General features: G+C 45.2%; 1 protein-coding gene across 1 annotated transcript; it reads left to right on the forward strand.

Moving 5' to 3' along the window:
- Nucleotides 1-15,202: 15,202 nt before the first annotated feature.
- On the forward strand, nt 15,203-115,981 carry LOC141235839 (uncharacterized). Its single transcript, XM_073668190.1, is given in 18 exon segments — nt 15,203-15,255; nt 25,182-25,306; nt 28,078-28,139; nt 37,014-37,163; nt 37,293-37,472; nt 37,557-37,680; nt 37,760-37,874; nt 58,581-58,596; nt 66,289-66,302; nt 74,679-74,683; nt 90,514-90,542; nt 101,346-101,429; nt 101,559-101,738; nt 101,822-101,945; nt 102,029-102,126; nt 102,325-102,415; nt 113,768-115,794; nt 115,796-115,981. Coding segments are annotated over 18 exon segments (3,612 nt in total). The 3' UTR covers nt 115,931-115,981.
- The last annotated feature ends 28,198 nt before the right edge of the window (nt 115,982-144,179 follow it).

Consider the following 144,179-nt stretch of genomic DNA (forward strand, 5'->3'; position numbering starts at 1 on the left):
CTCCACAAATGCACGACTTTGTTTTGGATCCCCATAGTACTGGGGCGGATCCGCAGGAACGGGTGCAGAAAGCTCCATCTGGATGGGTGCGAAATTAGCCTGGAACTCAGCTAGAGAAAAAAAAAATTTTATTTATTTTTAATGCACGTATTAGCTGGAAAACGTCTCAGAGAGCGAAGGCCGTGGGGCTCAACAGGAACCATGGCCTGAGCATGCTGTTATGCACACGCCCGGACTGACTGGCGTGTGCGGGTGTTGTGGTTCCACTGGACCATGGACCGGAGAGTGCCTGGAGGGGCGTGACTAAGTATCTGGCCGATCCGACCAAGGTGGCACGACGGCATACGACGCCAGTGCGCCAGGGAGAAACCGGGCAGAGGGACCAGGTGCTACTCCAGGTCAAACTCCGGACACGGGGGTTGACCCACACTGGGATTACTGGAACAGGCAGGTTAGGCTGCCACAGACTGGTGGATGTAAGCAAACACGGCAGGTATGCAGATGGGTGGATACAGGCGAGTATGCAGGCAGGGAGGTACTGGCCGAAAGGACGGGCTGGAGCACAGAGAGGTTAAGACCCAGTACAGACTGGGTCACAGAACCGCAGATGCGGTAGACAACCACAGCAGAGAGGGAACGCCCGAAGCGGTGGGCAAGAACAGAGCAGGACGGGACTGCAGGAGCAGCGAGCACAAGCAGGGCAGGACAGGACTGCCGGAGCAGCGGGCAGAAGCAGGGCAGGGCGGAAACCGCAGAAGCAGTAAGCAAGATAAGAGCAGAGCAGAAACCGCAGGAGCGGCAAGCAAGGCAAGAGCAGAGTGCAAACCGCAAGAGCGGCAAGCAAGGCAAGAGCAGAGTGAAAACCGCAAGAGCGGCAAGCTAAGCAGGAGCAGAGCGGACACCGCAAAAGCGGTAAACAAGGCAGGAGCAGAGCAGAAACCGCAAGAGCGGCAAGCTAAGCAGGAGCAGAGCGGACACCGCAGAGCGGTAAACAAGGCAGGAGCAGAGTAGAAACCGCAAGAGCGGCAAGCTAAGCAGGAGCAGAGCGGACACCGCAGAGCGGTAAACAAGGCAGGAGCAGAGCAGAAACCGCAAGAGCGGCAAGCTAAGCAGGGGCAGAGCGGACACCGCAGAGCGGTAAACAAGGCAGGAGCAGAGCAAAAACCACAAGAGCGGCAAGCTAAGCAGGAGCAGAGCGGACACCGCAGAGCGGTAAACAAGGCAGGAGCAGAGCAGAAACCGCAAGAGCGGCAAGCTAAGCAGGAGCAGAGCGGACACCGCAGAGCGGTAAACAAGGCAGGAGCAGAGCAGAAACCGCAAGAGCGGCAAGCTAAGCAGGAGCAGAGCGGACACCACAGAGCGGTAAACAAGGCAGGAGCAGAGCAGAAACCGCAAGAGCGGCAAGCTAAGCAGGAGCAGAGCGGACACCGCAGAGCGGTAAACAAGGCAAGGGGATAGGACTCTGTTCACAAAGAACAGACGGAGAAGGAAAGGCAGAACCAGAAGCACGCACAGTACTTACATAGAAGTAGCGAGCGTACACTAAATTCACAACAGAGGTACAGAGACGACGAGAAGGAATTTAGGAGCGGGTTCAGACTCTGCAGAAAAACGCAGAAAACAGACAGAGGGAAAAGGGAGACAAGGTTAAAGTAGAAACGAGGCACAGACAACAGGGAACAGAGGAACGGGAACAGAGACAGCAAGGCAGGAACACAAACAGGACTCTGTTCAGACGGGAACAGATACCACAAGGCAGGAACACAAACAGGACTCTGTTCAGACGGGAACAGATACCGCAAGGCAGGGACACAAACAGGACTCTGTTCAGACGGGAACAGATACCGCAAGGCAGAGACACAAGCAGGACTCTGTTCAGACGGGAACAGATACCGCAAGGCACAGACAGGCAGATCTAGGAATACGGCCCCTAGAAGGCGAAAGAACAGGCAAGAAGCGTGTTCACAAGAACAGACCACAGTTCAGACACAGAACAGGAAAACAGGATAGGACCTGGCATGTCAGAGACAAAAAGCCAACTGACAAGAAACAATGCTCAGGCGCCATCTTGAGGAAGAAGGTGGTATAAATACCCAAAGATGGACAGCAATAGGCTGAAGGTGCAACAGGGGCGTGTCCGCAGCAGGTACAAGAAACAGGAAGTTCAGCGGGCGTCGCCCTATGCAGCCAAAGTGGAGCAGAGCAGAGCACAAGGAAAGAAGCCAGACCAGGAAGCTGGGCGGGAGATGAAGTTTGCGATCTTGCATGATGAGAGATGGAACACCATGCAAGAACGCCGCCAGGTATGCTACACTTTTGATAGTGTAGAGTGGAGTTACATCTGGGTAGTGCTGGAGAAAATGGGGTTTGACCCTAATTTCATGAAATGGGTTAAGATACCATACAAAGCTCCTTCGGTCAAAATTAGAGTGAATGGAGATACTTCTGACAATCTCGAGCTATTCAGGGGAACAAGGCAGGGGTGCCCGCTGTGCCTTATACTCTTTACTTTGCCAATTAAGCCCTTAGCTTATAAAATCAGACACATCCTGGGCTGGAAGGGTTTAGATATGGGAATAAAGAAGAAAGTGTCGCTCTATATGCGGATGACGTCTTATTACTAGTGATGAGCGAGCATGCTCGCCACTGCTCGGTACTCGCCCGAGCATCTCAGTACTCGAGATGCTCGCAGCTTGCCGAATACTTTCGAGATGCTCGGGCGGGAGCCCGGGCCCACGTCCTGCATGTTTGGCGCTATTTAGAGCACCAATCATGCAGGGACTGTCTGCCACTCACTGTAATGTCACAGCCATGGTGGTTGTGGCATTACAGTGATTGCCCAAATCGATGGGAACAGTGCTCACAATGAAACATGAAAAGCCGGCAATTCAGCAGCGGCATACACCGGTACCCGACAATTTAGAACAGAAAAAATAGAGCATCACACATAGATTAGATAGATAGAAACATCTCAGTCACATATATAATAAGTACAGTGATAGTGTTGCTTACTGTACTTGTCATTTAGTGTTAAAATAAAGGATTTATTTTAAAAAAAATTGGCGTGGGGTTCCCCGTAATTTTAGTCTCTAGCAGAGGTTAAGCAGACTGCTGGGGCAGATGTTTGAAGCCTGGGAAGGGGGTAATACCCAGCGAGCTTCCCAGGCTACTAATATCAGCCCCCAGCTGAATACCTAGCCTTTACTAGCTATTAAAATGGGGGACCCCCCCCAAAAAAATGATGTGGGGTCCCCCCTATTTTAATAGCTAGCAAAGGCTAGGCAGACAGCTGGGGGCTGATATCAATAGCCCAGGAAGGGTGCCATGAATATTGGTCCCCTCCCAGGCTAGAAACACCAGCCGTCAGCCGCCCCAGAAATGGCGCATCCATAGAATGCGCCAATTCTGGCACTTAGCCTCGCTCTTCCCACTGCCCTGTAGCGGTGGCAGTGGGGTAATAGGGCTGGGGTTGATGTCAGCTTATAATGCCAGCTGACATCAAGCCCAGGTTAGTAATGGAGAGGCGTCTATAAGACACCCCCATTACTAACCCCATAGTCAAAGTTACAAAAAAACACAAACACCCAGAATAAAGTCCTTTAATTGAAATAAACACACAATTCTTTATTGTTCTAAATTAAACCATACTTACCATCACGCCCATTCCAGCTGAAGCCAACGATCTCCTGCAATAAAAGTAAAATAATAAAGCAACATCATCCTTACCTTTCCATGGTTCCCAGGACAGCTCCAGCTCTGCTACATTCACATGATAGGCTGGATTGCAGCCGAAAGCTGCCATCCAGCTTGCCATGCCGCTGACACTGAGAAGCGCATGCATGTTTGCGCTCCTCAGTGTCTGGCTGTGACGGCATCCAGATGAGCCGAGTTCATGTCCAATGAACTTGGCTCACCTCATGCACGTCACTGACAGCGTGGGAAAATTCTCCTGCGCTTGCGGCGAGCTTGAGAGAATTCTCCTGCCTATATTCTGCCTGCCTGACGTTTGAGTACTGTTCCCATCGATTTGGGCAATTTTTGACCTCCTGCAGACCGCCGGTGGGGGGGGGAGGGACCGCCAGAAAAATGCTAGAGTTTCCCATAGACTTACATTGGGCTCGACCCAAGCTTCGAGCATCCGAGCATTTTACTGCTCGCTCATCACTATTTATGACCAAACTTCACTTTTATGATCGATAACATTAAATGTGCAGTAAGGGCCAAGTGTGAATTTCTGTACAATGACAACAGAGTTTCCCTTTATCCTGACTTTTTAATTTCTTACAAAACCGACTAACTTCAAACAGGATTGCGATTATCTATATAAAAAACATTACACCTGTGCCATGATATGTCTCTAAGCTGTGCGTGGCTGATGGCTGTAATATACATCTATTCACGCCTGCAGGAGATGTGGTGGCATGGCTCGAGCCCTGGTTTCATGGATTCACTCCACGTCATAAATTCCATTAGGTTTTCAATCCTAAGGAATTCAGATTCCTGCACAATCTCTCCTGAAATGGGGGCACTAATACTTTCTCTACTCTTCTGGTCAGGACTCATAGTAGCTCCAATGGTCCACCATAAATGAGTGTGACTCCGGTTTAGTGTTTGAGTTCTCCGCTCATACATACATTCTTGTTGGGAATGTAGCATATTTTTGATTCTATGGCTTTTCTTAAAGGTTCATTCTGTATGATAGTTTGATTGTGGTTGGATCGGCCGGCCTCACTTATGTAAGTGTGTAATGCCCTGGAAGTCTTTAAAAAAAGTTCTCCGTTACCCCTTCCAAATGCCGGAGATTGAAATTTAAGACATCTCAGCTCTGCAGTATTATAAAAAGTTCTCTTTGAATGTCTAATATTTCTTCTTCAAAATCATCTCATAGAAAATATTGGCCCTTACGATAGTTTAGATTGCCAAGAGCCACCGAGCCCCAGACTCTAATTACCCCAGAGAGGTTTCACCACTAGTTACTCATTTTTCTCTGATGAAGACTGTTCAGTTTGATCATTTCAGTAGATGTGTTATTGTCTATACTCACAGTTTTTGACTACAGTAGTTAATGTTCAAAATACTCTGATTTACCCCTTCCCGCAGACAGTTTTTTGTTCCTAATCAGGCCCCATTCTTCAAATCTGACGTTTTGTCACTTTATGTGGTGACAATGTTGGAATTCTTCACAAAGGATAATAGGAAACAAATGGACCTTACAAATTATTTCCAACTACTCTTGAATCTGACAATCCCCTATATACGGTTGTAGACTACTGTCTGGGCACATGGCAGGGTAAGAAGGGAAGGAGCGACATTTAGCTATTTGAATGCAAATCTTCACCTGTTCATATTCACCTACCAGCTCAAAAGATGACCACAACGAACAGGCTTGGCGCTATAGACTCCATTTTCAAGATCCCAGGGATTGCCTTGCCCATCACGCTTTAACCCCTCTACATGGATCTGGACTTACACAGAGACCCCTAGACTTGGGCCATGTTGTGTTACCTTCTGTTCTGTGGTGTGAGATGGCAAGAAGAATAGTCAGGTAGCCGGGTCAGAAGAACAAGGAGGGCAGAAGATACAAAAATAGTCAGTAAACGGGCCGAGGCCACAACGGGAAACAAATACACAAGTCAGGAGCGGAGCACAGAGGACTGAACCAGAGGAGAACAAGGCTGGATCTGGCAGCTTCCGGCAATATGCTTCCAGCTTTAGTAGGGTGCGGTGCTTTCCAAATGGCTGAAGCAGGGAGCAGATTACTCCAGCTGGACAGCACACACACCTATACCGCCAGACTGGATGGTACTACTGGTCCCAGGCTCCCTAATCTTAGTGGCTGGACAGAGCCTGCACCACCCAGAACTTTTGGTTCTCACATCTCCTCCACCATCAGCGCCGCCTGGTGACAGAAGCAGATGTCACGGGAGCAGATCCTAGAGGAGATGGGACACACCATTGGCAGAAGACCTAATATGTCAAAATGGCCGAAAACCAGAGCAGTAGAAATCCGCATAGTAGTGACTATTTTGACTCCACAGCCACTTTAGAGCCACTTTAGAGCCACTACTCTAAAACAGAAGTCATGAATATAACTTTTAAAGCTGAACTGACACAATAACTGATTTCTAAGTTTCCCTTTAAGTGGCAGAAAGACGCAATTAAGTACCTGGGTACACAAATTCCGAGGAACTTGTATGATCTGTATTGTTTAAATTATATCCCCATCCTTGAACAAACGATTCAAAATCTGATGAATTATAACTTGAAACCCTTGTCCTGGTTTGGTTGTATTATTGTGATCAAAATGGACATTTTATCAAATCTTCTTTATACACTGCTCAAAAAAATAAAGGGAACAACAGAATATAACTCCAAGTCAAACAGACTTCTGTGAAATCAAACTGTCCACTTAGGAAGCAACACTGATTGACAATCAATTTCACATGCTGTTGTGCAAATGGAATAGACAATAGCTGGAAATTATTGGCAATTATCAAGACACCCTCAATAAAGGAGTGGTTCTGCAGATGAGGACCACAGACCACATCTCAGTACCAATGCTTTCTGGCTGATGTTTTGGTCACTTTTGAATGTTGGTTGTGCTTTCACACTCGTGGTAGCATGAGACGGACTCTACAACCCACAGAAGTTGCTCAGGTAGTGCATCTCATCCAGGATGGCACATCAATGAGAGCTGTGGCAAGAAGGTTTGCTGTGTCTATCAGCATAGTGTCCAGAGGCTGGAGGCGCTACCAGGAAACAGGACAGTACACCAGGAGACATGGAGGGGGCTGTAGGAGGGCAACAACCCAGCAGCAGGACCGCTATCTCCGCCTTTGTGTAAGGAGGAACAGGAGGAGCACTGCCAGAGTCCTGCAAAATGACCTCTAGCAGGCCACAAATGTGCATGTGTCTGCACAAACGGTTAGAAACCGACTCCATGCGGGTGGTATGAGGGCCCGACGTCCACAGATGGGGGTTGTGCTCACAGCCCAAAACCGTGCAGGACGCTTGGCATTTGCCACAGAACACCAGGATTGGCAAAGTCACCACTGGCACCCTGTGCTCTTCACAGATGAAAGCAGGTTCACACTGAGCACATGTGACAGACGTGACAGAGTCTGGAGACACCGTAGAGAGCGATCTGCTGCCTGCAACATCCTTCAGCATGACGGTTTGGCAGCACAGACTGTCCAGGAGTTGGCGGATACTTTAGTCCAGGTCTGGGAGGAGATCCTACAGGAGACCATCCGCAACCTCATCAGGAGCATGCCCAGGCGTTGTAGGGCGGTCATACAGGCACGTGGAGGCCACACACAATACTCGGCCTCATCAGGAGCATGCCCAGGCGCTGTAGGGAGGTCATACAGGCACGTGGAGGCCACACACAATACTGAGCCTCATTTTGACTTGTTTTAAGGACATTACATCAAAGTTGGATCAGCCTGTAGTGTGTTTTTCCCCTTTAATTTTGGGGGTGACTCCAAATCCAGGCCTCCATTGGTTAATAAATTTGATTTCCATTGATGATTTTTGTGTGATTTTGTTGTCAGCACATTCAACTTTGTACAGAACAAAGTATTTAATGAGAATATTTCATTCATTCAGATCTAGGATGTGTTATTTCAGTGTTCCCTTTATTTTTTTGAGCACTGTGTATATATATATATATATATATATATATATATACACTACGCAAAGAAGTAAAGGGAACACTATATACAGTATATATATATAATTTAATTTACATTTATTATTTTTTTACTTTGAAACAGAAATGGGCACATTACTACAGGACAAGAGAGCAACACACTCAAGTAAACACCAACAATGGGTTGGAGAAGCGGCATCAGACCTTGAAGTACAGCTATCTGCATTCCTACAAACACTACTCTTTGAGTCAGATGGTGCGAGTGCTACATTTCGGATTCTTTCCAGATGCATATAATAAGTTAACAAATATTTCATGGTCCTTTAACACGTGACAATACAAGCTGTATGGGAACAGAAGCAATCGTGAAAGGAAACCTGTCACATCCCCATATGGTATTAACCTGGAAATTTTGTATTTATATGAAGGTTAATTGCATTCCGAAGCTGCCCTACTCCGGAACAAGGTGTACCCACTGGGGAAAAAATTACCTTTATTCCTCAAAAATTACCTTTATTCCTGGGATTTTCAGAGGCGGCGGGTTCAGTCACCGTTCTTTACCTACTGATTGTCGGCTATAACCAAGCCCCGGCACTGACAGCCAGTTCGGCACTGGTGCTCTACTGTTCTGGCTGTCAGTCAGTGCTGGGTGCGGTTATAGCCAACACTCTGTATGTAATGAACGGTAACTGAAGCCATGTCTATATGACTGAAAGGGGGAGACTGCCAGAAGTATAAACACTCATTTGCTCCGTATTGACTGTCCACAGCACTTAAAGTCTGGCTGTTTCAGAACGATATTAACCCCATATCTGCAGGTTAATAGCACTTGGGGATGTGACAGGACTCCCTTTAACAACGTGGGTCTGTCAATATACAGCATAATGTGCTACAAATGACATAATTTATGGGCCCTGCATGAATTAACCAATCACTGAAGAATAATAACTTTGCGCATTATTTTACTGGGGAATGTTTAAACAGGTTGATTGAAAATGCATCATAATGCACCGATTAACTGTAAATGGGACTTCTGATTTACAAAACAATTTTATAATATACTTGTAACATACCTGGCGGCGTCCTTGCATAGTGGTCCATCTCCCACTGTGCAAGAGCGCGCACTTGATCTCCTGTTCAGAATGTCTCTCTGGCTTCCCTCCTTGCTGTCTGTTTGTGTCTGTTTCTGCTGCTTAAGGGCGGCGCCCGATCACTTCCTGCTTTTTGTACCTGCTGTGGGTCACACCCCTTGTGCGTCCTCAGCCTATTGCTCTCTGTCACCTGGTATATAGCTCAGCTGCTCCCATCTATCCCTGCCTGAGCATAGTGTTTCATTCAGTGTGTGCTTGCACTCTGAAGGTGCCAGGTCCCGTTCTGTGTTCTCTTGTCTGCCTATCCTGGAGGCTGTATTTCCAGGCCTGTCTGAACACGCTCCTAGCCTGTTCCTCCTGCCTTCTAGGGGCCGATTACCTAGACCCGTTCCTGTATCTTGTCTGACCTGTCTTAACACGCACCTTGCCTGTTCGTCCTGCCTCTCTGGGGGCCGTATTCCCAGACCCGCTCCTGTATTCCGCTGCAGTGTCGGTCTCCTCCGTACACTCAGTTCCAGTCTGAACTCTCTCCTATCCTTTACCTGTTTTGCCTCTATGTCCGTTCCCTTCCTTTTTCTGCAGAGTCTGAACTCGTACCTAACTCCTGCTTGTTGTCTCTGCACTCCCGTTTGTGAGTTTGTGGTCCACTCGCTACTTCTCTGCTAGTACCCTGTGGGTGTCTGGCTCTGCCTTTCCCTTCCTGTCTGTTCCGTGTGAACAGAGCCCTGTCCCCCCTACTCAGCCTAGCCTGCTCTGACTCCTTTGCTCACCGCTCCGGCGGTTCTAGCCTGCTCTGACTCCTTTGCTCACCGCTCCGGCGGTTCTAGTCTGCTCTGACTCCTTTGCTTACCGCTCCGGCGGTTCTAGCCTGCCCTGCTTCTGCCCACTGCTCCGGCAGTCCTGTCCTGCCCTGCTTCTGCCCACTGCTCCGGCAGTCCTGTCCTGCCCTGCTTCTGCCCACTGCTCCGGCAGTCCTGTCCTGCCCTGCTTCTGCCCGCTGCTCCGGCAGTCCTGTCCTGCCCTGCTTCTGCCCGCTGCTCCGGCAGTCCTGTCCTGCCCTGCTTCTGCCCGCTGCTCCGGCAGTCCTGTCCTGCCCTGCTTCTGCCCGCTGCTCCGGCAGTCCTGTCCTGCCCTGCCCTGCTTCTGCCCGCTGCTCCGGCAGTCCTGTCCTGCCCTGCTTCTGCCCGCTGCTCCGGCAGTCCTGTCCTGCCCTGCTTCTGCCCGCTGCTCCGGCAGTCCTGTCCTGCCCTGCTTCTGCCCGCTGCTCCGGCAGCCCCGTCCTGCTCTGTTCTTGCCCACCGCTTCGGGCGTTCCCTCTCTGCTGTGGTTGTCTACCGCATCTGCGGTTCTGTGACCCAGTCTGTACTGGGTCTTAACCTTTCTGTGCTCCAGCCCGTCCTTTCGGCCAGTACCTCCCTGCCTGCATACTCGCCTGTATCCACCCATCTGCATACCTGCCGTGTTTGCTTATATCCACCAGTCTGTGCCAGCCTAACCTGCCTGTTCCTGAGTCCCAGTGTGTACTGGGTCCTATCCCGCCTGTGTTCCTACCTGCTAGTGCCTCCCTGTCTGCACTCTAGCTGTGCTTGCCTGTACCCCTCTACCTGTATTGTTCCTGAGTCCCAGTGTGTACTGGGTCCTATCCCGCCTGTGTTCCTACCTGCTAGTGCCTCCCTGTCTGCACTCTAGCTGCGCTTGCCTTTACCCGCCTGCCTGCATACCAGTCGTGCCTGCCTATACCCTCCAGTCTGTGCGCCAGCCTAACCAGCCTGATCCAGTAATCCCTGTGTGGGTCAACCCCCGTGTCCGGAGTTTGACCTGGAGTAGCACCTCGTCCCTCTGCCCGGTTTCTCCCTGGTGCACTGGCGTCGTATGCCGTCGTGCCATCTTGGTCGGATCGGCCAGATACTTAGTCACGCCCCTCCAGGCACTCTCCAGTTCATGGTCCAGTGGAATCACTACAATCACACGCACACGCCGCTCAGCCCGGGCGTGTGCATAACAGCATGCTCAGGCCATGGTTCCCGTTGAGCCCCACGGCCTTCGCTCTCTGAGAAGTTTTCCAGCGAATACATGCATTAAAATAAATAAATAAATATTTTTTTTTTCCTTTAGCTGAGTTCCAGGCGAATTACGCACCCGTCCAGATGGATCTATCTGCTCTCGTTCCCGCGGATCCGCTACGTTATTATGGGGATCCTAGACAAAGTCGTGCATTTGTGGAGCAATGCATGCTACACTTCAAGTTCTACCCTCTATGTTTTCCCACCAATCGGGTTAAGGTGGCATTCATTATGTCTTACCTGGCGGGTGATGCCTTGGAATGGATCAACCCCCTATATGAAACACAGGATCCGATCCTCCTGGACCTAATGGCCTTCCTGGTGGCCTTTCTAATGGTCTTCGATGATCCTAACCCGGAGGCTCCTGCTGAAGCTTCACTTCCCAATATCCCGGAGCAGCCCCAATGGGTAATGTGTGTGGGTAGCGCAATAGTCCTCCAGCCCAATGAGACTACTGCCCACCCAGAATCCTCACAGGGTGACTACGCTTTCCGGAATACTTCTCCCAACCTCAAGAGGCAGTCCAGACGTGCTAGACGTAGAGGCAAGCCGTCACGCCAGGGTCTGTCCTCCCTGAGACCTCCTGACCCCAACCTTGAAGTCCCTACTGAAGCTTCATCTCCCTGTATCCCGGAGAAGCCCCAACGGGTAATGTGCGTGGGTAGTGCACCAGTTCTCCTGCCCGAAGAGACTTCTGCCCATCCAGACTCCACACAGGAGAACTTCCTGCACCCGGCATCAGATGCTTCACCCACTTTAACCGGTGTGCATGTCCAAGGATGCTCCAAAGCTGTGGTTACCTCAGAGTCTGTGCACCTCTACTACCTGGCGGAGGACCCCCTGTTGCCTCCTGAATCCTCCGGGATACCACTCGATGACAAATGGAGAGAGAATTCTCTACACCCGGGACTCGATACTTTGTCCGCTTCGTCCTGTGAGCCTGACAATGGGTACCCCAAAGTGGTAGTTACCCCCGAGTCTCTACACCCCTCCGACCAGGCGGAGGACCTCCAGTTGTCTCCTGAACCCTTCGGGGTGCTACCTGGTAGCGAAAGGACAGAGACTCTCCTATACTCTGTACCTGATACCTCGCTCGCTTCGTCCAGTGAGTCCAACCTAGTGTACTCCGAAGCAGAGGTTACTCCCGAGTCTCTACACCCCTCCGACCAGGCGGAGGACCTCCAGTTGTCTCCTGAACCCTTCGGGGTGCTACCTGGTAGCGAAAGGACAGAGACTCTCCTATACTCTGTACCTGATACCTCGCTCGCTTCGTCCAGTGAGTCCAACCTAGTGTACTCTGAAGCAGTGGTTACTCCCGAGTCTCTACACTCCTCTGACCAGGCGGAGGACCTCCAGTTGTCTCCAGAACCCTTCGGGGTGCCACCTGGTGGTAAATGGACAGAGACTTTCCTATATCCTGGATCTGATACCTCGCTTGCTTCGTCCAGTGAGTCCGACCTAGTGTACTCTGAAGCAGAGGTTACCCGTGAGTCTCTACACCCCTCTGACCAGGCGGAGGACCGCCAGTTGTCTCCAGAACCCTTCGGGGTGCCACCTGGTGGACAATGGACAGAGACTTTCCTATACTCGGTACCCGATACCTCGCCTGCTTCGTCCAGTGAGTCCGACCTAGTGTACTCTGAAGCAGATGTTTTCTCTGAGCCTCTGCACTCTTCTGACCCGGCGGAGGACCTACAGTTTCCTGAATCCTCCGGGGTACCACCAGAAAACAAAGAGACAGTGACTTTTCCTCATTATGTACCTGATAACCCGTCTATTTCTTCCTGTGAGCTTGACAAGATGTACCTCGAAGCAGAGATTACCCCCAAGTCTCTGTCCCCCTCCAACCCGGTGGAGGACTTCCAGTTGTCTCCTGTACCCTCTGGGGTGCCACCTGAAAATATGTGGAGAGAGACTTCCTTGTGTGCTGTTCCTGGTACTCCACCCGTTTCGTCTGTTGCTAAGGGTGGCTGGATGGGAGGTAGCATCCTAGCTACCCAGAGGAGACCAGTTTTTCCGGTGGACAGGGGAAGTGATCTCTTCGAAGTGAAGAATTGGCCCTCAAATTCCCTGCGGAAGATTCTGGCAGGCCTGAAGAAGAGGGGGCGTAAGGGGTGGGGTACTGTAACATACCTGGCGGCGTCCTTGCATAGTGGTCCATCTCCCACTGTGCAAGAGCGCGCACTTGATCTCCTGTCCAGAATGTCTCTCTGGCTTCCCTCCATGCTGTCTGTTTGTGTCTGTTTCTGCTGCTTAAGGGCGGCGCCCGATCACTTCCTGCTTTTTGTACCTGCTGTGGGTCACACCCCTTGTGCGTCCTCAGCCTATTGCTCTCTGTCACCTGGTATATAGCTCAGCTGCTCCCATCTATCCCTGCCTGAGCATAGTGTTTCATTCAGTGTGTGCTTGCACTCTGAAGGTGCCAGGTCCCGTTCTGTGTTCTCTTGTCTGCCTATCCTGGAGGCTGTATTTCCAGGCCTGTCTGAACACGCTCCTAGCCTGTTCCTCCTGCCTTCTAGGGGCCGATTACCTAGACCCGTTCCTGTATCTTGTCTGACCTGTCTTAACACGCACCTTGCCTGTTCGTCCTGCCTCCTGGGGCCGTATTCCCAGACCCGCTCCTGTATTCCGCTGCAGTGTCGGTCTCCTCCGTACACTCAGTTCCAGTCTGAACTCTCTCCTATCCTTTACCTGTTTTGCCTCTATGTCCGTTCCCTTCCTTTTTCTGCAGAGTCTGAACTCGTACCTAACTCCTGCTTGTTGTCTCTGTACTCCCGTTTGTGAGTTTGTGGTCCACTCGCTACTTCTCTGCTAGTACCCTGTGGGTGTCTGGCTCTGCCTTTCCCTTCCTGTCTGTTCCGTGTGAACAGAGCCCTGTCCCCCCTACTCAGCCTAGCCTGCTCTGACTCCTTTGCTCACCGCTCCGGTGGTTCTAGCCTGCTCTGACTCCTTTGCTCACCGCTCCGGCGGTTCTAGTCTGCTCTGACTCCTTTGCTTACCGCTCCGGCGGTTCTAGCCTGCCCTGCTTCTGCCCACTGCTCCGGCAGTCCTGTCCTGCCCTGCTTCTGCCCACTGCTCCGGCAGTCCTGTCCTGCCCTGCTTCTGCCCGCTGCTCCGGCAGTCCTGTCCTGCCCTGCTTCTGCCCGCTGCTCCGGCAGTCCTGTCCTGCCCTGCTTCTGCCCGCTGCTCCGGCAGTCCTGTCCTGCCCTGCTTCTGCCCGCTGCTCCGGCAGTCCTGTCCTGCCCTGCTTCTGCCCGCTGCTCCGGCAGCCCCGTCCTGCTCTGTTCTTGCCCACCGCTTCGGGCGTTCCCTCTCTGCTGTGGTTGTCTACCGCATCTGCGGTTCTGTGACCCAGTCTGTACTGGGTCTTAACCTTTCTGTGCTCCAGCCCGTCCTTTCGGCCAGTACCTCCCTGCCTGCATACTCGCCTGTATCCACCCATCTGCATACCTGCCGTGTTTGCTTATATCCACCAGTCTGTGCCAGCCTAACCTGCCTGTTCCTGAGTCCCAGTGTGTACTGGGTCCTATCCCGCCTGTGTTCCTACCTGCTAGTGCCTCCCTGTCTGCACTCTAGCTGTGCTTGCCTGTACCCCTCTACCTGTATTGTTCCTGAGTCCCAGTGTGTACTGGGTCCTATCCCGCCTGTGTTCCTACCTGCTAGTGCCTCCCTGTCTGCACTCTAGCTGCGCTTGCCTTTACCCGCCTGCCTGCATACCAGTCGTGCCTGCCTATACCCTCCAGTCTGTGCGCCAGCCTAACCAGCCTGATCCAGTAATCCCTGTGTGGGTCAACCCCCGTGTCCGGAGTTTGACCTGGAGTAGCACCTGGTCCCTCTGCCCGGTTTCTCCCTGGTGCACTGGCGTCGTATGCCGTCGTGCCATCTTGGTCGGATCGGCCAGATACTTAGTCACGCCCCTCCAGGCACTCTCCGGTTCATGGTCCAGTGGAATCACTACAATCACACGCACACGCCGCTCAGCCTGGGCGTGTGCATAACAATACTTTACAAATTAATTTTATATAATATTGGTATTTGTGTGTAAAATATTTTTATTTTACTTTTTGAAAGGTATGTCTACTTAAATGTGATCAGCTCTGAACAGTACCGGAAGTATGATGTCAACGTTCCAACATTTCTGCACAATCGTTCACGACATTTTATTAAACATATTAAACATGAGCATGTGACCATTTGGTCATGTGATGTGTCTCAATGGTTATTGGGGTGCGATGTTCAGGTCTGACGATCAGCTGATACGATTGAGCGTGCGGTAGTGCGCTTCCGGTTTGCGTGGAGGTGTGTGCACGCACTCTATGGTCTGTTGTGTGGTACATGGTATATAAAGGTGGGTGGCTGATATGCATATGTGCCCCTTGATAAAGGTTTCTTCCCAAATGCGCGTCGGGGTGACGTGTACAGTGCTGCTGAGCTGCCAGTGGCTATCCAGGTAATCCCTATGCATAATTATATCTTATAAATGCTTGTTGCACATTGCTTTGCTTAGTACGAGATCTATTACTATGAACCCTGGATTCCATGATTTTACATACATGAGTTAATATTGTCATGAGAGTATTATATATATACATTTTGAATATATGGATTATATACACATGTATAAGTGACTCTCGATAGATTATTATTCTGGTTAGCTGTATGCTGCCACGGTTTCACATGTTTTTATATTATATTTTGGTCTTCATCAATCTGTCCCCTTGCTGCTGATTACTTGTATACAGTACAGACCAAAAGTTTGGACACACCTTCCCATTTAAAGATTTTTCTGTATTTTCATGACTTTGAAAATTGTACATTCACACTGAAGGCATCAAAACTATGAATTAACACATGTGGAATTATATACTTAACAAAAAAGTGTGAAACAACTGGAAATATGTCTCATATTCTAGGTTCTTCAAAGTAGCCACCTTTTGCTTTGATGACTGCTTTGCACACTCTTGGCATTCTCTTGATGAGCTTCAAGAGGTAGTCACCGGAAATGGTCTTCACTTCACAGGTGTGCCCTGTCAGGTTTAATAAGTTGGATTTCTTGCCTTATAAATGGGGTTGGGACCATCAGTTTCACGTCTGGATATTTCCGGAAGTGGAAAAAACAGTACTGGAGATGTCTGTGTGGCCACATCAGGATTGCATGTACCGGAGCTTGGGAATCAGTGGTACAGTTAACACTGTTCCTAAGCGAAGGGTGCTGAACGCTACCCTCATCATTGTCCTTGCTTGCACTGAGATCAGCACCATCAGGGGTCCATGATGAGAGTAGTAGTCTGCTCCCGATGTCTCCAACTGTTAAAATAAGAATAAAGTATAAAATCCTTAAACTCACCCGTGTCCCCCACTGTAATCCATGCGACCGTTCTCGCCGAGGAGCCAGGAAGAATGACTCACTGCAGCAAGCAGCCCCGAGCTGCACTCAGCGAGTGGTGTCCTGTCACTCACTGAGCTCAGCGCAGCTCCAGGGCCGCTCACTGGAGTGAGTCATTCTCCCTGGCTCCTCGGCGAGAGCGGTCAGATGGATTACAGTGGGGGACATCTTCTGACAGGTGAATCTAAAGATTTTTTATTTTTACAGTTGGACACACCGGGAGCAGACACTACTGCTCTCATCATGGTCCCCTGCTGGTGTTGATCGCAGCTCAAGCAGGAAACTATGATGAGGGCAGTGTTCAGCACCCGGCGCTTGGGAACAACACTAACTACACTGATTCCCTGGCGCCGGTACATGTCATCTGTGTGGGACGTTTTTGCGTGTCAGCGTGTTTTGCCCATGGACACACAGTCCGTGGAAACACTCAGACATGTGCACAGACTCATTTGAATGGGTCTGCATGTGTCAGTGTCACCAGTACCAGTGGAAACTGTGACCACACATACCTGAGACACTGACATCTGAGTGTGAACATAGCCTAACGCTGTATTTTAAACATACAAAACCCATCAAAAGAAAACCTGTCATCACAATTTTCAACTCTAAAATAGCATCAGTATTTTTTAATGCTTATTAAAGGGAACCTATCACCATGTTTTCCCCATATAAAGTAGGGTACGCATCTTTCAGCCCTCTGTTAAAGCATTCTAGAATGCTGCATATACACACATGGTCAAAATTGTTGGTGCCCCTCGTTTAATGAAAGAAAAACCCACAATGGTCACAGAAATAACTTGAATCTGACAAAAGTAATAATAAATTAAAAATCGATGAAAATGAACAAATGAAAGTCAGACATTGCTTTTCTGCTTCCACAGAATAAAAAAAAAATTAAACTCATGAAATCGGCCTGGACAGAAATGATGGTTCTTCTTAACTTAATATTTTGTTGAGCAACCTTTTGAGGCAATCACTGCAATCAAACGATTCCTGTAACTGTCAATGAGACTTCTGCACCTCTCGACAGGTATTTTGGCCCACTCCTCATGAGTAAACTGCTCCAGTTGTCTCGTGTGTGAAAGTTGCCTTTTCCAGACGGCATGTTTCAGCTCTTTCCAAAGATGCTCAATAGGATTTAGGTCAGGGCTCATAGAAGCCACTTCAGAATAGTCCAATGTTTTCCTCTTAGCCATTCTTGGGTGTTTTTAGCTGTGTTTTGGGTCATTATCCTGTTGAAAGACCCCTGACCTGCGACTGAGACCAAGCTTTCTGACACTGGGCAGCACATTTCTCTCTAGAATCCGTCGATAGTCTTGAGATTTCATTGTACCCTGCACAGATTCAAGACACCCTGTGCCAGATGCAGCAAAGCAACCCCAGAACATAACAGAGCCTTCACCATGTTTCACAGTAGGGACAGTGTTCTTTTCTTGATATGCTTCATTTTTCGGTCTGTGAACATAGAGCTGATGTGCTTTGCCAAAAACTTCCATTTTGTCTCATCTGTCCATAGGACATTCTCCCAGAAGCTTTGTGGTGTTACGGATCCGGGTGGTGGAACCTCTGTGCTGCGGTGGAAGGAGGGACCCAGAGGGGCGTAACTAGGTATCAACTCGGAGCGACCTAGGTCGTACGGCGGCTCAATCGACTCCGTGACCAGGGAGGGTCCGAGCAGAGGGACCAGGTGCTACTCTGGGGACGACCTTGTAAGGGAGCAGGTGACTCCCATGGTACAGATGGCAGGGACTGACCGGTATTGCAGATGGGCACAGCAGGCAGGCTGATGAGTAATCCGGGTGGATGGACTGGCAGACACGGCAGGCGACAGGTGGGAGCCTCTAGGTAGGTTGTCAGGTGGTCACGGCAGGTGACAGGCAGGAGCCTCTAGGTAGGCTGTCAGGTGGTCACGGCAAGTGACGGGCAGGAGCCTCCAGGTAGGCTGACAGGTGGTCACGGCAAGTGACAGACAGGAGCCTCTAGGTAGGCTGTCAGGTGATCACGGCAAGTGACAGGCAGGAGCCTCTAGGTAGGCACAGCAGGTAGCAAGCAGGAGCCTCCAGGTAGGCATGGCAGGTAGCGGGCAGGTGCTTCCAGGTAAGCAGGCGGGCAAAGCCCATAGACAGACTGGCGGACTGAACGGAAGACAGACTGTCGGGCTGGAGAGTAGTCAGGCTGGTGGACTGGACTGGTAGTCAGGCTGGCGGGCAGGACTAGTAGTCAGGCTAGCAGCGGGACCTGAGGGCTGAAGCAGAGGTAAGTACACTGTGCAACAACTATTGCTCGGGCACCTCCATATTGGAGGAGGTGCCTTATATATGGGAGGACCTCCGGCAATTGGCCGGGGACTCCTTAGGGCGGCGCGTGCGGCCCCTTTAAGAGGGAGGGAGCGCACGCGCCCTAAGCACAGTGCCCGGGAAGCTGCGCGCACTGGCAGCAGCAGGAAGAGGAGCGCTGGAGAACGCCGGGCGGGGAGCGCGGCGGTGAGAGGGACGGCGTCTCTGCCTGGCAGGGGGCAGAGACGCCGATGCTACATGTGGCTTGTCAACATGTAGTTTGGCAAATTCCAGCCTGGCTTTTTTATGATTTTTTTTCAACAATGGTGTTCTCCTTGGTCATCTCCCATGAAGTCCACTTTGGATCAAACAACAACGAATGGTGCGATCTGACACTGATGTTCCTTGTGCTTGAAGTTCACCTTTAATCTCTTTAGAAGTTTTCCTGGGCTCTTTTGTTATCATTTGTATTATTCGTCTCTTTGATTTGTGATCAATTTTCCTCCTGCGGCCACGTCCAGGGAGATTGGCTACAGTCCCATGGATCTTAAATTTCCGAATAATGTGTGCAACTGTAGTCACGGGAACATCACGCTGCTTGGAGATGGTCTTATAACCTTTACCTTTAACATGCTTGTCTATAATTTTCTTTCTAATCTCCTGAGACAACTTTTTCCTTTGCTTAATCTGGTCCATGTTGAGTGTGGTACACCATGTCACCAAACAGCACAATGAGTATCTGTAGTCCTATATACAGGCCCACTGACTGATTACAGGATTTTAGATACCTGTGATGATAATTAGTGGGCACAACGTGATTTAACATGTCCCTTTTGTCACATTATTTTCAGGGGTACCATCATTTCTGTCCAGGCCTGTTTCATCAGTTTAATTTTTTTTTAAATTCTGTGGAAGCAGAAAAGCAATGTCTGACTTTCATTTGTTCATTTTCATAGATTTTTAATTTATTATTACTTTTGTCAGATTCAAGTTATTTCTGTGACCATTGTGGGTTTTTCTTTCATTAAACGAGGGGAACCAACAATTTTGACCACATGTGTAAGTCTTCAAGCCGCTCTGCATAATGCAAAAAAGACCTTTAATCATACTCACATGCAATCCGGTCCGATGGGCATCTCTGGTGTTGATCCATTGCCTCCTCTCTTCTTGCAATCACTGTTTCTTGTGGATGATGCATCCTATGGGATGGGGCTGTGCAAATTTTTATGCATTCAGGTGGCACTCTCCTGATTGATTTTTTTTTTTTGTATTTGACCAATTTTTTGTGTTATAAAGTTTTGCACTTTTATGAAAAAAAATTGTACTTATAAAAGGGATCGTGTTCTTAGCATTATTGTAAGAAGGTGAAGTTGTCATTTTTCAAATACATCAGAAATAACGAAAATAAAACCTACTAAAGTATAGAGTTTACAAGGCTAAAAAATCACTTTTAGAAAAAAGTACTTTTCTATATATAATGTTCAAATGTTATTACTACAATATTTAGTTCTGCTAATGTTATTTAAAGAATATTTCTATATGTAAAAAGGTTATTTATACAATATTTATTTCTGATTAAAAGTTAGAGATTTCTGTGAGTGATTAGTAATTATTGTGACTGTAGTTAAAACACTTCTACTCTGAGGCAAATTACACATTTGGATTTTAGACTTTCACTATATGCATGTGGCAGGAAAAGCCCATGATGCATCTGTATATAGGGTCCTATTAATAACATGACTTGGACATTTAGCCTACTTTTAAAATCGTGTTCACTTGTACAAGCTGCATGGATGTAAACATCCTTAAAGGGGATATCAGGGACTTTGTTAAGGAAAAAAAAGGTCCGAAGCATTAACAGGAAGTTAGACTGCGTGCCCACTATGCGTTTTTCAAGTGTTTTTGCTTCAGAATTTCCGCAGCGAAAACACTTAACCCCTTAAGCCCCGGAGCATTTTCCGTTTTTGCATTTTCGTTTTTGCTCCCCTTGTTCCCAGAGCCATAGCGTTTTTATTTTTTGGTCAATATGGCTATGTGAGGGCTTATTTTTTGCGGGACGAGTTGTACTTTTCAACGCCATTACTAGTTCTACCATATCCTGTACGGGAAAACGGGAAAAAAATTCCAAGTGCGGTAAAATTGCAAAAAAAGTGCAATACCACAGTTGTTTTTTATTTATTTTTTTTACCACGTTCACTGAATGCTAAAACTGACCTGCCTTTCTTATTCTACAGGTCATTACGAGTTCATAGACACCAAACATGTATAGGTTCTTTTATATTTAAGTGGTGAAAAAAAATCCAAAATTTGGTAAAAAATAAAATAAAAAAATAGCGCCATTTTCTAAGACCCGTAGCGTCTCCATTTTTCGTGATCTGGGGCTGGTTGATGGCTTATTTTTTGCGCACTGGGCTGACATTTTTATTGATAACATTTGGGGTAGATCCGATGTTTTGATCGCCCGTTATTGCATTTTATTGCAATTTTGCGGCGACCAAAAAACGTAATTCTGGCGTTTAGAATTTTTTTCTCGTTACGCCGTTTACCGATCGGATTAATTCTTTTTTTATATTGATAGATCGGGCGATTCTGAACGCGGCGATACCAAATATGTGTATGTGGGGTTTATTTTTTATTATTTTATTTTGAATGGTGCAAAAGGGGGGTGATTTAAACTTTTATATTTTTTTATTTTTTTTATATTTTTAAAAACTTTTTTTTTTTACTTTTTGCATGCTTCTATAGTCTCCATAGGAGACTAGAAGCAGCAACTATCCGATCGCCTCTGCTACATACAGGGGACGAGCAGGTCCCCTGCATGCAGCAGAAATGGTCCTGTGCTATGAGCGCCGACCACTAGGTGGCGCTCATAGCGACAAGATCATGACAACCACAGGCGTCTGCTGCAGACCCTGGGTTGTCATGCCCCCCATCGGCGACCCGCCATCACGTGACGGGGTCGCCGGTGGGCGGGGCTTATGACGCACTACCCGGAAGCGCGCGTTAAATGCTGCTGTCAGAGATTGACAGCGGCATTTAACATGTTAACAGCCGCGGGTGGATCACGATTCCACCCGCGGCTGTTGCGGGCACATGTCAGCTGTAAGAATCAGCTGACATGTGCTCCGTTCAGTGAGGACTCAGCGCAGCAGCCCTCACTGAACGGGCAGTACGCAAATATGCGTACTAATACGTCCCCGGTATTTAAGGGGTTAAAAAACGCTTGGTAATACGTGCCCCATGGTCCCCAATGATAATCCTCATGTGCTGTGCAAATGCTGTGGAAATTTCCGCTGCAGATTATCATTGCGGAAAAATACGCTCCATGTCCATTAATTTTGCCGACACGCAGCGTAATTGCCGCCATTGACTTGCATTGAATCACTTAATATCCGCATGACTACATGTGCACATGCAGATATTAAGCGATTCAATGTGCGGATGGCACCCGGGTCTGGAGAAGAGGAGACTCTCCTCCAGACCCAGGTACCATGGTACCTGTAAAAAAAGAATTTAAAATAAAAAATAACCTTATTCTCACCTTCTCATGGCCCCCAGTATTTTCTCCGCTGCGTCCGGTCTCTTGTACAGCTCGCGGTGGTGTGAAAGGACCTTCCATGACGTCATTTAGTCATGTGACAGGTCACGCGTCTGCTATATACCTGACAGAAGCCCATACATTCTCCTGCCTCCAATAATATATACCTGACAGGAGCCCATACATTCTCCTGCCTCCAATAATATATACCTGACAGGAGCCCATAGATTCTGCTGCCTCCAATAATATATACCTGACAGGAGCCCATACATTCTCCTGCCTCCAATAATATATACCTGACAGGAGCCCATACATTCTGCTGCCTCCAATAATATATACCTGACAGGAGCCCATACATTCTCCTGCCTCCAATAATATATACCTGACAGGAGCCCATACATTCTGCTGCCTCCAATAATATATACCTGACAGGAGCCCATAGATTCTGCTGCCTCCAATAATATATACCTGACAGGAGCCCATACATTCTGCTGCCTCCAATAATATATACCCGACAGGAGCCCATACATTCTGCTGCCTCCAATAATATATACCTGACAGGAGCCCATACATTCTGCTGCCTCCAATAATATATACCCGACAGGAGCCCATACATTCTGCTGCCTCCAATAATATATACCCGACAGGAGCCCATACATTCTGCTGCCTCCAATAATATATACCCGACAGGAGCCCATACATTCTGCTGCCTCCAATAATATATACCCGACAGGAGCCCATACATTCTGCTGCCTCCAATAATATCCAATAATATATACCCGACAGGAGCCCATACATTCTCCTGCCTCCAATAATATATACCCGACAGGAGCCCATACATTCTCCTGCCTCCAATAATATATACCTGACAGAAGCCCATACATTCTGCTGCCTCCAATAATATATACCTGACAGGAGCCCATACATTCTGCTGCCTCCAATAATATATACCTGACAGGAGCCCATACATTCTGCTGCCTCCAATAATATATACCTGACAGGAGCCCATACATTCTCCTACCTCCAATAATATATACCTGACAGGAGTCCATACATTCTGCTGCCTCCAATAATATATACCTGACAGGAGCCCATACATTCTGCTGCCTCCAATAATATATACCTGACAGGAGCCCATACATTCTGCTGCCTCCAATAATATATACCTGACAGGAGCCCATACATTCTCCTGCCTCCAATAATATATACCTGACAGGAGCCCATACATTCTCCTACCTCCAATAATATATACCTGACAGGAGCCCATACATTCTGCTGCCTCCAATAATACACTGCTCAAAAAAATAAAGGTAACACTTAAACAACAGAATATAACTCCAAGTAAATCAAACTTCTGTGAAATCAACTGTCCACTTAGGAAGCAACACTGATTGACAATCAATTTCACATGCTGTTGTGCAAATGGAATAGACAATAGATGGAAATTATTGCCAATTATCAAGACACCCTCAATAAAGGAGTGGTTCTGCAGGTGGGCACCACAGACTACAGCTCAGTACCAATGCTTTCTGGCTAATGTTTTGGTCACTTTTGAATGTTGGTTGTGCTTTCACACTTGTGGTAGCATGAGACAGACTCTACAACCCGCAGAAGTTGCTCAGGTAGTTCAGCTCATTCAGGATGGCACATCAATGCGAGCTGTGGCAAGAAGGTTTGCTGTGTCTGTCAGCGTAGTGTCCAGAGGATGGAGGCGCTACCAGGAGACAGGCCAGTACACCAGGAGACGTGGAGGGGGCCGTAGGAGGGCAACAACCCAACAGCAGAACCACTACCTCCGCCTTTGTGCAAGGAGGAACAAGAGAAACACTCCCAGAGCCCTGCAAAATGACCTCCAGCAGGCCACAAATGTTCATGTGTCTGCACAAACGGTTAGAAAACGACTCCATGAGGGTGGTATGGGGGCCCGACGTCCACAGATGGGGGTTGTGCTCACAGCCCAACACCGTGCAGGACGTTTGGCATTTGCCACAGAACACCAGGATTGGCAAAGTCGCCACTGGCGCCCTGTGCTCTTCACAGATGAAAGCAGGTTCATACTGAGCACATGTGACAGAGTCTGGAGACGCCGTGGAGAGCGATCTGCTGCCTGCAGCATCCTTCAGCATGACAGGTTTGGCAATGGGTCAGTAATGGTGTGGGGTGGCATTTCTTTGGAGGGCCGCACAGCCCTCCATGTGCTCGCCAGAGGTAGCCTGACTGCCATTAGGTACTGAGATGAGATCCTCAGACCACTTGTGAGACCATATGCTGGTGCGGTTGGCCCTGGGTTCCTCCTAATGCAGGACAATGCCAGACCTCATGTGGCTGGAATGTGTCAGCAGTTCCTGCAAGATGAAGGCATTGAAGCTATGGACTGGCCCGTCCGTTCCCCAGACCTGAATCCGATTGAGCACATCTGGGACATCATGTCTCGCTCCATCCAGCAACGTCACGCTGCACCACAGACTGTCCAGGAGTTGGTGAATGCTTTAGTCCAGGTCTGGGAGGAGATCCCACAGGAGACCATCCGCAACCTCATCAGGAGCATGCCCAGGCGTTGTAGGGAGGTCATTCAGGCACGTGGAGGCCACACACAATACTCAGCCTCATCAGGAGCATGCCCAGGCATTGTAGGGAGGTCATACAGGCACGTGGAGGCCACACACAATACTCAGCCTCATCAGGAGCATGCCCAGGCGTTGTAGGGAGGTCATACAGGCACGTGGAGGCCACACACAATACTGAGCCTCATCAGGAGCATGCCCAGGCGTTGTAGGGAGGTCATACAGGCACGTGGAGGCCACACACAATACTCAGCCTCATCAGGAGCATGCCCAGGCATTGTAGGGAGGTCATACAGGCACGTGGAGGCCACACACAATACTGAGCCTCATTTTGACTTGTTTTAAGGACATTACATCAAAGTTGGATCAGCCTGTAGTGTGTTTTTCCACTGTAATTTTGGGGGTGACTCCAAATCCAGGCCTCCATTGGTTAATAAATGTGATTTCCATTGATGATTTTTGTGTGATTTTGTTGTCAGCACATTCAGCTTTGTACAGAACAAAGTTTTCAATGAGAATATTTCATTCATTCAGATCTAGGATGTGTTATTTGAGTGCTCCCTTTAGTTTTTTGAGCAGTGTATATACCTGACAGGAGCCCATACATTCTAGGCTCAACCGTGCATCCACTGAGGCCCCTGATCATGTGACCCCTGACTCCTCCCCTCCTGTGACCTCATCACAGGTCCTGTGCGCACACAACAGCCATATATGTGGTGGCGGCTCTGCAGGTGGAGGTATGTGGAGACCCCATTACTGGGCGCAGTGGGCATTAACCCCTTCAGCACGGAGGCTCTTTGGGGGTCTCTGTGTGGTGTGAACAGTGAGGTAACAGCTGAGGACAGAATGCGGCTTCGCTGGTTCCCGTCCACATTAGATCCCTTCAGACGACTGCAGGATGAAGGACAGAAGCCCAGAGACGTCCTCACACAATGGCCGCTGCTTCTCTCCTAGTTCCCGCACAGTGATGTAGATACTGGTGATAATCGCCCCCATATTCTCTTTATTCCTCCGGTGCGATGGATTTACCCTCAGGTTCAGCAATGCTCCTCCGCCATCTCTCCTCCACCTCAGCTATTTACCCTTTCAGTGCCACAAAACTGAACGTTCTTCCAGTCCCCATTGTGCTCTCTTAGGAAATGTGTGGAATCGTTGGAGGGGTTAATGGCCGCGGGATTAGTGGGGTCTCCTATGTGCTCATTAATTCTCTGCCTTATTTACGGGAGCAGCAGCCGACATATCTGACAGTACACCCCAGACACTGAATGCCATATGCTACAAATTCACTGCTGCAGGCGATCCATTGTTTAACCCCTTCGCGACCTTGGGATTTACCATTTTTGCATTTTCGTTTTTCACTCCCCTTGTTCCCAGAGCCATAGCGTTTTTATTTTTTGGGCAATATGGCCGTGTGAGGGCTTATTTTTTGTGGGACGAGTTGTACTTTTAAACGACATTACTAGTTTTACCATATCGTGTACGGGAAAACAATTCCAAGTGCGGTGACATTGTAAAAAAAAAAAATGCAATTCCACAGTTGTTGTTTGTTTTTTTTTCTTTCCAATTTCACAGTTGTTTTTTTTACCACGTTCACTGAATGCTAAAACTGACCTGTCATTATTATTCTCCAGATCATTACGAGTTCGTAGACACCAAACATGTATAGGTTCTTTTTTTATTTAAGTGGTGAAAAAAGAATCCAAAGTTTGCTAAAAAAAAAAAAAAAAAATGGTGCCATTTTCCGAGACCCATAGCATCTCGATTTTTTTTGGGGATCTGGGGCTGGGTGAGGACTTATTTTTTGCGCGCCAGGCTGACGTTTTTGATACCATTTTGGGGTAGATACGATGTTTTGATCGCCCGTTATTGCATTTTATTGCCATGTTGCGGCAACCAAAAAAACGTAATTGTGGCGTTTGGAATTTTTTTCTCGTTGCGCCGTTTACCGATCAGATTAATTCTTTTTTTTATATTGATAGATCGGGCGATTCTGAACGCGGCGATACCAAATATGTGTATGTGGGGTAAAAGGGGGGTGATTTAAACTATTATATTTTTTTTAAATATTTTTAAAAACATTTTTTTTAAACTTTTTGCATGCTTCTATAGTCTCCATAGGATACTAGAAGCAGCAACTGTCTGATCGCCTCTGCTACATAGAGGTGATCAACAAGTCACCTCTATGTAGCATAAATGCACCTGTACTATGAGCGCTGACCACTAGGTGGCGCTCATAGTAATCTTTGCATGACAACCACTGGAGTTTGCTGCAGACCCAGGGTTGTCATGCCCACCCATCGGTGACCCGCGATCACGTGAGGGGGTCACCGATGGGCGGGGCTAATGCCGCGTTTCCGGCGCGAGAATGTTAAATGCCGCTGTCGGAGATTGACAGCGGCATTTAACATGTTAACAGCTGCGGGTGGATCGCGATTCCACCTGCGGCTGTTGCGGGCACATGTCAGCTGTAAGAATCAGCTGACATGTCCCCGGTTCAGTGCGGGCTCAGCGCCGGAGCCCCCGCTGAACAGGGGGTGACAGCCTGGTGAGTACTAATACGCCCTGGGCCATTAAGGGATTAATGAAATGTTTTTATTTAATGTGATTAAACCTATTTCTTGTGTTCCGCATATTTACATGGTGAACATTCATCAATGCCGCATTGGTGAAAACCCAGAGGTGTAAGGCAGGTTCTCGTTATCGGCTTCTCTTGGGATTAAAATAGGAGACAGGAGTTGTGAAAGGGTCGGGGCCGAGAACAAACAACCATCTCGTAAAATCTAATTTAATTGGCTATCAATATATAACATGGGAAGGTATTTGTTAATAATTCCTTTAATCTGGCTATTTTCTTTGCTGTAAATTGTTACAAATATAGCTTTATCTAAGGTTACTTACTTCTCTGAATGTTTGATTAGTAAATCATAACGTAATTTTTTATCTGCTACTTTAGTGGCTCTATTCATTGCCCATCTATTATAACTGCCTTTTTGGAGTCTGTTGTAAATGATGTTTTTCCTTATTATATTGGAAACTCTTAAAAACGCTTGGTAGAAGGTCTGCCATGTTCCCCAATGATAATCCTCATGTGCTGTGCACATGGTGCGAAAATTTCCGCTGCGGATTATCATTGCGGAAAAATCCACAGCACTACCAATTATTTTGCGGAATTGCTGCGTTTTAGCATTGGACCGCGTGACATCCGCATGACTACACATGCACATGCGGATATCATGTGGTTCAATGCACGGATGGTACCCGGGTCTGGAGAAGAGGAGACTCTCATCCAGACCCGGGTACCATAGTACCTGTAGATAAAAAAGAATTAAAAAAAAACAAAAAAAAAACCTTATAGTCACTTTCGGCGCCCCCGGTCTCCTCTGAGTGGCGCTGCTGTCTCCTTGGCTTTCGGCGGTGGTCTGCAAGGACCTTCCGTGACGTCAGCGGTCAGTTGATGGTCACGTGACATTCACATGACTAAATAACGTTTAGTTATTTACTTTTTTAGAGCACCTGGAGCCACCGAAGATACCAGACGCATCGGAGAAGGAGACCGGGGGCCATTGGAAGGTGAGTATAATGTTTTTTTTAATTTTTTTTTTTTTTTTTTTACTATTGATGCTTAATTTGCAGCATGATAACTTGGTCACAGTATATAAATCCATGCCGGTTGCATGGATTTATATTGTGTGACCAAGTTGTCAAGTACTTTTCCAAGTGATGCTAAAAGCGCTTGATAACCCGCATGCGAAATCGTGCTAAGCTTCTACCTGGAAAAAAAAACGCACGTACAATCCGCATGCGTTTTCTCTGCCAGGGAGATGCAGAAACGCTCAGGAAAAATCAGCAGCATTTCTGCATCGTGGGCACATAGACTTAGAATGGTGTTTACATCCACAACAAGCCATTGACCTTATAATTTTGCTAGCTTTAAGTATATATTTGTTAGTTCTGATTTTAATGCATATATTTAATAAAGGTTTAAAATTTTACTTCAGAGAGGTTTCTCACAGTACTGCCCCCTACGCACACATTATGGTACTACCCCACAGCTGATTAATAAATACTATAATGCCCATAAATTGAGAAGGCTCAGTGTGACTCAGCACCAGGCACCTTGTCCCATGATGGTGATACCATTGAATAGAATAGTGAATCAGGGAGATTTAAGCTCTCCGATCCACCATTCACCCTTCACCTGTGAGTCTAAGACTTCGTTCACTGCAGGCACAATGGCGTCACTACATCCCACCTGTAGTACGGAGCCTCAGTACTCACACTGCACAGACCGGAGCAGCGCACCTCAGAAATGGGTTGGATGAGTTGTGTGTGTGTGTGTGTGTGTGTGTGTGTGTGTGTGTGTGTGTGTTTTTATTGTTAACTATCAGGAATTGTTGGGGCATCATATTATCATATTAAGTGAAGGGCTGTGGGGGCCATCATACTGTGTGGGATCCCTCATTCTGAGCTATATGAGTACACAGAAATACAGTGTCCATTTTAGGACACGATCAGGTATCAAAATCAAACATCAGAATTATGTCAGTTTGAGGCTAAATACCCTGTCTGAGAACTGATTCTGACTAGTGACTTTTACAACTGTAATAATAATAAAAAAAAAAAGTAACTGTTCACTGATGGGACTTGAACCCAAAATTCTGTGTCCTAAAGCCAGTGCACTAACACTGTAGTTTCAGAGGTAATGCCATGCCTGGAAGCAAGGAGGGGTCCCCTAATCAGGTATACCAGCATACAACGCTTTCCTGGCTCCAGACCAGCAAGGAGCTTCTCCCTTTTTACTCAGGGACGAGGGCTGCAGCATAGCTATACACAGCAGGGCCAAAGAGGTAGCGCAAAGGGAAGGCCTACAACTCCACCTGGCTAGGTGGATCCCCCCAACTTGCTTCCAGGCCGCCCGGACCTCTACTACCAGCTAGTACCCGTGCCCCGGTCTGCCTAACCACCGCAAGTAAAGATAAGAGGAAACCGCCACTAAGTTGTGGACTGATTATTAACTGCGCCATCCTCTGCACTACACCATAACCGCAACGTCTACACTGCCCTGGAGCTAAGCTCTGCCTGTGGAGAGCTAAACCAACTCTGCTGCATTAACAACAGCTCCAGAGGACCTGCTCCGCAGCGGCGGCTCCACATAGCCGCATACCACAGGTGGCGTCACAAACTGTATATAAGAACTTTTATTCCCTGAAAATATCCCCTTTTTACTGACCGCCCTGGGTCATGGACTGGGTCTCCGCCACTGTGACATCTCCCCTAGCAACGACCGGCCCGGCACCGAGTACCCCACGTCCCAGGGGGCGCGTCGGATGCCTTACCATTGCGCTATCCAGTCAAGTGATGAAAATACTCAGGGTGACTAAAAGTCATTGTGTGACTTTCTTCAAACATCAGAATCACACATCAAAATCACACATCATTTGAATTTGGCTTGCTTGCAGTCTGTGCATAAGTCCCAATGAGTTTTAGACAAGTTGCACTGAAAATCATATAACCAAATAGAACTCCTAGGTTTTTAAAACTGAGTTAATAGCTTAGTGGTTAGTGCACTGGCTTTGGGATGTATAATTTTGGGTTCAACTCCCATCAGTGAACAGTTACTTTTTTTTATTATTACGGTTGTAAAAGTCACTTGTCAGAATCACTTATCAAAATCACTTATCAAGATCAGTTCTCAGACAGGGTATTTAGCCTCAAACTGACATCATTCTGATGTTTGATTTTGATATCTGATCATGTCCTAAAATGGACACTGTACAGGAGAACAATTTCCTGGTGATGAGTCAGATAGGGATAAGTAAGTGAGAAATACAGACCTTTGTTCTATCTGGTTGCAGACTTGAATTGATAGGGTGTTGTGTGACAGGAGGGAGACATCAGATTGAACGTTCTGAAGGAAAGATATAATGGCAGTGTGAATCCAGATTCCAGGCAGGGAGCATAGCGGAGTCATAGAGCAGGGAAAAGTCCTTAGCTCAGACCAGGAGGTCTACTTAAACAGTATAGAACTTCGCCCTGGAGGGAGGGGGCAGAAGGCCAGGAGGCCTAATTAAAGAGGTAAAACTTTAAGGTGAGCAGCAGGATGAGGTTCTTAGCACAGGCCAGAAGACCTACTTACAGTAAATGGTGCAAAACTTTGCCCTGAGGGGGCAGAAGGCCTAAATAAGGCTATGTGCACACGATGCAGAAATGAAGTAGAAAATTTCTGCATCTCCCTGGCAGAAAAAACGCATGCGGATTGTACATGTGTTTTTCCTGCGGAATACATGCGGATTGACAATCGTTTTCCAGGCGATTTTAGCATCACCTGGAAAGTGCTTGACAACTAGATCACACTATATATAAATCCATGCAAACGGCATATATAGTGTGACCGTAAAAGAATGTTTAAAAATAAAAAAATAAAGCTATACTTACCCTCCGATGGCCCGGCGTGTGCTGCCGCGTTCGTTCCTGGCTTGTTCCTGGCTGCTGGGATATCGCGAGACACTGCGCTGAAGGACCTGGGTCACATGACTGTGACGTCACCGAAGGTCTTTCAGTCTTGCACGCGAGCAGAGGGAAGGAGACCGGGGGCCATCGGAAGGTGAATATATCTTATTTTATTCTTGTTTTTACAGTTTCTATGGTACCTGGGTGTGGAGGAGAGTCTCATCTTCTCCACACCCGGGTACCATCCGCACATTAGAACGCGCCAATAACGGAATTACAAATGCAGTCTTGCGGAATTGGCGCGTTCTAATGCAAGTCAATGGCGGCAAAAACGCTTCGTTTCCGCAAAATTAATGGACATGCTGCGGATTTTTGAGCGCAGCGTAAACGCTGCGGAAAAATCCACAGCATGGGCACAGCACATGTGGATTATCATTGGGGAACATTGCTGCCCTTCTACCATGCGTTTTTAATGCATTTCCGCAGCTGCAAAAACGCTGCGGAAACGCATTAAAAACGCATCGTGTGCACACAGCCTTAACGGGATTAAGTTAAGCATAGATTCCTTATCTTAAAGGAAGAGGATTTAAGCAAACTATTGTCTATAGTAGAGAGGAAGTTACAGCGTCGCCAAACTGGGACACGAGTCCTTCTACAGAGAGTTGAAAATGCAGTGTCACAGCAAGTAGTGTGTGGCCCTCATTGAATGTATTTTGAGCGTACTATACTAATGAGGAGTCGTACAAGATGCACCTCAGCCAGTGAGGTCCTCACAAATGAACTGGAAGCTGAAAGTAGCTCTAGGGGCCGTAGTGACACATCTCGACCCGTATGGTCCCCACAGGGGATAATGGACCTTCCCATAATGGTTTGCTGGACTGTTGTAGCTTGTAATAAAACTTATGTACTGTACCCAGAAAGCTCGTGACTGCATGAATGCAGAAGAATTCATAAAGTGTTGTGTCTGATGTCTGATGTGTATATACTTCTCATTAAGTTCTTGTTAAGTAAAGAAAAGTTTATTTTTGGATTTTGGTCTCATTCATTCATCTCCATACCATGTGGTCTGTTCCTGCCGAGTAGAATAGCAGCATGCGGTCTGCAGAGTCGGGAGATATGACTCCTTCCAAACATGCCTAGATATTTTTTTCCTTTTGAGGTTGAGAGGCCCAATTACAGCTATTGATGTGGGCCCTGTGATTTCAATCTATGCCACTGTGAAACTTATTGATCTCATAGTACAATGTCCCCCACACAGTATAATGTTCCCACAGTACTGGCATCTGTCACACAGTGTTGTGCCTACTATCTGATGTATATACTTCTCATCAAGATCTTGTTAAGTAAAGAAAAGTTTACTTTTGGACTTTCGTCTCCCTCATTAATCTCCATACCATCTGGTCCGGGTCTGCCAAGTACAATGGCAGCATGTGATCTGCTGAGTCAGGAGATATGACTCTGCCAAATACATTTATATATATTTTCTGTTTGAGGTTGGGGATCAATTACAGCTATTGCTGTGGCACCTGTGATTTCTATCTACACCATTGTGTATAGGATAATAGAGTATAATAAAGTTGTTATGGATGTGACTTAACTAACATTGTGCAGTGAATGTGTTTTCCCTATAGTGACGAATTCTTGCTGGTAAAACTGTGATATTTTTATTTCATATTAAAACTTTTTTAAAAGTTTAAGCAACTCTCATCAGTGCGATCATACACCATACAAGCCTCTGATTGCTCAGGTGATGCACTGTACTACTGTAGTGCCGTGTATTATCCCTGCCTGTCTGTGTAATACTAACGGCCCCATACACATGAGATAAGGGATGGCTAAACGGTTATTTGGCAGACGACATATCTCTCCAGACACCCCCATACGCACACATATTCCAGCTTTCCTGTGGGCAGCATGAGAGAGTCGCCTCCAGACTCCTCTAGCGGAGGGTTATCTACAGCAGTGGTCCCCAACCTTTTTTGCACCAGGGACCGGCTTGAAGCAAGATCATTTTTCCATGGCCCAGCAAAGAGGGGGTGGGGTGGGCGGGGCTTTGGTCATATGGGGGCGGGGTAATGGAGGGATTTGGAGTTTAGTGCATACTTATCATATAGTGTAGACCAGGTCCCCGCCAGGAGCTATGCCAGGAGCCCCACATAATGTGCTGTGCCAGGAGCCGCATCACTGAGGCCCCATCACGCCCTGCAGCAGGACAGGGCAGCTGTCCTGACAGCTGCTGTTCAGCTGCATTTACTTCATCCCAGGGGCGGACACAGACTGTAGTGGGCCCCTGTGCAAGAAATTTTTTGGGGCCCCCCCCTGCCCTTCATAAGGCAACAAAGTTATGTAAACATAACCCCCCCCCATGTGCATCTCTCACCCCCCCATGTGCAGCTCACCCCCCGTGCATCTCTCATCCCCCTCCGTGTATCTCTCATCCCCCTCCGTGCATCTCTCATCCACCCCCCGTGCATCTCTCATCCACCCCCCGTGCATCTCTCATCCACCCCCCGTGCATCTCTCATCCACCCCCCGTGCATCTCTCATCCACCCCCCGTGCATCTCTCATCCACCCCCCGTGCATCTCTCATCCACCCCCCGTGCATCTCTCAATCCACCCCCCGTGCATCTCTCAATCCACCCCCCGTGCATCTCTCAATCCACCCCCCGTGCATCTCTCAATCCACCCCCCGTGCATCTCTCAATCCACCCCCCGTGCATCTCTCAATCCACCCCCCGTGCATCTCTCAATCCACCCCCCGTGCATCTCTCAATCCACCCCCCGTGCATCTCTCAATCCACCCCCCGTGCATCTCTCAATCCACCCCCCGTGCATCTCTCAATCCACCCCCCGTGCATCTCTCAATCCACCCCCCGTGCATCTCTCATCCACCCCCCGTGCATCTCTCAATCCACCCCCCGTGCATCTCTCAATCCACCCCCCGTGCATCTCTCAACCCCCCCCGTGCATCTCTCAACCCCCCCCGTGCATCTCTCAACCCCCCCCCGTGCATCTCTCAACCCCCCCGTGCATCTCTCAACCCCCCCCGTGCATCTCTCAACCCCCCCCCGTGCATCTCTCATCCCCCCCCCGTGCATCTCTCAACCCCCCCCTGTGCATCTCTCATCTCTCAACCCCCCCCTGTGCATCTCTCATCTCTCCCCTCCCCCCATGTGCATCTCTCATCTCTCCCCTCCCCCCCATGTGCATCTCTCATCTCTCCCCTCCCCCCCATGTGCATCTCTCATCTCTCCCCTCCCCCCATGTGCATCTCTCATCTCTCCCCTCCCCCCATGTGCATCTCTCATCTCTCCCCTCCCCCCCATGTGCATCTCTCATCTCTCCCCTCCCCCATGTGCATATCCCATTCCCCCCACTCCTAGTTAATTGTATTTAAAAAAAAATAAAACTTGTTATACTTACCCCCATGCGATCCCTGCAGAATCCTGGCGCTCGTCCAAATCGCTGACACCAGGTTCTCCTGCCTTCCGGTCATGTGACGGCGCCGTCACATGACCGGAAGTCAGAGGAATTATGAGATGTCCTGGACCCGGCGCTTTGCATGGGGCCGGGGGCCCCATGAGGAGAGAGACTCACAAGAGGGGGGCTCCGAGGGGGCTCCTACCGGCCCGGGCCCCATACTGGAGTCAGGGCAGTCATGCCCTGATGGCGGCCCTGCTGGAGGCTGGAGGGGCCCCCTCTCCCTCGGGGCCCCCATTCAATGAACCGGCTGCACGGGCGGTAGTTCCGCCCCTGCTTCATCCTGCTTCAGGACCTGTGGTGACATCACAGTTATGTACCTTGATGTCATCACAGGTCCTCTACAGGTCTACCCTGCGGGAGTCTAGAACAGCGGGCAGCATCCACCCCACACAGTGTGCTCTGAGCCACCGCAGACCAGAGCACACTGTCAATGTTTAGTGATTGTCTGTGGCGGTGCCGCGGACCGGCTGAAAAAACCCCAACGGCCCTGTCCTGGTCGGCGGTTGGGGACCTCTGATCTACAGGAAGAACAAACTGATTAGCCTCTGAAATTCAGGATGCCAAATCCTTCTCTGCCCTGACATCATCTGTCGGGAGGCCCCCAAATACATTATATAGTCGACCAAACCCCCCGAAATCAGTGCTTTCATGTAACTTTAGTCTAAAGTGTATGGGGGCATTAAAAGGTAACTTATTGGACATTGCCTCTGGCCTGGCCTAATAGACTTTCATGGATTGCAGGCCCAGACACCATTAATAGGCATTTAAGTATCATAGCTACTAGGCAGCCCCATACTATCGTGTACTTGGGGGAGGAGGGGAATTCAGCTGAACTTTCTCAAACCTTCTTAGATGCCATGTTTGTTTTGGACAGCAGCAAGTGGTTAAGCTGCCAGTGTTTTTGTTGCGGCTGCACCTGTGCCATCCCTGCGGTGTACATCTATGTTCTAGGGCCAAAAGAGTTATTTAAAAAAAAAAAAAAATGTTTAATGTGTTAAAAAATAACCAAATGTGTGTTATTATTATATCGCCATTTATTCCATGCCGCTTTACATGTGATCGGGGTATACACAGCAAAAACAATTACAATAATCTTGAACAATACAAGTCAGCAACTGGTACAAGAGGAGAGAGGACCCTGCCCGCGAGGGCTCACAATCTACAAGGGATGGGTGAGGATACAGTAGGTGAGGGTAGAGCTGTTTGTGCATCGTTATGGTGGAGCGATGGTTACAGCAGGTTGTAGGCTTGTTGGAAGAGGTGGGTCTTCAGGTTCCTTTTGAAGGTTTCCACGGTAGGCGAGAGTCTGATATGTTGGGGTAGAGAGTTCCAGAGTAGGGGGGAAGCACGGGAGAAATCTTCTATGCGATTGTGGGAAGAGGAGATAAGAGGGGAGTAGAGAAGATCTTGTGAGGATTGGAGGTTGCGTGCAGGTAAGTATCGGGAGACTAGGTCACAGTTGTATGGAGGAGACAGGTTGTGGATGGCTTTGTATGCCATGGTTAGGGTTTTGAACTGGAGTCTCTGCGTGATGGAGAGCCAGTGAAGGGATTGATAGAGATGAGAGGCCGGGGGAATAGCAGGGGGTCTGGTGGATTAGTTGGGCAGCAGAGTTTAGGATAGATTGGAGGGGTGGGAGAGTGTTAGATGGGAGGCCACAGAGCAGGAGGTTGCAGTAGTCCAGGCGGGAGATGATGAGGGCATGCACTAGTGTTTTTGCAGATTCTTGGTTGAGGAATGTGTGTATCTGGGAGATTTTTTTGAGTTGGAGTCAGCAGGAAGTGGAAAGGGCTTGGATATGTGGTTTGAATGAGAGATCAGAGTCCAGGGTTATGCTTTTTCATGTTTTTTTCATTTTACAAGAATTGTTGGTGCCAATTTTCTTTTGAAACATTTTAATATCTGCTTTTTTCTGGTGTTTTTATTGTAATATAGGAAAACCTAAGGCCAGAAATAAACCCCATAAAATACTGTACATGCAGACTTTGGTATCAAATAATTTATGTCCGTGGTATTTGTGCAAACAAGAAAGTTTTATAAAAGCCTCAAACTTCTGTGTGTGAATCAGACATGATAATAGAAGATTACAGTTTGGGGAAGACGGGAAACATTCATATAGACGGCCAGTGGTGATGTAGTCAGTGACTTACTCTGGCCAAATATCTGTCTAGAGCCGTATTATAAGATAAAGATGTCGTCCTCATCATGAAGTAGTTATTTCTCATGTCACGTGTAATGAATATCTCCTGCAGTATTACTAATGCTGATCCCAGTGTCAGTAAATGAGATGAGAATTAGTGTTATGGAAGATGAGTCTATGAGAAACGTATTCAGCTGCCGACTCCGAGGAAGAAACTGCTTGTTGTCTGTGGCCTAAAATATATAGGTTTTATTAGTAGATGTAAAGAAGAAAACTAGATACTGTAAAGTAATAAATCTCATATCTCCAGTAATTGTATTATTACACTGAATTCTTTATGATGTTACATTTTTATCTTTTTCTCATTCAGGTCTCTACAATATCAGATCATCTCAGTGAATATCTTCTACAAAAGGGAATTTTACTGATTTACCCAACAAATATGGATATGGACAGAGACAAGATGGCGGAGAAGATATTGCACCTCACCCTAGAGATCCTCTTCCGGCTTACTGGAGAGGTGAGAGATTCTGATGACGTCACATTACATCATTCTTATCTATGGGAATAACAGATGGACAGAACTGGAGAGGTGAGGACTCTGGAAATGTCTGGAGTGAGATTTATTAATGTGTCTCTCCACAATCAGGATTACACAGTAGTGAAGAAGACCTCTAGTGAGCGCTGTCAGGACCCTGTGTCTGAGGGATGGGGAAGACCCCTGAGCCCAATCACAGGGCCTCCATTTCACCCCCTGATACATGAGGACATCAGTGACCAGAAGATCCTAGAACTCACTTACAAGATGATTGAGCTGCTGACTGGAGAGGTGACACTGCTGGGAATGCTGGGACATTATACAGTAACGCTATGGAGGGATCGGGGGGGGTGATGGTATCATTGTATGTGTCAGGTTCCTATAAGGTGTCAGGATGTCTCCGTCTATTTCTCCATGGAGGAGTGGGAGTATTTAGAAGGACACAAAGATCTGTACAAGGACATCATGATGGAGGTTCCCCAGCCCCTCACATCACCAGGTAATAGGATTAAATACACACGGCCTATAATTATCTGTATGTAAAGAATGAATTCAGTCCCTGTATGTGTTTCCTCCAGATCTATCCAGTAAGAGGACAACACCAGAGAGATGTCCCCGTCCTCTTCTTCCACAGGACTGTAAACAAGAAGATCCCAAGGTTCCTCAGGATCATCAGGTAGATGGAGAGAAGGTGTCATGAGATCTCCCCTATGATGTGTAGACGGCTGTGAAGGTCTTGTGCTCAGTCTTGTTTTATCCACCATTATTATATGTTTTATACTTGTGTAATGAGAACGGTGGAGATGGCAGGATTAGAGCTGATCATAGATGTGACTTCTCCATCTGTCTGTGACTTTTATAATATTTGTTTCAGGGTGAAGATCTGACCCATATTAATACTACAGAGACATATGTGAGGGGTGATGAGTGGTGTAAGGAGGAGATTCCTACATATGACTACCCAGGTGAGTAGTGACCACTAAATGCCGAAAAGTCACAGATTCTTCTCAGTCACTAGATGTGGTTATCTTCTCTTCGGTGTAATCCGTTCATATCACAATCAATCAGTCACCCTTTTCCTGCTAAACCAAAACTGTCCCCATTACTTTGAGCGTTGACAGTCCTGTTGGAGTGAGACATGTTCCGACCAGAGCTTACAGTCCGGAGAACGCACCCTACCCCCTGGGATTAGTAGACGCTGACCCTTACCTTCACAGGTCCCTAAACCGCAAAGCAAAATGACAGCGTACGTAAAATTTGCTGACAACATAGACAATCATGTGAACAAAAATATAATCCGTATGGTGGGCCTTGCTTTTATGACGAGACCCCAGTCCAAGTCCTTTTTATTTATATGCTCAAATATAAACCATAGTCACAAAAACACAAGAAATATAATAGAATTATATATTTTCTCCTTTCTTTTTCTATTTAAACACTTCCCTGACACTCCCCCATTCAGAGAAGAGAAAAGAAGAGAAAACCCTTCAATCAATAATTCTTGCCCATATTTCTTAAATTCTTTTGCTCCTACTTATTCCAGCTTTTCATTTATTGTGATGTGCAACTTTGCCTAAGCTGCTGTTAGAAAATTATATTTTTCTAAGTTATCCAGTTCTTAAAAATAAAACCCCTTGCAGATAATAACTGTGAAGTAATTAGATCCTTAGTAGGAAAATCCATCCTGACTCCTATAAAAAAAAAAATGAAATGACAAAACAATATTCAGCCTCTCAGCAACAAATGTGTTAACTGGTTCCCAAAATTCCCTAATTTCCCGGCAGTCCCAATACACATAAGATAGATCTGCCGCCTCTGAGTTATGATGTTTTTAATTGTAAGTTTTTGTATATAAATATTACAATACACAAAAGTATCCCCACTAGTCCCAAATCCCTCCCGCCCCAACAAAATACAACAAGATATATTAAAGTGCAACATAATCAGTAAAGTAGATTCACGGTTCAGTAAAGGATAGGGAGGCCGGAATGACCTCTAGTTGTGCTCAAAAGTTTACATACCCCGGCAGAATTTTTCCTTTCTTGGCCTTATTTCAGAGAATATGAATGATAACAAGAAACCTTTTTCTCCACTCATGGTTATTGGTTGGGTGAAGCCATTTATTGTCAAACTACAGTGTTTTCTCTTTTTAAATCTTAATGACAACCAAAAACATCCAAATGACCCTGATCAAAAGTTCACATACCCTGGTGATTTTGGCCTGATAACATGCACAGAATTTGACACAAATGGGTTTGAATGGCTACTAAAGGTAACATCCTCTCCTGTGACCTGTTTGCTTGTAATCAGTGTGTGTGTGTGTATAAAAGCTGAGTGAGTTTCTGGGATCCAGACAGACTCTTGCATCTTTCATCCAGCCAGTGACGTTTCTGGATTGTGAGTCATGAGGAAAGCAAAAGAATTGTCAGTGGATCTACGGGAAAAGGTAGTTGAACTGTATAACAGATGAAAGGGATACAAAAAGATATCCAAGGAATTGATAATGCCAGTCAGCAGCGTTCAAACTATGATTAACAAATGGAAAAATCAGGGGCTCTGTAAAAACCAAACCACGGTCAGGTAGACCAACAATAATTTTGGCCACAACTGCCAGGAAAATTGTTTGGGATGCAAAGAAAAACCCACAAATAACATCAGCTGAAATTCAGGACTCTCTGAAAACTAGCGGTGTGGCTGTTTCAAGATGTACAATAAGGAGGCACTTGAAGAAAAATGGGCTGCATGGTCGAGTCGCCAGATGAAAGCCATTACTGTGCAAATGCCACAAAGTATCTCACCTACAATACGCCAAACATCACAGAGACAAGCCTCAAGACTTCTGGAACAAGGTAATTTGGAGTGATGAGACCAAAATTGAACTTTTTGGCCACAAGCATAAATGTTACATTTGGAGAGAGGTCAACAAGGCCTATGATGAAAGGAACACCATTCCTACAGTAAAGCTCGGAGGTGGATCGCTGATGTTTAGGGGATGTGTGAGCTACAAAGGCACAGGAAACTTGGTAAAAGTTGAAGGAAAGATGAATGCAGCACGTTATCAGCAAATACTGGAGGCAAATTTGCACTCATCAGCCCGGAAGCTGCGCATGGGAAGTACTTGGACGTTCCAACATGACAACGATCCAAACCACAAGGCCAAGTTGACCTGTCATTGGCTACAGCAGAACAAAGCGAAGGTTCTGGAGTGGCCATCTCAGTCTCCTGACCTCAATATCATTGAGCCATTCTGGGGAGATCTGAAGCGCGCAGTTCATGCTAGACAGCCCAGGAATTTACAGGAACTGGAGGCTTTTTGCCAAGAAGAATGGGCAGCTTTACCATCTGAGAAAATAAAGAACCTTATCCACAACTACCACAAAAGACTTCTAGCTGTCATTGATGCTAGAGGGGGCTATACACCGTATTATGAACTGGGGTATGTAGATTTTTGATGAGGGCCATTTGGATGTTTTTGGTTGTCATTATGATTTAAAAAGAGGAAACACAGTAGTTTGACAATAAATGGCTTCACCCAATCAATAACCATGGGTGGAGAAAAAGTTTTTTTGTTATCATTCATATTCTCTGAAACAAGGCGAAGAAAGGAAAAATTCAGCCGGGGTATGTAAACTTTTGAGCTAATATAGTACAAATAACATCGATATCACATGTATACCTTCAGGAATTCTATATTATAGGATTTAGAAGCTTAAAAGAGACCTAGACATTATCTTTGCAGTTCTCGCGAAGCACAACCAGATCTATCAATCCAAAAGGCCCATCGTTTTTCAAATTTAGTGATAGCATTTCTCTTGAGATATTTCTTTCCAAGTTTAGGAGAAAGTTAATCTTGTTTATGGATTCTGGGATTCTGGGGGTCTGGTCTTTTATCCAGTGTTGAGCTATTAATTTCTTGGCCATATATAACATTTGAGAAACAGCAGATTTACCATATTCATCAATAACTAAATCTTTAATAAACCCAATATGCATACCAAAGGAGTGACGTCTATTTGTACTAAGTAAATTCTGTTTATAGTGTCTTGTACGCCCTTCCAAAAGGATTCCAAGTTAAAACAAGACCAAAGCATATGTAATAAGTCTGCTGAGTTTGTCTTACATCTAGCACAGTGAATGTGGTCTAAGCCCACTATCAAATAGCAATTTATGTGTTCTATAAACTTGATGCATCACCTATAGCTGGGAGAGTCTGTGAAGTTCCCTTAATCCCTTTACCCCCGAAGGTGGTTTGCACGTTAATGACCGGGCCAATTTTCACAATTCTGACCACTGTCACTTTATGTGGTTATAACTCTGAAAAGCTTTGAAGGATCCCGCTGATTCTGAGATTGTTTTTTCGTGACATCTTGTACTTCATAATAGTGGTAAAATGTATTTGATATGACATGCATTACTTGGTGAAAAAAAATCGGAAATGTGAAGAAAATGTTGAAAATCATGATCCACCCGCTTCTGTTAACATGTTAAATGCTGCTGTCAATCTCTGACAGCAGAACTTAACAGCGCCGCGCCGGAAGCGCGTCACTTACCCCGCCCATCGGTGACCCCGTCACGTGATCGCGGGTCACCGATGGGTCGGCATGACAACCCTGGGTCTGCTGAAGAGCCCAGTGGTTTCATGTAAAGACCGCTATGAGCGCCACCTAGCAGTCGATCCTCATTACTGCTACATAGAGGTGATCTGTTCATCACCTCTATGTAGCAGAGGCGATCAGGCAGTTGCTGCTTCTAGTCTCCTATGGAGACTATAGAAGCATGCAAAAAGTTTAAAAAAAAGTTTTTAAAAATATTATTTTTTTTTTTTAAAATAAAGTTTAAATCACCCCCCTTTTGCCCCATTCAAAATAAAATAATAAAAAATAAACCCCACATAAACATATTTGGTACCGCCGCGTTCAGAATCGCCCGATCTATCAAGGTAAAAAAAGAATTAATCCGATCGGTAAACGGCGTAATGAGAAAAAAATTCCAAACGGCAGAATTTTTTTGGCCACCGCAACATTGCAAAACAATGCAATAACGGGCGATCAATACATTGTATCTACCCCAAAATGGTATCAATAAAAACATCAGCCCGGCGCGCAAAAAATAAGCCCTCACCCAGCCCCAGATCCCGAAAAATGGAGACTCTACGAGTCTCAGAAAATGGCGCCATTTTTTTTTTTTTTTAAGCAAATTAGCAAATTTTGGATTTTTTTTCCACCACTTAAATAGAAAAGAACCTATACATGTTTGGTGTCTACGAACTCGTAATGTCCTGGAGAATAATAATGGCAGGTCTGTTTTATCATTTAGTGAACGTGGAAAGAAAAAAAAAAAAAACAACTGTGGAATTGCATTTTTTTTGCAATTTCACCGCACTTGGATTTTTTTTCCCGTTTTCTCGTACACAATATGGTAAAATTAGCAATTGCATTTAAAAGTACAACTCGTCCCGCACAAAAATAAGCCCTCACATGGCCATATTGGCCAAAAAATAAAAACGGCATGGCTCTGGGAACAAGGGGAGCAAAAACCGAAAATGCAAAAACTGAAAATCCCAAGGTCGCGAAGGGGTTAATAACCCTTCAGGTGCGTCACAGGAATTTTTGGAATGTGGAAGAAAACCATGAACATTTAACTTTTTTTCACAAAAATTTAAATTTAGACCCTATTTTTTTTATTTTTGCAAGGGTAACAGGAAAAAAATGGAACAAAAACTTTGTTGTGCAATTTCCCCTGAGCATGCAGATACACCAAATGTGGGGGAAAACCACTGTTTGGGCGCACGGCAGGGTTCGGAAGGGAAGGAGCGCCATTTGACTTTTTGAATGTAAAATTTGCTTGAATAATTAGCGGACGTCATGTTGCGTTTGGAGAGCCCCTGATGTGCCTAAGCAGTGGAAACCCCCCACAAGTGACCCCATTTTGGAAACTAGACCCCTCAGGGAACTTATCTAGATGTGTAGTGAGCACCCTGAACCCCCAGGTGCTTCACAGAATTTTATAATATTGAGCCGTAATAATAAAGTTTTCACATTTTTCCCACGAAAATGTTTTTCTGACTCAAATTTTGCATTTTCATAAGCATAACAGGAGAAATTGTACCAAAGCATTTGTTGTGCAATTTCTCCTGAGTACGCCGATACCCCATATGTGGGGAAGAACTACTGTTTGGGCATACAGCAGGGTTCGGAAGGGAAGGAGCGCCATTTGATTTTTTAAATGTAAAATTTGCTTGAATAATTAGAGGACGCCATGTCACATTTGGGAAGGCCCTGATGTGCCTTAAAAGTGGAAGCCACCCACGTGTGACCACATTTTGGAAACTAGACCCCTCAAGGAACTCCTCTAGATGTGTGGTGAGCACCTTGAACCCCCAGGTATTTCACAGAAGTTTATAATGTAGACCCGTGAAAATAAAAAAAAATCTAACTTTTTCCACAAAAAATGATATTTTAGCCCCAATTTTTTTATTTTGACAAGGGTAAGAAGAGACCCCAAAAATTGTTGCACAATTTGTGCTGAGTACGCCGATACCATATAAGGCTATGTGCCCACAATGCAGAATTGAAGTAGAAAATTTCCGCAGCATTTCTGCATGTCATTGGCCGTAAAAATGCTTGCGGATTTTACACGCGTTTTTTAAGCGTTTTTGCAGCGTTTTACATGCGGATTTGCCATGCGTTTTTCAAATGCATTGAGTAGTCAAATGCCCATGCGGAAACACACAAATAATGGACATGCTGCAGATTTTTTCGCACAGAAAATCCGCTGCGGAAAATTCCGCAGCATGTGCACAGAACATGTAGATTTTCATTGGGGACCATGGGGCACATATCACCAAGTGTTTTAAAAGCGTTTCCGCTGAGGAAATTCCACAGCTAAAAAAACACTTGAAAAATGCATCGTGGGCACGCAGCCTATGTGTGGAAAAAACACTGTTTGGACACATGGCAGGGTTCAGAAGGGAAAGAGCACTGTGTGACTTTTTGAACGCAAAATTGAAATCGAGAGCGGACGCCATGTCGCGTTTGGAGAGCCCCTGATATGCCTAAACAGTGCAACCTCCCCCACAACAAGTGACCCCATTTTGGAAACTAGACCCCTCAAGGATATTATCAAGGGGTATAATGAACATTTTGAACCCAGAGGTACGACACAGAATTTGACAACATTAGGTCATCATGTTGAATAAGTTGTCATTAGTCTTGAGCGCAAGTGCTCGCTACTTGAGTTTGCATCAGGTACACTCGGGTATGCACCAAGTATCGTGGGTGCTTGAGTGACATATTCGAGCCCCCACCTTGCATGTTTCATGGTTTTTAGACACCCAGAAACAACCATGCGGGGATTGCCCGTGTATGGCAGGCAATTCCCACGTGTTTTTTTTTTTTTAGCTGTATAACAAACGCAAAACATATGGGGCGGAGACTCGAGCATGTCACTTGAGCACCCGCGATACTAGGCGCATACCCGAGCACCTGATGCAGTCAAGTAGCGAGCACTTGCGCTCAACACTAGTCACCATATCGTCATTTTTTTTCTTTACTGCTAACCCCAACACAACCCTAACCCCAACCCTAATACAACCCTAACCGTAGGTCTAATCCTAACCCCAACACAACCCTAATCCTAATCGTAACCCTTAAACAACCCTAATCCCAACACAATCCTAACCCTATCCCAAGGAATCCATTCACTATAATGAGGCAGCAAAGTTACTCTGCAGTTCGTCTTGCCTTTGTTTAGCCTTGTCCTTTCAGAGATTTACAAAACTGTGGCCGAGTGCACTTTTATGCACACCTAATAAAAAGCCGGACACTAGGATCACAGGCCAGACGGCGTCGACTGTGCCTCCACCTTCCTCATTACAGGGAATCTTTTGCCAGGGGTTCCGTCTGAATCATTTATTTCAGAGATTTACACGGAAACCCCGGTGTAAGCGCTCAGCGCAGAGTGCAGGATAAATGTGAGCCGAGCCTTACTGCGATTTTTGGGAGGCAGAATGAACAAATCAGCAGCAGGTGAAGAATTGGTTTTATTTATTTTTTACACCGTTCCTCGTGTAGTATAAATGATTAGATTACTTTATTCTTTGGGTCGGTGCGATTACAGCGATACCAGATTTATATAGGATTTTTATGATTGAAAGCTATCATACACTATAAGACTTTTTTTTTGCAAAGACTAGTTTTTGCATTGCCATATTTTGAGAGCTATAATTTTTCCATATTTCGGCTGACAGTCATATAAGGCTTATTTTTTGCGGGACAAGTTGACGTTTTTATTGTTACCATTTTCGGGCATGTGACATTTTTTGATCACTTTCTATTACGATTTTTGGGAGGCAGAATAAACAAAAACCAACAATTTTATAGAAGAATAATTTTTTTTGCATCGCATAACTTTATTTTTCGGCTGATGAAACTGTCTGGCAGCTTGTTTTTTGCAGGACAAGATGACGTCTTCAGTGGTCCCATGTTTATTTACATTCATCTTTTTGATCGCATTCTATTTCACTTTTTGTTCGGCGGTATGATGATGATAAAGCACTGGTTTTTGCCTCTCCTTTTTTTTTTTTTACCGTGTTCACTAAAGGGGTTAACTAGTGGGACATTTTTATAGGTCAGGTCGTTCTGGATGCGGCGATGCCAAATATGTGTGCTTTTATAATTTTTTTTTTCTGAATATTTATTCATGGGTACTAATAGATAGATATAGTACAGACCAAAAGTTTGGACACACCTTCTCATTTAAAGATTTTTCTGTATTTTCATGACTATGAAAATTGTACATTCACACTGAAGGCATCAAAACTATGAATTAACACATGTGGAATTATATACTTAACAAAAAAGTGTGAAACAACTGAAAATATGTCTTATATTCTAGGTTCTTCAAAGTAGCCACCTTTTGCTTTGATGACTGCCTTGCACACTCTTGGCATTCTCTTGATGAGCTTCAAGAGGTAGTCACCGGAAATGGTTTTCACTTCACAAGTGTGCCCTGTCAGGTTTAATAAGTGGGATTTCTTGCCTTATAAATGGGATTGGGACCATCAGTTGTGTTGTGCAGAAGTCTGGTGGATACACAGGTGATAGTCCTACTGAATAGACTGTTAGAATTTGTATTATGCCAAGAAAAAATCAGCCAAGTAAAGAAAAACGAGTGGCCATCATTACTTTAAGAAATGAAGGTCAGTCAGTGCGAAAAATTGGGCAAACTTTGAAAGTGTCCCTAAGTGCAGTTACAAAAACCTTCAAGCACTACAAAGAAACTGGCTCACATGAGGACCGCCCCCGGAAAGGAAGACCAAGAGTCACCTCTGCTTCTGAGGATAAGTTTATCCGAGTCACGAGCCTCAGAAATCGCAGGTTAACAGCAGCTCAGATTAGAGACCAGGTCAATGCCACACAGAGTTCTAGCAGCAGACACATCTCTACAACAACTGTTAAGAGGAGACTTTGTGCAGCAGGCCTTCATGGTAAAATAGCTGCTAGGAAACCACTGCTAAGGACAGGCAACAAGCAGAAGAGACTTGTTTGGGCTAAAGAACACAAGGAATGGACATTAGACCAGTGGAAATCTGTGCTTTGGTCTGATGAGTCCAAATTTGAGATCTTTGGTTCCAACCACCGTGTCTTTGTTCGACGCAGAAAAGGTGAACGGATGGACTCTACATGCCTTTTTCCCACCGTGAAGCATGGAGGAGGAGGTGTGATGGTGTGGGGGAGCTTTGCTGGTGACACTGTTGGGGATTTATTCAAAATTGAAGGCATACTGAACCAGCATGGCTACCACAGCATCTTGCAGCGGCATGCTATTCCATCCGGTTTGCGTTTTAGTTGGACCATCATTTATTTTTCCACAGGACAATGACCCCAAACACACCTCCAGGCTGTGTAAGGGCTATTTGACCAAGAAGGAGAGTGATGGGGTGCTACGCCAGATGACCTGGCCTCCACAGTCACCAGACCTGAACCCAATCGAGATGGTTTGGGGTGAGCTGGACCGCAGAGTGAAGGCAAAAGGGCCAACAAGTGCTAAGCATCACTGGGAACTCCTTCAAGATTGTTGGAAGACCATTTCCGGTGACTGCCTCTTGAAGCTCATCAAGAGAATGCCAAGAGTGTGCAAAGCAGTCATCAAAGCAAAAAGTGGCTACTTTGAAGAACCTAGAATATAAGACATATTTTCAGTTGTTTCACACTTTTTTGTTAAGTATATAATTCCACATGTGTTAATTCATAGTTTTGATGCCTTCAGTGTGAATGTACAATTTTCATAGTCATGAAAATACAGAAAAATCTTTAAATGAGAAGGTGTGTCCAAACTTTTGGTCTGTACTGTGTGTGTATATATATATATATATATATATATATATCTATATCACTGTGTTCCAAATTATTATGCGAATAATATTTTCTCAGATTTTCCCAAATTACCTATATGAATTGCAGTCATTGTAATTTTCCAGTCAAATAACTATTAGAGTACAATTGAAAGGTTTTTGTACAAACTGCCTATGATAACAGTATATTTAAAAAAAAAAAAAACCTCAAACTGCACTCAAAATGCATGTTCCAAATTATTATGCACAGCAGAGTTTTCAACCTTTTCATTTTAATAAAGAACAAAAAATGGTCATTTTTGAAATTATAAGCATTAGCAGGTTATTACAAACTGAAATCAAACAGTTTTCAACTCAAAACTTTCTTCTAGGTGATGTTACATTTGCACATAGGACCCCTTGTTCGAAAGGAGCTTCTGAACTCTCTCGTCCATTGAATTTGTCAGGTTTTGGATGGTTTCTGCTTTAATTGTTTTGCATGAGGACAGAATACCCTCCCAGAGCTGTTGCTTAGATGTAAACTGCCTCCCGCCATCATAGACACTCCTTTTAACGATGCTCCAGAGGTTCTCAATGGGGTTGAGGTCAGGGGAGCATGGGGGCCACACCATAAGTTTGTCCCCTTTTATGCCCATAGCAGCCAGAGATGCAGATGTGTTATGTGCAGCATGAGACGGGGCATTATCATGCATGAAATGATCTTGATGGTCCAGATGGATGGAGTGGAGGATGACTGGTTGATGGACACCCCATGCAAACACGGCTACGGTGCTAACAAGGAGGAGGTCGAGTAATGTTTTGGGCTGGAATCATGGGGAGAGAGATTGTTGGCCCTTTTAGGATCCCTGAAGGGGTAAAGATGAACTCCATAATGTATGTTGAGTTTCTCAAACAGCACTTCCTTCCATGGTTCAAGAAGAAGAACAGTGCATTCCGCAGCAAGATCATTTTCATGCAGTGATGGGTGTCAGCTGTCAAAATCAGCTGACACTTGCGATCCACCAAATGTAATAATTATTACTTATAATGTCTAAAAGGGGTTAATGATTACGTAAAGGAGCCAGGAGTAGAACGATAGAGCTTAGGGGTAAATAAGTTAGGTATCAGGGCAGAGACATAAGGAATATATGTCCCCAAATAGATGAGTATAAAGGCATGTTAGGTATAGGGCAGAGACATATCAGCAATATAGGGCCCCACTCAGATAAGTAATGAAGCTTATTAAGTAACAGGGCAGAGACATATAGGGAGTACAGGTGCCCAAACCGATCAGTATAGAAGCATGTTGTATGATCTTGCCAGGTGGCTTGCCTGTCTGCACAAAGTGTGCTGGGTGGCTACCTTTAATGGAGCTGTGAACTGGCATTCCGGCGCTCCTGCTCCTTCGTCTCGTGCATCTGTCTCAGGTTGCGGCTGGAGGGTTTAGGTAAGTTTCCGCAATTACTGCCGAACTGGAAGTGCGTGCGTCAAACCCGCCCACTGGAAGTTGTGTCACGGGCGGGTGACATGGCACAGGGACTGGGTCTGTTGGGTAGTGCCTGCTCACTGTATGGCCGTGTCACATGTAGCGTAACCATTGCGATGGGCAAAGTCCGCGCTTGTGCTGTAGGTTATATGCGATAGTTTTGTTATATTGTCATCACGGTGTGTGGATGAGGGGCAAAAGTGAGGTTTATCTTGGTGGGGGAAAAAAACTGCTTCTTTTGGTTGGATCAAATGGTGACCTGGATTAAAGCAATAATGGAGAGGGATGTAGGAAATGTATGGAGTCTTGTATGAACCTATACAGTGTGAGGGTATGTCCCTTGTATGTACTTAGATTTGCAAGAATGACACATAGGTGCTGTGTGTAAGAGGGGGAGGGTGAAGGGGTGGAGGAGATCTGAGTGGGAGGGCAGGGGAGAGGGGAAGGGGTTTCAGGCACTCCCTTGGAGAGGGGGAGTAGGAGTGGGTTATAGAGCTGATCTGGCGTGTCTGAAAAAAAGATCAGGTTAGCCAATCTATTTCATGGTTGAGAGCCTTGAGGGACAGTGTATGAAGGGCGTGGATCTAGAACCACTCCCGCTGTTTAAGGATTTTAATAAAGTTATCACCTTGTCTGGGTCTGGATACTTGTTCGATCACCTGGAACCTGAGTTGTTATACTGTATACCTGGCGAAATGATAGGGTAGTAGTAACCAGGTTTTGCCACAACGGATAGTGGATTTGTGTTTGACAATGCGGTCCCTGATGTGTTGAATAGTTTTCCATACGTATTGTAGACCACATGGGCATTTGACTACATATACCATGAAGTTAGATTCTCTGCAGAATGAATGAGGCCACGTATGGTGACAGAAGCAGATGCCGCAGGAGCAGATCCCAGAGGTGATGAGACCCACCATTTGCAGAAGCCCTAATATGACAAAATGACAGAAAATCAGAGCAGTAGAAATCCCCAGAAAGTGACTCCGTTTTGGAAATTATAACCCTCAGGAAATGAATCTATAGGAGTAGTGACTATTTTGACTCCACAACCACTTTCTGGAAATTTGCACGCCTGGATGTTGCGAGACTGAAAATTGCAAATATATTATTTTATTGCCCAACACATAGTGTTCATATTGTACTCCAGGAGATACACACACACACACACACACACACACACACACACACACACACACACACACACACACACACACACACACACACACACACACACACTATAAATTAAGTGGGTTCTTCTTACTAGAGTAATGCCAAATATATGGATGCTAAATGTGGTTTGGGCACGCTGCAAGGCTCAGAAGCAAGGGGGAGACTTGAGAGATATTGCTGAATTGGGTTATGGAAGCCATGTTGCTTTTCAGGAGCATTTGAGACCATAATAATGTAGAAACTTCAGTTTTTACACTGGCAGATGATGGACCACGCTCTACTGGTTCATGCTATGAGGTTTTAAATTAGACTGTGAACTGTCAGTGTCTTAGTGAATAATTCAATGTTATTACGTAACTTGCCATTTCTACAGACAGTTTAAATGTTCAGAAATATAAAATTCAAGGATATTTTCTTCAAAAATAATAATTGGTTTTATTCTTGGCAGATGACTGTACCAGGAGATCAGAGGGACAGCTGACCTCTTCAATTTCTAAATCAGATGATCTTGAGATCCCACAGGATACAATTGAAGTGAATGCCATTACTCCAGATTTACCATCATCCCTTCACAACAAAGATTTGTCATCGGATTCTTTAAAACAGGTCCTGACTTCTGATTCATTACCGACTACTAAGGAAAATCACAGTCACAAAAGAGGCATTAACAGACGAACTGCTCCTAAACGAAAGAAGCCATTTTCACAGTCAGAATATGGAAATAGTTTTCCCCTCAAAAAGTATTTTCTTAAACATCAAAAAATGTACACAGGAGACAATCGAATTTCCTGTTCCAATTGTGGGAGATGTTTTAACCAGAAATCGGATCTTGTTAGTCACCAGAGAACTCATACATTGGAGATGCCATTTTCATGTTTAAAATGTGGGAAATGTTTTGTAAAGAAAATATATCTTCTCAGACACAAGAGAACCCACACAGAAGAGAAGCCTTTTTTATGTTCCAAATGTGGGAAATGTTTTAAATGGAAAAGAAATTTTGATACCCACCAGAGAACCCACACAGGGGAGAAGCCATTTTCATGTTCAGAATGTGGAAAATGTTTTGTGCAGAAAATATCTCTTCTCAGTCACCAGAGAACCCACAAAGAAGAGAAGCCTTTTTCATGTTCAGAATGTGGGAAATGTTTTAAATGGAAAGCAAATCTTGATGGCCACCAGAGAACCCACACAGGGGAGAAGCCTTTTTCATGTTCAGAATGTGGGAAATCTTATACATCGATAACAAATCTTTTCGCACATCAGAGAACTCACACAGGGGAGAAGCCATTTTCATGTTCAGAATGTGGGAAATGTTTTGCAAAGAAATCAAATCTTATCAAGCATCTGCGAACTCACACAGGGGAGAAGCCATTTCCATGTTCAGAATGTGGGAAATGTTTTGTAAATAAATCAGATCTTATCAGACATCACAAAACTCACACAGGGGAGAAGCCTTTTTTATGTTCAGAATGTGGAAAATGTTTTAAACATGAATCAGATGTTGTTAAACACCAAAGAACCCACACAGGGGAGAGGCCATTTTCATGTTCAGAATGTGGGAAATGTTTTATAGCGACATCAAATCTAATCAGACATCAGAGAACCCACACAGGGGAGAAGCCATTTTCATGTTCAGAATGTGGAAAATGTTTTAACCAGAAATGTTATTTTGTTAAGCACCAGAGAACCCACACAGGGGAGAAGCCTTTTTCATGTTCAGATTGTGGGAAATGTTTTAACCAGAAATCAAATCTTATCAAACATCAAAGAACTCACACAGGGGAGAAGCCTTTTTCATGTTCAGAATGTGGGAAATATTTTACACGGAAATCAACTCTTAATAAACATCAGAGAAGTCACACAGGGGAGAAGCCTTTTTCATGTTCAGAATGTGGGAAATGTTTTAACCAGAAATCAAATCTTATCCAACATCAAAGAACTCACACAGGGGAGAAGCCTTTTTCATGTTCAGAATGTGGGAAATGTTTTAACCAGAAATCAAATCTTATCAAACATCAAAGAACTCACACAGGGGAGAAGCCATTTTCATGTTCAGAATGTGGGAAATATTTTACACGGAAATCAACTCTTAATAAACATCAGAGAAGTCACACAGGGGAGAAGCCTTTTTCATGTTCAAAATGTGGGAAATGTTTTAACCAGAAAGCGCATCTTGATAGCCACGAGAGAACCCACACAGGGGAGAATGACTCAACTACACCCAACTGGTCTCTGTATACACTAGAAAGGCCCTAGCTGCACAACTTAAAACACCACCTCGGACCTAACTACCAAATAGACAGTTGAGGAGTTTCTCGTATTTCCTGAGGAACCAGAGGGGAGTCTGCAACACACTGTCAACAAGGGGAAAGAAAAGTGTGACATAAGATATGAAAAACCCTGAGTGAGAAACTAAAACACATTCATATAGGGCAAAGAAGGCAAGCTAATGAGAACCAAAAATAAAAGGAGCAAGTATAACTTCCCAGAAACCTAACAGTGGTAGAAGGAAAAGGTACTGGGAGAGAAAGCAAACTGACCAGGAGGATTATTTCACCTTTGTGGTGAAAATTACAAAATTCATCTTCGCCCACAATTATTAGAATTTGATAACATAACAATATATATCTACAAGAGACTGGTACAGCAATAGGAAGTAACATGGCTCCACAGTACGCAAATCTTTTAATGGCCAAGCTTGAAAGTGACTTCTTGTTCACATGTCCCATCAGGGCTCTTGCCTACTACCATTACTTTGATGATATTTTAATCATCTGGACGGAATCTGAGCAACAGCTTAAGACGTTCCATGAGCACTTTAATCAATTTTATCTCACCATTGTTAAATATTAATTATGGATATTCATTTTATTCTTAATTCTGAATTCTGTACCATACATAAGATTGCATCAGCCATCGTGCTAGGGTTTCTAGATGACATGCGCTATTTGTGTATTTTAATTCAGCACCATAATTAGAAGAACAGGTGCTATATGACAGGCCTATAAAAGCCCATGTTAGAGACGGGGGGGGGGGGGGGTCTCTTGCCATTCCACAGGACAAGGATCTGTGTGTAAACCAGCTGCTGATGTAGGCCCAAGGAAACACGTTCTTTACCCGGACACATGGTGTCATCCTGAGACGTGCTGGACACAGACAGAGGCAATCTACCATCCAGGATCCCAGGGAAAGATGGGTGAATCTCAATTATTAAGCTAATTATGGACAAATGGACAATCACTCTGTAACTATTTAATTATTTTATGTAATCATTCTTTTTAATGGACAATCTGAGAATAAATCGATACATTTTTTCATAAGAATATCGTGATAGTCATTAATCGATCACATCTGATAAGAAGTCCTCGATAGAAAAAATATACGGAAAGAAGTATTTGTTTACAACCATCAACTTAACACTCAACTACTCCTGTACTGAAATTAACTTTTTGGACACCTTCATTAAGCTACAGAACAATGAAATAGAGACATCCAATTAACCGTCCAACATACCTTAAATGGGTCAGTTCAGTTTCCATCCAAAACACATAAAAAAACTGTATGGGCTAAAGCCAAGCCATCAGATACAGTCGGATATGTTCCAACCCTATGGACAGAGACAAACACCTTGGTGGCCTCAAAAAGACCTTTTTGAACAAGGGCAACTTGGTGCCTCTAGTAGTCACCTACAATCCAAATTTGGCAGCGCTAAAGAGAGCTGCATGGAAATTACAACCTTTATTACAAAAAGATGCCCGGTTACAATCTATATTTCCAGATCTCCCACTTCTGTGTTTTAGGCAGTCCCCAAATCTAAAAAGCATCATTGTCAGAAGCTCCCTGTCCACTCCAATAGCTACATGAACCTTTCCCTGCAACCAGAAAAAATGTAAAACCTGTCCATTTATAATGACTCTGACAAGATAAAGATCCCAACTCACATCAGGACCCCAAGATCTCGGGTACTTTCAGCTGCATCACATGTAATGTACTTAATTATATGTATCAAATGTCCAGCTGGGGGTCTGTATGTAGGGGAGACAGGGCAAAAACTTAGAACAAGGATGAATTCTCATCGCCACACAATAAAAGAAAAAAGAATAGATCTACCTGTGGCCAATCATTTTTTTATCCCTGATCATAGCATCATAGACATGAAATTATACCAAAAATAATGAGTATATAATGGCCCAAATAAGAACATCAAGAATGTCCATGCTAGTGCTCAAAATGCAATTATGTTTATTAATCGGTTACATTGTGGACAGCTTATACAAATCTTGGAGACAATAATATGATAAACAAAGGACTGAGCAGAGAGCCAAGGTAGGGGAAAAGAATAACACGAAGGCAACAGAGGGGAAATAAAGTGCATCTGGTACAGTTAAGGGTCCTTGTGCAAAGTAGCAAAATTGGGTCCCAGTATTATGACAAGGGTAAAAGAATCCGCCCCTATATCCCTCTCTAAAGTGCTAACAGGTCCCCAAATGTAAATTATTGCTCACCAATACTGTATCCAGAAGTCATGCGTCCCTCCATGTCAAAGTGCAGCCCTGACACGTGTTTCGCTAGATGCTGCTTCCCGGGTCATGTGGAGAGGAGTGTGCAAATGGGGAGTTTTATAGGAGCGCCTCTGATGCTTAATTGGCATCACCGGCGCATGTGAGCTGTGTCAGGCCGGTAGAGGAGCAGTGAGGAGGCGTTTCCGAGTGGCCACGGGTCAGGAAGAAAGACTTCCTGTTACGTCAGAGACACGTGACCAATCTGATGGAAGCCCCGCACACATGCTCATTCCCAGCCCCACAGCACCCATGCGCACTGCCAAATCGGCCATCTTTGTTCAGGGCAAGTTAAGGACAAAATCTGCTCTTCCCACCAATAAAAATAGACATGAAATTACTTGTATTGCAAGGTAACTTCAGATCTCAGAGAGACAGGAAAATGTGGAAGTACAAACTTATGACAATCTTTGACACACTCTGAGCTGGAATGAATGTGTCGCATGGATTTATGTCTTTCTACATCAACTAAGGAATGGGCTCCTCAAACCGTTTGGGGGCATCACAATCATGGACCAGACCTCAATCACAGGACAATAAAACTTTCACACTCCTTATCTATGAACTCTTCTAATATTCACCACCACAACTGCTTCTCCCTCTCCCATACTGATAGTTCTGCTTCACATCACTTGTCTTATCTATTGCATTATTCCTGTGCCATGTTGTGTATAAATATGTGACTCTGCAGGTTTTGTGTTATACTATGTCTGATGAAGAGACCTGAGTAGTCTTGAAAGCTTGAGATTTGTTACCATCTTTTCAGTTAGCTATTAAAAGGTATCAATCACTGAAGACTCTCAGATTTTAATATTTTTCTCCAAACAGCAATTTTAAGATCTCTCCACAGGTGTTCAATGGGATTTAGATCTGGACTCATCACTTCACAACGCTCCAGCACTTTGTTTCCACCCATTTCTGGGTGCTTCTTGAAGTATCTTTGAGGTCATTGTCATGGTGAAAGACCCATGACCTAGAATGCAAACCCAGCTTTCTGACACTAGGCACTACATTGCCACATAAAATCCTTTGGTAATCTTCAGATGATTACACTCCTGTCAGTGTATAGTGCTGTCTTCTACAGCAGTCACATCAGTGATTGATGTGGTTGCTGTAGAAGTGACCCGGATCGCCGTGGGATACACTGTATTACGTCACAATGGCGGACAGGTGAGGGATATGGTTGTTTTATATTTTTGTTTTTTTTCAGGAGACGAGGGCTTCAACGGATTAGGCGAAAAATAAATTATTAAAACCGTGTGCAATTTTATTTCAATAAAAGACTTAGAGATTCCTCTCCATTACTAACCTGGGCTTCATGTCAGTCACCAATACAAGGCTGACATGAACCCCAACCCTATTACCGCACTCGCCTGCGTTACATGGCAGTGGGAAGAGCAAGGCTAAGTGCCAGATTTGCCACATCTTATGGATGTGCCGTTTCTGGGTCCGCTGAGGGCTGATATTATTAGTTGTGGAGGGGGCCAGGATTTCAATTTCACTACGGTAGAAATAGTGTAATTAAGACCGACACCTCTTCCATTACAGCCAACCAAGGAGATGGAGACCTAACCAGGATTGTTCACATTTCCCTAAATTAGCACCTAACACCATCGAAGTGGCATCAATTTCATTAGAATAGAAGTAGTTTAATGGAGACCAAAATCTCTTCCATTACAGCCAACCCAGCAGATGGAGACCCAATAAGTAGTGTTCACATTTAAAAAAATTAGGGCCTAACACCAAAACAGTGGCACCAATTTCACTACAGTAGAAGTAGTATAATGGGGACCGACAACTCTCCCACTATAGCCAACCCAACAGATGGGAGACCCAATCAGGATTCTCCATATTTCCAAAAATTAGTGGCAGACAGCAGCAAAGTGGCATCAATTTCAGTACAGTAGAAATTGTAGAATTAGGAATGACACCTCTTCCACTACAGGCAAACGCAATAGATGGAGACTCAATTAGGATTCTCCACATTTCCAGAAAATTAGTGGCAGAAACCAGCAAAGTGGCATCAATTTCACTACAGTAGAAATAGTATAATTAGGAACTACACCTCTTCCACTACAGCCAACCCAGCAGATGGAGACTCAATCAGGAGAGCACCATCCTCTCCAGTCGTTCACCACGTGTCATACTTGTACTCTGTTGTGCTGGTGCATGAGCCAGACTAAAAAATGCGTGAAAGGGATCACAAAAATTGCTTCTGCCACTTACACTACTGCTACTGCTAATATTTTGGTGATGACGAATTGACGTGCTGGAGGTTGGAAGTGTAGAGCTGCGATGCACTCTGTGTGCTTCACTGCTGTCTTGGGGAAAACCTATCTTAAGGTTATGTAAAAGCGTGTTTCCATACTCCAGCATTCGCGGGTCCCTTTCCAGGGTGGGAAGCATCTGCCAAAATTTACTCTTATAACGTGGCTCTAACAGAGTGGCAACCCAGTAGTCAGCACTATTTCGAATCATAACTATATGGGAATCATGTTGCAGATAGTGCAGCAAAAAAACACTCGTATGTCGGGCTCTTCAATGAGTTTAAAGCCCATGCTGTGTTGGTAGCTGGGTAATTCTGATGCTTGCTTCCTCTGTCTCCTCCTGCTAAACACGAAAAACAGAGAGGGGATGATTATCCTCTTCATGTTCAGACTGTTGCTCGCCCCCATCACCTCTTCCTCTTCCATTTGTTCCTCGCCTCTTGCACCTTCACTAACAGTTTTTCTGGTATCACCAACCCCCCTCGATCGCAGTGAACCACCCTCCCTTGGCACCCTGAGATGTCTTCTAGTGTATGACGTTAGTAGCAGAAGAAAGTATTTTTTACTGTGGATGAGGCCGTTATAACATATGAGGTATTCTCCAAACTATTTCAAACTGAGATGTCCCCTGCTGTATAACATTAGGAATCGAAGAAAGTATTTTTTGACTGTGGATGAGGCCTGTATAACATAGAATATGTGCTCCAAGATATTTCAAACTCAGATCTAACCTGTTGTATCATGTTAGTCACAGCAAAAAATAGATTTTTTTTACCCTGCAGAAGCTCTGCATACAGCTGAATTTCACCGCCACTAAAGGACTAGGTGGCTTATAGCAGAGTGTAACACGTTGGTGACCGAAAAAAAAAAATTGTGGACTCTGGCTAGCAACAGAAAAAAAATATTTTTTACTCTGAAAACAACTGAAGTTCACCGCCACTAAAATAGTAGCTTTCTTATAGCAGAGTGTATCACGTTTGCGACAGATAAAAATATTTTTTGTAGTTTGGCTAGCAACAGAAAAAATATATTTTTTTTACTCTGACAACAGCTGAAGTTCAATGCCACTAAAATAGTAGGTGACTTATAGCAGAGTGTATCATGTTTGCAACACAAAAAAATCTTTTGTCTGCTGTGCCCAGCAACAGAATTATTTTTTACTGTGCATACAGCTGAATTTCACCTACCAATAAATGACAAAGTGGCCTAATATAGCTTGCACTGTCACATTAGCAATCGAAAGAAAAGGTTTTTGTGCTCTACACTGACAAGCTCTGTAGATAGCTGAATTTCAACCCCACAAAATCAAAAGGTGGGCTACAAGGGCTTGCTTGTTTTATCACATTAGCAAGTGAAAAAACAGACTGAAGGGATACTTGTGCATACAGCACAATACAAGCAGTGCACAACACAGTTCTATGCCATGGACACTGCTGTTTCTGTCTGAATCTCAGTAATTGCACAAGAAAAAAATGTGCTGCAAGGTCGATTTCACAGGTAAGCAGCAGAGGACTTATCTACACTATTTGACTACCAAACAAGCGCCCATCTATCTAGCTAATATCTCTCAATAAACAGGAGGAGCACACTGAGCAGCGTCTGTCACTGGCAGTGACATGGATAAAATGGCGCCGAGTAAATATGGCCGCTCTTTATATAGAGAGGACATGTGATTTCAGCACCCAATGGCAGAAGCTCTTGTGCCTGGACAGTGTGAATGCTTCCAGCGCTCTGATTGTCTAGCCGCGCTTTCCTCACTTACAGTTACAGGGGGAAAAAAAAGATTACAAACGCGCTGCTGATATGTCCTGTTCTGAGCTATCACCAGCTCCTTCCTCATCTAACACATACCCCCGCTCATCATACACAAGCACTATGCTAGCCAAACTGTTAAAAATGCTGTAGCTGCCCGCAATCAAGTTCCCACACTTATTTGGCAAACGTTACCAATTTTCCCGAATTTAATAAAAAATGTTCATGTTTCCGATCACAAATTTGAATGTGCCATATTCGTGTCGAACTTAAGTTTGGAGTTCGGATTTCGAACATATTCGCTCATCACTACTTGTTAGCAACTGAAAAAAATAGATATTTTTTACTCAGCATACAGCTAAATTTCACCCCCGCAAAATGACAAGGTGGGATCTTATAGCTTGCTGTATCACATTAGCAAATGAAAAAAAAATATTTTTGTACTCTGCACTCAATTGCTCTGCATACAGCTGAATTTAAAGCCCACAAAATTAGAAGATGGGCTAGTAGGGCCTGCTGTATGACATTAGAAAGTGAAAAAATAGATTTTTTAAGACATACTCGAGCATGGAGCACAATGCACAACAAAGTCCTATGACATGGGCCCTGCTGTCTTTTTCTGGAACACAGTAATGGCACAAGAAAAAAAAAATCTGCTGGAAGGTCGATTTCACAGACACACAGGACACTAGTTATCTAAACTCTCTGACTTAGAAACAACCGCCTATCTAACTAGCTAAAATCTCTCGGTATGCAGGAGCAGCGTCCAGTAGCAGCATCTGTGACTTGTTATAATCAGAAATGGCGCTGACACAACATATCCGCTCTTCATATAGAGAGGACATGTGATTTCAGCAGCCAACGGCACAAGCCATTGTGTCTGGACAGAGTGGATGCTTTCTGCGCCCTGATTGGCTAGTCGCGATTTACACACATAAAGTTAGGGGAAAAAAAAGGGTCAGCTCTTCCCAGCCCCTCCGTCTTCAAACACATCCTCCCGCTCATCATACACCACCACTATGCTAGCGAAAGTGTTAAATAATTTCACCCATATTTTCACCGAATGTTACTGATTTTTGCAGATTTTAAGAAAAAATGCTTGTTTCCGATCATGAATCCCAATTTGCCATATTCATGCCAAATTTGAAATTGGTGATTGTTTTTCGAACATATTTGCTCATCACTAGTCATCAGACGTAATCCCATATTACTGCAGCAATAATCCTGAAATTTGGGGGGTGTATCAGATATTACACTACATTTAAATTCTGGCAAGCGTATGTTGGTCAAAAGTATTCACACTTGGTCACTGAAATATACCATACAATTAGGCGACTGCATAAAAACGTGGCCATCAGACGTGATCCTATATTACTACGGTAATAATCCTGAAATTTTTGGAAGCACATCAGATATTACACTCCATTTAAAGTCTTGCAGGTGTATGTTGGTCAAAACTATTCACACTTGGTCGCTGAGAAATACCGTACTAGTAGGCGACTGCATAAAACCATGGTCATCAGACGTGATTCGATATTACTGCAGTAATAATCCTGAAATTTCGGGGAGCGTGACAAATATTATAGTCCATTTAAAATGGGCAAGTTGCGTGGCAAGGGACGAGGAAGTGGACATGATGGTAATGGTGCACACAGAGGCCAAGGCCACGGGCAAGATAAAATTGTGCCTGCTGAGGGAGCACAACAAACACCCACATTATCTCAAACTAACTTCCTGTCCGAACTTCTAGGGGGCCACAGATCAACACTATTGAAGCTAGAGCAGTGTGAAAAGGTTGTTTCTTGGATAGCAGATAATGCTTCCAGTAAGTTTGCCACCACCACCACCCTGTCTTCCACATGGTCTCATCTCAGTAGCCGTGAGTCTGGACCACATATTCTTCACACTGATTCTCCTTCCTCCCACCATGCCGAGTGCCTGGTAGACAAGTGATCCCACACTTGGACACTCTGAAGAGCTGTTCACTTATCCATTTATAGTTTCGGGCCTCTTGCCCGGCCCAATTCAAGAGGGGCTACAGGAGATCGCATGTAGCAATGCCCAAATATTTTAACAGCCACGGTCACACAAAGTCAACAGTGGGAAACTGTCGCAAGAGGTGGATGATGATGAGACACAATTGCCATCAAGTCAGGAGGTGGCCCAGGGTGCGTACGTGGAAGACAAGGTAGTGGACGACAAAGTCACTGACCCAATCTGGCAAAGTGACATGCATAACGAGGACAGCAGCACAGAGGGGGAGGGAGGCGTAGCACCACAACAGGCAGGAACAAGCAGTGGGGTGGCCACAGACACAAGGCGGGCAACTGCTCCCGGAACACTAACACAAGGGAAGTTGCCAGTACAACTGTTAGTTCTTCCAAAGTCTGGCTCTTTTTTAAAGACTGTCCAGATAACCCCAAAAGGCCATTTGCAACCTCTGCTATGCCAACATCAGCAAGGGTTGCAAAACTACAGCCTGACCACCACCAACATGCTCAGGCACATGACAGCAAAGCACCCAACTAGTTGGCCGAACGCCAGGGTACAGAAACAGTGTCTGCGGGTGACACCACTGCGTGTTCCGCTGTTGTATGTGCACGCCAAGCCTCCGTCCATGATGCAGGTGAAGATGCCTCCTGCCCTGCACCTGTCGTTGCAGACTTGCAACCGTCAGCGTCCACGTCCTTGTCCCAGCACAGCGTTCAGTTGTCCCTACCCCAGTCCTTTGAACGCAAGCGCAAATAAGCAGCCAACACCCCACAGGCCACACTACTAAACTCACACATTTCTCAAATGCTTGCACTTGAAATGGTGCCTTTTCGGCTCATGGAGACAGAATCTTTCCGCAACCTGACGGCGGCGGCCATCCCTCTGTACTTGGTCCCAGCCGTCACTATTTCTCCCAGTGTGCTGTCCCTGTATTACACAAGCACGTGTCCCAGAAAATTATGCGTGCCCTCAACAATGCTGGGAAGGTCCACCTAACCGCGGACATGTGGATACGTGCTTGTGGCCAGGGATGGTACATCTCGCTGACGGCACACTGAATTAAGATAGTGGAAGCTGGGACCCAGTCGGATCCTGGTGCGGAATACATCCTCCCGATGTCAAGGATTGCAGGCCCTGGGTCAATCAGGGTTGCCCCCACATTGTACAGCTCCTGCACCTCCTCCTCGACCTCCATCTTCAAAATGACCACATCAATCGCAAGCTGGAAGCACTGCCTCGGCCAAGCGGCAACAGGCTGTGCTGAAGCTAATATGCTTAGGTGACAAACCGCACACCGCTGCAGAGTTATTGACAGCTGTAAAAGAGCAGGCAGATCTGTGGCTGTCACCGCTGAACCTACAGTCAGGCATGGTCGTGTGTGACAATGGCTGGAACCTGGTGGTTGCTCTGAAATGAGGAGAGCTCACACACGCATCATGCTTGGCCATTGTGCTGGCCCATATGCCGATGTGCTTCCAGCTCACCGACTGGTGTGCCATGTCGTCACGCATTGAAACTCAACATTGCACATGTTGGGAATTATTTGTAAGCAGTAGTGGGCAGTTGTTGAGTAGCAGCTTCAACACGCCCGTTGGCATTCAGGTCATCCTCCGCACATAAGAACTGATGAGTGGGCATAGATGTCAGACATCTGTGTCGTCCTCCAAAACTTTGAAGACTCCAAGATGGTAAGCGGCGATGACGCCATAATTAGCGTCACCATCCCGCTTCTCTGTCTTCTGAAATGCTCGCTGCTCACAATTAAAGAGGCACAGCATGATCATATGGAGCAAGGAACCATACAGGCTGATGCCACAAAGCCCAGCCTCATCTCATCCCAACTCGGATTGGGTGCTAATGAGGAGGAGAAGCTGGTTTTGTGCCCTACAGACGGTATTACCCACATGACATTCATACCGTTTATTCATCGTGGATGGCCTGAGGAAAGGGAGAATGAGGAGGATGAGTAGGGGAGCATGGACAGTGGTCTTCTTGGTCAGGACAGGGAAGACTTGGCTGTTGGCAGTCCGGCACACATGGCTGAGTTTGTGTTCCTCTGCCTTTCTCATGACCCTCGTGTTGTACACATTTTGGCCTACAGTAATTACAGGTTGGTCACACTTTTAGACCCACGTTACAAGGAGAACTTTCTATCTCTCCTTCTCGCGGTGGAGAGGTCTAGTAAAATGTTTCAGTACTAGAAGGTCCTTGTTTCGTAATTTAAAAAAAAATTCACATCTGAAATTGCTGGCGGCAGAGGTCACAGTACCTTGGACAACCAAGGAGTACAGATGAGAGAGACACAAATATGATGCGCGGGTTACTTTGACAAAAAAGAAAAGTTTTAGAAGATGCTGAAGGACTACCTTGGCGACTGTACCAGCGTCCCGGTGCCATACAACTATTTGGTATCCAAGCTAGACACATGGCATGAACTGTCTCTCTATGCCTTGGAGGTCCTGGAGTCTAGCATTTTGTCAGAGATGGTTTTTAGTGTCGCTGGGGTATTATAAGGCGCATCCACCTGTCAACTGAAAATGCTAATAGGCTGACTCTTATAAAAATGAACAAGGGCTGGATTGGACCAGACTTCTCATCACCACCGGATGATAGCAGCGGAACATAAAGTCAAATCCAGTGGCTTTTTTTGGGGGGGTCTATTCCCATGCACCTCTTCACACCCAGACATGGGTATACTCTTCCTGATTTTGTCTATTTTCTGTTGTCCTCCTCCTTCTCCTTATCCTACACCACCATATCACCAGGGTGACCGTGAAGCAACACCCACATAATTTTTTTGTAAGGGTTTTTATGATGCCCATAGGAATATTTTTTTAGAGGCCTACCTCTAACATTCTGTAGGTTATACAGTATGTTCATGTATACCCCACAGGGATAAAGGTTTTTCAGCCAATGCACTTAGTGCATGGGCATTACCAGTATAGAAGACCCGCTCCTTAACAATGGTAACAATTTTTTTTAATGAAGACCTCCTCTAAGTCTCTTTAAAGGTGTACTGGGGTTTTTCCAAAATTTGGGCAGCCCTTCCAGTCACTGCATACGCAATAACAGTATAGGAGACCTGCTCCTTAATAATGGGAACATTTTTTTTAACTGAGGCCCTCCTCTATGTGTCTTCAAATTGGCATTGAGTTTTTTCCAAAATCTGGGCAGCCCTTGCAGTCACTGCATACACAATAACAGTATAGGAGACCCGCTCCTTTATAATGGGAACATTTTTTTTTACTCAGGACCTCCTCTATGTGTCTTCAAAGGGGTATTGAGGCTTTTCAAAATTTTGGGCAGGCCTTGCAGTCACTGCATATGCTATAACAGTATAGGGAACCTGCTCCTCAACCCCTTTCTGACGCAGGGCGTAATAATACATACCTGCGCCCTGGGCCTTAATGACCAGGTACGTATTATTACTCCTCATTGATCGCGCCTGCACAGAGGCTGTGCGGGAGTGATCGCCGCCGGGTGCCAGCTGCAGAGGCATGTGACCCAGGCGCAGCTGGCAGGGGGGCGCAGTCGGGCCGCCTAATGCGGCAGTTTGATGTGTCTCCCCCGGCAGCTGCGTTCTGCCGCCCCCCCCGGACAAGGAGTTGGCCATTCTCTGAGCAGAATGTCAAGCTGACACTGGCTCAGAGAAGCTGCAGCGTGCTGGCTCCCAGCGTTGACGCTCTGACCTCAGGGTCAGGTCATGTGATCACGTTGCTGACACCACTCACCGGGGCTGCAGCTGCAGAGGCGCAGATTGGTGGAAAGTGCTCTGTGCTTCAGAGCTGAAGACACCGAAGATGGAATGGAGATGAAGATTCATTGTGGGGGGTGATTTACTATGGGGGGTGATTTATGGTATGGCTAGTGTGTGATTTACTATGGGGGTGATTCATGGTATGGCTGGGGGGAGATTTACTATAGGGGGTGATTCATGGTATGGCTGGGGGGAGATTTACTATAGGGGGTGATTTATGGTATGGCTAGGGGGTGATTTACTATAGGGGGTGATTTATGGTATGGCTGGGGGTGATTTACTATGGGGGGAGATTTATTGTATGGCTGGGAGAAGATTTAGTGTGAGGGAAGATTTATTGTATGGGTGGGGGTGATTTAGTGTGGGGGAGATTTTGTGTGTGGGTGATTGGTGCGTACGCTATATGGGGAGCGAAGGAGGGAAATGTATACGGACAGTATGGGGAGCGAGGGTGATGTGATGTGTGCAGACACAGTATGGGGGATGTGTGAGGGTAAATATATGAGGAGACAGTATGGTTTGCAGGGGGACGTGAGAGAAGACAGTATGAGGAGGGGAGGGGGAAATAATGGGGGGAGAAAAGTGTGAGTGGGCACAGAATAGAGACTGAGTAGTGTTGGGGTGTAGTATGGGGTGACAGTGTAAGGGCACATCCAGGAGGGGACAGTAAGCCAAGGAGGGAGAGCTTGCAAAAGGCGTCCGACCTCAACTCCTATGCTGTGGCTGCCACAGCTGTGGGGGAGCCAGGCGCCATTTAATTGTATTATCATTGTATGTTCCAAAATGATACATAGCACTTCAATAAGACTAGAAAGTTCATAAGTCTGTGACATAAAATATCACAGACAAAGAAGAGCTCGGTGATCATAAGAAAATTCTAATTTTATTAAATTACAAAATTAAAATGACAATAAAATCAGGTAAAAAAACAAGGATACCTCAAAAAAGTGCCAACCATTAGATTGTGACTATCAGATTAGTAATATGCAGAAGTACAATAGTTAGGTAATTAATACATTCTTAAATGCTAGTGCAATATATTCTCCCTATATGTTAATAATTACCCGCAGTTTATATATCATATAAAGTCTTTTTTCCATTGTACCACTATTCCTGTTTCTTCACAATTAAGCCCCACATAGGATCCTTATCAGGTAAACTTATTTCACTTGAATGAACATAGGGAATAGTCAATCTGTATACAAGTCTGTCCCCTTTTACCCCAACGCGCGTTTCACCGCTCTGGCTTCTTCGTGGGGGTGTGTCTTAAGTGGGAGGCATGGCCTGGTTAAATATGTCACTGGACCAATCAGTTACAGATACGTTTTTACTCAATCGGCCAATAATAAATGTCGTCTGATGTCATGAAGTGGGTGGTGTCGTTGGCGCATGATGTTCCTGTGCCCCCTCATAAGGAAGTGATCTCCTTCATGTGCGAGGTGAACCACAAGCAGTATACGCAAGCGGTTACTATGATCCGCACTGAGTGAGGTCTATGAGGTCCTCAGGAGACGCATGCGCATTACCGCCCATTATTACTTAGATGGTTCTCTGCGCTGTTTTTATATATGTTTTATATAAGTTTTATATATGTTTGGATATTGACAGGAGAAGAAGGGGGATATAAAAGAATTATACGTATGAGAATGTTTGAATTACCAAAATAATCCAGATTATTTAGTATTTTTTGAATGCTATATATGCGTTCAGATTACTAGAAATTGCATATGTTGTTATAGCGTATACCTATCACTGTGAAAACTGTACAACTAATTTAAACAAGAAGAGCCCATGGGAGAAGAGTATCATTATACTTATTGTCTGGATAAGTGAAATTAGTGTAGGAAAAATAATTTGCCCAAATGTGTGAAAAGAAATTGTGACTAAGGGAGTATGAGGGAAATGGCGTGTGTTAAGCAGCAAATATGGAGAGGAGATGCCGAGAAACTGTAAGAAAAGTGCAAAAATATACAGATGTGTAGAAGTGATGAGACGGGAATAGTGGAGAAAATAGAGAAAAGACTTTATGTGATTTATAATTATTAACATACAGGGAGAATATATTGCACGAGCACTTAATCATTTATTAATTCTTTCCTATTTTACCCATAGTTCTGCACATTACTAATCTGATAGTCACAATCTAATGCTCTGCACTTTTTGAGCTATCCTTGTATTTTACATGAATTTATTGTCATTTTTATTATGTAATTGAATAAAATTAGAATTTTCTTATAATCCTAGAGCTCTTCTTTATCTGAGATATTTTATGTCCCAGACTTATGAATTTTGAAGAAATGAAGGGTCGCTCCCTGTTTTATATGTGAGGGGTGCTCTGAAGTAATATATTCCAAAAGCAATAAAATAAACTTTGGCACTCCAATGTAGATGCAAGGGATGATTATTTAGAAAACCCCCTGAGAGATGAGCAGGCCAACGTTTCGACCTAATATGGTCTTTATTAGAGATGAGCGTTGTTCTACTCGAACTGTTCGCCAATCTCAAATTCGAGCTGTTTTGGGCGGTGTTCGAGCCGTTCGGCGAACACGAACAATTTGAGAAAAATTCGGCTGTTCGAGGTTATGTTCGATAACTGTTCGTGCACCAAAATCATAACTGGACTTTTTCTCAGTAATGATGAAAATTAATGTTAATACGCAGTTTGAGTGTACAGCGGGGTGGGGGGAGGGGCAGGGGATGGATCTCTGCAGGAACAATGAAGATCTCCATTTTTTTTTTCTCTTTCCCGCATTTACAGTGGGGAGGTGCAATCTGTCAGCCTATCAGCAGCGCACACACGGAGCGAAGTGCTTTTTTTCACACAAGCAAGGGCATGTGTCATTGGCAGTGTATGTCACATGTCCTTGCCCTATAAGACCAAGCCATTTTCCCCATCGCCACCATTTTCTCACTGCTGCAGCTGCATGTTAGACGGCACCGCTGTTGCTGTGTGCGCTATACCTTGTTAATTTCAAGCCAATTTTCGCACAAATATACAGATAGCTTGGGAGTAGGGAATAGTTGTGATTGCAGTCCTTTTAAGGACTAGGTTACAGCATTTCCTACGACTTTTATCAGGGAGGTCTGTGCTCTTAAATAGATAGGTTGTGGGAGTAAAGACTAATTGTAATTGGAGTCCTTTTCAGGACTAGGTTACATCAGTTCCTATCAGTTTTTGCCAGGCAGGTCTGTGCCAGTGCTGTGCAAGTTTTTTTCACAGCATTTGGCTGAATCTAGCAAAGCTAATCCTTTTTGGCCTATTGCAGAGTGTGTTAGTCAGTGGAGTAGCCTATCTGTGTTGCAAGATATACCACCTGTGTATAGAATACCAATTTTTTTACTGCACCTAGTGAAGTAAAATCTTTTGGGCATAGCATCATTCTATTAGTCCATCTATACTGACCTCCATCAGGTTGCAAACTGAATCTAATTTTTTTCTGCATCTAGCTCTGAAAAAATATTGGGCTTCTAGCTGTGTGTGGGTCTTGTTCTATTAATCCATCTATACTGACCTCCATCAGGTTGCAAACTGAATATAATTTTTTTTCTACATCTAGCTCTGAAAAAATATTGGGCTTCTAGCTGTGTGTGGGTCTTGTTCTATTAATCCATCTATACTGACCTCCATCAGGTTGCAAACTGAATATAATTTTTTTCTGCATCTAGCTCTGAAAAAATATTGGGCTTCTAGCTGTGTGTGGGACTTGTTCTATTAATCCATCTATACTGACCTCCATCAGGTTGCAAACTGAATATAATTTTTTTCTACATCTAGCTCTGAAAAAATATTGGGCTTCTAGCTGTGTGTGGGTCTTGTTCTATTAATCCATCTATACTGACCTCCATCAGGTTGCAAACTGAATATAATTTTTTTCTGCATCTAGCTCTGAAAAAATATTTGGCCTTCTAGCAGTGTGTGGGACTTGTTCTATTAGTCCACCTATACTGACCTCCATCAGGTTGCAAACTGAATATATTTTTTTCTGCATCTACCTCTGAAAAAATATTGGGCTTCTAGCTGTGTGTGGGACTTGTTGTATTAGTCCATCTATACTGACCTCCATCAGGTTGCAAACTGAATATATTTTTTTTCTGCATCTAACCCAGCCAATAGTTTTGGCCTAATACCACAGTTTGGCCACTCAGCTCTGCTCGGTTACCATCCATTGTTTTTTTGTGCAAACAACTCCAGAGTTGTGAATTAGTTAACCACCAAAATGAGTGGAAAAAGGCCTGCTGCTGGTGGAAAGGGGAATAGGCGTGTTGGGAAGGGGAAAAAAGGTTGTGTCCGTGGGGTAGGTGCAGAAGAAAGACCATCTTCCAGCCAAACTAAAATGTCTACTTCTTTTAGCGGACAATGTGATAAGATCCCTTTCTTACGGCCACGCCAATCGCTACAAATTCCAGATGAGGCACAAAAACAGCAGGTGCTTCAACGGATATCAAGTGCTCCTTTAAGTGGGCTCTCCTCCACATCAACTTCAACATCACAAATACTCCAGTCCTCAAAGGTGTCACCCAAATCGCACTTGCTTCCTCACAGCTCCCAAATCTCCAGCTGCCCGTCTGAGTATGAGGTAGAACAGATGGTTGAGTCTGCAGAGCTGTTTACTCATACTATAGCCTGGGAATCAGAGGTCGACTCCAGCGCTTCTGTGAATCCAGACGAGGAAATGATCTGCACTGATGCCCAGAATCTTTATGAGTCGGATCCAGGACCAGACGCAGAAGGTTCTGACCATAATGTAGACCCTCATTCCCAAACTGTAACTCCTGTTGGTGGAGACAATGAGGAAGACGATGATAAGACTCAAATACCTGATTGGAGCGACAACTTTAGTTTTTTGTCAGGGCAGGAACAGGTTGGCTCTGAGGACGACGGGTGTGATAACACACAGGGTGATGATGATGAGGTTGGAGATCCCACTTACTGTCAACCCACAGTCAGCCAAGAGATGAGGTCAGCAGAGGAGGTGGAGGAAGATGCTAGTGACGACGAGGTCAGGTTGCGCCTTCCTGGACAGAGACGTAGTACTGGAAGCACGTCAACAACTGCATCCTCAAACACAACTCTGCCTCTCACCACAAGTCGTGGTGGCTCTTCAGGTCGCATGGGTGCTAAGCCTTGCATAGCCTGGGCATTTTTTCAGATCGATAAAGATGACCCAACTCGTGTTATCTGTAACATTTGTCAGCAAAAGCTAAGTAGAGGCCAAAAAATACATAGTTTGAGTACTTCATGCATGAACCGGCACATGGACATGAAGCATAAGTTGCAGTGGGAAGCTCAGTGTGCTACAATGCGGCCTAGCCGGCCGGGCCAACCACCGTCTGCCATATCTTGTGCATCCGCGGCCTCTTCATCCTCTGTGACTGGGGGGACAGCAGTCACACCTGTTTTGGGGCGCAGACCTGCCACCTCTTTACCCGCAACAGCCAGCGTGATTGGCAGGTCATCATTTTCTTTGGAGGTGGGAACACCGGCTGGTGTTGAGCGCTGTCCGACATCGATAGCACCACCTTTGGATCAAGGCAACCTAACATGTCCGCCTGCATCTTCCTCACAGACCGGCAGTTTGCCGGGGACACCCTTATCAACCCCGTCTAAGCACAATAGCCAGCCCTCGGTCCCTCAGATGTGGACAAGTAAAAGACCATTTCCTCCTAGCCATGAGAAAGCTAAGAGGTTGAATTTCACCATCTGCAAGCTCTTGGCTACAGAAATGCTGCCTTTCCGCCTGGTGGACACAGAGGATTTTCGAGACCTTATGTCCGTCGCAGTGCCCCAGTACCAGATGCCCAGTCGGCACTACTTCTCAAAGAAAGGTGTGCCTGCGCTCCACCAGCATGTCGCACACAACATCACCGCTTCTTTGAGAAACTCTGTGTGTGACAGGGTGCATTTCACCACAGACACTTGGACGAGTAGGCATGGACAGGGGCGTTACATGTCGCTGACTGGGCACTGGGTAACTATGGTGACAGCAGGACAAGGGGCTGCTGTCCAAGTCTTGCCGTCCCCACGAGTTGTGTGTCAATCCTCTTTATGTCAAAGTTCCTCCACTGCTTCTGCCTCCTCAACCTCCTCTCGGTCTTCCACCTGCACCCAAAGCCTGTCTGGTCATGCCACAAGCTTTCTAACTGCGCAGAAGGGATCCTGCACACCTCCTTACTATGCTGGCAGTAGGGCTCAACGTCATCAGGCGGTTTTTACATTGAAATGTCTGGGAAATGTGAGTCACACAGCTGAGGAGTTGTGGTCAGCTCTGGAGAACCAATTTCATGAATGGTTGTCTCCACTGGACCTGAAACCAGGGAAGGCCGTGTGCGACAATGCTGCAAACCTGGGTGCGGCCCTTCGCCGGGGCAATGTCACACACGTGCCTTGTATGGCTCACGTGTTGAACCTGGTTGTCCAGCAATTTTTAGCCCACTATCCCAGACTAGATGGCCTTCTGCAGAGGGCACGGTCGCTGTGTGCTCACTTCCGCCGTTCGCATCCCGCAGCTCAGCGACTTACATCTCTACAGAAGTCGTTGGGCCTGCCACTTCACCGGCTAAAATGCGATGTGCCTACCCGGTGGAATTCAACTCTGCACATGTTGCAGCGACTGTGGCAGCACCGACAAGCCCTGGTGCAATACGTTCTGACGTATAGCCTGGGCCAACGAGATTCAGAGGTGGGGCAAATCACGCTGGAGGAGTGGTCTCAGATCAGGGACCTATGCACCCTTCTGCACAGTTTTGAAATGGCGACGAAGATGTTTAGTGCTGACGATGCCATTATCAGCATGACTATTCCGGTGATTTACATGCTGGAGCACATGTTAAACAGAATTCGGAGTCAGGTGGTGGCACAAGAGGAGGTGGAGGAAGTAGAGGAGGAGGAGTTGTATGCGGAAGGGCTAACATCTGCAAGGTCCAGACGGTCGGCAGCACCAAGGCGGCAGGCATGTGAGGGTGGGGGAGATGGTTTTACCAGGGCGCATGGTAGCAGCCAAACTAGTGAGGAAGGTGCAGGAGCCCAGGAAGAAGTGGAGGACGAACTGATGGAAGACTCATCAGATGAGGGAGACCTTGATCACATTTCTGTTGTGCGAGGTTGGGGGGAGAGGACAGAGGAAGGAAGCATGATTGTTACCTCGCCACCAACACAACAGGGACTTGGTGCTCCTGGATGCGCAACACACATGAGTGCCTTCTTGCTGCACTACCTGCAACATGACCCTCGAATTGTGAGAATTAGAAATAATCCTGACTACTGGGTTGCCACACTGTTAGATCCCCGGTACAAAAGTAAATTTGCAGAAATTATTTCTACCATAGAAAGGGATGCACGCATGCAGGAGTATCAGCAGAGACTGTTGCAGAATCTTACATGTGCTTTTCCACAAAATACCAGTGGTGCACGTAGTGAATCTCACAGTTCCAACCGTGGGACCGTCAAGTGTTCAGCACTCAAACCGTAACAGAACCACAGTATCTGCTGGTAACATCAATTTTGCGGAATCATTTCACCACTTTTTTAGCCCATCCTTTGCAAGGCCACAGGAGACAAGAAGTCTGACACATAGTCAACGCCTAGAGACGATGGTACAGGAGTATCTCCAAGTAAACATTGAAGCCACGACTGTGTCACTGGACCCTTGCTCTTTTTGGGCTTCCAATCTGGATAAATGGCCGGAGCTAGCCACTTACGCCTTGGAGATCTTGTCATGCCCCGCAGCCAGCGTTCTGTCTGAACGTGTGTTCAGCGCTGCTGGTGGTGTGCTGACAGATAAGCGCACGCGGCTCTCCACTGATAATGTAGACAGACTCACGTTCATAAAGATGAACAAATCATGGATCCGAAACGACTTTTCTACCCCTGTGTCATCCTGGGGAGAGTAAAAGCTTGATGATTGGTTAAAATCACCCTACCAACCGTTTTAAGCTTTCAAATTACTAATCATGTTTATCTGTATCTTGACTGGAAAATAATTTGGGCTTTGTAGCAGTGTGCAGCACTGATCCTATTAGGCCATCTATAATAAGCTTCACCAGATTTAAAATTAAAAATAATTTTTAGCTGCATCTAGCCCGGAAAATAATTTTGGGGCTCCGAGATGCGCAAGACACATAAGTGCCTTCTTGCTGCACTACCTGCAGCATGACCCTCATATTGTCAGAATTCGAAGTAATCATGACTACTGGGTTGCCACACTCTTAGATCCCCCAAACTTTTCGATCAACCTTTTCATTTTAATAAAGACCAAAAAAATGGTCATTTTTGAAATTATAAGCATTAGCAGGTTGTTAGAAACTGAAATCAAACAGTTTTCAACTCAAAACTTTATTCTAGGTGATGTTACATTTTCACATAGGACCCCTTGTTCGAAAGGAGCTTCTGAACTCTCTCGTCCATTGAATTTGTCAGGTTTTGGATGGTTTCTGCTTCAATTGTTTTGCATGAGGACAGAATACCCTCCCAGAGCTGTTGCTTAGATGTGAACTGCCTCCCGCCATCATAGACACTCCTTTTAATGATGCTCCAAAGGTTCTGAATGGGGTAGAGGTCAGGGGAGCATGGGGGTCACACCATAAGTTTGTCCCCTTTTATGCCCATATCAGCCAGAGATGCAGATGTTTTATGTGCAGCATGAGATGGTGCATTATCATGCAGAAAAATGATCTTGCTGTGAAATACACGGTTCTTCTTCTTGAACCATGGCAGGAAGTGCTGTTTGAGAAAATCCACATACATTATGGAGTTCATCTTTAGCGCCTTCAGGGATCCTAAAGGGGCCGACAATCTCTCTCCCCATGATTCCAGCCCAAAACATTACTCCACCTCCTCCTTGTTGGCGCTGTAGCCGTGTTTGCGTGGGGTGTCCATCAACCAGCCATCCTCCACTCCATCCATCTGGACCATCGAGCGCTGCACGGCACTCATCCGTGAACAAAACTGTTTTGAAATCAGTCTTCATGTAATGTTTGGCCCACTGGAGCCGTTTCTGCTTGTGTGAAGTGGATAGAGGAGGTCGACAGGATGGCGTATGCACAGCTGCAAACCTCTGAAGGACCCTGCATCTTGTTGTTCGGGGGACGTTGGAGGCACAAGCAGCTTCAAAAACTTGTCTGCTGCTATGACAAGGCTTTTTTGCCGCTGCTCTTTTAACCTGACGTAATTGCCTGTAGGAAAGAGTCCTCAATTTGCCCTTATCAGCACGCACACGTGTGTACTGTGAATCAGCTACATACTTCTTGATTGCCAAGACACTTCATCCTGATCATCGCACAATGTTGATTGTAGTCATGCCTTGACCTAAACACTCCACAATTTGTTGCTTCTCAGCAGCCGACACATCCTTTTTCTTTCCCATTTTGGCAGAAAATGTAGGCTGCTTAATAATGTGAGAGAGCCTTCTTAAGTAGTCTTGCCTTTCATTGGACACACCTGCCAAACTAATTAGCACAGGTGTCTGCAATTGCTTACAGTGATATAAAGAGCCCTGACACACATCACCATCAATGAGTTTAACTGACAAACAAACAAATTCTTCCCTTATCACTCCTAAACACTTTTTGCATAATAATTTGGAACGCAGTGTACATGTGCTTTTCCACAAAACACCAGCGGTTCACGTAGTGAATCTTACAGTTCTAACTTGCCAACCGTGGTCTGTATGGAGTTGTTCAATAAAGGGCCCAAAATTAAGATAACATAGATGGGAGAGGTCTCTATGAATAGGAATTCCTAAGTATTTGATACCCTGTGAGGGACAGGCAAAGGGAAAGTTGGACTGGATGGAATCCTATATGGATTTGGGGAGGGAGACATCGAGGGCCTCAGACTTCGCTGCATTGATTTTAAAATTTGACCATGTAACAAAGTGATCTATTTCAGCCATAACAGCAGGGATGGATATATGTGATTGAGTGATATATACTAGGACATCATCAGCAAATAGAGAGCACTTGTACTCGGTGCCTCCCACCTCAATCCACCTAATATTGGGGTTATGGCGAATTGATGAGAGCAGGTGCTCCGTCACTAGGATGTATAAGAGAGGGGACAGAGAACATCCCTGCCTTGTCCCATTGGTGATTGTGAAAGGTGATGAAAATGTTCTGACGCGCCCCCTGGGCCTTGGGACACCCGGAGCCGGACCCTTTTTGGTGGATGCTGGTGGTTGTAGTCTCCGTGGCGGCAACCCGGTTCCGTGGCTCAGGGCGGTCAAACCAGTGGCGGAACTATTTATGTGGTTTTGATGTTTAAATGTCCGACTACGCCACCCGTGGATTGCGGTCAGAGTGAACCGCCGCTCCAGGGCAGACCGCTGAGGCTGGTGTTGTGGGTGCAGCAGAGCGTAGCATAACTCCCCACGGGAGGAGTATAGCCTCAGGGCAGTGTATGCGGAGGATGGGGGTGATGGTGCAGGGCAGCAGCAGTAACGACACGGAGTCAGTGATGCAGTCCAGGGCCTTTACTCACAGTTCTTATTATCCAGACCACGTCTGCAGGTAACGGCTGCCCACGTCGTATTGTGCTCACCAGGTGAGGGGCTCAGACAACTCCCAGATAACTTTGGAGCACTTCACAGGACCCCCTTTGTGTGTCCTTTGTCTGGCCTTTCTTACCAACACTTCTGTCCGGCTGCCTCGGGCCTCCTCTTGGTAAACTTGGCGCCAGTTTCCCTGACCCTATGTGGTGCCTTCCTAGCGGGTGTAGCGAGGGGCTGCGCCACATAAAATGTCAGAGCCTCCGGTTTCTAGCTGAGGGTCGTTTCCTGCCTCCACTAGTTCGGGGACCGGTCTCCCCCTTTGGCCTGACCCCTCCACGCAGGTGGATTCGGGCGTGCGGTGGCGACTCGCCCGTCCGCACCCCTGGGATCCCTTCATTCCTCGTTCCTGGAGCCTTCTCCACTCCTCTTCCTTCCTTCTCCCTCTTCCAGGCCTGGGCCTCTGTTACTAGGCCCGCCTCCGGAGCAGAGCTCATGCAGAGCCCCTGCTCCCTGCCACTTCTGCTCAGACTTCTCTGCACTGAACTAAGATGGTGCCCACCTTTTATACTCCCTTCTCAATGCACCCAGGAACTGCTTCCTCCCTGCTCCTGCACTACAGGGTTCCCCTTCCTCAGTGTTCCCTCCCCCCACTCCAGCCAGGGACAGGGACTGTCGTGCCCATCTCAGGGGCATATTGGTCGCCCTGCCCCACGGCAATGTGGTGTAATGCATGCAGGTGTCGGGTCCTGATCCACACTCCATCCTTACCTGAGAGTGAGATATCACACCTCTGGGTGAGGTGCAATACGTCTGTAGCAACCGAGCCCTCAGGGTGCTACAGTTCCATTTATCTTCAGCCTAGGTGACGTATTGCGATACAGGGCCGTGATTTTGGCTATAAAAGGGTCCCCTAGACCCCTACCCCAAGCTTTTTAAGAGAATCATATATGGCGTGCCAGGAGACTCTATGGAATGCTTTCTCAGCATCCAACGAGAGTATCTAATTACAAATTTTTAACTGCATCTAGCCCAGGAAATACTTTGTGCCTAGTAGCAGTGTCTGCTAGTCAGCGGATTATCCCGGCTGTTAAGCAAGCTGCACCACCTGTAGTTTAGACACTTAATTTTTTCAAAGGAAATGCTTCGGGACCATGGGATACTTAGTGAAGAGCATCAGGAGGCACCCCAAGGCATAGGGGCTGGGACTGGCAGTAGGATGCCTTGCGGTGGACAGCCGAGCTCGATCCTTATAAAAGCTTTTTAACTGCAGCAGCTTTAGTGGACGCTACTGGAGCTGGAATTACCGCGGCTGCTGGCATGAGACTTGCCCTCCAATAGATCCTTGTAAATGGATTTAAAGTGTATTCATTCAAATTAGAGAGACAATTTAAATTAAAAAGGTTAGAGCTGCCTCCACCACAGGGGGGCTCGCTCGACCCACCAGCGGACAGGCACCAGTATTGGGAGAGGGGGGCTGGCCGTCAGGGTTCACCGCGGCTCTGGCACAAACCCGGCGACACGGAGGTGGCACTGGCAGGAGCGGACTGGCCGTGTCGGCTTCTCACTTTTTGGATTTTAGAAGGGCATGACATGCCTATATCTGTGTCTCCCCCTCCTTTTACTCCTCCACCTCTTTTCTTTTCGCATGACTATATGTACTTGTCACTTTTCCATGTGTTAGTTATGTCTTCTGAGCAGTTTGTCAGCTTTTGGACACCTTTGAACGTGTTTTCTATGTGTTTCTATGTGTTTTTGTTTGCCTGCCATTGGTTTTAACGGTGTTCGAAGGTGTTCGACGAACAGTTCGACGAACAGTTCGGCGAACACACGGGTGTTCGACGAACCGAACCGAACTCGAACACTACGGGGGTGGCTCAACACTAGTCTTTATCAGGGCCTTTGCTGAACATAAACGAAATAAGATATATCATACAAACTGTAATCGGTATATCCATAATTTATACATACAGAAACTAGAACACTGTGAGGCTACGCATGATAGTAGAGGAGTACGTACAATCAAAAAAGAACATTCTGGGGTAAAAGATTAGGTTGGATAGATACATAGGCTATTTAATAATACCATGGAATAAATGGAACTGGAGTCGTTGTAGCAAAGCAGTGTCACTGATCCCCTACAAAGGGAGGCTCTACTTAGACAGTAAATGTTATGACAATAGGGGATAGGAAATAAAGTGCAAAAATAAAAAAAAAGTAATAGGGTAAAAGGATTATGGAGAGGCCCATCTATTGGGTAGATTGCGCAATCACATATAAGTAAGAGGTAGAGGGGTAATATGGGGAGGCCCATCTATAGGATAGATTGTGTGAGCACATATACAAATGAAACAAGACAGCGGAAGATGCCCAGAAACGTCCACATACCTGGTAATGAGGGGAGTATTCAGGACATATGTAGTGTAGTGAAGAGGGAAAAGGTGTCTTCCTTATGTACCCCATGAACGTGGTGCGGTGATTATGACAGCGTGCGCGCCGCTTGCATATGTGAATTTCCGGTCTTGCGCAGTGTGAACTGTCAGGCTTCCGGTGCGCGTGCTGGAACGCAAGGGAGAGCAGTGAGACTTAAGAGACTTCCGGGCATGAGCAGTACATGGGACGTGCTTCCGGTATGTAAGTTGACACGCAACGGACGAAGTGGAACGCACACAGCTGTCAGTGGTATATAAATAGACCGACTAATATAATGCAGAACAATGCCATATTTATGCCAAGTGAGGGTCTATTATGAAGGGAAAAAAGGTCATTAACCCCAGAACGCATACCTGGGGCCTCGCAGGCCCGTCCTGTTAATTGTTTTCTATTTTCTGCAAGATTACTTTAGTTCGAATTTTGAAACTCTAGGTATTCCTCAGGAATATAGTTGTTTGTCATTTCCAGTTGGTCATTTATTTATTATTTGCACACGGGCCTAAAAGGCCCCAGGTATGTGAAAGTGTAGATTTTTATGGTCATGCGTTCTAGGGTTAATAAAGGATAGCTTCCACTGTGAAGAGAAGGACCTAGTAGAAACTCAACCCCGTGGTGAGCAAAGGGTCCTGGAAAATCATAAAGTGTGCATATGGGTTTCTTTTCAGAAGTAAATAATGACCTTATTTAATGACCTACAAAACAAAGAAAAAGCGATCAGAAGTACTGAATTATTATTATTGTACAAATATAATTCTTAACAGAATAAGGCAAAAAAATATAGAGAACAATCTAATGATGTTGTACTTCATATTCCCTATTAAGGCCCTTCGGAGTGAGGGTCTGTAAAGTATGTGTCCAATAGGACCCACATTTTTTGAGGTTTTGAATCCGGTTGCCTCCTCGCCTACTTGATGGAATATGGTCAATTACTTGATATCTCAATTGTGATATATCATGAGACATAGCGGAGAAATGTGCTGGTATAGATAGCATTGTATGTTCACATTGAATAGTGGATTTATGCTGTGAGATGCGGTCTCGGATATGCTGGGTAGTTTCACCTACATATCCGAGACCGCATGGACACTTGATCAAGTATACAGCATAAGTAGAATCACACGTAAAATATCCCTTAATAGGAAAACGCTTGCCGGACTGGGGGTGCGTAAACGTATCATCCTTTGTAATGTTTGAACATTGTAGACAGCCCAGGCAAGGGAAGGTACCCCTGCGTGGGGTGGCTAGAGTGCGTTGAATGGGTCCTCTACTTGTGGACCCCACATCAGCCCTGACCAGATGGTTCCGGGTATTTTGAGATCTCATGTGACATAATAAGGGGACGTCAATGAATTCCTGCACCTCAGGATATAATTGTCCTAATAGGGACTAATGTTGTTTGATGCACTTAAATATTGCTCCGCTAAAAGGATGGTAGGTATTCACAAAAGTTAATCGTGGGTTTCTGTTGTGCGGTAAATTAGATTTAGTTGACTGGTTCAGGATATGGGAAGGATAACCTCTCTGCTGGAACTTAATATTCATTTCCTCGTGTCTAATTTTTCTAGCGTCTGCTGTAGACACAATCCGATCTCCCATACAGCGCTGTGACTTGGGTAAAGATCTTTTAACATGACGTGGGTGGCAGCTGGAACACAGCAATAGGCGGTTTTTGTCTGTCGGTTTTACATATAAGTCACTAATGAGACATCACGTGTCAGTAAGTGTGATCCATGTGTCCAGGAAATGACCAGAGTGGGAAGACGGATGCAAAGTGAATGTTAAATTAGAGACCTTGGTATTAAGGTCATGATAGAATAGTGTAAGGTCATTCTCTGTGCCCATTGTAAGGCAGAATAGTCATCATGCTGGGGGACACTCGCTTCACCGGGTCAATTAAAGCACACATGCAACGTCTTTCCAGTATTTCACAATCCAGCAGTTTATTATACTTCATAACTACTTCCAGGACTCTTGTCTTCCAAGCCTCTTGCCCTCCAAGGCTAATGGCATCTCTTACACATAAGGATCCAGCCTCTGCCTTTCAGACTTCACCAGGCTTCACCAGGCTTCACTAGGCCTCACTAGGCCTCACACTCTAACGGTGTCCCACACAGGGAACAGACCTCACGCCTTTCACACCCTGTCTCAAAACTACCAGGGTTTATATATCCTCCAGTGCACACACAGGACCTGTGCTGATGTCACAGTCATGTAATCAGACCTTCTGTGTGCACAGGACCTGTGCTGATGTCACAGTCATGTGATCAGTCACCTGAGGGGGAGGTACATGGTCAGCCAGAACACACTCTGGACCATTACAGTAATGCCGCAAGCCGCTGCATTTAATATCTCCCCCCCCCTCTGTTCAAACTTGTGGGGTTGAACACATAATATACACAATCACATTATAACCCACAGTACACACAAAGACCATGTACTTGATAATTGCGCTGCTCAGCCCCTGGAACATTAGTCATCGACATTAGCCCATTCCTTAGGGACCTACCATCTGTCATTGTCACTGACTTCGTCAAGTCACATTTCCGGGTCGTAACCTTGTCAGACCTCCCCCGCTCCCAGCGGTCAGTCGTAACCTTGTCAGACCTCCCCCGCTCCCAGCGGTCAGTCGTAACCTTGTCAGACCTCCCCCGCTCCCAGCAGTCAATACAGCAGTGTGACTCGCATGCCCTGGTATCTAAGGTCCGGTTCGACTCCGTACTGTCCCGTCCTCTATTGGGTCGTTTGTATGGGCCACTCAGACCTGAGTTACTGGAGGTCTCACTACCTCTAAACCCACGCCCACTATCCTCAGGACATCTTGGAAAGTCTCTAACTTCTACTGTAGCCGTTCTATTATTTGAAGGGCCCTTTCTCTGTCTGGTCTCACAATTTCTAGACGGCTGCCATCTTCTGCTGCTCAGGCGATTCTGTCTTTCCACTTGCAGTCTTGTGAGATTCAACTGTACTACCTCTCGCAGGTAGGTCACTTGGTACTTCATCAGCATGCGTATATATGCAAGATTTTCTTCCTTTCCTACAGCGGAGAATGACACCATGCCGTCTTCATCTTGTATCCAGGCCTGACGTTGACGTGGACTGCTTACTTTCATCACGCCAGACTTCTTTACCATCATTTGCATGGCTTGGCCGTTTCTCCCAATGAGCTTTCTCACCAAAACATGAGGCACCCGGATGACTTCTTCCCGCAGACTGTGAGCTTTTCTCATAAGCTCCAGTTGTCTAACGGCTTGTTCTGTCTTCAACCGGAGAAACCGCTTCGTGCGAATACATTGCCAGTGCATGTCACTTAGGATAGCCACCCTCTTCACTGTGACTTCGGTTGTGGACAGGACCACCAGCTGTTAAGCTTCTGAGGTCGAGTACACCTTACAGGCTCTCACGGCCTTCTTAAACTCTTCATGCACGGACTCACTGGTGCATTCTTCTCTCAAATCCTCGGGTACATCTATGAGGCACTTGTACCGAGAGTTTCTGTCTCACCAGTGGTCACCAAATGATCATCTGGCTCAGGTTTCAGGGACAACTGATTTTCAGCTTCTTCACCCTGTATGCTTCCCCTGAGCTGACTCACCGCTACAAATTCAAGAATTTTGCTCTTGACCACTTCCAATTCATACTTATCTTCTGTTAACACTCTCTTAGCTCTCCTCAGGTCCCCCTTCTCATGGTATAAAGGAGTAAGTGCAACTTGTTTGCCCTTTTCCCTCTCCAAGGAGGCCTCGTTCACTGAGTGATACTTTGCCAGGCGACCTTTGAGCTCGAAAACTTCTTCCTCTAGCTCAGCTACTCGCCTCTCAGCAGCCCATCTCTGAGCTCTTCCTGCTTCAACTGCTCCTTTATCAGTAGAGTTCTCTCAGACCTCTCTGTCTCCAATGCGCCCACTCAGCTCTCGACAGCCAGTCTCTCAAGCTTCTCTTGCTTCAAATGTGATTGTAGCCTCTCCTTGAGCTCCTTGATCTCGGCTGTTACATCCACCGAATCATCCGAGCTCGCATTATTCGAGGAGGTATTTGCTTCATACCTCCCATCTCCAGTGGCCAACTCCTGGCCCTGGTCTGTGGCTTCTCTGATAGACTCCTCCATCTTTTCCCACTCAGCTTCCATCTTGCTGATTCTTTCCTTAAGGCACAACTCTGCCCTCTGGAGATTATCACAGAACGTCTGCAGCTCCTTCACCTGAGCTTCCAGACCTAGGGTCTTTCTGCGGAGATCATCATTTTCATCACGGGTGTCCTGCAGAGTGGTCTCAACCACTTGGTGCATGTGGTCTGCATCCCCCTTATCATCCTCTAGTTTTTCCTTAACCTTGAGGAGATCCTCATAGTCTCTCTTAATTTGTTGCAGTTCCTCACTGAGTTCACCATACTCCTTCTTGGATTCACACAGCTCTTTCTTCACTTGGTACAGCTCTAACTGTACCAGGGTGAAACGATCTTTCACCTCGCACAACTCATCTTCACACTCCGCTTTGTCAATCTCCAATTGAAAAACCTCCTCCTTGGTTTTGCGGCGGTCCGCCTTAATTTCCTGGAACATTTCCTTCCATTGGTTAACTTCCTCGCTGCTTCCCTCCAGTTCTCACTGTAAGTTCCTCACAACCTGGTACATTTTCTGCCGTTCAGACTCTAGGCTCCTCTGGTCTGAGGACACGCTCTCCAGGTTTTCCCATAGTTGCTGCACGTCACTCTGACACTGCTGCCTGATAGGCTACAGCTCTTGGTCATGACTGGCCACCTCCTCTTTCAGGGCTGTCAGATCCTGATCCTTCTGTCCCAGTACTGTACCGGAGTTTGCTACTAGCAATGTCACCTCCTCTTCTGCCTCTAAAGGAGGATCCACACTTGGAAAAAAGGCACACAGTATTACATTTTCTTTATTTTCACTTGCAGCAAAGACTACAGGAGCAACCTTTTTGTGGCCCTTGCGCCGTCGACGACGAGAGGGGGACTTTCTCTCCTCGTCTAGCTCCTCCTGACTGAACTCTCCTTCTACTTTCGTAGTTTCACCATCAGCTACGGGGTCTGTGTCACTCCCCATGGTTTTGTGGACTAACAGGTCACCTCCCACTTTGACGTCAACCCTTTCTACTGGAGCAACCCCGTTATCAACGGTCAAATTGTCATTTTTAGGCGGTACCAACCCACAACCAGTAACAAATTTTGGTTTTCTATATTCCATGCTCTTTTGAAAATCCGCCCCCTTTTGGGACTCCGCCCCCTTTGGACACCCACACATGTAGGGGGATTTTTAGAAAAATAATCAGCAATAGTCTTAGGACCCAGTTCACAACATCTCTTATCACCTCCCCGGGCACTCTGGGACAATACTGGCGCCCCAGAGAGTTGACAGAATGGTTCGCTGCCGCCATTCTATACGGTGCCCACAGCTCCTGCCATTCCTGCACCATGTCCTGTAGACGTTTCTCAAATACCTGCTGTGGTTTTAACCTGAACTTTAATCGCTCAATAGCTTCAGTTTCATTTGCTACTTCGTTCACAGCCATCGCGGTATACTATTCACACTAGACACTTCACACCGCTCTCCCCCGAAAATTTTCGGGGCCCCGCCGAGCCACACCAAACCAGGTTTGAGTGCGAGGACAATTTTCGTAACCCCGCCGAGTTACAGACAGATGCTTTAATCTTCGTGACCCCGCCGAGCCACAGCAAAACCAGGTTTGAGTGCGAGGACAATTTTTGTAACCCCGCCGAGTTACAGCAAGATGCTTTAATCTTCGTGACCCTGCCGAGCCACAGCAAGATTCTTGTATCCACACTCGTCGTCCTGTGCCGTTACCCCTAGCAACCAGGCTGCGGTTGCCCCTAGCAACCGGGCTGTAGTTGCCCCTAGCAACCGGGCTGCAGTTGCCCGCATTCTCCACCACATGTAAGGCAGCGCTAGTCATCATGCTGGGGGACACTCGCTTCACCGGGTCAATTATAGCACACATGCAACACCTTTCCAGTATTTCACAATCCTTTCCAGTGACAAATATGTCCACTTGGCTCCAGATACAGCCTTCAGCAAGGTAACAATATAAATGTCCACATCAAGCAGTGTTTTACCTTTGCAGGGTTTTAGCTGCTTCAGATTTGTTCTGCCACAGCTGTGGCTTTACGGCTTCCCAGATGGGGGTCTTCAACCCTCGCACCTTCCAAGGCTACTGGTATGTTTACACACATAACATCCAGCCTCTGCCTTCCAGGACTCTTGTCTTCCAAGCCTCTTGCCCTCCAAGGCTACTGGCATCTCCTACACATAAGGATCCAGCCTCTGCCTTTCAGACTTCACCAGGCTTCACTAGGCCTCACTAGGCCTCACTAGGCCTCACACTCTAACGTTGTCCCACACAGGGAACAGACCTCATGCCTTTCACACCCTGTCTCAAAACTACCAGGGTTTATTTATCCTCCAGTGCACACACAGGACCTGTGCTGATGTCACAGTCATGTAATCAGACCTTCTGTGTGCACAGGACCTGTGCTGATGTCACAGTCATGTGATCAGTCACCTGAGGGGGAGGTACATGGTCAGCCAGAACACACCCCGGACCATTACAGTAATGCCACAAGCCGCTGCATTACACCGCCCAGATCAGAAATATGTCATCAATAAAACGTGTGCCTGTATGTCCCCCACCTGCTCATCTCTCATGGGGTTTTTCGAAATAAACATCCCTTGCATCTAGATTGGAGTGCCGAAGTTTCTTTTATTGCTTCCAGACTTATGAACTTGTCATTTATTTGTAGCCCAGAGCTAATAACACTGGGAAATCCTGACAGCCGGCACCGACTGACCGGACAAAGCCTTCACAGCAGAGCTCATACGAGTCTCATCCCTATTGTTATTCCGTCCATGTGTCGTCATCATGTCCGCATTTATCAGCAATGTACAAAAGGTAATACGGTAAATAATGTAGATGTAGGGTCAGTATGTATATATTCTGTACTGTATGTGTACATTTCTAGAGATAAGTGATATAGTGACACCGCTCCGCTCCATACACCTCGTACACACACGGCTCCGCTCCGTACATCTCATACACGCGCGGCTCCGTTCCGTACGCCTCGTACACACGGCTCTGCTCCGTACGCCTCGTACACACGGCTCCGCTCCGTATGCCTCGTACACACGGCTCCGCTCCGTATGCCTCGTATACATGGCTCCGCTCCATATGCCTCGTACACACGCGGCTCCGCTCCGTACCCCTCGTACACAGGCGGCTCCGCTCCGTACGCCTCGTACACACGCTGCTCTGCTCCGTACGCCTCGTACACGTGCGGCTCCGCTCCGTACACCTCGTACACGCGCGGCTCTGCTACATCCACACTGTAAACCCCTCCTGACCCCACACATAAACTTCAGCTCATCCAGCACCATGACAATCAGCACAGCAGAGTCCTGCATCCACTGAGGCCCCTGATCATGTGACTCCTGACTCCTCCCCTCCTGTGACCTCATCACAGGTCCTATGCGCACACAACAGCCATATATGTGGTGGTGGCTCTGCAGGTGGAGGTATGTGGAGATCCCCCATTATTCTCTACTAGCTATTGAACCTGTTCTACGCCCGGATGGCGAGCATTTTTATTGGTATATGGCCTCCTATCCTGGTATGTATGGTCCCCTCACCCCCCCTATCCTAGTATATGTGGCCCCCTCTTCCCTATTACGCTGGACACATACTAAAAAATAAACACTTATACTCCCCTTTCTTCCCTGTGCTCCAGAGGTGCGGTGTCCCGTTCTGCCGGAGGCCGGGGGAGGAGTGTGGTGCCGGAGTACGCGTGTGCCCATACCGCGCTGTCCGGCGCCATTTTGCTGAAGACTCAATGTAAATGTGCCTTCAGTAAAATGGCGTCGGATAGCGCTATGCACATGCGCCAATTCCAACGCCTCACTCCTGCTTGTACGATTATATTAGAGAAGTGGATTATTTCTTCCTCTTTCTTCTATGTCGCCTCCATACTCCGCAGCGCTGTACACACATTATTATCATCGTCCCCATCGGGCCTCTCTCTCCTTAGTCTTTCTTCACACATGGTTACATTTACCATTTGCCATAAATCCTCCTTCTTCACCTGTGTAATGATGTTTTTAATTCATTTTTAGGAATGTTTAACCCCTTGGCATCTGGTGATTTAAAGTTTTTGTGATTTGGAACTAAATTCACTTTAAAATGTACTGAAAAAAAGGAAAAAGCACTTCATTAAATGTCCAGTGTGAATGAGCGGCGATATGATCCTCCCGGTTGGTGCGATTCCAAAATTAAGAAGAATTTATTATTATTTCGTGGTTAAAATAAAATTCTGAATTTGGGGAAGAAGGAGATGGATTTAAATGTTTATCGTTATAAAAAAATATAATATATATTTTAAAATTTTCAATTATTCCCCCTTTGGCCCCTGCTCACCCCCCCCCCCCCCCCACCTCCATAGTGTTATAACCATCCATGGCGGCCTAGATACAGGGGCTAGCTGGCACATTATATCCTGGGGTTACAAGCCCTAGCACGTGAGAAGCGGCCCATCCATAAAGGTCACCATCCACATTGGACTATAGTTGGCCGATCCCATCGATTCACCTAACAGTCTAATGTGTATGGGCGCTTTCCTATTCTTATGAATAAGATGATGTTGTAGAGAAAAGGATCTGAAACTTTGGACTTCTGAAGGCTGATTCTTTTGTTCACAGGGAAATCCATTTTCCTTTGGCTGCCTTATAAACATAACTGAGTTATTAGGCTTTAAAGCAGCCACTATTAACCCCTTGACGAAATACAATGTACTAGGTATGTCAAATGCTAGCTCCCTGACTTTAATGCAGGCTCGTAAGACAAGCCCGTGTCTTTGCCGGCAGATGATGGCTGTGATAATCAGCCATCATCTGACTCGCTGTTAAATGATGCTGTTAATCTGTAACAGCGGCATTTACAACGAGTCAGCAGGGGGCGCGCTGTTCTAACTGCTCATCAGCGCTCCCCCAATGAGTAGGACACCGATGGGTCGTCGTGACAGCTAGGGGTCTGCTGAAAACCCTGTGCCTATCATAACGGTACTCTTGTGAAAGCCAACCCATGGCTGGCATTAATAAGATACTATAATTGTTGCTATACATATCAATACTGCGGCATTGCTGTATATAGCACAAGCGATCACATGATTGCAGGTTCAAGTCCCCTAAGGGGACTAAAAAGTCTTAAATATATAATATTTTTTTTGTATGTTCAAATCACTATTAAAAATTAGGAAATACCAAATATGTGTATTTTTTTTATCGCTACATTTGTAAAATTCTTTGTAAGCGGGGGATTCTTCCACTGTGGGGTCCATGCATGGCGCTACACTTTGCCTAGGTTGGGCATGGTATTCTTCAACCACACTTTGTAACATCATGCCTTACTTTGTGATTATTTTCTATCTGTCCTTTTGTGGTTTTATGTTTCACAATCTTTGTGGTCTGTAGACAAATATGGTCATTTGTGATCGTTCTAATATATAATTGATATGGGTTGACATTACTCTGTTTACTACCATAACCTGTGGACTTATGACAGTATATCAAGTGTACAATATATAGTGTACAATTGTGGGTGCTATGCATTGACCTATTTTTGTATCCACCTTTCTGGTTCCAGAAAAAAAGCTGTGAAAATTATATATTATCACTTGATTAAAGTATCTTAAATTGCACACCTTCTCTCCTCTTTTTTCCTTTTGTTATCCATGGTTGGAGTTTCATGTGCCTGGTGACCATATGTCCCTCAGACACATTTTATGGATTGTATGGAAATCTTATATCTAATATTTGTAAAAATCAGATCAAATGAATCTGATCTGTAAATGATGTAACGCGAAAAAAAATCAAACTCCAGAATTGCATTTTTTTTGGCCACTGCAACAACCCGAAATTTTTTTTTAATAAGAGGCGATTAAAACATTGTATCTACCCAAAATTATATCAATAAAAAAATTGGCTAGGGGTGCAAAAAAATAAGCCGCTCACAGCTCCATATCCTGAAAATTGAAAACGCTACGACTCTTGAAAAATGGCGTCACAAGCTAAAGCTTTTTTACAAATTTCCGATTTTTTTTTCACCACTTAAATAAAACAAAAACTAAAACAAAAACTATGCATGTTTGGTATCTGCATAATCGTGCTGTCTGATAAATTAACGCTCTAAATAAGGCTAAGTGCCCACGATGCAGAAATGCACCGGATTTTTCCTGAGCGTTTCTGCATCTCCCTGGGAGAAAAAATGCATGCGAATTTTACATGCATTTTTTCAGCCAGGGACAAGCATTTTGCACATGCGATTTCGCGTGCGAGTTGTCAAACACTTTTCCAAGCAATTTTAGCATCCCTTGGAAAAGTGCTTGACAACTTGGTCATACTATATAAATCCATGCAACCGGCATGGATTTATATAGTATGACCAAGTTAAGTTAAAAAAAAGAGTAAAAAAAAACATTATACTCACCGTCCGATGGCCCCCGGTCTCCTTCTCCTGTGTCTTCAGCGGCGTAATAAGACCTTCCATGACGTCATTTAGTCATGTGATAGGTCATGCGACCGTCGATGTCAGCGGACGCGTGACCTGTCACATAACTAAATGACGTCATGGAAGGTCCTTTTACACCATCGCGAGCCACTGGAGAGACTGGACGCACCATACCGGAGACCGGGGGCCATCAGAAGGTGAGTATCATTTATTTTTTTTTTTTTACAGGTACTATGGTACCCATGTCTAGATGAGAGTCTCCTCTTCTCCAGACCCAGGTACCATCCGCACAGTGAATCACTTAATATCCGCATGTGCACATGTAGTCATGCAGATATTATGCGGTCCAATGCAATTCAATGGTGGCGAAAACGCTGCGATTACACAAAATTAATAGTAGTGCTGCGGATTTTTCCGCAATGATAATGCGCAGTGGAAATTCCCACAGCATGTGCACAGCACATGCGGATTATCATTGGGGAACATGGCTGACCTTCTACCAAGCGTTTTTTTTAAGCGTTTCCACGGCGAATTGCCGCTGCGGAAACGCTTAAAAAACACATAGTGGGCACAAAGCCTAAAAAAAAACAATTGCAGAATTTTGCTCTTTTTGCTATTTCCTAACACTTTTTTCACCACATTTTTTTCCCCACTATCGAGTATCACATGATAAAATGGATGGCGTTATTCAAAAGTACAACTCATCCCACAAAAAACAAGTACTCACATGCTTATGTGGATGGAAAAATAAAATAGTTCTGGCTCTTGGAATAAGGGGAGGAAAAAACAGAAAGGTAAAAACGGAAAGTCGTCTGGCCCTTTAAAGAGTTAAAGAAGGCGCAGGGGTTGTGTGTTCATGTTGGGATTGTATTTGTAATGTAGTCACGAACCCATGATTGAACAGACTACAGATATGGTAAAAAAAAACAAAAACTACTGAATAAATATGATAGCCAAGTGTACTAAATAGATCCTGTACCAGGACCAAGCATACTACCTAGATTCGGTATCAGGACTAAGCGTACTACTTTGATACAGTACCAGAACCAAGCTTACTACAGTACCAGAACTAAGCTTACTACACAGCTACAGGAACAGAACCAAGTCTATTAGAAGCAGACTGAAACAGAACCTGGGTTACTGTTGATATACCTATACAAAAGAAAGGTTACTGTATATATATGGTATCAATGAAAACTTACTGCGTAGAAATAATAACATATCCATACTCGCTATGTAGATACAATAACACAATCAAACTTGCTACATTGATACCACAACAATTATATAATAAAAAATGTGTGGCTTGGAAACTGCTGTCCTAATTGTGCTGCATTCAAGCAGCTTTGTGATAACAATAGCGAACATTACATGAGGGTCATAGCAAAGTCCCCACACACCAATTGTTTTTTTTTTTAATTCACCTAAAAAAATCTGATAGGTAATGTGTACATAAGTCTCTGAATCATAACAGTGGTAGTTTGGGAAGCTTGGGGACCCTGACATGATGGAGAGGAGATGACTTTAATGACAAGCTTATGAAAACATTATGTCTACATAACCTGCATTTTCTTACATCATAAGACACAATACATATATTCACATCATTGGTTTTTTCCTTTTAACATAATTGAGAAAGTGGTATCCTTTTTTTTTGTAGTAGACATATATATATATATGTGTGTGTGTATATATATATATATATATATATATATATATATATATATATATATATATATATATATATATATATATACATATATATATATATATAATTAGTACAAACCAAAAGTTTGGACGCACCTTCTCATTTCAAGATTTTTCTGTATTTTCATGACTATGAAAATTGTACATTCACACTGAAGGCATCAAAACTATGAATTAACACATGTGGAATTATATACTTAACAAAAAAGTGTGAAACAACTGAAAACATGTCTTATATTCTAGGTTCTTCAAAGTAGCCACCTTTTGCTTTGATGACTGCTTTGCACACTCTTGGCATTCTCTTGATGAGCTTCAAGAGGTAGTCACCGGAAATGGTCTTCCAACAATCTTGAAGGAGTTCCCAGAGATACTTAGCACTTGTTGGCCCTTTTTCCTTCACTCTGCGGTCCATTTCACCCCAAACCATCTCGATTGAGTTCAGGTCTGGTGACTGTGGAGGCCAGGTCATCTGGCGTAGCACCCTATCACTCTCCTCCTTGGTCAAATAGCCCTTACACAGCCTGGAGATTTGTTTGGGGTCATTGTCCTGTTGAAAAATAAATGATAGTCCAACTAAACGCAAACCGGATGGAATAGCATGCCGCTGCAAGATGCTGTGGTAGCCATGCTGGTTCAGTATGCCTTCAGTTTTGAATAAATCTCCAACAGTGTCACCAGCAAAGCACCCCCACACCATCACACCTCCTCCTCTATGCTTCACGGTGGGAACCAGGCATGTAGAGTCCATCCGTTCACCTTTTCTGCGTCGCACAAAGACACGGTGGTTGGAACCAAAGATCTCAAATTTGGACTCATCAGACCAAAGCACAGATTTCCTCTGGTCTAATGTCCATTCCTTGTGTTCTTTAGCCCAAACAAGTCTCTTCTGCTTGTTGCCTGTCCTTAGCAGTGATTTCCTAGCAGCTATTTTACCATGAAGGCCTGCTGCACAAAGTCTCCTCTTAACAGTTGTTGTAGAGTTGTGTCTGCTGCTAGAACTCTGTGTGGCATTGACCTGGTCTCTAATCTGAGCTGCTATTAACCTGTGATTTCTGAGGCTAATGACTCAGATAAACTTATCCTCAGAAGCAGAGGTGACTCTTGGTCTTCCTTTCCTGGGGCGGTCCTCATGTGAGCCAGTTTCTTTGTAGTGCTTGATGGTTTTTGCAACTGCACTTGGGGACACATTCAAAGTTTTCTCAATTTTTCAGACTGACTGACCTTCATTTCTTAAAGTAATGATGGCCAATTGTTTTTCTTTACTTAGCTGCTTTTTTCTTGCGATAATACAAATTCTAACCGTCTATTCAATAGGACTATCAGCTGTGTATCCACCAGACTTCTGCACAACACAACTGATGGTCCCAACCCCATTTATAAGGCAAGAAATCCCACTTATTAAACCTGACAGGGCACACCTGTGAAGTGAAAACCATTTCCGGTGACTACCTCTTGAACCTCATCAAGAGAATGCCAAGAGTGTGCAAAGCCGTCATCAAAGCAAAAGGTGGCTACTGTGAAGAACCTAGAATATAAGACATATTTTCAGTTGTTGCACACTTTTTTGTTAAGTATATAATTCCACATGTGGTAATTCATAGTTTTGATGCCTTCAGTGTGAATGTACAATTTTCAAAGCCATGAAAATACAGAAAAATCTTTAAATGAGAAGGTGTGTGTATATGTGTATATATATATATATATATATATATATATATATATATATATATATATATATGTCATACATATATGCAGACCTTATCCATACATACACCCACATATAGACAGGCTTACAGTATGACAGCGCCCACCATAAAGCTTCTTTTCTCATTTTTTACCTCGCAATTATAGAAATATGAGGCTGTCCTCATGCTCTAGTCAGGAGAATCGAGGCCAGTCCATGCATTGTAGTCTGTACTTGGACAGGTGAATGAGCCATAACAAGGTTGGTTTTATCCTCTTTGCTGTAATCTATAGGACACAGTTCAGACCGAACTTTCGTCAGTCCTCATAGAGCAGAGCTGCTTAGCACATGATACCAGTAGAGCTCACAGCATTAGAAATATTTATTTTTTTCTCCCACCACACATTCAAAAAACATCACGGAAAAAAGGTGGCCATATTTACCAAAAGCAAGATGCTGTTACACTGATTCACTTCTCACGGACAAGCCATGAGTTAGGACAGTCAAGGAATTCAAGGACAAGAGCCAGGAGGGTACATCATGAAAAGAGGGAAGAAACAATGGCCTAGTCAGGTCACAGTCCAGAGTCAGAATTCCAAAGTCAGCGTGTGTCAAAGCAAAAGGGGTAATACAAATGGGTAGTCAATAGGGAAAGCCAAGGTCCGGCAATAGAAGATCAGAATGTCTAAATTCAGAGCACAAAGCACAGAGGGAACAAACCACATTGAGCTTTAAGCTACGACCGGCAGCTATCTGGGACTGACAGCTCAGCTAAGAAGCAGGTTAATCACTAGGAACAGGGAACACCTGAAGGAAACTCAGACTGGGAGGTGCTCAGATTGGATGGCTGAGCTGTCAATCAAAATACACGTCCCTGCACTAGATTGGACGACTGAGCTGTCAGTCACTACGTCCAAGACACATTAAGCGGAGGAATCGTGACAGACACAATATCAAATACACTGCAGGACACAACAGTCCCCATGATAAAGGCGGAAGCAGCACAGGTGCAAAATAGATGAAACAACCACTCACACACCGACGGTTCATGGAGGGGCGGCTGCCTAGTATTATAAGTGCACATGGATAAGGCCGATATAGAGCGCCAGTCATACAGATAAGTGAGGTACATAGTGTCTGGCCTATAACCTAATAGAAACGCTCACCACACACTAAACACTTGTACGCGCTCCATCCTGCAGGGTACAGCGGAGTCCTGCATTCACTGAGGCCCCTGATCATGTGACCCCTGACTCCTCCCCTCCTGTGACCTCATCACAGGTCCTATAATCACAGAACAGCCATATATGTGGTGGCGGCTCTGCAGGTGGAGGTATTTATTCATGTGGAGATTCCCCATTATTCTCTATATCGCCACCATATTCCATGGCGCTGTACACACATTATTATCACCGTCCCCATTGGGGCTCACACTCTCTTTAGACTTTATTCACACATTGCAATTGCATTTTGCAGCTACAAAAACAATTAGATTTCTACATTTGTGTGACCTCCCAACTTTCAAAGAATATAAAGAGGGGTAGATTGTACATCATGACAGCATCTTAGGCCACGTTCATAACCATTCCTCTAACCCCTAACCACACTCATGTACCATTTAATTCTACCCTGAACACATAAAGTAAATGGACGACCCCTTTAAGGCTGTGTTTACTGCTAAATCCATCCGTAGTTATGTTCCTTTGTAGAAATAGAGCAATGGAAAACAGACTGGGGACGGATTCATGACTAGATGCCCAGGAGCGGAGCCCGACTGTCCCCACTGACTATAATGAGCTCCGTCAACTTTCTCTCAAGGTTCCCATCATATTTTACACCTAAGTTGTTCTTGTTCTTATAAGTCCAGACTCAGACCGTCGCTTCGGTGTTCCTCTCTATCCTCTGCATTTCTTGTCGGTCTCCTCAGCGCTCCTCTTTACTCTCAGGCCGTCTCCTCAGCGTCCTCTTTACTCTCAGCCTGTCTTCTCAGTGCTTCTCTCTACACTCAGGACAACTCCTCAGCGCTCTTCTATATATGCTCCCAGGTCATCTCCTCGGGACCCCTCTCTGCCCTCAGTCTGTCTCATCATCGCTTTTCTATGCTCTCAGGCAGTCTCCCCAGCATTCCTTTCTGCCCTTAGGCCATCTCCTTAGCGCTCCTCTCTGCCCTCAGGCCATCTCCTCAGCGCTCCTCTCTGCCCTCAGACCTTCTCCTCAGCGCTCCTCTTTACTCTCAGGCCATCTCCTCAGCATTCCTCTTTACTCTCAGGCCGTCTCCTCAGCGCTCCTCTCTGCCCTCAGGCCATCTCCCCAGCGCTCCTCTTTACTTTCAGGCCATCTCCCCAGCGCTCCTCTTTACTCTCAGGCCATCTCCTCAGCGCTCCTTTTTAGTCTTAGGCCATCTCCTCAGCGCTCCTCTTTACTCTCAGGCCATCTCCTCAGCGCTCCCCATTACTCTCAGCCCGTCTCCTCAGAGCTCCTCTTTACTCTCAGCCCGTCTCCTCAGTGCTTCTCTCTACACTAAGGACAACTCCTCAGCGCTCATCTTTGCTCTCAAGCCATCTCCTCAGTGCTCTTCTATGCTCCCAGGCCATCTCCTCGGGACCCCTCTCTGCCCTCAGTCTGTCTCCTCATCACTTTTCTATGCTCTGAGTTTGTCTCCTCAGTGCTTCTCTCTACACATAAGCTGTCTCCCCAGTGTCCCTCTCTGCTCTCAGGCTGCCTCATTTGCATTCATCTCTAACCCCAGGCTGTCTCCTTAGCACTCATCTCTTCCTTCAGGCTGTCTCCTGAGTGCTCTTCTTTACACTGTCTGTCTCATCAGTGCTCCTTTCTACCCTCAGGTTATCTCTTCAGTGCTCCTGTCTGCTTTCAGGACCTCTGCTCAGCGCTCTGCTCTCAGGCTGTGTCCACAACGCTCCTCTCTGTATTCGGACCATCTCCTTTCTTCTCTGCTCTCTGGATGCTTCCTTGGGCCTAACCACAGGCCATCCCTTCAACACTCTATTTCACTTTCAGGCTGTCTCCTCAGCGCTCCCGTCTTCACTTAGGCTGTCTCCTCAGCATTGTTGTCTGTAGTAGGATGAAGTAGGTGCCGGGAAAAAAATCCGCGCTCCTCCGTAGTGAAGAAATTTGACGAGAGATTGTATAATTAAACAATCTTGTAGTTTATTGGTAAAAGCTATGATTACTACGCGTTTCATGGACATCCCGTCCACTTCCTCAGGTACATAGCTGATGTGGACTGATTTATCAAACGGTCTTATATACATAAAACCACATGTGGTAAAAAAAAAAAGCCTGCTGTTATTCTTGGCGCCAAGACCAACAAACAGTTTACAGAGAGACAGTGAAATTATTTATAAATAGATTAAATTAAATTATTGATCGACTAATTACACTCTTGTGGAAATAAAATTAAAACCATAGAACAAATAATTAAAATGACCTCTGACATGTAATCATCCAAATATATAATTACATTTATATTACAGCACATAGGATAAAACATTTGTAGTTGATCATGGACCGCAGTGTATGCGATCCCAAAGTCCTGGCTCTTTTGTATCATGTGTGAAAGATCAGAGAGTCCAGACCGCTCTGCCAGACCTCACACCTCGTCGGCTGACAGGCAGAAAACCAAGAGCTGAAGGAATGGCAGAAGGTGCAAGCCTGCTTCCAGTGTATTAGGTATGAGGTGTTTGTCAGTAAGGAAAGGGGGTGAAGGAGGGAGGACGGGCATGAGGAGATAACTGTGGACCACAAGTGTGTAAACTCCTGAAGGATTGGTTTATTACCATGTATTGAAGATAAGAGCTTCCAGATCGCTGCGCTGGATCTCACACTTCGTCGGCTGACTGACAGAGGACAGGGGACTAAAGGAATAGAAGAAAATGCAAACTAGTCTCCGTGTGAGGTACTAGTCTGCTAATGGTATATTGTGTATGTTATCAGTTATCATCCTACTACAGACAACCTTACAAGATCCCTAGGGATTCTGTGCTGGCTGCAGCCCTTCGTTACTAATTCTTACATGAGTTGTGCATTACACAACCCATAAAGGTGAGCACATTTTCTTTTTACCTATTTGGTTGTTGTTGAGCCTACCTCTTGGGAAGACATATCTCGACTTCCTGAAGAAGAAGCCAATAAATGGATAGAGGCAACAGAAATAGAAATAAAATCCATGCATGACTGAAAAACATGGACACTAACAGAATTACCAGAAGGAAGAAAAGCTATAGGATATAAATAGGTTTTTAAAGTAAATTACCAAACAGATGGCACAGCTGAACGATACTGAGCAAAACTCGTAGCTAAAAGTTATTCTCAAAAATATGGAGAAGACTATGATGAAACATTTGCTCCAGTTGTCAAACAAACATACTACAATAAGAACTTTGTTTGCAGTTGCAGCAATGAAACAAATGGAACTGAAACATCTGGATGTAAAGACAGCATTTTTGAATGGAAGTTTAACAGAAGTTATTTACATGGAACAACCTCCAGGATTCAAAGATGAAAGTAACCCAAACATGGTTTGCAAATTACAGAAAAGTATATACGGTTTAAAACAAGCTGCTAAAGTGTGGAATGATAAAATCACGGAGGTGCTCACAAATGAAAAATTTAAAAGAAGCAAATCTGATCCTTGCCTGTACACAAAAAGACTAATGGACAGATGGATCTATGTACTCACATATGTTGATGACATTTTAGTTTGTTTTGAAAAAGAAAGGGATAAAGAGGACATACTAAAAATCCTGAATCAACATTTCGAGATCAAAGACTTGGGAAATGTGAAACAGTACTTAGGAATACAGATAGAAAGAGAAGAAGATGGAAGTTTCCTACTTAATCAAAATCGCATGATTCAAGACATAACCAAAACATTTGGATTGAAGGATGCAAAACCAGCAAAGTCTCCAATGGAAACTAATTATCTTAAAGAAATCAGTAGTGAGAAAAATGTGTTACCAAATAATGAAGAGTACACAATGGCGATAGGAAAATTACTGTATCTAGTGACTGTTACAAGACATTGCAGCAGCAGTAGGAATTCTGAGTAGAAAAGTGTCCAAGCCAAATAAAGCGGATTGGAATGCTGTGAAAAGAGTAATACGTTATTTGAAAGGAACCAGCAATGTTAAACTGAAACTGCCTACAAGTGATAAATGCATTTTAACTGGATACGTTGATGCAGATTGGGCTTGAGATCCAATTGACAGAAAATCTACCAGTGGCTATCTTTTCTTTCTCTCAGGTGGACCAATTAGTTGGACTAGTAAAAAACAATCAATAGTAACGCTGTCATCAACAGAAGCAGAATATGTTGCAGCAGCACATTTCTTGAGGGACCATCAGGAACAAGGAATTCTGAAATTAGAATATTGTCCAACTGAAGATATGACAGCAGACATTTTCACAAAGGCATTGAATGCTGAAAAACATCAGAGACTAATGAAGGAATTGGGTTTGACTGAATAAGTCCTTACTGTTGAGATAGGGTGTTGGTATATGCAACAGTTGTGGACTTCTTTGTTTGTGTGAAGGAGGACTTTATGCTGATCTGACAGTAGATGGTGATATTGTGTAAAGTTTCCTTGTAAAAGAAAAAAGTCTCTTGTTTTTTTCTGTTTTGTTCTTACTTCCTGGTGCAGTACTGTGTGACTGTGCATTTTTTCCTTTACCTCATGTTCTGAGAAGTAAAAGCTTGTTATCCCATGTAATCTGCTCTGTAAAGTTTCTACCGTAACTGTGGGTATTCAGAAGCTGTGCAACAAGCATTCCTCTCTTTCCTCAGACCATCTCATCAGTGTTCCTCTCTGCTCTCAGGCCATCTCATCATTATTCCTGTCTGTCCTCAGGCTAAGGCTCATAACAACGTTGAACATCACGATGTGCCCTGGACCAGCAGCAGAGAGGAGTATCATAGAAGAGGTTTCCCTTTCAATCTTATGTACACAATCTATGAGCCTGTGTAACAAATACTATAATCAGCATTACTCACCTTCCCCCTGCTCCAGTGCCGGCTCTCTACTGCTGCTCGGGTCTTGTTTATAGGCTGCTTTGGTGATGTCATGTCTTTAGCGTGTGTACCAACCGCAGGCAATCACTGAGCTCAACGATTCATACTGAATAAATTGGCATCAGTTCTGAGATCAGTGGTTGACTGCAGCGGTCTAATGCGCTACAGTTATAATGTCACCAGGGCTGAAAATTTAGTATCTAACAATTTTTTTGTGTCGCCATTTTTTGAGACCCGTAACGATTTTCATTCTTCCATCAATAGCCCGGTTTCAATGATTTGTTCTTGTTTTCTTTGCTTTTGTTGATACAATTTTGGAGGAAATATGACATTTTAATAGCTTTTTATTACATGGAATTGTGGTGACCAAAAACATTATTCCTAGTGTTTTGATTTATACCACATGGGAAAAAAATATTTCAAAATTTTATTAATTCAGGCAGTTACGTACATGGCAATACTGAATAATTTTTTCAATGTATTACATTTTGCTATTTACTTTGGGGGGAGGGGAATGATATAAACATTTATTGTTTATGTGTTTTTTTAATATTTTGTCTTTTTCACATATTTATTTTTCATTACACTCCTTAGTTGTTCTGCCCATTTTTCCCCACAGTGCTATAACTATCTATAGTGCCATATAAGGTAATAGCCCCCCTCTCATTGCCATATACAGTAATGACCCTCATCTTTGTTACCCCCATAGTTTTAGTTCCCCACACCACTAATAGGGTTGTTCTTCTCTTTTGTTGTAAGATGCAAGACATGGTTGTAATCATTTATTTTTTGTAACACCAGAAATTAACACCTGAGCATGTACTGCACTCTGCTAGGTGCAACCATGTCAGTGTTTCTTTTTGTATTACCATATAAAACAGTGCACCCCTAATACACATTGCTTAAAACATATCATAATCACAATGGAGACAAGCTTCAGAATATTGCCAAACTATTTTCACTTTTTTTGCTTTGTCAGAGGTCAGATGTGGAATCCACATTCTATATATTGAAGGTTGATTCCTGAACATTGCACCCGTAGCTTATAGCAGTTGAGAATAAAAATTAGTTTTCTTGATCACTTTGAAACATACACTGTGTGCGCAATTATTAGGCAAATGAATATTTTGACTATATCATCGTTTTTAAGCAGTTTTTCCAAATGCAAGCTATATAAATGTTTGTTTATTGGATGAAGTAGATCAGGTGATGTTTATTTGTGTAATGAGGGCGTATAGCTTATGTAGGATATTGACACCCTTTATCAAGGGGGCAGAATTATTAGGCAGCTTCTTTTCCTCTGGCAAAATGGGCCAAAATGAGTTTTAACTGACTCTAAAAAGTCAAAAATGGTTAAAAGTCTTCCAAAAGGATGCAGCACTCCTTAAATTGCTCAGATATTGGGGAGTGACCACAGAAGCTTCAAAAGTCTACAGGGTGGCAAAAGAAATATACAGAATAACATTAACTGCAAAAGATTTCAGAAGACTCCAACGTGAAGTGACCAGGAAGATCTTATCCTCCAGTGCTGTCGTATTACAGAATTTCAGCCTCCCTGGAGACAGGGCTGTGGAGTCGGTAAGCCAAACCTGCGACTCCGACTCCTCAATTTCCCTTACACCGACTCCGACTCCCACATATATTGCTTATATTTAAGTGAAAAATTTATTGTAGTACAATGGAACATCAGACATTTAATCATTTTTATGATACAATAATCAAGATATTTAGATAGAATATAATGATGGATAGCTAGAGGGAAGGATAGATGGAGGGATAGAGTGTGATAGACAGCTACAGACAGCAAATAGTACATTGCACATATAGTTCACACACATTGTACAGAGAGCACATAATAATCACCTACAATATTAGCATTAGTTACCTTCTTGTGACAGAGATGAGCAGTAGTACTTTCACTTTCTCCAGCACGGGGCCCAGGAATCGGATCTTGTGCAGGGCAGGCACCCCTCCCCCTCCTCTCTCTGGTGAAGACGGCAGAAGACAGGACAGAGGAGGAGAGATTGCCCCCTGCAGTCTGGAGCCAGTGCAGGACGGGAGCACTGCAGCGTACAAGTGAATTTTGATAGGTGTGTACCCCTGCTTCTGGGGGGGGGGGGCAACTGCCCCTCGCTGGCTACGGCCATGATTCACACACAGCGTTTTTGCGGATCCGTTTTTTGCAGTAAAATGCAGTGTCTCTGGGCATCCCAGCAAAGTCAGTGGGTTTCAAGATATGACATTTAGACACATCGGTTTGTGACGATCCGTTTTTGGGCTCAAAAACGGATCCTCACAAAGAATGAGCATGTCAGTTTGTTCGGCGTTTTTCTAATCTGCTTTTGCTATTGAAAACATTATCTATGAGCTCAAAAACCTTTCAGGTGATGCGTTTTTTTAAAAAAGCTGATGTGCTTTTGCAGCTGAAAAAGTATCCTCAAAAAACGCAGCAAAAACACCATGTGTGAATGTAGCCTTAGATCAGGAATAGAACAGCCATTTATAGGACATTTCATAACTTTCCCAAATTCCTATGAAAAAATATTCCCCACAAACTGCATTGATCTACTGCACCCAATTTATTATATATTTTAGGAGTCAAAGTCGGTCCATTTTATACCGACTCCGACTCCACCAAAATGAGCACCGACTCCGACTCCACAGCCCTGCCTGGAGACCCAGAAGAACTAGGTGTTCAGTGCTCAGAGACAAGGTCGAGGATGAATATCAACCACCACTGAACAAGACACAAGTGCAAACATCAAGACTTAACCAAAAGATATCTGAATACGGATTTTTTTAAAGGTTTTATGAACTGATGAGAGTGACTCTTGACGGACCAGATGGATGGGCTCTTGGCTGGATCGGTAATGGGCACAGACCTCGACTTCGACTCAGACGCCAGCGAGATGGAGTTGGGCAATGCTATGGGCTGGTTTAACTACAGATGAGCTAGTTGGACCTTTTCGAGTTGAATATGGACTCAAAATCAACTCCCAAACCTACTGCCAGTTTTTAGAAGACACTTTCTTTAAACAGAGGTACAGAAAAAATCTGCATCCTTAAAAAAAAAACAGGATTGTTCTGCGGGACAATGCTCAATCGCAGCATCGAAGTCTTCACTGCTCAGTACCCGGAAAGGCCTTAAAGATGAAAGAATAATGACATGGCCTTTTCCTCACTGGACCTAAACCTTACTGAGAACTTTCAAGCTTTTCTTAAACTCAAGATTTATGGTGAAGGAGAATAGTCCCCTCTCTGATCAGTGTCTGGGGCTGTGTCTGCTGCTGCCCACAAAGATGATCGTTAACAGATTAAGAAACTAATGGACTCCATGGATGGATGACTTATCACTGGTATTGAAAAGAATGGTGGCTATATTGGTCACTGATAAATTTTTATTAAATGTCAGAAATGTATTTTTGGACATTGAGTTGTTTGGGTCTTATTCTCACTATAACAGATGAAAATAAACACAATGGAAAATTTACATTTTTCATATAGTTGCATAATAATACTGGACACAGAGATATTCTCCTAAGACAACACCTCACTTTTACTTTCTTAAATATTCAGGTTTCAGGTTTATTACCCTTTGGATTGACCGACAGCACTGGAGATATTAATAAAAGTAATCATCAAAAATACAGATTGCTTAATAATTGTGCACACAGTGTAGAATAGGCGGTGGAGTTAGAAGACCTCTTCTTTCTAGAACTTATCGTGGAGAAAACTGTTGTTTCTTTATATTGTTGAATTGACTGAATTATTTTATAACTTCCGTAATCCCAACTGACAGCATATAGCTATCTCTGTATAACCTGAAGATGTAAGAGGTGCTCTACCACATTATTGCTTTATACCGGCATCACAATGCTATTGATTTTTTTTATTACACAGAATTTTATATATTTTACACCAACTTATCTTCAATCCACTCAGATTCCCACAATATGAGATACTAGTAATTTATCTATATAATTTACCTAGAGAAAAATGGATAGAGACAGAAAGAAGATGGCAGAGAGGATATTACACCTCACCCTAGAGATCCTCTTCCGGCTTACTGGAGAGGTGAGAGATTCTGATGACGTCACATTACATCATTCTTATCTATGGGAATAACAGATGGACAGAACTGGAGAGGTGAGGACTCTGGAAATGTCTGGAGTGAGATTTATTAATGTGTCTCTCTATAACCAGGATTACACAGTAGTGAAGAAGACCTCTAGTGAGCGCTGTCAGGATCCTGTTTCTGAGGGATGGGGAAGACCCCTGAGCCCAATCACAGGGCCTTCATCTCACCCCCTGATACATGAAGACATCAGTGACCAGAAGATCCTAGAACTCGCCTACAAAATGATTGAGCTGCTGACTGGAGAGGTGACACTGCTGGGAATGCTGGGACATTATACAGTAACGCTATGGAGGGATCGGGGGGATGACGGTATCATTGTATGTGTCAGGTTCCTATAAGGTGTCAGGATGTCGCCGTCTATTTCTCCATGGAGGAGTGGGAGTATTTAGAAGGACACAAAGATCTGTACAAGAACATCATGATGGAGGTTCCCCAACCCCTCACATCACCAGGTAATAGACAGGACTAAATACACACAGCCTATAATTATCTGTATGTAAAGCATGAATTCAGTTCCTGTATGTGTTTCCTCCAGATCTATCCAGTAAGAGGACAACACCAAAGAAATGTCCCCGTCGTCTTCTTCCACAGGACTGTAAACAAGAAGATCCCAATGTTCCTCAGGATCATCAGGTAGATGGAGAGAAGGTGCCATGAGATCTCCCCTATGATGCATAGATGTTTGTGAAGGTCTTGTGTTCAGTCTTGTTTTATCTACCAGTATTATATGTTTTATACTTGTGTACTGAGAACGGTGGAGATGGCAGGATTAGAGCTGATCATAGATGTGACTTCTCCATCTGTCTGTGACTTTTACAATATTTGTTTCAGAGTGAAGATTTGACCCATATTAATACTACAGAGACATATGTGAGGGGTGATGAGCGGTGTAAAGAGGATATTCCTACATATGACTACCCAGGTGAGTAGTAACCACTAAATGCAGAGAAGTCACAGATTCTTCTCAATCACCGGCTGTGGCTGCTTTATCGGTGGTGTAGACCGGTCGTGTCACAATTGTGTGATCACCATTTTACCTCTAGACCACAACATTTTCCTCCATCCAAAAATCTTTACATTACTTTGTTGTAAGGGATCCACAGCGGCGACATCGGGGAGATCACACAATATCCCACCGCTGCCGTCACTCTGTCAGGATTGTCAGGGATTGCACACACGACCCTGATAACCCACTACGTAGCTATCGAAAGTGAGCAGAAAGCTTATGGCGTACACACCTCCGGATTCCAATGCATGGAATATGTATAGATGCCCCAGTGCGGTCACTGCCAGCTTCACGATAGCCCACTTAATATTACTCACTGCCACCACTGACCAGATTTGAAATATAATACAGGCCTGATCAAACTCCTGCTTTCTGGTAGCGTGTATGGCTTCGGGGGAGGGAACGACAGGACAAAAGAAACAGGACTATTAACTTTTATATTTAATCCAAAAGGGAGGCAGTGTTTATGAAAAATATACAAGAGGTTTTAAAAAAAAGAGACATTACAATACAGAATATACAGTTACACAAATAAAATAGGTTTAAAGAAGAACTAACTTGACAGATCGCAGTAACGATCCAGTCTAGCTGGAATGGAGGCGATCCAATTGATTTGATCGTTATCGAACGGGACCCCTTGCTTATAGAATCTATACCTCCCTGCAATGAATACTGATACATCTTCAGCTGGGTCGTTTATGCCGAAGGGGGAACCTGCCCACACACCTCCTGTGTTGACCTCATGAAAGCTGGAGCCCAGCCCACGTATTTTCATTAACATATCTGGCTTCTGCGATAACTTTTCGCTGGTTGATCGCAGAAGCCCGAAAGTGATACCATGTTTTCTATTATGAATTTACCTTTCTTTAGAGACCACACATGACATAGCTGCAATCTGTAATTTTGTACTTTTGCATTACTGCTCACCGGAGGGGCGTTCAGCTATGGAAAATTATGCATATTGTTCCTTGGATGACCCGGCCACTAAAAATATGGGCCCCATTATTATCAGAAGTATAGAACTTTAGATATTCCATATTTTGTGTCGGTGGCGGCCAGACTGCAGATTTCTGTTGAATTATTTTGAGCCCGGAACTACATCTTTCTCACCTCGGTGTATATTGGTCGCAGGCCTGTGCCACTAGAAAATACACTTGCATGTTAATTGGGTTAGTAGCTCCCTTTGTCCTAGCATTTGCTATTAGCCTCTTCTCAGGGTGTAAACTCTTGATCCCTTGACAAATACTATATGGGAGGAGGGAAAAGTGGCTGGGAGGAGAAGAGAGATTTTCAATATTTCTATGACATCTCCCCCTCTTTGAGGTAGCATAGGGGCTGATTTACAGATCGCCCCTTAAGCCTACCTCGAGGCCCACCCTTCCTGCTGATCCAAAAAGCAATGGACCCAACTCGCCCACCACTCTGACCGACTGGGGATCCAGCTTTCCGATCACCCTGACCGGTTCGGGGTACATTTTCCCCACCCCTCTGACAGGCTATGGGTACCTTCTTCCCATGCCCCTGACAGACATTTATTTTACCTTGCCTGGTTGTGGGGCCTACCTTTCCACCCCTCATTGTTACCTTGGGAGCCTTGCTCACTATGGGTGAGCTACGACTGGTCATGTCACAGTCCGTCGTGACACCGGTTGGCGGCACGAGACCACTTTCCTATGATCCCCGTGTTTCTCCTCATCCTTTCTCATTACTTCTGGAGCCGTGCTAGTCATGGGGCAACTACCACCGACCATGTCACCATCTGGCGTGACACTGGTCACCTGCACAGGGCGACTTGCGTCCTGGTGTCCGTGCCTGCTCCCATTGCCGATAGCACTTATGCTGGCTTGTGTTAGGGGACCCTCAGCAGTATCACCCCACGGCATGATGTGGCTGAGTTCCCTTTTACCACAACACACATTTTCAGTATGCATCACATTGACATTACTGACAGTGGCATTACATGACATATCAGATCTGGGAGGGCTGCTAAGAATGTATCGGGCAACCAACCGTCCCAGATCAGTTCCCAATAGCACGTTAGTAGGGAGATTCTTCGACACGCCCACTTCCCTTAACCCCCTCCCCGCACCCCAGTCCAGGAAAACTCGGGCCATCAGTATGGGACGGCGAACACCCCCAAACCCGGTGACAGTCAGGGTCTTCCCAGGAATGAGTTCATCTGGTAACACGAACTAAGTGCGGATGAGGGTCCGTTCTGCGCCAGTGTCCTTAAGTCTAACAGTAATGGTGTTGCCCACAGTAACCAGTTTTAAGTTCTCACGGGCCCTTCCAATCGCCCCACCCACAAAAAGAATGGCTGCAGTTGGTCCTGGGGCCTCAGGTGTGGGGTTCATCTTCTGCCTCTCCAAGCAGACAAGGCTAATGTGACCAATTTGGTTACAAGTATAACACTTATGGGAGTCAAATGCAGGGCGGGTGCTGGAAGATGAAGCAGGACCCACTGAGAACTGGTTGCCTGTTGGCTTATCCCCTGTCCCGCTGGTGGCTGACTTCCGCACCTCTGGTGTATGGTTGGCCTCATAGGCATCCGCGATCTGGGCTGCTTTGGCGGATCCTTTGGCTTCCGGTCAAGCACAAATTATCGCACTTCCACAGGGCAAAGATGAAGAAACTGGTCCTTCACCATCAGATCCATCAGGTCCTCGAAGGTGGTGACTGACAATCCTCGGACCCACTGCTCAAAGTTGGTCCTGAGCCCATCTGCTACATCACTGTAGCTATCATGTGGCCCACGTTGGAGGGCTCTGAACCTTTTCCGGTAAACATCCGAAGTCAGCTGGTACTTTTTTATCAAGGCCTGCTTGATGGCCTCAAAGTCTCCATCTTGGTCTCGAGGGAGAGAAGCAAACACCTCCAGAGCTTTTCCACTGAGCCCTGGAGTTAAATACCTGGCCGACTGGTCTTCAGGCAGCTGGTACAGCCTGCAGGCTTTTTCAAACCCTCGCAGAAATATGTCAGGAAAATTACAGGAAAATGCCCAGGACAGGGTTTAAAGCTGTTGGACTCACGGATCTGCAGGGTGGATGGCTCCATCTGAATCAGGGCTAGCTTCAGCTGGTACAGACTCTCCTCTTGGGCCTGTCGCTTGGCTCTCTCAGCCTGGACCTCTCGCTCAGCAGCCTCTCGGTCAGCTTGGGCCTGCTGCTCGGCTCTCTCGGCCTCTTGCTCAGCAGCCTCTCGGTCAGATTGGGCCTGTCGCTCAGCTCTCTCAGCCTCTTGGAATTTCATGATCAGCTGCAGTCATCAGTCACGATCGTCTGCTGCGATCTGCTCCAAGACCATCTGTAGGTGGGGTCCACACTACCCGGGCTGCGGGTATGGCTGGCAATCACAGGTGGGACCCCTGCAGCAGCGCTGGCCGCCCCATCATCAGGGCTCTGCTGTCGGACTGGCTCTGCGGCACCTTATAACAGTTCAGCAATCAGTTGGGCCTTGGTTTTGCCCGTGGGGTCAATCTGTCTCAGCTCACAGAGGGCAGTGATAGTGTTCTTTGACTGCTGGTGATACCAGGGCTCTCCACGCTTAGCCATTATTGGCAAACAAAAGATAGAACAGAAAAACTAGAGAAGGGGAGGGGATGCAACTGGTACACTTATAGTAATGTCTCAGATAAAAAAATATTAAAAACTGAGTCTGATTTCTTAAAACTTTGCACAGAGTTCTCGCAAGAACCGTGCAAGTTTTCAGTAACAGGAATGATTGCGCAGTCCAGCCACTGATGTTCTGTAATATCCCACCGCTTGCCACCAATTTGTCAGGGATCCACAGCGACGACACCTGGGCGATCACACAATATCCCACCACTGCTGTCACTCTGTCAGGATTGTCAGGTATTCGTGCACACACGACCCTGATAACCCACTACGTAGCTATCGGCAAGCGAGCAGAAAGAGTTTGGCGTACACACCTCTGGATACCAATGCATGGAATGTGTGTATACGCCCCAGTACGGTCGCTGCCAGCTTCACGATAGCCCACTTAATATTACTCGCTGCCACCACCTACCAGATTTGAAATATAATACAGGCTGATCGGATGCCTGCTTTCTGTTAGCATATATTTGGGGGAGGGAACGATTACAGGACAAAAGAAACAGGACTATTAAATTTTATATTTAATCCAAAAGGAAGGCAGTGTTTATGAAAATATACAAAGGGTTTTACAAAAGAAGACCTTACAATACACAATATACAGTTACACAAATAAAATAGGATTAGGCTATGTGCACACGATGCGGTTTTAATACGTTTCTCTTCAAGAAAGCTTACAGCCTGCAATGACCACACTGCCTCCTCAACAACGCCGAAGCTACTACTACTGCAACCCCCCAACCTACTGTCTCCTCTCCATTCCCGTAGAATGTAAGCCCGCAAGGGCAGAGCCCTCTTCCCTCCGTACCAGTCTATCATTGTTAGTTTGTTTACTGTAGTGATATTCTTATTTTATATGTAACCCCTTATGTACAGCGCCATGGAATCAATGGCGCTATATTAATTATTAATAATAATGATAATAATAATAAAACCGCCACAGAAACGCATTAAAACCGCTTGTTAATAGGTCTGCCATGTATAGCAAGGGTAATCCGCATGTGCTGTGCCCATGATGCGGAAATTTCCACTTTTTGGTTTATCATTGCGGCAAAAACAGCAGCAGGACCATTTCTAGTGCAATTCCGCACCGAATTCGCGCCCATTGACTTGCATTAAATCGCAGCAAATCCGCATGTATAATATCTATACATGCGGATTTGCTGCATTTCAATCACAGTCAATAGGCGCAAATCCACGGCGGAATCGCGCTGCGGGTGGAACCCGGGTCGGGTAAGGAGATTGCTACTCCTCTCATCCGACTGCTGCTCTGGCTGATAACAGCGAGAGCAGCGTGGATGGAAAGAGCAGCAGTCTGTTCTTCCCAGCCCGCAGTAGTAAAAAAATAAATAAAGTAAAAATAAAAAAATAAACATTTACACTCACTGTCCAGCGGCCCCCAGTGTCCTCCTGGTTCCCGGCGGTGATGCTATCTGTCCGGCGGCCAGCGATACACTGCAGGGTGCAGGCTCGCGCACTGCAGTGTACTGCCAGGACCTGCGCTGACATCATCGATCACCTGATGGTCGCATGACCATCAGGTGATCGCTGACATCACCAATCAGCTGATGGTCGCATGACCATCAGGTAATCGTCGCATGACCATCAGGTGATCAGTGCTGGCAGCAATCAGTTGATGGTCACTTGACCATCAGCTGATTGCTGACGCCGGTAATCAGCGGATCGGTTTTGTGACCGATCAGCTGATGCTCACCCTGGGATCATTGGCAAGAATGTTCCCACGGTGGTTAGCTCACCAGGGCTCTTCAGCTGATGAACCCCAGTGACCTCCTGCAGCCTGTATACTGACAGGGGGTGATTTTACACCCCTGTTAGTATATAGTGCTATATTCTACAGCTGTGACATCAGTGATTTATGATGTCACAGCTGTAGAAGTGACCCGGAACGTCGTGGGACACTCGACGGTAATCGTGGACTGCGTCACTGACGGTGAACAGGTGAGGGATACTGTTGTTTGGTATTTTAAGTTTTTTTCAGGAGATCGAGGGCTTCACGGAGGCGTGGAATAAAAAAAATTGAAGAACCGTGTGTGTTTGATTTCATTAAAATACTTTATTATGGCCATGTTTTTATTGAAAAAGCGCCGACCACATTACTACGCGGTTAGTAATGGGGGCGTCTTATAGACGCCCTCCATTACTAGCCTGGGCTTCACGTCAGCTGCCAATACAAGGCTGACGTGAACTCCAACCCCATTACCCCACTGCCACCGCTTCAAGGCAGTGGGAAGAGCGAGGCTAAGCGTCAGATTTGGGGTCGGCTTTCCCTCTGCTGGTTATAAAAATGACACAGGAGCCTACGCCATTTTTTTTTTTAAATTGTAGGCTCTGTTCCCATAATTCAGATGTAGCACCCCTTTGGACGCAAATTTTTGCTGCGTCCAAAACACTGCATTCTATTGTACGCAGTATGTTCACTGAACCATGCGGATTTACCGCATTCAATACATTCTAGTGGTCAAATTTCTGTTGTGGAGACTAGCAACTCCACAAGAGAATTTGACATGCTGCGGTCCTGAAAGATGCGCTGCATGTCAGTGTCCACGGGTGATTCGCAGCCTCTGATGCATGCATAGTGGACGTGGGATTTCTAGAGATCCCATCCACTATAACGTAACATCTGGACGCTGTGGGTTTGATGCTGTATAAACTCGCAGCGTCAAACCTGCAACGGCTCCTGATCATGGCCACATACCTAAACTCACCCGCAGCATATGAATTTCTGTAGCGGACACGCTAGTCTCCGCAGCAGATTTTGACCGATTGAAGTGTGATTATATGCGGTGGATTCACATATACCGACAACGAAAGTGCGGCATTAGAACATCGCGTTTTGGACGCAACATAAATATGTTATGTCCAAAGCGCTGCTGAGTGCTGATCAGGGGGTAGTAGTGGCTAACTAACCAGCTGTGAGATGTTATTTAATGGCCAAGGACCATGTTTGCCTAATGGCACTTTCCCAGGCTAAAATTAACAGCTCACAGCAGTTGCATAAATTACATGAATAGAAATGCTAGTGAAGATTGGATGAATGGGACTAGCTGACACCCAGCACTTTGTTTGGTGATGTCAAGGTGTAAATCAGACCTTTTCATGACCAAACTATGACCAAACTTTAATAAGTAAAGAGACACACAGACACAGTGTAAACACGTTATTTCAAATATACTAACCCCAGTTCTTATGGTAATCCAAGGGCTTAAGCAATGTACCACCAAATAACTTTATTTAGTTCCATACATTTATTGATGTACAAAAACGCTTCAAAAAACGCATGTAAAACCTCATGTAAAAACGCGTCAAAAACACATGTCAATCTGCATGTGTTTTTTTTCTGCCAGGGAGAGGCAAAAACGCTCAGGAAATTGCTGCTTCAAATCCTGAACGTGTGCACATACCCTTAAATAAGAAATTACTCAACAGATTGCAGAGATGATCCAGTCTAGCTGGAAGGGAGGCGATCCAATTGATTTGACCGTTGTCGAACGGGATCGCTTGCTTATTGAATCTATACCCCCCGGTAATGAATACTGATCCATCTTCAGATGGGTCTTTTATGCTGAAGGGGGAACCTGCCCACACACCTCCTGTGCTGACCACACGTGGGCTGGGCTCCAGCTTTCATTTTTTCATTAACATATCTGGCTTCTGTGATAACTTCACACTGGTTCATCACAGAAGCCCGAAAGTGATACCATATTTTCCATTATGAATTTACCTTTCTTTAGAGACCACACATGACATAACTGCGGTCTGTTATTTTGTACTTTTGTATTACCGCTCACTGGAGGTGCGTACAGCTATGGAAAATTAAGTATATTGATCCTTGGCTGACCCTGCCACTAAAAATATGGGCCCCATTATTATTGGTAGTATAGAACTTTAGATATTCCATATTTTGTGTCGGTACCGGCCAGACTGCAGATTTCTGTTGAATTCTTTTAAGGCATGAACTACATCTTTCTCACCTAGGTGTATATTGGTCGCAGGCCTGTGCCACTAGAAAATACACTCGCATGTTAATTGGGTTAGTAGCTCCCTTTGTCATAGCATTTGAATATTAGCCTCTTCTCAGAGTGTAAGCTCTTGATCGCTTGACAAATACTATAGGAGAGGAGGGAAGAGTGGCTTGGAGGAGAAGAGAGATTTTCAATATTTCTTTAATATGTGTAATTGTGAAAGTCCTTTTCTGTAGAACTTACAAACTGGAGAATCCACCTACCCCCTGGGATTAGAAGACGCTGTCCTTTACCTGCCCAGCTTGGTAGACTATAAAGCCAAATGACAGCGTACGTAGAATGTGCATTCAAGTGAGAAAATCACTTGAAGAGAAAGCGGAGGGTAATGATGCTGTTGGCTTCCTAGAACCCTGATATTGGATGAATCTACCTTCCCTCCCTTCTGTGCTGCTGAATGTGCTCGTATGGTCCCTACAAGACCAGGTCCAGTCTTTCTGGCCAAATTTCACTTTTATGATCAACAGCATTAAATGTACAGTGAGGGCCAAGTGTGAATTTCTGTATAATAACAACAGAGTTTCCCTTCATCCTGACCTTTCAATTTCTTTTCAAACCAACTAACTTCAAACAGGATTGTGATAAACTAAAGAGAAAACATTACACTTGTGCCATGATATGTCTCTAAGCTGTGCTTGTTTCATAACTGTAATATACATCTATTCACGCCTGCAGGAGATGTGGTGGCATGGCTCGAGCCCTGGTTTCATGGATTCACTCCACATCATAAATTCCATTATGTTTTCAATCCTAAGGAATTCAGATTCCTGCACAATCTCTCCTGAAATGGGGGCACTAATACTTTCTCTACTCTTCTGGTCAGGACTCATAGTAGCTCCAATGGTCCACCATAAGAATGCAACTCCAGTTTAGTGTTGGAGCTCTCCCCTCATACATATGTTGTTGTTGGGGATGTAGCATATCTTTTATTCCATCTTTTTATACAGGTTCATTTTGTAGGATAGCTTTATTGTGGTTGGATTAGCCTGACTCACTTATTTGTCTCTGTAACTCCATGGTAGTCTTTACAAGAAGGTCTCCATTACATCTTCCCAAAGCCTGAGGTCTAAATTTAAGACACCTCAGCTCCGCACTATTATAAAAAAGTTCTCTTTCAATGTCTAATATTTCTTTTTGAAACTCATCTGACAGAAAATATTGGCCCTTATCATAGTTTAGATTTCGAAAAGTTACCGAGCCCCAGACTCTAATTACCCCAGAGAGGTTTCACCACTAGTTACTCATTTTTTAGACAGTTGAGTCATTTCAGTAGATGTGTTATTGTCTATACTCACAGTTGTGACTACAGTAGTTAGTTCACAAAATACTCTGATGTAACCCCTTCCCGCAGGCAGTTTTGTGTTTGTTATCCGGCTCCATTGTATTTTTTAAATCTGACGTGTGTCACTTTATGTGGTGATAATTCTGGAATTCTTCACAAAGGATAATAGGAGACAATTGGACCTTACAAATTATTTTCCAACTTCTCTTGAATCCGACAATACCCTATATACGGTTGTACACTACTGTCTGGGCACATGGCAGGTTAAGAAGGACGAACCACAACTTACACAGTTTTAGGTGCTCCGTAAAAACACACCTGCTTAGGGCGGCCTATCACATTCCCTAATCGAAGTCCTTTTATCTTCTTATAGCCCATCAGTTATTTCTCCAAACATAACTCTCCACCGAACCCAAAAGCACTACAGATACTGGCTGGTGATGAGATCATGCAGCCTTTATCTATCCCTCATCCCCTCAAGATGGCTGGACCATCCTTGTAAATAAGCCCCTGTACATTGTGTCACTCCCACCTCATTGTAGATTGTAAGCTCTTAGGAGCAGGGTCGTCATTATTTTTGCTGTAATTATTGTATTATCTTTAGCTATGTTACTTATGACTGTTGAATATGAACCTCTGGATTGTAAAGCGCTGCGGAATATGTTGGCGCTAGATAAATAAAGATTATTATTATTATTAAGGGAAGGAGCGCCATTTAGCTATTTGAATGCAGATCTTGCTGGAATATATTGCAGACACAATGTATTGGGGGCACTGTTCATGGTCACCTGGCAGCTCAAAAGATGGCCACCACAAACAGGCTTGGTGCTATATACTCCAGATCCCTTGGATTGCCTTGCTTATCACCCTTTAACCCCAAGAAGAATAGTCAGGTAGCCGGGTCAGAACCAGGAGGGCAGAGAAAATACAAAATCAGAAGACACAAGAGTAGTCAGTAAACGGGCCAAGGTCACAACAGAAACCAAATACACAAGCCGGAAGCTGAGCACAGAGGACTGAACCGGAGGAGAACAAGGCTGGATCTGGCAGCTTCCGGCAATATGCTTCCAGCTTTAGTAGGGTGCGGTGCTTTCCAATTGGCTGAAGCAGGGAGCAGATTACTCCAGCTGGACAGCACACACACCCATACTGCCAGACTGGATGGTACTACAGATCTCAGGAACCCTAATCTTAGTGGCTGGACAGAGCCTGTGCCACCCACAGATCCTGGTCCCGACGTCTCCTCCATCACCAGCGCCGCCTGAGGAATGAATAAGGCGGCTCCTGGTGGGAGAAGCCGACGTTGCAGAAGCAGATAGATCCCAGAGGAGATGGGACACACCAACTGCATAAGCCCTGATATGACAAAATGGCAGAAAACCAGAGCAATAGAAATCACCATAAAGTGACTCCATTTTCGAAATTATAACCCTCAGTGAATTAATCTATAGGAGTAGTGACTATTTTGACTCCACAGCCACTTTCTGGACATTAGCTCGCAGTCGATGTTGGAGAGTAAAAATTGCACATTGGCCATTTTATTCCCCAACACATAGTGCCCAGATTGTGCTCCAGGAGACACACACCGTAAATGAAGAGGGTTCTTCTCACTATAGTAATGCCAAATACATGGATGATAAATGTGGTTTGGACGCACTGCAAGGCTCAGAAGAGAGGGGGAGATCTGACTTTGGGAGAGTGGATATTGCTGGACTGGTTTATGGAAGTCATGTTTCTTTTCTCTGAGCCACGAATAATGTGGAAACCTCTGTTTTTCCATAGACAGATGATGGACCTGAGTGGGATTTGTTTTTTGCCGATTGAGTAGAAGTTTTTATTGGTGTTATTTTCATCTACATAACATTGTTTGGTGGCTTCTTATTCCATATCTTTGAGGCAGAATGAACAAAGAGTTGGACACCGCGCTCCACTGGTTCATCCTATGAGGTTTTCTATTAAACTGTGAACTGTCATTCTGTCAATAACTTGCCATTTCTACAGACATCTTAAGTACAATTAACATAAGAATCCGTAGAAAAATAAATAAAGATTGCATACCTCTTCTAAATCAATCTAAATAAACACTTCCTTGGGCTATATGCTAGTCCAGGAAAATGAAGAGATACCTCAAGCTTAAAAATCAGTTTTATTAGACACAAATCTAAAAAATAGAAGAATATTTAAAATATTTGAAATGTTCCTCTATTTTTTAGATTTGTGTCTAATATGTAGCCCAGGAATGTGTGTGTTTAGACATTTTAAGTAGAAATGTTCAAAAATGTAAATTTCAAGGATATTTTATTCAAAATTAATAATTGTTTTTTTTCCTTGGCAGATGACTGTACCAGGAGATCAGAGGGACAGGAGATTTTTAAATCAGACAATCTTAAGATCCCTCAGGATACAATTGAAGTGAATGCCATTACTCCAGATCTACCATCATCCCTTCACAGCAAAGATCAATCATCTGATCCTACGAAACAGGTCCTGTCTTCTGATTCATTACCGACCACTAAGGAAAATCAAAATAAAAAAATAAGCATTACAAAACGAACTGCTGCTAAAGCACAGAAGACATTTTCAGGTTCAGAATATGGAAATAGTTTTACCCTCGAAAAGTCTATAAGTCAAAAAATACACACAGTGGACAATAGATTTTCTTGTTACAAATGTGGGAGATGTTTTAACCAGAAATCAGATTTTGATATACACCAGAGAACTCACACAGGGGAGAAGCCTTTTTCATGTACAGAATGTGGGAAATGTTTTAAACGGAAATCACATCTTATCCTACACCAGAGAACTCACACAGGGGAGAAGCCTTTTTCCTGTTCAGAATGTGGGAATTGTTTTAAACAGAAATCACATCTTATCCTACACCAGAGAACTCACACAGGGGAGAAGCCTTTTTCCTGTTCAGAATGTGGGAAATGTTTTAACCAAAATTGGATCCTTGTTAATCACCAGAGAACTCACACAGGGGAGAAGCCTTTTTCATGTTCAGAATGTGGGAAATGTTTTAATCAGAGATCAGATTTGATTAAACACCAGAGAATTCACACAGGGGAGAAGCCTTTTTCATGTTCAGAATGTGGGAAATGTTTTAACCAGAAACCAGCTTTGGTTAAGCACCAGAGAACCCACACAGGGGAGAAGCCTTTTTCATGTTCAGAATGTGGGAAATGTTTTAATCAGAGATCAGACTTGATTAATCACCAGAGAATTCACACAGGGGAGAAGCCTTTTTCATGTTCAGAATGTGGGAAATGTTTTAACCGGAAATCAGCTTTGGTTAAGCACCAGAGAACCCACACAGGGGAGAATCCTTTTTCCTGTTCAGAATGTGGGAAATGTTTCAACCGGAAAGTACATCTTATCCTACACCAGAGAACTCACACAGGGGAGAAGCCTTTTTCATGTTCAGAATGTGGGAAACATTTTAAGTGTAAATCAGTTTTGGTCAAGCACCAGAGAATTCACACAGGGGAGAAGCCTTTTTCATGTTCAGAATGTGGGAAATGTTTTAACCAGAAATCAGCTTTGGTTAAGCACCAGAGAACTCACACAGGGGAGAAGCCTTTTTCATGTTCAGAATGTGGGAAATGTTTTAACCAGAAATCAGCTTTGGTTAAGCACCAGAGAACCCACACAGGGGAGAAGCCTTTTTCATGTTCAGAATGTGGGAAAGGTTTTTTACAGCAATCAAATCTTATCAACCATCACAGAACTCACACAGGGGAGAAGCCTTTTTCATGCTCAGAATGTGGGAAATGTTTTAATCAGAGATCAGATTTGATTAAGCACCAGAGAATTCACACAGGGGAGAAGCCTTTTTCATGTTCAGAATGTGGGAAATGTTTTAACCAGAAACCAGCTTTGGTTAAGCACCAGAGAACCCACACAGGGGAGAAGCCTTTTTCATGTTCAGAATGTGGGAAATGTTTTAATCAGAGATCAGACTTGATTAATCACCAGAGAATTCACACAGGGGAGAAGCCTTTTTCATGTTCAGAATGTGGGAAATGTTTTAACCGGAAATCAGCTTTGATTAAGCACCAGAGAACCCACACAGGGGAGAAGCCTTTTTCCTGTTCAGAATGTGGGAAATGTTTCAACCGGAAAGTACATCTTATCCTACACCAGAGAACTCACACAGGGGAGAAGCCTTTTTCATGTTCAGAATGTGGGAAACATTTTAAGGGTAAATCAGTTTTGGTTAAGCACCAGAGAATTCACACAGGGGAGAAGCCTTTTTCATGTTCAGAATGTGGAAAATGTTTTAACCAGAAATCAGCTTTGGTTAAGCACCAGAGAACTCACACAGGGGAGAAGCCTTTTTCATGTTCATAATGTGGGAAAGGTTTTTTTACAGCAATCAAATCTTATCAACCATCACAGAACTCACAAAGGTGAGAAGACTTTTTCATGTTCAAAATGTGAGAAATGTTTTACAAAGAAATCATATTTGGTTAAGCACCAGAGAACCCACACAGGGTAGAATCCATTTTCCTATTGTTTTTTTTAATCCAATAAATTGAAGATTTTTTTCATTCGTTTTTTTTTTTTTTTTTTACAAATCAAGAAACCAAATACGCAAAGGGTCTGAATACTTATGACCATGTGATATTTCAGTTTTTTTCTTTTTTAAGAAATTTGCAAAAATTTCCACATTTCTGGGTTTTTTTTTCATTCAAGATGGGGTGCAGAGTGTACTTTAATGAGAAAAAAATGAACTTTTTAGAATTTACCAAATGGCTGAAATGACACAAAGAGTGAAAAATTTAAAGGGGTCTGAATACTTTCCGTGCCCACTGTATATGACGACTAAGTACTTGTTGCTGGAGGAGTAGGACATGATTTCCAGAACAAAATTGGTTTGGATGGTAAGGAATGGACATGAAGACAACTTCCAAAAAAGAACATTTGAGCTGCATTTACGTTGGGTTGCTGTCATCCATTGGGATTACAAAAGGAAATCCAGCCCTTGTTCAATTTTAGAAGAGTCAGCCTGTCTGCATTTTCCATTGACAGGCCTATGCGCCTATCCGTTATGATTTCAGAGGCCGAACTAAAAACTCGCTCAGACAATACACTTGCGACAGATCATGGCAGCAACTCCAAGGCGTACAAGGAGAGGTCGGGCCAAGTGTGCAGCTTGGACAACCAATAGTTAAACGGTACTGCAGAATCAGGAGGGATGCTGGTATGGTCACGTAAGTACTTCTTCGCCATCTTGGTTGACTTCTCCCTCCTTGTCATAGTTATACCCACAGATAGCCCTTGCTGATGTGATGGTTTCATGAAAATGGCCCAGTTGGTGGACCCCTCCCCCCACCCCGAGTTGCACCTGGTGTGCGTGTCCCTCCCCTGTAATCCTTGTGGGTGAAAAGAGCCAGTACCTCTGCCAGCAGCGTTGTCTGAGGGTAATCTCTTCAGCAACTCTTCAACAATGTCCCTCTGTCATGCATGCACTGAAAATGTCACGTCTGCCTCCGTCATGAGAGAAGGAAATTTCTCCTTGTACAGTGGGTCAAGAAAGTTACACAGCCAGTATTTAATGGTGGACAAAGGGTCCACCACGCAAGGGTCTTGGGAAAGGCATCTGGACATGAACTGTGCCATGTGTGGCAGACTACAACGAGTCAAACGTTCAGTGTCCCCACGAGGACGAAGATTAACCATCCTCTTCTCCTCACATGGCATCACCTCCTCCTCTTCCTCCTCCTCTTCCTCCTCCTCTTCAGGCCATTCATGCTGGACAGGTGTTAAGCTGGGATTGGGAGTCCCCTCTGTAGCGCAGACCAAAAACTCCTGATCCTCCTCCTGTTCCTTGTCATCACCCAATGTGGCCTGAGAATATTGTCTGAGGCTGGGCTGTGTGGTATCAGCCACTGTAAAATCTTGCTACATAGCCACCTGCTTGGCATTCAAGGCTTCCTCTTTGAGATTCTGCAGCAAACGTTTTAATAGACAGAGCAGCAGGATGGTTACGCTGATAATAGCATCATTAGCGCTCACTATCTTGGTGCAGTATTCAGTTTTGAAGAACCTCACATATGTCAGCGATCCACACGCACTCGGCAGTTGTTATGTGTGGGGCTGAGTATTACTCTGACGGACATTGAGAAGTTGGAATTCAGCCACTGCCCTCTGCTGCTCAAGTCTTGCCAACATAGGAAAGGTCGAATTACAGCGTGTGGGCAAGTCACAAATCAGTCGGTGACGAGGCAAATTAAAGCGCTGCAGCAGCACAGCCGGACCGGCGAAAGCCTGAGATGACTTTTGGAAATGGGCACTGACACGGCGTACCTTGGCAAATAGATCCAGCAAGTCAGGGTATTATTTTAAAAACCGCTGTACAACCAAGTTCAGCACGTTGGCCATGCATGGAACATGTACCAGCTTGCTGAGCTTTAAAGCCGCCACCAAGTTACGCCCATTATCGCACACAACCAGACCTGGTTTTAGGTTCAGCGAGGAGAGCTACTGATCGGTCTGGTCTTTTATCCCTTTCAATAGCTCTACTGCGTTGTGAGCTTTAGCACCTAAAGAGATGAGCTTCAACAGGGCATGCTGCTGCTTTGTCAAAGCAGTGCTGCAGAGCTCCCAGCTGAGGAGTGATGTGGAGGCTAGTTCAGCTGAGAAATGAGAAGGAGAGACAGGAACTGGCATACGAGGAGACTGAAACCCTGATGGAAGTTGAGCCCGCTATTCTTGGTGTGGGTAAGATGGTTGATATCCCAGACTCCACCAGGTTCACCCAGTGTGCCATCAGGGAAATGTAGCATCCCTGTCCTCAAGAACTTGTCCACGTGTCTGTGGTTAGGTGGACCTTCCCTGTGACTGCATTGGCCAAAGTACGGCTGATATTGTGTAACACATGCTTCTGTAATGTGAATGGACGGCACACTGGGAAAAATAGTGGTGGCTGGGAATCGAGTACCGGGGGGCTGCCACCACCAAGAGGTCACGGAAAGACTCAGTTCCCACAAGCTGAAACGGTAAAATTTCCAGGGCTAGCAATGTGGGCGTTTAGAGTTTGGGCATGTGGGTGGATATTTCTGCTTCCTGTGAAATGTCTTGGGCAAGGACAACTGAACGCTGCGCTGGGACAACATACTGGTTGTGGTTGCTGACTGTTGTGTCTGTGCAACTGCAGCTTGTGGGCAGGAGGCATCAGCGCCTGCTTCCTGGACAGCAGATTGGGAAGGCCATAACACAGGGGAAGGGGCAGTGGTTTCACCTTCAGACACAGATTTTGTACCCAGGCGTTCCGCCCACCTACTGGGGTGCTTGGCTGCCATGTGCTTCTGCTCAGGTTGGTAGTGTTATTGCCTCTTCTTAGCTTGGTATGGCAGATGCTGCAAATTGCAGCTGTTTTGTCTGAAGAACTTTCAGAAAAAAACTGCCATACAGGGGAACAACGTACCCTTGGCCTGTTATCTAGCCGAATGGAGGGGCTCTGTGAAACAGTTGATCGATTTCTACCTCTGGTCAAACGACTGCCTCTTTTTTGCCTGTTTTCGTTCTATGGATCTGTAGCACCCTGAGGATTCGGCTGCTACAGGGGTATTGCACCTCAAGCCAGAGGTGTGATATTCCACTCCCGGGTAAGGATGGAGTGTGGAACTGAGCTCAGTAGGCTGCATACACTACATACATCCCATTTCCGGGGGACAGATCAACGGTACTCCCACCAGTTTATGTGCAGGTACGATAGTGTCTGTCCCTGGCTGGAGTGGGAGGGGGGTGGAACATCCCAGTAGTGTAGGGGCAGATAGGGGGAGCAGTCTGGGTAAAGCTAGGAGCTCATTGGGTGCTGGTCACCTGAGCTCACACATAGAGGGAGTATATAAGGTGGGAACCATCTTAGATCAGGGTCAGACAGGCAGACAGCTACTAGTCAGTCTGTTGTAGAGGGTCAAGCAGTCCTGAAAGAAGAGAGAGAGGAGTCAGAAGGACCCAGAGGGGAAGAAGAGGGAACCCCAAGAGCCCAAATACAAGCAACAGGGTGAAGGGTTGGCACAAGGGTACCGGATCCCAAGCTGGTGGAGGGCACTAATCCTCAGCCAGAGACCGGAGGTTGTGGGCAGGATCTGCCACGACCCCCCACTAAATCCACCAGGAAGGCAGACCAAGTATAGGGTCAGGGAACCCAGAAGAGGTGTACCCACCAAGAGACCCGAGGGAGCCGGACATAGGTGGATCCCTGGTGGGGAAGGCCAGAGAAAAGGAACGACAGAAAGGGAGCTCAGGATCACGCTCCAGAATTACCTGGGGGTTGGCCGAGTCCAGGACCTGGTGGACGCAGCACGGCTCGGGCGGTCACTCAAGGCCGGAGTGACCAGAACAACAGCAGTAAGTAAAAACCCTGAACTGCACAGCCCGACTCTGAGTCTTATTACCATCCTCACTGCACCACTACAACCACCACCCTCTACAACTGACCCCCTGAGGCTATACCCCTCCCGTTGGAGGTTATACCACCAGAAGCTGCACACACACCATCAGCCTCAGCGGACCCTGCTGCAGCAGCGGCCGTATTGACCGCAAATCAACGGGTGGCGTAGTCGACACTAAAGAACATCCAGCAACATCTGTAGGACTGCCACACACTGAGCTTGACACCCTGGGCACGGACCGGGTCACCGCCACTCGGAGACTACAACCCCCATCTGATCCGGCTCCGGGTATCCCCCAAACAACACTGGCCCAGGGGGCGCGTCAACTTTGGCGTAGTCGGCAGGATTACGTGCCCGCAACAACCGGGTACTGCGTGCCTGAAGAAAAGTTCACCGTTACCTTAAAAAGAAGTCTCCCGCCGGTTCCGGAGGGTCCCCGCCAACAGACCCCATCACAGGTCGTTTCCCGCCGGTTGTCCGCCATTTGCAGCTTTTTCCCGCCATCCATGGAGTTTCCCGCCACTGGGAGACGATTCCCGCCATTTCCAAAGATTTCCCGCCTTGGAAGAGCGGACGCCATTATGGGCGTGCCAGAGGGTGGCAAAAGGCCACCTCCCATCGTGGGCCAGGTCGAAGAATGGCGCCAAAAGCGGAAACCGCGCCCACCAACAGAGACTGTGATGCTGGAAGTGTCCATCAGCGTAAGAGAACTGCCCCTGGAACTGACAATCACAAAGTTGCCCCGGGACCACCCTCAATGTGGGGGAGACTGAACAAAAGAACGAAGATGGGTGCAGCCTGGAGGAGTCTGGAGAGAGCGTACCCGGAGACAAGAAGTCTGGAGAGGACTCCGGAGAAAGCGTACCCGGAGATGGAGGGAGAGACAGGCAGCACCGACCCAGTGGTCAGGAGCCTGCTGCAAGCAACAACGCCACTAGGCTTAGTGGAGATCCTAGCACAGCTCCCCCGAGACCGGGAGTGTGCACAGACCGCGCTGGAGGGCCTCGCACGGAGGATGGCCCAGGTGCAGCAAGACACGCTGACGGAGTGGAGCCGTGAGATGGCCCAGCAGACCGGAACCCGTCAGCGGAGCACGCCAGCCGAGACGAGGAGACAGACCGCCTCTGAGGATGGTGCAGGAGGAGTGAAGGCCGGAGACGGCGCCGAAGAGGGAGCTGAACAGATGGAGGCAGGTAAAGGGGACGTCACTACCCCGAGCCGAGAAACCGTGTACCTGTCCCAGCTCCCCGTCGCAGAGCCCGAAATTCCCCCTGCCGTGCCCGTCGCTGCATCGTCACCGTGCCGGACTAGGCCTCAAGCAGAAGCCGCAGCCGCGACCCCTGTGACGTCACACGCCTCGACCCTGAGTGCGACGAAACAGGAAATACCATCGGCCTGGTCGCAAGGTCTAGTACCTCCGGGCGCCGCAATTCCAACAGCGCCCCCTTCCTCCGCGGAGCCACCGGCCTGGTCGCAGGGCCGAGTACCCCCGGGCGCCGCCGTCCTTACGGTGCCCTTTACCTTTAGGGTGCCCCAAGCCTGGTCGCAAGGCCTGGTCAACCCGGGCGCCGCTACCATCAACGCGCCCTCAACATCTCGAGTGCCGCACCTGGGCGAAGATCTATTTGCCCAGCACACGTGCCCGGATGGGCAGCCCTTTGTATGGCCCCAGGAGTACTACCAACTGGAACTCCAAAGAGCAAGGCCCCTGTGCGAGCCCCTGATTCCGGCTCCGAAGCCCGTCAGGAGAACCCCGCTCCCGCTAGAAGAAGCACAATTCGAGTGGGACCCCACCGGAGGAGATCTCATGGGGTTCACTCAAGAAACGCGGGCAGCCGCAGCAGAGCGAGTGGAGTGCTGCCGCCAGCAGTTGGCAGACTTCGAGCGAGAACGGAGAGAGAGGCGGGTCCGAGAGCAGCGGCTGCAAGAACAGAGCGCCGGGCAGAAGAGCCGGACCAGGAGGAACCCCCGTGCAGCTCATGGTCCCCGTACCACCGGGACTGTGATTAAATTCAACCTGCAGCATGGGTGGGGATTTATAAGAGACCATCATACCCCCGGCGACGTCTTTGTAACCCGCAGAGACGTAGAAAGCCATCTGCCGGAGGGACACAGACGTCGTGACCTGTACGTAGGGGACGAGGTCACGTTCACCCGGCACAAGTGTGCCAAAGGACCCTACGCCCTCCATGTGCATCGCCTGACGGAGGAGTAGCTGCGGTGTGAGGAGGAGCAAGAGGACCCGGACGGGTCTGAAGACTAAGAAGGAGCAGGAGGACGCCGTCGTTAAAGTGCGGTAAAGAGACTGTAAATAGTTACCCGTCGGGGTACAGTGAACTGTTGCTGCTTTAAATATGTCCCCGTTGGGACAAGTGTAAACTGTAACCCGTGTGTCCCTTAATCCCACTGACCGAGGACTGAGAGCGGTCATTCCTTCCTTATACCTGGCCGAGGACTGAGAGCGGCCACTTTCCCCCTTGTAAATAGTTGCGCTTTCTAAGGCGCCCCCTACCGGTTTTATAGGAAACTGTTGTTTTTCTTGAAGAGACTGTCGCACTTTACCCGGTCACAAGTTGCACCGTGGCCGGAGGAACAAGAATGTTATTTATGAAAAGTTTATGCTGATATATATGATGTTTTATATGTTTATGTTTTATGAAAAAAAAAAATGTATGTTTGTGGATGTTTTTATTCTTTTACAGCCCGAGGACGTGCTGTGATTTACCAGGGGGGAATGTAGCACCCTGAGGATTCGGCTGCTACAGGGGTATTGCACCTCAAGCCAGAGGTGTGATATTCCACTCCCGGGTAAGGATGGAGTGTGGAACTGAGCTCAGTAGGCTGCATACACTACATACATCCCATTTCCGGGGGACAGATCAACGGTACTCCCACCAGTTTATGTGCAGGTATGATAGTGTCTGTCCCTGGCTGGAGTGGGAGCGGGGTGGAACATCCCAGTAGTGTAGGGGCAGATAGGGGGAGCAGTCTGGGTAAAGCTAGGAGCTCATTGGGTGCTGGTCACCTGAGCTCACACATAGAGGGAGTATATAAGGTGGGAACCATCTTAGATCAGGGTCAGACAGGCAGACAGCTACTAGTCAGTCTGTTGTAGAGGGTCAAGCAGTCCTAAAAGAAGAGAGAGAGGAGTCAGAAGGACCCAGAGGGGAAGAAGAGGGAACCCCAAGAGCCCAAATACAAGCAACAGGGTGAAGGGTTGGCACAAGGGTACCGGATCCCAAGCTGGTGGAGGGCACTAATCCTCAGCCAGAGACCGGAGGTTGTGGGCAGGATCTGCCACGACCCCCCACTAAATCCACCAGGAAGGCAGACCAAGTATAGGGTCAGGGAACCCAGAAGAGGTGTACCCACCAAGAGACCCGAGGGAGCCGGACATAGGTGGATCCCTGGTGGGGAAGGCCAGAGAAAAGGAACGACAGAAAGGGAGCTCAGGATCACGCTCCAGAATTACCTGGGGGTTGGCCGAGTCCAGGACCTGGTGGACGCAGCACGGCTCGGGCGGTCACTCAAGGCCGGAGTGACCAGAACAACAGCAGTAAGTAAAAACCCTGAACTGCACAGCCCGACTCTGAGTCTTATTACCATCCTCACTGCACCACCACAACCACCACCCTCTACAGCTGCCCCCCTGAGGCTATACCCCTCCCGTTGGGGGTTATACCACCAGAAGCTGCACACACACCATCAGCCTCAGCGGACCCTGCTGCAGCAGCGGCCGTATTGACCACAAATCAACGGGTGGCGTAGTCGACACTAAAGAACATCCAGCAACATCTGTAGGACTGCCACACACTGAGCTTGACACCCTGGGCACGGACCGGGTCACCGCCACTCGGAGACTACAACCCCCATCTGATCCGGCTCCGGGTATCCCCCAAACAACACTGGCCCAGGGGGCGCGTCAGATCCATCCCTCTCTGCACTGCTGTGCTCACTATGTGTGCCATCGTGCCAGGTTGGATCAGTGGCCTCATCATAGACCACATCGTCTTCCAATTCATCAATCTGATCCTCATTCTGAGTTGCGATTGCATGCTGACCTGATGGCAACTGTGCATCAGGATTATCTTCCACCTCTTCAGACATGAATTTACCTTCCCCAATTTGGCTTTCTTCTTGCAGTGGGTACTCAAATGTTTGTGCATCACTGCACTCCACCTCCTCATGACCCTCTTTAATGGTGCACAGTGAGAGGCCAGAATACTTACAAGGAAACATAAACTGTTCCTCAGAGTGGCCAGTGTTGGGGTCATATGTCTCCTGGGACTCTTGATGGGGGGGGAGGAAGGAAGACCAGGTTGAGGATTGTGAGGCCCAGCCTCTTGGCTAATGAGGCTAGACCGTGTGGAAGACTTGGTGGTGCTGGTTGTTGACACACTGGAGCCTGTGTCTGCTATCCAACTCACAACATCCTTGCACTTGCCTGGGTTTGACAGCGGTGTAGCATGCAGACCGAATTTTGACCGGAAGCTAGAAAAAGATAGTCACCTTCTGATCTGTCACACGGTCTTGGCGGGCACCACCACAACCACGTCCCCATTCCTTATCGTTCGTCACCCTTTCCCATATTGAATGCATTATGAAAAAAAAAATCCTGTCTTTATTTTTCACAAGTAGCCTCACAGAGATGTTATGTACAAATTCCCTGTGTCTAGCAATTTTTTTTAGCTATCAGCTTTATTAAACATCGCAATAGCAGACTCTGGAAAATTACTGGTAAATAGTGATGTCTGCGTATCTCAGCAGGCTTTGCTCCAGTCGCACAACTGCTAGATAAATATACGCTATTTATTTAATCATGATCAGAGTATTTTTTTGTTATATTGCCTTTATGACACACGCCAACAGCAGACTCAGGAAAATTACTGGTAAATAGTGATGTTTGCGTATCTGAGCAGGCTTTGCGCATCTCAGCAGACTTTGCGTCAGTCGCACAACTGCTAGATAAAGAGATGATATTTATTTAACCATACATGAATGACTCCGAGAGCAAAGCAGCATATAGGTAATGAATATATGAATTCCATACATATCTTAAACTACTGCCTAAAGGACAAACTGGTAAAGACCCAGTCATTTATAAAAATGAGACAAAGAGAGTGGCCATGAGCCAAGATACGACAGAAAAGGTCCATCTATTAAAAGTAAAAAACTTTTAATATTTATAAATAAGGACGACGTGATAAAGGAGCAAATGCAAAAGGACAATACATACATATTAAAAACAAAGAAAGCGGCGCACCAATCTGAAGAAATTCACTATCATTATATCTCTATTAAGAAAAGTAAGTACTAGGCAGCAAACTCATATATCATATATTAAGACCACTAGATTCACTTGACAAATTATGGAGCAATTGTGCTTGGCAAAGCCCACATCATACCTCCATGAACAAGTGGCAGCTGCCCAAATCACCATGATGCACAACATCACCCCAACGCGTGTTACGGCCCGAGCCTTTCTCAAGGAGTACTGATTGTTCATACCTGCCTACTATAAATAGGGGACCAACACACCCACGAGTCACATGTGCACACCCAAAACACTGCCCGCTACAAGAATCAATACCGCATTGATTCTTGCGCCAGTTGCAGAACTAATAGATAAATATACGCTATTTATTTAACCAATAGAGTAATTTTTTTTTGTATATCACCTTTATGACACACGTCATCAGCAGACTCCGGAAAATTACTGGTAAATAGTGATGTTTGCGTATCTCAGCAGACTTTGCCCAGTCGCACAACTGCTAGATAAATATACGCTTTTCAGAAATAGGCCACGAATATTATTTAGCTCTAAAAAAAGCGGTTTAGTATATGCTGGAACTGAGGAATATTATTTTGCTCTAAAAAGAGCTGTTTTGTATATTATGGTGCTGGATATGAAACCCTGCCTCTCTCCCTACTCCCACAATCTGTTCCTACACTATACACAATGCGACCTAGCAGAGATCATGTACTTGCAATGCTAACACCCTGCCAGCTTTTCCCTCTCCCTTGTATTAAATCTCTCTACGCTATCTAAACCTAACAGAGAATTTATCTTCACTCTAAATAGCTCTTAAAAGAGCTTTTTGGACTCAGAAACTCTCCCTATTCGCTGCTTTCACTCTCCCTACGCTCGCAATACGCTGTTTCTGCATGTAATGAGCGCAAGATGGCGCCAGCGGGGCTTAAATATCCCCCTATGATGCTGTAAGGCCAGCCAATCACAGTAATGCCACAACAAAGATGGCAATTATGATAACAAACACTGCACTTCCGGGTATACTTTGGTGCACAAGTGGGACCCTGATCCTTTAACCCCTTTAAAGCCCAAGACGTATTAATACGTATCTGCGCCCTGGGCTTTAAGAGCCTGATGCGTATTCATATGTCTTTGCGATCGCTCGCGCACACAGGCTGCACGGGCACGATCGCCGCCGGGTGTCAGCTGATTCTTACAGCTGACACCCGATGCTATGTGCAGGGAGTGGTCCTGCACCGCTCCCGCCACATTAACCCCCGCAATGCTGCGATCGAAGTCGATCGCAGCATTGCGGTGGCAAGGGGAGGTGATCGTGATACTCACCTCTCCTGCCGGCGTCCAGCGCTGTCTGCCGCGGCTTCCCGGATGTTGCCATAATGACCTGATGTCGTCATGACAACATCCGGGTCACCAGACAGCAGGAAGATATTTTGGTCGTGCGCAGTGCATGACCAAAATATCTTCTGCATCTGCAGTGCTGACAGCCTGTATAGCACAGGGATGCTGCTCCATTCCTGTGCTATGCAGGTGATCAGAATAAAAAAGTGAAAGTCCCATAGTGGGACAAAGAATATACTGTGTGCCGAATTATTAGGCAAATGAGTATTTTGATCACGTGATGCTTTTTATACATGTTGTCCTACTCCAAGCTGCATAGGCTTGAGAGCCAACTACCAATTAAGTAAATTTGGTGATGTGCATCTCTGTAATGAGGAGGGTTGTTGACTAATGACATCAACACCCTATATAAGGTGCGCTTAATTATTAGGCAACTTCCTTTCCTTTGGCAAAATGGGTCAGAAGAGAGATTTGATGGGCTCTGAAAAGTCCAAAATTGTGAGATGTCTTGCAGAGGGATGCGGGGAAAACAAAAACAGTAGGAGCGCCAATGGTGAAGAGCCTGAGGTTTGGGGGGGGGGAATGAAGGGGGAAATGTAGTGACCACTCACCTGGTCCTGTTGTGCAAAGGAGCCCCGCACAACAAGGGAAAACGCTTCCAGGTGGGAGTCTGTAAGATGATCACAACTTAGCAGGAACTGTTGTAGGGAGCTTCTGTCTGCTTCAGCGGTCACATGACCAGGACCGTGTGACCGTGTGGGCGTTCCACAATGACATCACGGCAGGTGGTGTAGTGAGCTAGTTGTAAACAGAGCAGCTTCCACCGCTCTCCACAGGGGAGATTAGCAATCAAGAAAGAAGGAATTCTGCGGTGTTAGTGAAGCGCTAGAACAACTAGACAGTGGATTAGGTTATAACACACAAACCTTTTATTGTTTAGTACGCTCTCTAAATCAATAATTTTAAGCCTTAAGTCAGTAGGATCCTTATTATGCGCCACAGAAAAATGTTTAGAAATGCTATGTAGAAGGAAACCACTACGAATGTTAGACCTATGCTTATTCATCCGTGCATGCATGGCCTGTATTGTACGGCCCACGTATTGTAGGCCGCACGTACATTCAAGAAGATATACCACGAACATGGAGTGACAGTTTAAAAATTGTCTAATGGTATATGTTTTGCCAGTGGTATTCGAGGAGAAAGTCTTTGAACCACTAAAGATGCTCTGGCAACACATGCATTTTGGGGACCCACAAGAGAAACAACCACTGATCAAATTGCCCATGCTGGTAGATTGGGTTGGAGAAGATTCACATAGCGTATTGCTAGGAGCCACCATATTGCGGAGGTTCTTACCCCTTCTGAACACCACCCTTGGTTTATCAGGAAGGTGCCTAGAGAGGACCGGATCGCTCTTAAGGATAAACCAGAATTTGTCTAGTAACTTCTGGATGTTCCTGTGAGACTGGTTATAAGTAGTCACCAGGCTCCAGTTACTCAACTCAGTAGCATCATCAGGGTTTTTATCACTGGCCGAAGTCATACTCTTAACAATACTGTCTTGGGAACGGAGCTGGAGTTTTTTGATACAGGACTCTTGAGATAATGCTCTACATTTCTGAAAGGCATCACTCAGTAATTTCCGTGGATATCCTTTTTGCCTGAACCGTTTGTTGAGGATTTTGGCCTCCAGGGCAAAATCAGAATTATTAGTGCAGTTTTTTCTGATCCTCCAGTATTGGCCATATCTGACCCATCTAGGGAGGTGTCCACTGTCAAAGCAAAGGTAGCTGTTAACATCAACCTGTTTAAAATGGGTAGACGTGGACAACCTCCCCGACAGGTCAACCCGCACCAAAAGGTCCAAATAATGGAGGGCTGTTTCTGACACAGTTGCTGTAAAGGCAAGACCCCATGTATTCAAATTTAATTCTTCCACAAACATAGATGCCTCCTCTTTAGTCCCTGACCACAAAAAGAAGAGATCATCAATGAAACGCTTGTAGAGGAGAACATGTCCTGCTGCAGAGGAGGACTGCGCGATGAAGACAGACTCAAACACCCCCATAAACAAGTTAGCGTAACTGGGGGCGAATCTCGTCCCCATCGCGCAGCCCCTCAACTGCTTGTAAACAGATGTCCCAAAAGTAAAAACATTATTGTTCAAAATGAATAGGATCCCCATCTTAAGAAATTCCTTCTGGTCCTCCAAGAGAGTATCATCCAAGGACAGAAAATGATCTACCGCAGATATGCCTAGCTCGTGAGGAATATTGGAATAAAGAGCTGTGACGTCTAAAGTCATCAGCAAACAAGCTGGCACTGAAGGAACATCTCTAAGATGTCTGATCAATTGGGATGAGTCCTTCAGATAGGACGCTAACTTAAGAACAAACTTTTGCAAAAAAAAGGTCTATATAATGTGATAAGTTGCAAGTAATAGAACCTACCCCTGAAATTATGGGGCGGCCAGGAGGGTTTTTGGCGTCCTTATGGACTTTGGGCAAAAAATAGAAAAAAGGGGTCTGATACCTCGAGATGTTTAAAAATTTCATCTCTTTCTTATTATGCCTCGAGCATAGGCATTCTTAATAAGTTTATTGTAATTTAGAAAAATAGAGACGGAAGGATCATTATCAAGTCTCTCATAGTAATTTACGTCGTCGAGAATTTGTTTACCTTCACTCAGATACCAAACGCGATTCATCACCACTATGCCCCCCCCCTTATCCGCATTCTTTATAACAATCTCCCTATTTTCTCTTAGAGTATTAATAGCCTGCCTTTCCCCCGGAGTTAGATTATCTCTTTTTCTAATATTCGCAAAGGACCGTATTTCTTTTAAGGCTAAATGTTGGAAGGTTTCCAAGTGGGGGCCCCTATGATGTAAAGGGAAAAATTTACTGGTATTTTTTGGGTTCACATGTTGGAACCCATCTGTAAGAGGTTCATTAGGGGCACTCATCATATCAATTGGACCACATTTTTTGCACTGCCTTTCTAAAATAAAATGGCGTTGAACAGTTAGTTTCCTCATGTACTCATTAAAATCAAGATACAAGGTAAAGGGATTAGCCGGTGAGTTTCGGCAAAATGAAAGGCCCCTTTTAAGTAGTGACACTTTTTCCTCCGTGAGAGTAATATCGGAGAGCTATTGGATTTTTAGATTGGGCACTCTGTCCCCTGAGGGCCTTAATTTAACAATTGAGAATGCGATTCATTAACCCTATTTCTCTCTTGGTTCTTATTCATGCATTACTAGTTTTTATTTCATTTTATATTATATTATTTGTTTTTTTATTAATTTTATATTTTATTCATAATCCCTGCTTTTAGTACATCATTACATTGCTCCTACTATATACTAATGGTACGTGACCCAACTTTTCCATCCTGATTTCCATGCAGCCTTCCCTATATCTCTCTGCTCCTACTATATACTAATGGTACGTGACCCAACTTTTCCATCCTGATTTCCATGCAGCCTTCCCTATATCTCTCTGCTCCTACTATATACTAATGGTACGTGACCCAACTTTTCCATCCTGATTTCCATGCAGCCTTCCCTATATCTCTCTGCTCCTACTATATACTAATGGTACGTGACCCAACTTTTCCATCCTGATTTCCATGCAGCCTTCCCTATATCTCTCTGCTCCTACTATATACTAATGGTACGTGACCCAACTTTTCCATCCTGATTTCCATGCAGCCTTCCCTATATCTCTCTGCTCCTACTATATACTAATGGTACGTGACCCAACTTTTCCATCCTGATTTCCATGCAGCCTTCCCTATATCTCTCTGCTCCTACTATATACTAATGGTACGTGACCCAACTTTTCCATCCTGATTTCCATGCAGCCTTCCCTATATCTCTCTGCTCCTACTATATACTAATGGTACGTGACCCAACTTTTCCATCCTGATTTCCATGCAGCCTTCCCTATATCTCTCTGCTCCTACTATATACTAATGGTACGTGACCCAACTTTTCCATCCTGATTTCCATGCAGCCTTCCCTATATCTCTCTGCTCCTACTATATACTAATGGTACGTGACCCAACTTTTCCATCCTGATTTCCATGCAGCCATCCCTATATCTCTCTGCTCCTACTATACACTAATGGTACGTGACCCAAGTTACACTACCCACCCACCACTTTCATTTATGACCCTGTTTACTGAACCTTTGAGTATCCTACATCTGGTTCAGCCTTAATCAGCTGATCAAGATGAGCACAGACGACACTCCCCTCTGGTTCACAGCTGAATGCATTCTGTAGGCCATACATTGAGAACTAGGAGTCTGTGTCAGACTGAAGTCTGTGTCCATGAGCTGAAGTGTCCATGAGCTGAAGTGTCTGAAATTTGAATTAATCCTGAATTGAACCTGAAGTGAACTGAAGGTACCTGGATACTAAGTCACAGTAAACAATGTTTGTTTTTGTTTTCACTCTCACCCCCTTAATCCTTCACTTCTTTCAACCACCCCTAATCCCTACACCTGGAAAGGAACTCTTCATCTCTCCCTCCATTCTCCCCACCCATCTCACCTCTTCCTCAGAGCTATTCCACAACATACAATCCTTTGTCTCCAAACACAGACAGCCACCTCATGCCCTCTCCTGCTCCCACCTAATAACGCTTTCTCTGCTCCTCCTTACTGCCGGCGACATCTCTCCAAATCCTGGCCCTCCTCACCACATCCCTACATTCACTTCCACCTCCTACCCCCGATCAATCCCAAACTCTCGTAACCCTTCTAACCTTACACCCATCCGCCCAGCCCCCGCTTCCCCAGTTCCACTAACAGGAGCTCTATGGAACGCTCGCTCTGTCTGCAATAAACTTTCCTACATTCACGATCTCTTCATCACTAACAAGCTTTCCTTCCTCGGAATCACTGAAACCTGGCTCACCCCCTCCGACACAACCTCTCCTGCTGCACTTTCGTATGGCGGATTCCACCTCTCCCATACCCCCCGCCCCAACGGCAAGCACGGTGGAGGAATAGGTTTCCTCCTCTCAGAAAACTGCTCCTTCACCCAGATCCCACTGCCGCCCGCAATTACTCTCCCGTCTTTTGAAGTGCACTGTGTGCGCATCTACTCCCCCTCCAACCTCCAACTGGCTGTCATCTACCGCCCCCCAGGATCAGCCACCACTTTCTTTGACCACTTCACCACCTGGCTACTTCATTTCCTCTCTGTTGACATCCCCACTATCATCATGGGCGACTTTAACATCCCCATTGATACTTCCCTCTCAGCTGCCTCTAAGCTTCTATCCCTCACTTCCTCCTTTGGTCTTACCCAGTGGTCTTCCACACCCACCCACAAAGACGGCCACACGCTGGACCTCATCTTCACCCGCCTCTGTTCCCTATCTAACCTCTCTAACTCACCTCTCCCTCTCTCTGACCACAACCTACTCACATTCTCTTCTCTCTCCTCCCCGGGGCAACAATCCCCACTCCACAAACTTGAATACCCTCGTAGAAATCTCAAACACCTTGACCTACACTCTCTCTCTGAATCCCTCCTCCCTCTTACAGACATTAGTCCCTTACATGATGCAGATGCTGCTGCCACTTTATACAACACCACAACAGCTGCAGCTCTCGATTCGGTCGCCCCCCTCATGCATACCAAGACTCGTACAATCAACAGACAACCCTGGCACACCAGCCTAACTAAAGAACTGCGACGGGCCTCCAGGGCTGCTGAACGTAGATGGAAAAGGTCCCACTCCCATGAGCACTTCATCGCATTCAAACAGTCCCTCACTACCTTCAAGTCCACACTCACTGCAGCAAAACAAACATACTTCACATCTCTCATATCCTCCCTGTCCCACAACCCCAAACAACTATTCAACACCTTCAATTCTCTCCTCCGTCCCCCAGTGCCTCCTCCCTCTCCTCTTATTTCAGCCGAAGACTTTGCCTCATTCTTCAAGCAGAAGATTGACACCATCAGACAAAGCTTTTGCCTAAAGCCCCCACAGCCCCTCTCCACACCTACTCAACCCTCCTCCTCCAAAAATACATTCTCCACCATTTCTGAAGATCAACTTTCCTCCTTACTCTCCAAATCACACCTCACCACCTGTAAACTTGACCCAATCCCGTCCCACCTCATCCCAAACCTTACCACTATCTTCATCCCAGCCCTAGCCCACCTCTTCAACCTGTCACTAACAACTGGTGTCTTTCCCTCATGTTTCAAACATGCCTCAATCACACCCATCCTCAAAAAGCCCTCCCTTGACCCATCCTCTGTGTCTAGCTATCGCCCCATATCACTTCTCCCCTATGCCTCAAAACTACTGGAACAACATGTCCATTCTGAACTGTCCTCCCACCTCTCCTCCTGCTCCCTCTTTGACCGCCTACAATCTGGTTTCCGACCGCACCATTCTACTGAAACTGCACTGACTAAAGTCACAAACGACCTTCTAACCGCCAAATCTAAGCGACACTACTCTGTCCTCCTCCTCCTAGACCTGTCATCTGCCTTTGACACAGTGGACCATTCCCTCTTACTACAGACTCTCTCATCTCTCGGCATCACAGACTTGGCCCTATCCTGGATCTCCTCATACCTAACAGACCGGACATTCAGTGTCTCCCACTCACACACCACCTCTTCATCTCGCCCCCTATCTGTCGGTGTCCCCCAAGGTTCAGTTCTAGGACCCCTGCTCTTCTCCATCTACACCTTAGGCCTGGGACAGCTCATAGAGTCTCATGGCTTTCATTATCACCTCTATGCTGATGACACACAGATCTACCTCTCTGGACCCGATATCACCTCCGTATTAACCAAAATCCCACAATGTCTGTCTGCTATTTCATCCTTCTTCTCTGCTAGATTTCTAAAACTTAACATGGACAAAACAGAATTCATCATCTTTCCGCCATCTCATTCAACCCTCCCAACTGACCTATCCATCATAGTCAATGGCTGCCCACTCTCCCCAGTCCCTCAAGCTCGCTGCCTCGGGGTAACCCTGGACTTGGAACTCTCCTTCAAACCACATATCCAAGCCCTTTCCACTTCCTGCCGACTCCAACTTAAAAATATCTCCCGGATCCGCACATTCCTAAACCATGAATCTGCAAAAACACTAGTGCACGCCCTCATCATCTCCCGCCTTGACTACTGCAACCTCCTGCTCTGTGGCCTCCCCTCTAACACTCTCGCACCCCTCCAATCTATCATAAACTCTGCTGCTCGACTAATCAACCTGTCCCCCCGCTATTCCCCGGCCTCTCCTCTCTGTCAATCTCTTCACTGGCTCCCCATTGCTCAGAGACTCCAGTTCAAAACCCTAACCATGACATGTAAAGCCATTCACAACCTGTCTCCTCCATATATCTCCGACCTAGTCTCCCGTTACATACCTGCACGCAACCTCCGATCCTCACAAGATCTCCTGCTCTACTCCCCTCTTATCTCCTCCTCCCACAACCGTATACAAGATTTCTCCCGTGCTTCCGCCCTACTCTGGAACTCTCTACCCCAACGTATCAGACTCTCGCCTACCGTGGAAACCTTCAAAAGGAACCTGAAGACCCACCTCTTCCGACAAGCCTACAACCTGCAGTAACCACCGCTCCACCATACCGCTGCACGACCAGCTCTACCCTCACCTACTGTATCCTCACCCATCCCTCGTAGATTGTGAGCCCTCGCGGGCAGGGTCCTCGCTCCGCCTGTACCAGTCGCTGTCACATTGTGTTCAAGATTATTGAAATTGTTCTTGTATTATACCCCCTTTTTCACATGTAAAGCGCCATGGAATAAATGGCGCTATAATAATAAATAATAATAATAATTACATTATTGGGTATACTGTGGCATCTTTTATCCTCTCTTTTAACCTGCTGATCTAATGTAGTATTTATATTCATATTTATATGATATTCATTTCTTTTACTTATCTTTTTTTTTTTTTTTAACTTCCTGTTTTGTATTTCCTGTGTTGTCATAATTGTTAGTGTCCTTTGATTGGTGCACCTACCCTATATAATGGTTGCTCTTTCATTTGCTCTCTAATCTACCTGAGGAAGATAGCGTCTGCTATCGAAACGCGTCGTGGCGTTAGAGAGCGTACTAAACAATAAAAGGTTTGTGTGTTATAACCTAATCCACTGTCTAGTTGTTCTAGCGCTTCACTAACACCGCAGAATTCCTTCTTTCTTGATTGCTAATCTCCCCTGTGGAAGCTGCTCTGTTTACAACTAGCTCACTACACCACCTGCCGTGATGTCATTGTGGAACGCCCACACGGTCACACGGTCCTGGTCATGTGACCGCTGAAGCAGACAGAAGCTCCCTACAACAGTTCCTGCAAAGTTGTGATCATCTTACAGACTCCCACCTGGAAGCGTTTTCCCTTGTTGTGCGGGGCTCCTTTGCACAACAGGACCAGGTGAGTGGTCACTACATCTCCCCCTTCATTCCCCCCCCCCCCCAAAACCTCAGGCTCTTCACCATTGGCGCTCCTACTGTTTTTGTTTTCCATGTCATGGCGCTCTCTGAGTGAGTGATTTTTTTCCTACCTGGATGCCGCTCTTTGGTTTGGATCCATCTTAAAGCTTATAAGACTGGTTTCTTGGAAACTTTACCCCTGGAACTCTATCCCCGGACCTTGCAACATTGTTACGGAGGTTTGATTGTGCAGTGACATTATCTGGACAAATTTCTAGTCATCACTTTGGACATATGTATCGTAGAATTTTGTCCAATTTTCAATTTTTGAACTAACTTGCATGTTTCAGGTGTTACTACAATTATCGTTTCTGTCCGCAATTTAATATTGGGGGTGTTCTCTTATTGGTTCTTTGTTGCTGCTTATTGCTGTTTATGCTGTGGGTTTTATTTACATTACTCATATTACCTACTTTGCCCACATTTTGGTTTTTGTGTGTATGTATATGTACATATATATGTATATATGTGTGTGTATGTGTATACATGTATATGTATATAATTTTTAATTTTTTATTTATTTTTTTTTTCTTTTATTTTTTTAATTTAATTTTTTTTTTTTTTTTTCCTTTTCATTTTTTAATTTTTTATTTTTTTATTATTATTTATTTTTTTTATTTATTTTTTTTATTACATTTCCCCACATCCTAGTTGAGTGATATGGATTTTTATGTGACCAATCGGGAATCACATAGGGAATTCCTAATATGCAAAGCTTTGGATGATCCTGGTGGTGTACCCAAATCCTCACACAAATTAATTGATCTTCACCATTTAAGCGAAGTGGATAAGAAACACCTGATGGAATTGTTCCATGAAGATGAGAATAAGTGCAAAGTAGAGATTACGAATCACCTTGATGCAATATTTTTGAAACGTTATTTATCCAAAGGCATAGCACCTAAGGGTTTGCGCTTATCTTTACTAAACTCTGGGATGAATTTTCCTTAAAATGCTCATTAGGGATGATACAATTATAAATTCAGAAGAGGGTTTCCTTAGCGGAAAAAGCCTTGAGTGATATGGTCTCTTTAAGAACTAGTATTGACTATTATTCCTTTTCTTTGGAGTACAAGGATTTGGATTCCAAATTGAGAATAAGACTAAGTAAATTAGAGGACGATATAATTAGAAAAAAGGTGGCAAAACTTTTACGAGATAGGGGCTTCACTGATTTAGATGAATTTATGGAGGTCTCCCCACAGCCGATACTGGAAGGCCCACAGGTCCCAATCCAAATCTCACAGAAGTCAGTGGGGGTTGAATCGCATATAGATCAATTACCCAGTAGTAATTCCTTAAGTGTACTAAAAACGGACAAACAGAGGAATTTCTACGAATTGCATAAAAAAACTTTGAAGAAGGGTTCCTTGTTTCATAAGCAAACGGTGGATGATACCATGTTAGGGACTCAAAAGGCATTATCACTTGTAACGAACAGATCACATGACACTATAATTAATTTGGACACCTCTGCACCCCATACACGGCTATTGGCTCCGGTAATATTGCCTGATCCACCAGTCCCCATTGAGACAGAATCTACTGTTCCATGTATTTCCCCCACTTTTGATTTTGGTTTAGACCTTTCACAACCACTAGTCTCCACACAAGGTAATACGGATTCCCTTAATTTATCCCTATTAACTACACATGAAGTTATTTATTCCCAAAAAACCCAAACACAGTCCCTTTCTCCACTTGATGAAACGATGTACCAAATTCTACCTGAACCTTTGCCAGAACCTCCTGCTATACCAGTACCTTCAGCTGTCCACCTATAAGAGATTATATATTCCCAATAACTAGTATAATAGATAATATAGCCCCAAAAACTGCATTGTGTTTGAATCCTCAACAGGACTCCATGCCTTTACACCCATCTGAAATAATTATTGAGGATTCAGCTAATAAAATAAACATTGAGATAGTAAGCAGTGAATCAAGGGGTAATGAGATTGACCTAATCCTCAATAAACCTCCTCCTAGGTTGAGCTTTTCCTCCTCACTGGATCTTATTGTACCTTTACAAGAAGTAGTGGCTAATGATTCTTTGTTGACATCTGTTGAATTAGTAAGGAAATCTCCTTCTCCTAAGACTCTCAAGAACACAAAAATTACACAGTTTTTTCGGGTGGCTCCAGGGCGCCACCCAAAAAGAAAAAGAGGAGGCGTGGATGCAGAGGCAGTGGACAAAGCTTCCGCTGAGCTGTTGATGGTGACAGACCTCACATTGAAAAGGACGAAAATCAATTAAAATCTCTTTCTGACTGTTCCTCTGAGTGCACGGGGATTTTTAATATCTCCGATATTACTCTCACGGAGGAACAAGTGTCACTACTTAAAAGGGGCCTTTCATTTTGCCCAAACTCACCGGCTAATCCCTTTACCTTGTATCTTGATTTTAATGAGTACATGAGGAAACTAACTGTTCAACGCCATTATATTTTAGAAAGGCAGCGCAAAAAATGTGGTCCAATTGATATGATGAGTGCCCCTAATGAACCTCTTACAGATGGGTTCCAACATGTGAACCCAAAAAATACCAGTAAATTTTTCCCTTTACATCATAGGGGCCCCCACTTGGAAACCTTCCAACATTTAGCCTTAAAAGAAATCCGGTCCTTTGCGAATATTAGAAAAAGAGATAATCTTACTCCGGGGAAAGGCAGGCTATTAATACTCTAAGAGAAAATAGGGAGATTGTTATAAAAAATGTGGATAAGGGGGGGGGCATAGTGGTGATGAATCGCGTTTGGTATCTGAGTGAAGGTAAACGAATTCTCGACGACGTAAATTACTATGAGAGACTTGATAATGATCCTTCCGTCTCTATTTTTCTAAATTACAATAAACTTATTAAGAATGCCTATGCTCGAGGCATTTTAAATAAGAAGAGATTAAATTTTTAAACATCTCAAGGTATCAGACCCCTTTTTTCTATTTTTTGCCCAAAGTCCATAAGGACGCCAAAAACCCTCCTGGTCGCCCCATAATTTCAGGGGTAGGTTCTATTACTTGCAACTTATCACATTATATAGACCTTTTTTTTGCAAAAGTTTGTTCTTAAGTTAGCGTCCTATCTGAAGGACTCATCCCAATTGATCAGACACCTTAGAGATGTTCCTTCAGTGCCAGCTTGTTTGCTGATGACTTTAGACGTCACAGCTCTTTATTCCAATATTCCTCACGAGCTAGGCATATCTGCGGTAGATCATTTTCTGTCCTTGGATGATACTCTCTTGGAGGACCAGAAGGAATTTCTTAAGATGGGGATCCTATTCATTTTGAACAATAATGTTTTTACTTTTGGGACATCTGTTTACAAGCAGTTGAGGGGCTGCGCGATGGGGACGAGATTCGCCCCCAGTTACGCTAACTTGTTTATGGGGGTGTTTGAGTCTGTCTTCATCGCGCAGTCCTCCTCTGCAGCAGGACATGTTCTCCTCTACAAGCGTTTCATTGATGATCTCTTCTTTTTGTGGTCAGGGACTAAAGAGGAGGCATCTATGTTTGTGGAAGAATTAAATTTGAATACATGGGGTCTTGCCTTTACAGCAACTGTGTCAGAAACAGCCCTCCATTATTTGGACCTTTTGGTGCGGGTTGACCCGTCGGGGAGGTTGTCCACGTCTACCCATTTTAAACAGGTTGATGCTAACAGCTACCTTTGCTTTGACAGTGGACACCTCCCTAGATGGGTCAGAAACGTAGCATATGGCCAATACTGGAGGATCAGAAAAAACTGCACTAATAATTCTGATTTTGCCCTGGAGGCCAAAATCCTCAACAAACGGTTCAGGCAAAAAGGATATCCACGGAAATTACTGAGTGATGCCTTTCAGAAATGTAGAGCATTATCTCAAGAGTCCTGTATCAAAAAACTCCAGCTCCGTTCCCAAGACAGTATTGTTAAGAGTATGACTTCGGCCAGTGATAAAAACCCTGATGATGCTACTGAGTTGAGTAACTGGAGCCTGGTGACTACTTATAACCAGTCTCACAGGAACATCCAGAAGTTACTAGACAAATTCTGGTTTATCCTTAAGAGCGATCCGGTCCTCTCTAGGCACCTTACTGATAAACCAAGGGTGGTGTTCAGAAGGGGTAAGAACCTCCGCAATATGGTGGCTCCTAGCAATACGCTATGTGAATCCTCTCCAACCCAATCTACCAGCATGGGCAATTTGATCAGTGGTTGTTTCTCTTGTGGGTCCCCAAAATGCATGTGTTGCCAGAGCATCTTTAGTGGTTCAAAGACTTTCTCCTCGAATACCACTGGCAAAACATATACCATTAGACAATTTTTAAACTGTCACTCCATGTTCGTGGTATATCTTCTTGAATGTACGTGCGGCCTACAATACGTGGGCCGTACAATACAGGCCATGCATGCGCGGATGAATAAGCATAGGTCTAACATTCGTAGTGGTTTCCTTCTACATAGCGTTTCTAAACATTTTTCTGTGGCGCATAATAAGGATCCTACTGACTTAAGGCTTAAAATTATTGATCAGATTGCTGAAACCACGACTGACCGCTTGGGCCGTTTAATTAATCGTGAGAGCTATTGGATTTTTAGATTGGGCACTCTGTCCCCTGAGGGCCTTAATTTAACAATTGAGAATGCGATTCATTAACCCTATTTCTCTCTTGGTTCTTATTCATGCATTACTAGTTTTTATTTCATTTTATATTATATTATTTGTTTTTTTATTAATTTTATATTTTATTCATAATCCCTGCTTTTAGTACATCATGACATTATTGGGTATACTGTGGCATCTTTTATCCTCTCTTTTAACCTGCTGATCTAATGTAGTATTTATATTCATATTTATATGATATTCATTTCTTTTACTTATCTTTTTTTTTTTTTTTTTTTTTAACTTCCTGTTTTGTATTTCATGTGTTGTCATAATTGTTAGTGTCCTTTGATTGGTGCACCTACCCTATATAATGGTTGCTCTTTCATTTGCTCTCTAATCTACCTGAGGAAGATAGCGTCTGCTATCGAAACGCGTCGTGGCGTTAGATAGCGTACTAAACAATAAAAGGTTTGTGTGTTATAACCTAATCCACTGTCTAGTTGTTCTAGCGCTTCACTAACACCACAGAATTCCTTCTTTCTTGATTGCAGAGGGATGCAGCAGTCTTGAAATTTCCAAACTTTTGAAGCGTGATCACCAAACAATCAAGCGTTTCATGGCAAATAGCCAACAGGGTCGCAAGAACCGTGTTTGCCAAAAAAGGCGCAAAATAACTGCCCATGAATTGAGGAAAATCAAGCATGAAGCTGCCAAGATGCCATTTGTCACCAGTTTTGCCATATTTCAGAGATGCAATGTTACTGGAGTATCAAAAAGCACAAGGTGTGCAATACTCAGGGACATGGCCAAGGTAAGGAAGGCTGAAAAATGACCACCTTTGAACAAGAAACATAAAATAAAACGTCAAGAATGGGCCAAGAAATATCTTAAGACTGATTTTTCAAAGGTTTTATGGATTGATGAAATGAGAGTGACTCTTGATGGGCCAGATGGATGGGCCAGAGGCTGGATCAGTAAAGGGCAGAGAGCTCCACTCCGACTCAGACGCCAGCAAGGTGGAGGTGGGGTACTGGTATGGGCTGGGATCATCAAAGATGAACTTGTGGGACCTTTTTGGGTTGAGGCTGGAGTGAAGCTCAACTTCCAGACCTACTGCCAGTTTCTGGAAGACAACTTCTTGAAGCAGTGGTACAGGAAGAAGTCGGTATCGTTCAAGAAAAACATGATTTTCATGCAGGACAATGCTCCATCACATGCATCCAACTACTCCACAGCGCGGCTGGCCAGTAAAGGTCTAAAGGAAGAAAAAATAATGACATGACCCCCTTGTTCACCTGATCTGAACCCCATAGAGAACCTGTGGTCCATCATAAAATGTGAGATCTACAGGGAGGGAAAACAGTACACCTCTCGGAACAGTGTCTTGGAGGCTCTGGTGGCTGCTGCACACAATGTTGATCGAAAACAGATCAAGCAACTGACAGAATCTATGGATGTAAGGCTGTTGAGTGTCATCATAAAGAAAGGTGGCTATATTGATCACTAATATTTTTGGTTTTTTGTTTTTGCATGTCAGAAATGTTTATTTCTAAATTTTGTGCACTGATATTGGTTTAACTGGTGAAAATAAACAAGTGAGATGGGATTATATTTGGTTTTTATTAAGTTGCCTAATAATTCTGCACAGTAATAGTTTCCTGCACAAACAGATATCCTCCTAAGATAGCGAAATCTAAAAAAACCCACTCCAACTTCCAAAAATATTAAGCTTGGATATTTGAGTCTTTAGGGTTGATTGAGAACATACAGTGGTGGCCAAAAGTATTGGCACCCCTGCAATTCTGTTAGATAATACTCAGTTTCTTCCTGAAAATGATTGCAATCACAAATTCTTTGGTATTATTATCTTCATTTAATTTGTCTTCAATGAAAAAACACAAATAGAATTGTCCTAAAGCCAAATTGGATACAATTCCACACCAAACCTAAAAAAGGGGTGGACAAAAGTATTGGCACTGTTTGAAAAATCATGTGATGCTTCTCTAATTCGTGTAATTAACAGCACCTGTAACTTACCTGTGGCACCTAACAGGTGTTGGAAATAACTAAATCCCACTTGCAGCCAGTTAACATGGATTAAAGTTGACTCAACCTCTGTCTTGTGTCCTTGTGTGTACCACATTGAGCATGGAGAAAAGAAAGAAGACCAAAGAACTGTCTGAGGACTTGAGAAACCAAATTGTGAGGAAGTATGAGCAATCTCAAGGCTACAAGTCCATCTCCAAAGACCTGAATGTTCCTGTGTCTTCCGTGCGCAGTGTCATCAAGAAGTTTAAAGCACATGGCATTGTGGCTAACCTCCCTAGATGTGGACGGAAAAGAAAAATTGACGAGAGATTTCAATGCAAGATTGTGCGGATGGTGGATAAAGAACCTCGACTAACATCCAAACAAGTTCAAGCTGCCCTGCAGTCCGAGGGTACAACAGTGTCAACCCGTACTATCCGTCGGCGTCTGAATGAAAAGGGACTGTATGGTAGGATACCCAGGAAGACCCCACTTCTTACTCTGAGACATAAAAAAGCCAGGCTGGAGTTTGCAAAAACTTACCTGAGAAAGCCTACAATGTTTTGGAAGAATGTTCTCTGGTCAGATGAGACAAAAGTAGAGCTTTTTGGGAAAAAGCATCAACATAGAGTGTACAGGAAAAAAAAGAGGCATTCAAAGAAAAGAACACGGTCCCTACAGTCAAACATGGCGGAGGTTTTTGGGTTGCTTTGCTGCCTCTGGCACTGGACTGCTTGACTATGTGCATGGCATTATGAAGTCTGAAGACTACCAACAAATTTTGCAGCATAATGTAGGGCCCAGTGTGAGAAAGCTGGGTCTCCCTCAGAGGTCATGGGTCTTCCAGCAGGACAATGACCCAAAACACACTTCCAAAAGCACTATAAAATGGTTTGAGAGAAAGCACTGGAGACTTCTAAGGTGGCCAGCAATGAGTCCAGACCTGAATCCCATAGAACACCTGTGGAGAGATCTCAAAATGGCAGTTTGGAGAAGGCACCCTTCAAATATCAGGGACCTGGAGCAGTTTGCCAAAGAAGAATGGTCTACAATTCCAGCAGAGCATTGTAAGAAACTCATTGATGGTTACCGGAAGCGGTTGTTCGCAGTTATTTTGGCTAAAGGTTGTGCAACCAAGTATTAGGCTGAGGGTGCCAATACTTTTGTCTGGCCCATTTTTGGAGTTTTCTGTGAAATGATCAATGATTTGATTTTTGCTTCATTCTCTTTTGTGTTTTTTCCTTGCAAAAAAATTAAATGAAGATAATAATACCAAAGAATTTGTGATTGCAATCATTTTCAGGAAGAAACTGAGTATTATCTGTCAGAATTGCAGGGGTGCCAATACTTTTGGCCACCACTGTAGTTGATCAATAATAAAAATAATCCACTAAAATACAACTTGCCTAATAATTCTGCACACAGTGTAAAAGTAAAAAAAAAAGTGTCAGAAAGTAAAAAAAAATAAAAAAAAAATAGTAAAAATATATAAAAAAATAATAATAATCCACCAAAAATAAAAATATAATGTACCCATCAGTAAATATTATGAAAAAAAACAAAAAAAGCAATAAAAGTTCACATATTTGGTATTGCCGCGTCCAGAACGACCTGACCTATAAAACTGTCCCACTAGTTAACCCCTTTAGTGAACATGGTAAAAAAAAAAAAACGAAGCAAAAAACAATGGTTTATCATCATACCGCCAAACAAAATATGGAATAACACGCGATCAAAAAGACGAATATAAATAAAAATGGTACCGCTGAAAACGTCATCTTGTCCCGCAAAAAAACAAGCCGCCATACAGCTCCATCAGCCGAAAAATCAAAAAGTTATAGCTCTCAGAATAAAGCGATGCAAAAAAATATTTTTTTCTGTAAAATAGTTTTTATTGTGTAAAAGCGCCAAAACATAGAAAAACTATATAAATGTGGTACCGCTGTAAATGTACTGACCCGAAATATAAAGCTACCTTATAAATTTTACCACACGCGGAACAGCATAAAAAAATGAAAAAAAAAACAATTCCTGAATTGTTGGTTTTTGTTTATTCTGCCTCCGAAAAGCTGGAATAGAAAGCAATCAAAAAATGTCACGTGCCTGAAAATGGCACCAATAAAAACGTCAACTCGTCCCGCAAGAAACAAGCCGTCACATGACTCTCCCAAAATATGGAAAAATTATAGTTCTCAAAATATGGCGATGCAAAAACTAGATTTTACAAAAAAAAGCATCTTTTAGTGTGTGACAGCTGTCAATCATAAAAACCCCATATGATTCTGGTATCTCTGTAGTCGCACCGACCCGAAGAATAATGTCGTCTCTTATACCGCACGAGGAACGGCATGAAAAATAAACTCTAGGGCTGGGGTTGGGCTAGGGTAGGGTTAGGGTTAGGGTTAAGGTTGGGATTTTTTTCAAAAGTAAAAAAAAAAAAAGATGACGATATGGCGACTAATGTTGAGCGCAAGTGCTCGCTACTTGAGTTTGCATCGGATGCTCGGGTATGGACTGAGTATCGCGGGTGCTCGAGTCTCCGCTCCATATGCTTCGCGGCCAAAAAACCCTCACGGGGATTGCCTGCCATGCATGAGCGATCCCCGCATGTTTTTT

The sequence above is a fragment of the Phyllobates terribilis genome, unplaced genomic scaffold, assembly GCF_046119375.1.
Source record: "Phyllobates terribilis strain yellow unplaced genomic scaffold, ASM4611937v1 Scaffold_691__1_contigs__length_813055, whole genome shotgun sequence".
Classification (NCBI taxonomy): Eukaryota; Metazoa; Chordata; class Amphibia; order Anura; family Dendrobatidae; genus Phyllobates; species Phyllobates terribilis.